At 53.9% G+C, this 121,896-nt stretch overlaps 5 protein-coding genes across 16 annotated transcripts; 2 read left to right on the forward strand and 3 right to left on the reverse strand.

Annotated features, from left to right (window-relative positions):
* Positions 1-50,883: 50,883 nt before the first annotated feature.
* Positions 50,884-63,617, forward strand: CUEDC2 (CUE domain containing 2). Of its 7 annotated transcripts, none has more exons than XM_035541153.2 (11): positions 50,966-51,071; positions 51,664-51,788; positions 54,015-54,145; positions 56,674-56,767; positions 57,567-57,710; positions 58,036-58,121; positions 59,293-59,426; positions 60,475-60,645; positions 60,992-61,053; positions 62,621-62,681; positions 63,090-63,617. In XM_035541153.2, the coding sequence occupies exons 4-11, from the start codon at positions 56,694-56,696 to the stop codon at positions 63,234-63,236; spliced, it is 879 nt and encodes a 292-aa protein (XP_035397046.1). In that variant the 5' UTR covers positions 50,966-51,071; positions 51,664-51,788; positions 54,015-54,145; positions 56,674-56,693; the 3' UTR covers positions 63,237-63,617. The 7 variants fall into 7 exon arrangements, with proteins under 7 accessions (XP_035397026.1, XP_035397046.1, XP_035397076.1 ...); XM_035541183.2 differs by having other exon boundaries at positions 58,036-58,097; XM_035541161.2 differs by lacking the exon at positions 50,966-51,071 and adding an exon at positions 51,364-51,512.
* Positions 61,884-66,607, reverse strand: FBXL15 (F-box and leucine rich repeat protein 15). Its single transcript, XM_035541207.2, has 3 exons — positions 66,325-66,607; positions 65,132-65,634; positions 61,884-64,780 (listed from the first exon to the last, which is right to left on the reverse strand). Exons 1-3 carry the CDS (start codon positions 66,502-66,504, stop codon positions 64,591-64,593), a joined length of 873 nt encoding a protein of 290 aa, XP_035397100.1. The 5' UTR covers positions 66,505-66,607; the 3' UTR covers positions 61,884-64,590.
* Positions 66,608-74,431: 7,824 nt separating this feature from the next.
* PSD (pleckstrin and Sec7 domain containing) lies at positions 74,432-105,254 on the forward strand. The gene is made up of 16 exons (XM_050711928.1): positions 74,432-75,193; positions 75,269-75,371; positions 75,479-75,935; positions 80,073-80,516; positions 88,492-88,698; positions 89,197-89,277; positions 89,789-89,901; positions 90,691-90,749; positions 91,294-91,383; positions 100,822-100,865; positions 101,870-102,048; positions 102,753-102,823; positions 103,111-103,268; positions 103,531-103,675; positions 104,129-104,272; positions 104,616-105,254. The coding sequence occupies exons 1-16, from the start codon at positions 74,432-74,434 to the stop codon at positions 104,853-104,855; spliced, it is 3,297 nt and encodes a 1,098-aa protein (XP_050567885.1). The 3' UTR covers positions 104,856-105,254.
* A 1,333-nt stretch (positions 105,255-106,587) lies between these two features.
* Positions 106,588-116,718, reverse strand: NFKB2 (nuclear factor kappa B subunit 2). 6 transcript variants are annotated; one of them, XM_035539314.2, is made up of 24 exons: positions 116,638-116,718; positions 113,990-114,182; positions 113,272-113,316; positions 112,975-113,053; positions 112,531-112,568; positions 112,346-112,444; positions 112,050-112,201; positions 111,130-111,236; positions 110,848-111,006; positions 110,463-110,567; positions 110,195-110,280; positions 109,933-110,071; positions 109,731-109,850; positions 109,471-109,653; positions 109,219-109,360; positions 108,941-109,055; positions 108,544-108,751; positions 108,288-108,457; positions 108,068-108,170; positions 107,750-107,982; positions 107,443-107,512; positions 107,178-107,350; positions 106,988-107,099; positions 106,588-106,906 (listed from the first exon to the last, which is right to left on the reverse strand). In XM_035539314.2, exons 2-24 carry the CDS (start codon positions 114,032-114,034, stop codon positions 106,779-106,781), a joined length of 2,811 nt encoding a protein of 936 aa, XP_035395207.1. In that variant the 5' UTR covers positions 114,035-114,182; positions 116,638-116,718; the 3' UTR covers positions 106,588-106,778. The 6 variants fall into 6 exon arrangements, with proteins under 6 accessions (XP_035395207.1, XP_035395188.1, XP_050567887.1 ...); XM_035539295.2 differs by having other exon boundaries at positions 112,531-112,571; positions 116,638-116,691; XM_050711930.1 differs by having other exon boundaries at positions 113,990-114,117; positions 116,638-116,682.
* A 316-nt stretch (positions 116,719-117,034) lies between these two features.
* Positions 117,035-121,642, reverse strand: TMEM150A (transmembrane protein 150A). Its single transcript, XM_035572132.2, has 7 exons — positions 121,484-121,642; positions 121,083-121,130; positions 119,097-119,168; positions 118,825-118,892; positions 118,520-118,647; positions 118,010-118,187; positions 117,035-117,705 (listed from the first exon to the last, which is right to left on the reverse strand). Exons 1-7 carry the CDS (start codon positions 121,561-121,563, stop codon positions 117,464-117,466), a joined length of 816 nt encoding a protein of 271 aa, XP_035428025.1. The 5' UTR covers positions 121,564-121,642; the 3' UTR covers positions 117,035-117,463.
* Between the last annotated feature and the right edge of the window lie 254 nt (positions 121,643-121,896).

Below are 121,896 nucleotides of genomic sequence, written 5' to 3' on the forward strand. Positions count from 1 at the left end.
GCTAGGTGCTAAGCTTAGGGACCAGGAAAGAATCCACCTGCCACAGCACCACCTCACTATGTGAGGGATGAGCTGCTAGGGGCCTTCGTAAAACAAGTTTGTGTGGTCTTTGTCCATGCCTGAGCTGAACAGAGTCCAGAAAATCTGACTGTCTTGGAAATGAGAAAGAATTGAGAAGTGAATATAGATTCTCTTAGTCTTTCATCCTCTCCTGTAAAAAGACGCAAGGCACGAGCCACACCAATGCTGCTGAGTGTTTGATCTCACTGCAGTGTACCTATTAGCCTGCTTTCTGCCTACTGGCCTACAGATGCATCACTCAGGGCACCAACCATTTCAGCAAGAACTGATCCCGGCCCTACTCTCCCTTCCGTTGCACTGGCTGGCACTGGGAAAAGGAAGCACGCTGGAAAGGACTATATATTAGCCCTCCCATCAACGCCATGCGGGTAGCACATCGAGCCTGGGTTGACGTCTCATGGAAAGCAGGGGTCCTTTGTTTACACAGCAGCAACTGCAAAATACTTGCTGCATGCAGAGACGACAAAATAAGGGAAATGAAGCCAGTACCCATATGGTGCCTAGCAACTCCTACTTACAGGATTAGGCCTTAACACAGCAAGAGTAAACAGATCTAGAATGAGTGTTGCTTACAAAGACAAACAAACTCTACAGATTGAAGTGCGAGCAAGGCATCCTGCAACGCCTGCTAAAGAGGAAGCCTGGCTTCTCCAGCTCAGCTGAAGAAAGAATCCTGACCCTTTGCCTTCCTCCAGGTAAGGAAGCATCTCCACGGTGGCCCTACAGATGCCAAATAAATGCTTCATGTGTTTGTCCCTCCCTCTTTTCAGTGGGAACTGAATTGTATCCTAGCATGGTAGGGACCCTAAGCAGAAGGAAAAGAGATCTAGTGGGATAGATGGATGAGCAGAGATGTAATTCCAGAGGAAAAGCTGCTGTCATCCCATTAAAGATGAGGTTAAAGGTAGCAGCAATGAAGGAGTGGGAGATATTTCACTGGGGGAAATGGAGTGGCACCGAGCTTTGAAATTGCACTGCGTGAGAATATTAATAAAAAAGTTAATGACGCAATGTGCTTTTTGCTCCACATTAATTACACTTTTACATTCCAGTTTTTAATGCATTTTGCACTAGACTTTATTTTACATTCCAGGAAGGGGAAAATATAATTGCAGCTTTAATTTCTATAGCCAAACCCTGATAAGATCACAGCTGTGAAAATCTCATAAAAAGCTTTAAATTAAGTTAAAAAAACAGTTCTCTTCCCTCCTCCCCTGCTTCTCTTCCTGCATGAGGTACCATCAGCAGTGATGGTGAAAGCGTTGGCTCAAGGTAGCGTTGCTCCCTGGCACCGAAACCTTTCCTGAAGTCGGCACCAGTTACAAGGGCCCAGCCAATGCCAGCTACCACTGCAGGGGCTCCCCCGCCTCTTTGGGCCACCAGGGGCAACAGGGCCACTGCCAGCGACCCCCGGGTGCAGGCCCCAGCTGCTAAGTGCAGTAACACACAGTGCTGGTGGCCACCAAAGGTAGGGTGCCTGGACATGTCACTCAGTACTGAGAAGGGCCAGCACACTGCTGGGCCTACAGCCCGCAGCGCAGCTGAAGTGGCACGGCACATGCACAGTCCTTTAAGGGCACTGCACCAAGACACGCAGGTGTGTGTATGCTCAGAGCAGGCTGCTGGTGTCTTGTGTCTCCATTCCCCTACTAGGAAATTGCTGTAGTCAGAGATGAGTTGAGGCCTCACACCTGGACAAAACCCCCAGGGAACCAGGCCCCCCTCTGCTCCTCATACCAGCCCCCTACCACCTCAAAGAGCCAAGCAGCCCTGGCACTTCCTCTCTGCTGTTCATGCTGTGCGTCCTGCCCCATCACTTCAATCCCTGGGATAGACCCTCATCTCAGGAACTCCAGGACAAGCCACTGACTGTCACATTAGAAAAGGTTCTCTTTTGCAATGTCCTGCTAGTAGTGCTCAGTATGATAAAAGACAGGTCTGGTAGGGACAAGTGAGAGATCAGATAATCCACCCTCCTGCCCTTGAAAGGAGCACTTGTACAAGCACCTTCCTTGACACATGTTCCTGCACAGACCCAAATCACTCCTGCGGGACGCCTGTGACCTTGCTGAACCAACTGTCCTTGGACTCTGAGCAATTTCCCTCTATACTGTCCAAACTGGATATCCTTGATTTTTCTTCCCTAAATTCAAACCTGGCCCTCCAATTAGCCGTTCTCTGCATTTCTATCCACCATTGCCACCTATGCCTGTCCTTATAACTGTATTGGAGAGAAGAAATCTCATGCATGAGTGCTTCTGGAGTAAAAGGCAGTACTCAGAACATCTCACCGCAAAACCTCATGCAGACTGGACAACCACAGCTGAAGAAAGGCTCACGTTTCCATAAAGGTTTTGTTGAACCTCTTGAGCTCCTTCTCCAGGATAAGTTCCCAATTTACACCTCTGAACAAAACCAGAATCCATCACCCCCAGCTGTATTATTTTCCTTGGTTGTTCCCTACACAAGATAAGGAGAAGAATGTGTTTTCACAAGCGTGTGCGTGCGCTTGTGAGAGAGAAAAAAAATGGAGAGACTGAGAGAAAGGAAGAGAGAGAGGCTCTAAAACCTCATTTTCCTGGTAATTTACTCTTCTATTCAGTTGAGTCCTGCTGCTCGTAAGCCTATTCCTGTTACAATATTAGATATAAACAAGTAAACTGTGTAATGGATCACATTAAGCAGGCCCTGCATCTTGAGGCAGGATTTAATTTGCATGGCAGATTATCTTGTCTGCAGTAGGAGAGGCACCCTGGGGCACTGACTGCATTAATAGGATCTAGTCTCTTAAAATCCATTAAGTCAATTGAGTGGACCAGTCTATAATCTCATTTCAAATCCAGCGTGAAAATGCTTAAACACTAGCCCTGTGACACCGACAGTGGAGAAGTGACTAAAGGGACATTGGAGACCGCGCTGTGCCATATTGCCTGCCTGCTGGGAGCGGGGAAGGGAGGGGAAAGGGGTAGGGCTCGTTCCCTTTTAGCAAACTCCATTCAGAAAGATGCTGACAGCAGGCAGGAGGTGGGGAGGCAAGAGCTACGCAAGGGGAAAGACTGCAGAGCTCATCCCAAGTAATGACAACGGGTTGTTAAGCAATGTGAATTGGCTGATGAAGTTCTGGATACCTGGTTGTTGCCCAGGCAGTCAGAAATACTGGGCCGTGAAGGGGGAATGCCTTTACAGGGATGTTCTAGAATGATTCGCTAAGAATAGCAATTTTCAAATTGTACAGAAATCATGATGAGTCTGGGAAATGTGACGTGGCAATTAAAACATAGGACTAGAATATAAGATACATGGATGTAATTCCCAGCTTCCCCTCTGGTCATGTTTGTGCCTCAGTTTCTCTGTCCTTAAAATTAAGGTTATTGATCTCCCAAGACCAACAAATTAACAGAAGCATCTGTCCTCGCTCTTGACTGCCATCCATCGGCAACGTTCTTGACCTCGGGCAGACACATTTGAGGTGAGGTTATTCTTGGTCCAGCAGACCCAAGAAAAGTTTTCTCATTTAACCCCAATGGGAACAAAATTAGGTAAGGGCTTGGATCATCTCAAAAAGCCTGGCCACAAGCTCCCTGGTATAAGGACTGTTTCTGTTGTGGATAGGTGTTAAGATACTCAGCATAAGGGGTCTCTAGCCTGAGATCAGGGAACCCCGACGATGTTATGCTAACCGTACAAGCACATGACAAGTAGCAATAATAGTAGTAGAGAACAAAGCCAGATATATTAAAAGACAGACAGATAAAAACTCAAAAGCAATAAAAAAGACATAATGGCCTAACCTAAAAATTGAAATGGTAAGAAACCTCCAGGACCAGATGACATTTATGCAAACACTCTAAAGAAATCAAAGTATAAAGAAGTTACTAACAAAAAAATTCAATTCATCATCAAAAATAGCCACTCTCCCACCAGGCTGGAGGGGAGCCAACACTGCGCTTCTTTTAAAAGAGGTGCTAAGGGCAATCATGGGAATTATAGACCTCAGTGAGCCTTACGCCAGTACCAGGAAGAATAGCTGAGAAAATCATTAAAGACAGAGTTATAAAGCACCAGGCTAGGTGAGCATAATGTGGTAAAGCAGCAGCTCAGCTTCTCCAAGCTGACTTTCTGACCTGCTAGTGTTCCTCGGAAATGTCAGCTGCTCTGAAGAAGCAATGATAAGTAGGAGTCACCTAGCTATTAAGGATTTCACAAAACACATTCAAAAATTTTAGGGCTCCACTCCCTCTAACATGCATACGCCCCAAGGGTGGGATTTTACAGCATACCATTGATTTCAGAAGAAGAATTAAAGCAGTACCGAGTTCTTTTTAAGAACCCTGTTCTTCAAGCCGTGGCAACATCTCTAGCAGGGACCAAATTTAGGCACTAAAACCCACTAGAGCAGTCTCTCCCACAAAAGCCAAAGGTGAGCCACAGCACCCAGCTCTAGCAGGCTGTTACAGTGCCTGGCTCCTGGCGTGTGTGCTGTGTACCTGCAGATGACCGTAACAGGTATGTCCCCAATGCTGAAGCTGGCTGGGAGCAGGCTCCCAAGGGCAGGAGCAGCATTATTCCACAGCCTCCTACTGAGCCGTGGCAGACCACCACCCAGAGGCACTCCAAGCTGCCAGGAGCGAGGGCACCCCTGGAACTCACAGGACCCAAGATGTCACAGGCAACCTGATCTTGTTCTTAAGCTCCTGGCCAAAAGTGAGAACAGCACCTGCAAGGAACACCTGCTCCATACCCAATAAGTCACCCACTTCCAGACCCAGAGCCCTGCAGCATTGCCCTGTGCTGACGTGCCTCAAGTGTAGCTGCTCTACATGCTTCCACTTCTCCTTACCCCTTCCAGCTGGAGCTCTCCCCAGCTGCTGTGCCTGGCAGCTCTCACTGTCACGGGGTTTAGCACCAGTCCCTCCTCTGCCACCGCACAGCTTCTCCTTCCTAGCCCCTTAAATGCTGCCAGACCCCTGCCCAAGGCAATTATGCCACAGAAGCTTGAGGGACTGGTATTAATCCTTTGGTGACTACCAGTCACGAGCCCACTATATTCTCCATTTCAGGAAGCCTTTCAATTGATTGCTAGATGCTGTATATCAGAGCGATCACTATATACCCATCCTCTTTTTATTCCCTTCCTTAAATATTCACTTTGCAGGGAGACACACTCCCAGGAAAATGGATCTCTGGCTCGATGCAGTGCACCAGATCTCATACTCTGAGTGCCAGACTCGCGCACTGGAGCTTTCCCACATTTGGGCAGGCATAGCCCCACTCTTCATTCAGAGCTGATTACTCTGAGTGCCACCCTCCCCAAATGGAGGCAAGCATTCACACAGCAGTTTCTGCTCAAGATCAACATTTTCTCAGCAGTCCTCACCCAAATGGATGAGCATAACCTCCAGGGTCAGGAGGCATAATGGCAGTCACGCTCCTTTGAAACCTAAAATTGCACTAGGCAGTGCCACAGGACCCCTGATGGGGTAGATGCCCGCAGACAAACGTCCCCTCTGCAGACAAGTTGATATAAAAGAGGGGGGAACACTTTTGCCTGGGGTGAGCAACTGCTACATATCCTGGAGGAACAGCGAAGGAAGTTTTTTCAGCTCCTGGGGTTTTATTGCTGGTTTTTGGCCATTCCCTGCTGCCCCTAAAGCGGGCCTGTGGCTTAAAGACACAGCCAAGGCTGTCACTTTCCTTAAACGTATACCACCACACAAGTGAACTGCAACTTGCAGAGCAAACCGCATCATCCTGCTCACTCCCAGCCGTTTATGTGATGCCTTGAATCATCACAGATCAACACTATTATTTTTCTTTGAAGGAAAAAGAGCCATCAGCTGTTTGTAAACCACAGTATCATCTACCTCTCCCACACAAACCACAGATCAAAGGCCTCCCCTTTCCAAACCACAGAGAGGTCCCAGGGGCCTGAAGAAGCAGATGTCTAGCAGTTCACATTCTGCTAGATACACATACAGGACTGTACAGTACTACTGTACATAGTAAAGGGGGAAGCGTTGCCCCTAAGATAACCTAGGTGTGTATCTGAAACATGCAATGCTGTCCAGTCACTCACAGCCTCCTGTAGGGATGCGCAGGAGAAGCTGAGGAGAGCAGGCAAGGACTGTTGGACAGAGCTAGCAAAACACAGTCACAACATGGAGCAATAGCTTGTAAATGGAGTAAAAACAGCAGAGAAAGAATGACAAGTTTGCTTCCACGCCCTGAGAAGTCAGACCCAAATCATAGCAGGATACATGAGGAATCATTTCAACACCACACCTTCTGCTCTTCAGCTTCCATTTCACAATGAAGCAGATCATCTCTACTGAAAGAGTTGAGTGTGTACCCTTCCTGAAGCCTTCAGCATCTGCTTGAGTCTGACAAGGTCTCGAACCAGCAGTTCTGAGAAGTGCAGACTGCCTCATTCATCGCCCTGAGTCAGTCACTTGCCTCCAGATGACAAACTGCTAAATATCTTCACATAATTAGTTCACCGTTCCTTGAAGCAAGTAAGAATGTGATCTGAAGATTGTGCTAGGATGATGTTTATATAAGCTACTCAATGAGACAGTTTGTTTTGCTGAAAAGAGAGCTGGCAGTTTTGGGGGATGCCTCAACTTATCTTTCCCTCATCAAGAATGACTCAGATTCAACAGGCCCAGAGAGGCATCGGGACAGGTAACTAACAAGGACAAGGCATCAGGACAAGAAAACTATCAAGGTTCTTCAAGATGCAGACTGTGACCGGGTGGATGCTGTGGCCTTCTGCTGTGCTTCAGGGAAAGGCCTGTCTGTATTTGCTGGTGAGAAAGGTCACAAATTACACATAACTGAGGATGCAGGGGGAGCACGCAGTTTCAGGAGAGTAATATGAACGCTAAAGAGGTTTAAGAGGTTTCTGGGCTGAAGAAGTGAGGAACTGAACAAAGCAAATTGACCAGAGACCAGCTTTAAGTATGCACCTCCCAACAGAAGGAGCTTAAAGAACAGACACAAGAAGAATAAGCCTCTGAGAATAAGTCAAATATTACTGCAGCACTACCACTTTACCTAGGACTGGCAAGTAGGTTGTGGATGTGCAGTGAAGAGTGTGAGAACAGACAGTAGAATTTGGCAACACGATGGGAGCTTTATTTAAGGTGAAAAGAAAGATGGGTTTCCATGAGCCTCAGCAAGTCAGAGACGAGAGAGGAGCTTCCACCCAAGAACAAATTCATTAATTTTCCCTATCAAATGTGCTGAGCCAAGACATCCCCCCAGCTGGGAAAAAACTATGAGCTGCCATCTCCTGGAGCATCACTGTACACTGGGTTAGCTGCAGGCAATCACTAAAGCCTGACAGAGGCATATCTGCTGAAAATGAAGGACTAAGTGATCAGAAATCCAATCCTCTCCTTGGCAGCCCAGTGCACGGCAGAAAAACAGATGTGAAAGATGAAGTGTATGGGCCAGGCTCATCCCCAGGTAACTCCACAGAACTCAGACTTCTCAGAAATGGCTTTGGTCCAACACACCTGAGTCAGAAGCAGGCATGGTCTACAAACAACAACCTTTGGTTCAAACCCTGAATGGAGATCATCTAGAGCATCTTTTACCAAAATTAAACATGAAGATTATAAGTTTGCGGTAAGAAAATAAGGTAGTCAATGAGAAGGAGAAAGGAAAAGTGTTAGGGAAGGTCATTGCTTTGTAATGCTGACATCTTAGCACATACTAACGTATTTAACATACTCCCAAAGCAAAAGCTAGTAGCAATGAAACCTAAGGGCATCCTGCTCTAGACTAGAACATGCCCATCCGTGAGCACAGTCCCTCCTGTGCCTGTAATGTGCAAGTACATTCACCGAGAGATCCTGACACCAAGCTACGATGTGGGGAAGATGAAGGCAAACACTGGTGTGCAGCTGGTGAAAGAATCCCACTCATTCCTTCTCCTAGGTGCTGTGTCTGCCTTCCTGTTCTATGGTGTCTGTAATGTGCATGTAAATCTGAAACCTTCCCTCCTCCCTAAGCACAGACGTGCTAGTCCCAGATTCCCAGGAAGAGGATTTTCAACATGTGGCGAGGCAGCACTTGAAGGTGGTTAAGCTGTTTATCTTCTCAGAGCTGCAGTAATTTCCCAGCTGATTTCTGAACTCCAGAAGAAAGGACAAGGATCGAGGGGAGGAGGGGAAGCAGAGGAAACGATGACTTCATCATTCAACAAGAGTTTGTGAGAAAGAAGGTTATACTGGGGGACCACCAAATGCGACGTCTTTCATTGCCCCACCTCCCGCAATGCCAAGGTGCAGTGTTACCTCTCCTCCCACCCCCCATTTCAGCTATCCCCAAAGCATTTCTGAGCTCACCACATAATGCAGGTTTTCATGGTGTGCCTGCTTATCAGGGCCCTGAACTATGTGAGACATGCATGCAGACAATGGGCCTGTCTCTGGGCCGCAGGGAGCTCTGAAGGGATCCCTTTCAGCGCTCACAGATTGCTCTGTGTTCCCTTAATTGACAGACCCGGCCAAGGCTGACAGCAGTGGCGTGCAGCTGCTGCGGGCTGCCCTGTCTCAGGTAGGCCACCTTTCAGCAGGGAAATTGCTTTTGATTGGCTTTATTGCAGGTAGCTTCTCCTGTTCAGCTGGCAAAAGCCTCCTGTATTGTAATGGCTGACAGTTTAGGACCAAAGTCCCTTTTTCCCAGAAGCTTCCCTCTTCTCTTCATTTCCAAAGCCACTCAGACCTAACAAAGCCACCTAGGAGAGGACTGCACCTTAAGCACAAAGAACAAGTTTCCTTGGTCAGAACTGCTAAGAAGCTGGGATTTTCTGGAACCCAGTTTCTTTTCCTTCTCAAACCTCCAAGATTTGGCCAAGACCTGCAAAAACTAAGATCACAAGGCAAGAACAACAAAGGATCTGACAAGCACTAACAAGACGTTCCTGGTTTAATGCTTGTTGTGGAGCTTTGGTGTGAGGAGCTAGGCTGGGGCCCCCGAGCAGGCCTGCAGGAGGTGTGCCCTACCTTCGGCTGGATGTTAAATTCTACTCGGGCTACTTTCAGCCTCAGGTACCCATGGCACCCATTATTCATGAAAAGTCTTCAGCTGTGCAAATTGGCATTTTCTTGTGGGGGGAAAAGAAGGAGGGTGGTGAGACTGGCACGCTCATTTTTAATTTGGTAGCCTGAATCTGACCATCCTGTCTCTTCCTCTACTTTCTGGTGTGTTAGATGAGGCTGTACATGCTAAGATGTCACACATTTATGTAAGGGCTACCAATGCAGTTCCTAGTGCTTTTCTGCATTCAAGATATCCCATTTCTGAAAACTGAATAAGGCTTCAGATTTATCAGCGGAGAGTGCAAAAGTCACGCCCAAGGCCTTCATAGCCTTTTCTTTTCAAAAGTTTTGTTGACCTTAAGATTTTTTCCCTTACATCTGCACTTGGCCTTTCCACTGCATTTTAATATAGCCCTTCTGCCAGGCTTTGCTTAACAACATACAGAACCAGGATCAATTTTTAGAGGTCATTAATAAAGACCATTTTCAGAACCCACTCAGAAACCTGGGAAAATTAAACTAAACTGCTTGGGCACTCAATGAGCTATGCTTCTCCACAAATGATGACTCAAATGACCTAACCAACCAGTTCTTCAATGAGGGGAGAAGAACAAGAGAAACAGGAAGAAAAACATGAAATTAAATAATTACAACTGCATCTTTCCCAAAGAGCTGCAAGAAGAATGTGAAGCTCTCCTGTATGATCTCCTGGTGTAGGAACAGCTAGGGCAGCGAGTTGTAAGGCACAACCTAGCGTGCCCACGCCAGGCCCCAGGACTCCGTCCTCTGCCCTGCCAGATAGCAAGGTGGCACCAGGGCACCTCCAGGGCACATTGCCATATGGCCACCACAGCCCATGGCTCCCCTCATTCCTCCCTCCCTAGCCAGCCCTGTTAGCCAGAGCCCCACCAGGCATTTTCTGCCCAGCCGCTGCTCTTCCCACCAGTTACTCTCACTTGGTAGTTCCGAATTTGTGTAACAGCCACCCTCTTACAGGCACACCACAACGTATGCTCCACGAATTGTCTATACTGACTGATAAAGACTTAAAATAGCCTCTTTCCTAAAACATAAAGCTTTGGCATCTCAGGGCTGTAAGCTAGGGTATCCACTTTCACAAGAGGTATTCAGGTACAATGAATTTGTCCAGATTCATACACGATGTTGTAACCACATAATTTCCCCAGCATTAAGACAGCATCTTTTTTTTTTTTTTTAAACGGAAACAAGGCATATATAACAAAACATACGAAAATGAATTAAAGCTGTGCATCCCTTCCACAGAGCTTCCTCAGCCTCTACCAGATGACAAATGCTTCCATCTCCTTCCAGGAGACACTTCTTCTCTTGAGGTCTCAAGCTGCTAGAAATGAGATCCCAGATGTCCTGCCCATTCAGGAGATGGAAAGAGCATCAGAGGAAAGCACAGATGCTGCTGCCCTAGACACCATGCTAGTGAGTCATTCCTCACTTTACCCAGCTGTGCCACCTCCACTGAAGCCTCTAGAAACGGCCAGCACAGATGAGGACTGAAGGGACCGACATCCATTATCACACAATGCATCAGATAGGCATTGTCCTTGCCATGTCCGGGTTACAGCCTAGACACCAAAGCAAAAGGGAAGCTAGTTATGCAGTCAAAGCACTGGACTAGGAATTGGAGAATCTGCCCTCAGTTTTAGCAAAGTAAGATGCTCTAAATTGTTTTCAAAAGTCCCAGACATTTCCCTGAAAAGTATTAAGTACATTTGCTACAGCACTTAAGATTTCTGGTGCTACTTCTCAGCTGTGTGGGGCATTTTAAAATAGCATTTAAATACTTTCCTTTAAGTACTATCAATACAGAGAGAACGGGAATTTCTAGCATAAAGTCTACACATTAAACTAACCAGAGTTACGTGAAACATCATCACGAGTTGCTCCTATAGCTACTACCTATCAACTCCTACAGCTAAAGCATCTGGGCATATTCTATGCGACTAGAGTCAAATCATCCTCCCTTTTCTGGGTACATCTCTGCATGATGTATTGCTTCTTACCATTTGTTGTTTTATGTTGGTTTGTACTTTCCTTTGCTTAATGTTATCTGGAGCGGTTACTTGAAGAGAAGGGGATGCGATGTCACAGGGAGGATATTTTTCCCCACAAAAGAATGTCTTATTCGATTTCCTGAAGATGCTCAGAAATCAGGTACATCTGCTCTCTGACATCCGATCTCCTTTCCAAGGAAAGATCTGCTGCATCTCACCTCTAGCACATTCTGTCCTTCTAAGATGCAATGCAGTAATTGCCAGATTTTCATCCAGCCTTTAAGGTACCTAAGGCATAATTCATAGGAACAAACCACTGTGGTTGAAATCTTCTTGTCTGAAGACAGCATCAGTCAGATTGTGCACATGTACACCAACAGGACATGCTACAGGCTTGATCACAAACAGTAGAAGCACAGGGAAAATGGCACAAGCCCAATGCTGGATATCTCCTAACCTCCAGGGAACTCATCTCTGCATGCTACCTGGCACAGAAGAAAGCAGAATTTCTGCTGGGCATAAACTGCTGGATCCAATACTCGTTTTTGTTAGGTACATGCCACATTTCCAGAACTCAGATTTTTGCTGGGTGGGCTGAAATGCTGTGTGCCAGCACAGACAAGGCAGGCACACGTGCACTGTCATAGACAACATTATCCTGATACTTACCTAACACGGTCCCTTTGGCAATCACAAGCTCACATTGTGATTTATAACCCAGTGATCTTTCCCAGGGCTTATACCACTCGTTCAATATGGAGATTAGCACATGCTGCCAGGTCCAGCAAGGACCCTTTCTCTAGGGCTACTGGGACAAACTAAAGTGGTCACAAAAGCACTGAGAAAGACGCGACAGTGGCACTAACTCCCATTGAAGGGGGATCGATCTACAATGCTTTTTTCCCATGTGAAAGCACTTCACTGGGAAAGTCTCCAAGCCAAAGAGGAGAGGCCCAGAGGGAGGAAAGAGCAAGAGGCCCCTAGGACAGCCAGGGAAAGATGCTTCTGACTCTGCTAGGTGACACCTGGATAAATAGCAAATGCTTATTTCCTGATGCTTCCTGGGCTAGGGAGGTGAGTGACCACTAAGGATCTGAAAGGACTCCACTCCAGGTGGAGCCCACTCACACATTTCAAGCACCTGTGCTCACAGCTTGATGCAGGGCTGTGCTAAGCTTTCGGTGCTGGCTAGTCAAGGTGAGGACAGGAGCCCAAGAACACAGCTCATGGGGCAGAGGCTCTGCGGCTCTCCCAGCCCCCAGGGGCAGAGAAGGGGGAGTGCTGCTAAGGACGGGAGTACCGGTGGTGGCAGGGAAGGGAGATGCTCCAGGGCTACCTGTAATGACTGCTGTGGGGCCAAGCGCCCAACCCTGGGCTCTCAAGCAACCCTCGGAGGGTAACATCAGTCATTTCCACCAGTGGGGGAGGCACAGAAGGGAACGAGGAGGGTAGCTCAGCTGCAGCAAGGCCACACAAAGTTGGTCTGTTCGGCTGCCTTTGTGGCACTGTTGTATTTATTGAAGGCAGCAGCAGTTTGTTCTGTCCTTTCAGTTACTGTACGGGACCCGATCGGGGTGCAGATGGGACTACAAAGCAGCCCTTGTTGTCAGTAATGTGACTCACATGTCAGGCTCTTATTTGCTGTCAGTGGCTTTATTAAGGTCTACAGTTTCAGACCCTAGACCCTTGCCTATTGTATCCCCTGGCCCCAGAGATTCTCTTAGGGAGCGCTCACAATTACCAACTCTCTCACAAGAGCACACAAACACACTGAGCTGGCATAGCAACTGTGCACTCAGGGGTGATGCCCAGGCTAAGGACAGGCTGGGGCGCTTCCCATCTCTAGAGTTAACACACGGACAGACACGGACAGGACAGCGTGGGGGCCATTGCTGGAACAGGACCTTACCACTAAGACCACCTGGTAGTGCACGCATTCTTTCACGCTCATCTCCTCCCATGTTCTGCACTTACGGACACGCCAACACTCACACTCATACCCGCACGTGTGCTCACTGCTGTGTTCTCACCCACAGCTACATACACCCACCTACACATACTTGCCTCTCACACACAGCCTACGCCTGCGTGCTGGCACCAGCGGCCCCCCATACTCAGCCGCACCAGCAGGTGCTCAGGCTCTGCCCACCTCACTCTCACACGCGGCTACACGCAGCTCGCAGCCTGTAGCACCATGCCAACGCACACATTTTCACACTCAGCGGGCATTGATGGACCTGCACGGTTACTGGTACACACAGAGGAGTATTCCCAAAAGGCACTCACATTCCTTCACTTGTGATTGCTACGTTAGAACAAAATTCCCATTTCAGACACTTAGCTGAAGTTAAAGACTGCTTCCTAAGAAAATTTTAGTGTAAAAGGCTCAGGCTCCGAGTTCTCCTTGAAGGGCAACACCTCTGACATCACCAGATAGTCAGGCTGCTGAGAGCAGAACCCTCACCTCTGGAGATGAAATTCCCTCCCCTTCACCAAAGGGACCTCTCTCTACCTTAACATGGAGAGCCATAGACCTGTGACCAGCCACGTTGCAGTGCACCAAGGCCTCCTGCATCAGACATCCACAGGAGAAGCCAGGAAACATGTTATATAGAGTAATAAAAGCTGCTTGAATAAGAATGGAGAAAACAGACAGAAGCAGCAGCAGTCAGGAAAAGATGTTGCCTAAAAAAAAAAAAAGAGAAAAAAACCAACAGAATTCACAAGAGCTCAAGGAGAATGCAAACGCTCAAAAACAAGAGGAAGACTGGCTGAGACACAGGGGGATGGCAATGGGAGTCCTTCCCTTGACTTCTGTATTGCACTGGACATGGTCACACAAGCTGGTTTTGTTCAAAAGTCTCTTCACCAACAGCAATTAAAACCACACACATGCACGTACTGTGCATCCCAAGTCAGAAAAGTTCTATAAGCCTATACTTATTTTAATTTCTGTTCAAGAAGAGAGTGTATGCACATATTTCCCATTAATACCAAGCTGACTTCAGTGAGAATCAAGTCCACAATTTCCTGCACAAACTCCCAGCGATGCAAGGCCATATAACTCCCACATTACGTAAAGGCCACGAGATAAATACATTTTTGTCCCGGTCATGGAACAGTCCTTCTAAGGCCTGTTCAAGTGACTTGAACATCATACCAGCCTCCATTCTACAGAAGTCTCCATTCCACATAACCATGACAAAACTTGGGGGCTCTGATCCGCAGTAGCAAACCTGGCCATCTGGGGGCTTTACAGACCTTGGACACCACACTAGGACTGTGATGCTGGAGCACTGGATTCTTCACACTCCAGCACAAGCCATGTTAGCCAGCCACTTAAGTAGCTCTGACTGATTCACTAGCTTTGGTATTTTTTATTGCCTCCTGTTAAATATCTGTTGTTTCCACGTTGGTGCGCACTGATATATACCTGTTTACATTCTACCAACAGAAAGGTGAATGTCAATGATTGGGGGTGACAGAAGTGCTTTAGATGTCAAAGAAAGCTGTCATTTTGAAGTTGTCCACTGATACTGTAGTTATCATTATTGCTGCAACTTTAATCTCGTAAAATAAATCCTTTTACTGCAGGATTCACATAGGATATTTCAACCCCAAATACTCTATATTTACAACTTCACAAATAGAAATGAAGAAAACAAGAAAAATAACAGTTAGATGTAAAGCTTCTGGCACAGATTTATTCCCACATTTCATGCATCTAAGCAATTACTCTGAAATCATGCTAAACACATGAAAAAATCTCTGTAAAACTAGAGCCAATAAATATATACATACCAGGGACCTGATGTTTCAGAAAAGTTCAATTTCTTAAAGCATTTAAGACAATTTCTAAACACGATAAATCTTGTTCTAAAAATAAACCTTAAAAATATAAAGAAAACAGAACTGTATCAAAAGACAAGAAAAGCCACCTTCGAGTCCTAGAAGCCCATCTATTTGCTATCTAATATCAGATTGAGTGAAGCGCACAGATAGCACTAATATAAAAAACAAGGATACATTAAATCATCAAGCTGCACCAATATGTATATGTGCATTTATTTGATCTCATTCTGACAATAAAAAGGTTGATGCTCGTTTCTTTCTGGAATTGTATATGCTTCAGAATAACCTTACTTTTAGTCACAGGGCATGCTGAAGGGAAGTGGGTCTGAACTGGCAGGGCCAGCTCTGTATTTGTGGCAGCGTAAGAAGAAAGCTTGGTAATGTTTTAAAAATGAGATCAAGGCTGGTGGTAGGTGTAGACTATCGACTAAAACAATACAGACATACAATTGTACTATTGCACAGTTTCTGTAGGAGAATCCCAAACTGCTTTGCAAATCATTATTTTTCTGCTACTGCTTTGTGTGATGGCAAACCCCAGTGGACTTGGTAAGAAACCAGTGCCTCCCTGAGCTGGCCAAAACAAACATCTCATCTCCCCTACACTCCACAGCCTCTCTGGAAATTATAATCTGAGCATCCTGAAGATGTGTTTGAAAGTTGGTATATTAAAACACCTTTGGATGCTGGATGTTTATTTGCTTACTAGTATGTTTTTTTTTCTTCCTCTGTGAATAGTTTGATCACAAACTTCTGTGTAAGAGCTTTTTAAGATCACTTTGACCCTGCTTAGTTGACTTTAGTAGTAGTCTGGCTGCGGTTTCAACCTCTTTACTGTACAGATCATATTCAGGTCATAGCAAGTTATAAGGGCAGCTAAAAACAGAGTCTAAAGGCAGGGCCTTTAGACAATCCCAGACAGACAACTAAGCAGTCCATGCAGCTACTAATCTTTATAGCCATCTCCTGCCTGGCCTGGAAACCTTCCCGTGCCCTGCTTCTCTGTTTTCAGCAGCTATTCAAGCAAAACGTTGAGAGTTTACACCATGAACTTGGAAATGAGGGCCCTACAGTTGGTTCCTGAATGCTGTTTCACTTGGTAATCTTTGTCTTTGCTTCCCTCTCTACAAGAGGATTTGCTTACCTCCAAGAGCATTAGCCACACGTGCTACGTATTTATTACATATTAAAGATCAGGTCCCACAGGTCTGATGCAGTTTAGACTCAAGCAAAATTCCCAGTGTCAGAGAACACTCCAGACTGTGGCCTGTTCCCCAGAATCACAGCCAAATTATTATTCCAGAGATTCAGGCTGCTATTTGATTTCTTATATCTCCACTATCATCATGTAAGCAGACCAGAGCAGCAAAATCCAGATGTTGATGTAAACCACAGCCCCCTGGGGTAACTAACTGTCTGACTGTCTCTGGAGGTAGCTGGACAACACGTGAACGGCCACCAGCCTGCGACCGAAAAGCTCCCTCCTCCAGCTCACAGGTTAGAAGATCCACCGCTGAACCCTGGCACCTGACAACACACGCTCGGTAAGGCATTGTGTCAGCTGTATTAAACAGGGGTTGTGGTAGAGCACAGAGCTGCAGGGTATTGGAGTGCCTGGGAAAATGCAACAGCGTTTCCGCTAATTCAGGCACATGGCCCAGTCCCGGAGATATTTCGCCTTAAGGGGTTTTATCTACTGACATAGCTTAGGACTGTGCTGGCTCTCCCTTCAACTTTCTGTTTGCTGGCCATGCTTGCTAGATAAATAGCTATACTCATACAGAAAAACCTGCGCTAATAAAAACTTAGCCAGAAATCTGCTGCCAACAAGCAAAATATCCTATATTTCACTGCTCTGCCATGGGAGAGTCATATCTCACTGAACAAATATTCATTCCCAAGCACTGTGCTAATGCATAAGAGTCTCCAACACATCTTGGAAAACTGACTGAAAAACAAGGCACTCCGAGCTTCAGATTCTCTTTGCTTTGTTTTGCCGCTCCTTTTGCACTTGAAGACAAGAGGATTTAGGTTTTCCCATGTGCTTTTGTTCTTCAACACTTTCCTCTCTCAAAACAAGTCAAATGGAGCAGTGCTTAGGTCTGATTTTTTTTTTTTTTTTACCAAGTTCAATCAGAAGCAAAGGCACTGGTTTCCCTGGTGTCAGTTACAATCACCTGATCAGGTCACAATCTTTTGTCTTAGATTGCTAGAGCTTTGAAGCAAGAAATCATCTTTTGTTTGTTCTGCATTCATATGTTTCCTAGCACAGTGATGCCTTCACAGCTAATACGGGTCCTTGGCACTCCAACAGTACCAACAATAAATGCTAGATAGTGAGGCTTGCGCAGCACCAAACGTGGCGGGGGTGTTTCCTGATTATGTCAGCAAATTCGGAAGTGGGCTATCTGTCCCCAGGTCACACGTGGGCTCAAGGCTATCTGGCTCTCTGTGACTGCAAGGCCCTTATGCGCAAGGAGCTCCTCCAATATAAATGAATACTTGCAAGCCAGTCAGCTTCTGGGTTGCCAAGAACCAAGAGGCCACCTCTGGCAAGTAAATAGCAAAGCCATGTCCTTGTAGGATGTTTATAGCTTAGGGCAAGCAAAGATTTTTCTCATTAGAATGACTAAGCTGCGATGCAAACGTGCATACAGTCCTCCTAAGATGCCTTTCCGATTTATACCAAATACGGAGTTCTCTGCTTACTCATTAAAACTGTCACACACTGCTGATGTGAACCCTTAAGCAAATTCCACCTTGTTGGTCAGCACAAGCTACCTTTCTTGAGGATAGTTGACCAGTATTTACTGACGGCAGCCATACAACTGCATTTGTACTCATAACTGAGGACCACTGTGTGCTTTGAGATCCTTCAGACGTGACGTACACTACAATGGTAATGATTATTGTTATATGACAGATAGCATTTCAGAAAGACACTGACCCAAATGTGGTTTCTTATAAAGCACGCAGCCCTGTACAAGGCTTCAGTACCTGGAGAGACCAGAAACATGGTTCCTCTGGAACTAGTCCTCGCCTTCCCTTTCTCCCAGCTTGTGTATGCATTTGGCATTTATATATTTGATTCCAGCTTCTGTAGCTATATGCATATAACAAATAGCAGGATAGACCTGATCTTGGATACATCTGAAGTAACATTGAGAACACCATTGGTAGGGTTCTCATGATTCAGTTTTTCTAGCTGGAGTTGATGATAAAAAAAAAAAAAACACCTCAAGTTCTCTTCCAGTCCCAAACAACCCCACCAAGAAACACGTTTCACATCAACAAACGCTAATGGAAAATGTTCCCCACTGCTCACATGAAACTGTTATGCAGATGAAACATGTTTCCTGCTAATAACGACAAGTTACCTGTGGTTAAAACAGCAGCTAATCAGCTTTACTCACCATTAACGTGAAATGAACATGATGCTAAGACTACAAAACATTGGAAGAAAACAGCCATGGTGGTGAGTTGGCTACACCAAGCGAGTGGTCCTCATCACGTTCTCTAAGCACTGCATAAACACAAGTCCTTGAAGACTGCTTTGTTACAGTAAGGTGTTGCTGGATTTAATCAGTGGAAGATGCTTATTCATAGTCAGGCTGGAAAAGAGTTATCTGCAGCTTTCACTTTCTCTTCAACTTAATGTGCATGTTCACAAATTTCACCTTGCAGTGACACCAGCCCTCACAGGCCGGCACTATCCAGAACGCACTGGTGACCAACAGCCTCCTCACTTGAGCCCTGCTCGAAAACACTCACCCGTGCCTGCTTGAAAACAAAGCTGAGGGCTTTTCACTCCCCAGACGTGTACAAGCAAATTAATGTCCGGCTCAGTTTCCTTGTCCAGCATTTTGGTCCAAACCAGATGATTACGAGTATCACATGCATCGGGTGCCATTTTGTCAAGACAGACAACATTTAATCACACAGTAAGAGACATCTGCAAATCTACTGCTCTATCTTAACTCTAGCAGCTCAAGTTTCTTGCCACAGCAGTTCATCTCACAGAAGTAATTAGCAGCACTGGGACAGTTCATGATCAGACATGCCAATGCCAGCACATTTGATATCAAATCAAAAAAAATAAAAAATCAAAGACTTGCAATCATTCCTTCATTATCTCCAGCACCATGATTCCCACCATGTTCTCCAGATGTTATTCCCACGTGCTAACTTGTGCTCTCTGGCCAGCATAAAGCACACACCAGCCTAGAGAAAGCCCAGAGATACAGGCAACAGCCTATATGTGTTACTCTGCAAGGCTCTATGTGCACTCAGGTATAATAAAAAAAATAAATCAGAAGGATCCCTTAGCCCCTGTAGAAAAGCAGCATTCGGCTCTTTCTACCATAAAGGTCTTCATATACCAGACCATACCCCATCAGCTGGTACAAAACAGCATAGCTCCCCTTGAATTCAAAGAAATTACGTTGTTTATACACCACTCAAGGGCTGAGATCAGTTATATTTGGAACACTGATTTTTCAGGTCTCTGTAGCCAAATCACCAAACATATTTTATTTTTAGATTATCCATGCCAGAGACACTCAGACAGCTCGGGCTAAGCACAATCTTATCTCAGGTGCAGGGCTCTCCCTTGACAATGCAAACACAGCATTCGGTGTCAGTAGACTCAAATGTCTTCTTAATTTTGCTTCTTAACTTTGAAGCAAGAGAAAATGTTCGGTCTGCAGTGAAGGCTGGGATTTTGGTTAGGAACAGGATTAAAAAAGATGTGGACAGAGCGTTGGATATTTGCTGAATTCTGCAAGATAAGATACAGTTAGTACAAGTAGACTCACACTGTCTGGTAGCAATGAGAATATAGTGTATAATGATGGTGCGTTTGGGATTTGAGTTAAAATTAGGATCTGAAGAGCCAGATTTATTACTGCCCTCTGTCAGACCTGTAGAGGAAAGCCAAGCTCTGATACGAGTAGATGAGAATGCCAAATTCTGGGTTTCTAACCTACGGTTAAAAGTAGGAATAGGGTTAAGGACGGAGTCTGGAACAAGAGAGATTAGAGGGGAAAATTAATTGTCCAAATCTTCAAGACTCACAAAACTGGATGAAAGTTGGTGTCACTACAGTCAAATATTTATTCTTAATTTTCCACTGATGGTAAGTGTCTGGGCAGAGGTCAAGGCAGGGTTAGGATTACAATTAGGCTCCAGCTTAGCATTCCAGAAATGAGGCTCTGCTAAACAATTTTTGTTGCTCAATTCTGCCAAACCTGCTCAGGGATAAGTAGATTAAAATGTATCATTTTTAATTGTCAGACAGAATGGGGTTACTGAGCCATGATCAACACTGGAGCTGGAATGGCATCATTGCTTGAGGTAAGATAAGTGGTAAAATCAGTATCAGCATATTTAAACATCTTCTGATTAACTTTTGGACATAACTAAATTCCTAGGCCACCAGCCATGCCAGGAATAAAGTTAAGACTAAAACTAAGATTTAGCATCCAGTTCTGCACAGCCATGCTTCCTGATGATTTCTGTCCAGCCCGCAGTAGGATTGCAGCCTGCCTCAGTGGATTCAAACTTATCAGAGTTAATGTTCAGCAATAACAGGTTCTTTAGCCATAAACAATACTGTGAGTAGCTCTCATCAGGGGCTTGGGACAGGAGGCTCTGCCTTGTCTCACCTCCACTGCAGAACTTTCCCAGACCGTCAGGGATCAGAGAGAAGGCTGACAGAGTCAAACACTGCATTTAATTTCTGGGCAGCCCTGCGTTCCTGTGTTAAAATGATCAGTAAGGTTATAGCTTGGCTTGGCCTCAGGTTGGGAGGGCTTTGTGCTTATTTTTGCCTGGTCCTTGGAGGAAAACTGAAGGCAGAAGGTTTAAAGGCACTGAGTTCAGTTACTAGGATGCCCTGGATACCGGGGCTTTGAACAACCCTAGGGTTAGAAATGGCATTAGGGTTTGGATGCCATGCATAGTCAGGTTTATCGTACATGCTCCTAGATTAGTCACGTAAGTGAGGAGCTACCATCAGTAAATTCATGCACCGCATCCCTGAATTTCAGACACAACTGGATTCTCGCACTGTGACTGATGCTAAGAAGCATGGGTTGGTGTTAGGGATGGGTTAGGGGAGGGAGGCTTAGCAGGGAATTCTGCCAGCCACATAAAGATTAGATGAGAGCCAACAGCAGCAGACCCAAGTGGGCTCTGCTGAATGGTCAGGCAGCCCCTGCTACCTCACCTGCCAGACACCTGCTTGGGAAGTGCAGGACTTCAGACTAAAGTTTGCAAAACAAGCCTCGCAACAGGAGCCCCAGTGGCATACCGCTCCAGCACGTTCGGCCTGAAGAAGTAAAACTGAGTAGTGATATCACCACATTTGAACATCTAAGCTTAACTTCCAGGCCTAGCATGCTATCAACAACACTACGGTAGGATGCATGAGGATTACTGTTTGGGATGGGGTGCTCAGCAGCACATGGGGAATTGCTAAATTCTGCCTCATCTCCAGAGACGATTTCACAGAAGGATGTGGAAAACTGCCCCCAAAGGAAAAAAAAAAAATTGAACAACTGTGTTTTGCTGTCCCCAGAGTAAATATGGCACTCTGGCCAATCATTTTGTATTTGCCAAAATTTCTATCGTTTTCTTTGGAGATACATTTCTGTTTATTCATTTCATCTGTCTCAGGAATCATAAAAACAGCCTAGGATGGAAAAACACTCGTGCAACTCTGCATTGTCCTCTCTGGTGTGTAGCTGCTGTCCTTCACACTTTATGAAGGTCTTGTGAAGGTTTCACCCATTTCACTGTGACGAGGACAGATCTACGCGGGGATCAATACAGCCTGCCTCACCGGTAGCTCAGCCCTTGTCTCTTGTTGAGCCGCCTATCTCATTCTTATCTCACCTCCTAAGCTCGGTTTGGGGAGAGGCGTTCCCTCCTCGGCGACTTGACAGCGGCGTGCTCTGTACCAGGGCATCGCCACCCGCTCTGGGCTTGGGGCCGAGCCCACCGGGCACCCCACACAGCCCAGCGGCCCCCAGCCCCCGGTGCCCGCCGCAAAAGGCAGCCTGCGGCGCCCCCTGCCGCCCCCGGCGCCCCCTGGCCGGGGAGGGAACGGAGCCCGGGGCTGTGCGCATCCTCCTCCCTCCCTCCTCCTGCTTCCCGGAGTGCTAAAATAGCAAGTTTGCATGCAAAAACCCACCTGGCCCTATTTCACCAGATGCGCATTCATTGCTATTCCTCTTCATTCTTCACAGAACATGTTATAATCTTTGATCATCATTTGTTTAAATTGTATAAGTAATCTGCCCGGTTTTAATAGGATTTTTCTATGAATCGGCAACAAACCATGAAATGTGATATTTTCACCATGACCGACCCAGGAAATTAGTCAACTTTGTCCTTGATTTACATGGGGCCTGGCCAACTTCTCACACACCACAGTGGCGAGAGCTCCCTTCCCACTCCCTCTACATTTCCATTCTTTCTTTATTTCCTTCCTCTCTCTAAGCAACAGATGCCCAGGCTTGCAACCCACTAACAGACCCTGAATTCAGCAATGCCCTTATGAGTGCTGAAGTAGCCCCGAATTAATGAGCAAAGCCCCAAAAATGAGACTGGAGTTGGTCTCCAGATGTGCGTTATGTTTAATAATAATAGTAACCACTTGGGAGATCTTTCCATCTTTCTGATCCTTTTGAGGGGAATGGAATCATTTCTTGAAGTTTTACACAGCAAGCACAAGAACAGCAAGCTTACAGCAAGCTTCCACAAAAGAAAGGGAAGATCCTAACACAAAGGTTCCTTCCAGAAGCTAAGGATTAAAGGGAAAAAAAAAAAAAACTGCTGTGGAAGTCAAAATGCTCAGAATTGAAGACATTGAGCCATTTCTGGGGTAGATACAAATAAGAGCCACGTGAGTCAATCCTTCTGTCCATCCATCCACCCAAGCGTTTTGCTTTCTTTTAAATAACATTCAATTTCTTTCCTAGCCTATAATGAAAACCACTCATTTCATCATAATTTGAGTTCATGGGCTTTTTTCACCTAGCTGCTCGGCTGTGTGTACGTGTGAGCTGTGACAGACAGCGAAGCAGCAAGGCAGCAGTTAGACACTGAGGCTGTGACACATAAACGCCCGATGTGGTTCCTTGCTGGCTGAGAAGCTCCTCAGCTCAGGCCCACGAGCTCAGTGCTCCCCGTAATGATGGATTTACTGTCCGTGCTGTGTTGCTCTGCAGGAAGCCACAGCCGTATGGAGAAAGGTGTTCTGCCAGATGCTCAAGTCTCATGAGTGACTCCCCAAAAACATAAAGATGCAGCGGTGGAAGCCAGCATGGACAGGCACAGCAGGGCCTGCAGAAGCATACCGCTAGCTATTTAACAAGTGGGAGAAAGAAGAAAGCTGCCCAGCTACTGCCCTGGGCAGCCACCAGACAGTACATCCATGCCAGGAATGCAGTGGACACAGTGCCACCACCACCACCTACTTCAGGTTAAAACCTCTTGCAGACAGCGGCTGTTTCTCACTGTGGGCACGTTTGTTGCACAACAAGGTAAGGGCCTGCCACCAGCTGTCTCCTGGGGCACTTCTCCTTTCCCTGAAGCACTACCACTTTTGGCTCACCCAGCAAAGCCATCCCACTTCCCATCACAGCTGAGCACCAGCAGAGTGCTGCCTTTCCTTCCCATGCTGGCCCCAGCTCCTCGGGCAGCCAGACCGTGCCCTGGAGGCTTTCACACCGACTTCCTAATCAAGGACCCCGGGGACTCCCTTCCCCCACACCCCATGCTCTCCCCAGTACGCCACCCTGCTCTGCTCCCCGGCCTGTGAACAGCCCCTAAGGTTAGGTTTTATATTTCTTACCCACTGGCCCCTCCACTCCCACCAAGTCAAACTTCAACTAAACAAAAAAGAAAACAGAGGGAGAGAAAGGAAGAAAGAAAGGCCCCAAGAGGCTCCCGGCCGTTCCAATCAGGTCACTGTTTCCATACCAATTAGGACAGATGCAAAGCACATTATTAAAAATAGGTCTGCGGACCCATCTATGTTGATTATTGTCCTCCGTTTCCGTCCCCAGCCAACTCCGTTAATTAATAAAGAAACTGCCAGGGAAGGAGGGGGAGAAAGGGTGGCAGGGATTCCCCTGACTGGAGCCTCCTGTTCAGAGAGTTCAAGAGAGAAATTGGACACTTGAGCCCCTCTGCCATTTTCCATTGTGTGTGTTTTTCCTAATGAACGGTTTAGTGATGCAGGGCTGGAAGTCAGCTTTACCCCACCCCCACTAGCTACCATCCATCATTAAGTGACCCAGTAAGAGGCATTTAGTACTTAACCCTCTCTAGAAGAAGTCAGATTGTTGTGGGGCTGGCTTTTTCCTCTCCAAACATCCCTTCACTCCTCATCAGTTTGTCCTCCTCCGAAGCCACGCTGGCATTTTTGGAGGGCTCCCCTTAAGGGAGCCCTAGAAAAAGGCCGAAGGAGCCACCCCACAGCCAGCCTTTGTGCAGGATTGGAAGCGCTCATGTGGTGGTAAACCAGGGCTGAGATCCTGGCTTTGTTGGTGCTAGTGAGGCCGGGATTTTGCTCTCAACTGCAAACCCATGTGCTTCTGAGAGGGCAAAGAAGCTGATGGAGAGATGGCCCCGTAGTCTGTGCAAGGGATACTGCTGATCAATATACATGCCGGTAATTTGCAAGAGGAGAATACAGTCAGTACAAGTCAAGGAGGGCTGTGAGAAGCCTAAGTGATAGATAATACTTGCAACAGAGAGAGTGCTTGTCTCCTTCTAATTCTGCTAGCCCTGCAGGACTCTTCTCCAGCCAAAACTAATTTATCTTCATAACCCTTCCTCAAAAAGCAGGACAGTGTTATTAGTCCCATTTTGACAGTGGGGAAACTGAGTCAAGGACAAACTAACCTGACCAAATTATTAAATGAGTCAGACAGAGCTAAAATTGGAACTGTGCAGTCCAAGGTTTCTCAGCCAGTGCCTCTGCTTTAAAGCGGAAGTTAGGGGGAGGCAGAGAGGTTAAATGAACCATTACCATAATTAAACTTGATGAAAGCAAATCTGGGGTTGGGCCCAAGATGGCAGATCACGTTTACCTTGGATGAATGTATGTCAGTGAGTCTCCTAAAAATTATCTAACTATTAAAATGCCCTCACGAGCTCTGAACCTGTGAGGTGCAAGTTCCAGATGTAATTTAGAATGCCAAAGTCCCTGCAAGATCTTGGTCACATCACTTAATGTCTAATGACCTCTAAAGACTCTCCCCATCTCTATAATGAAGTCTGTCAGGCCCATCTGGACTGTACCCTATTTTTGCAGGGACTGTTTCTTACTAACACACTTTTACAACGCTTACGCAGTATCGGGATCTGCTGATACTTCTGGAATAAGAACAGCCACAAATCGCAGCCACCTCCGCATCTCTGAGGTGACAGGCAGAACACGTTCACAAGCACTAGCAGGAAGAAGAATATAAAACATAAGCAAAACACCCACCTGCAGATGCCAGCAAGGCTGTTCATCTGCGGACAGACTGCAATTTCTAACTAAATACCGAGCTACTTTCACACAGGCTGTTCTTTCGTCAGGCTGAAGGGTTTTGTTTTCCTTTTCCTGAGCCACTCTTTACTAGAGACATCCCACAGCGCATGTTCTGTTTTTCACGAGGGCTCTAACGCACCACATTTCAAGAACACATCTCCTAAGTCCAGAAAACCCATTCCAGGCTGCAAAAAATACACAAAATAAAAGAGATTTGGCCTGAAAAGAGGTTTGTTTTTCTTCCAGTCTAATCATTTTTATGACATCCCCTGCCCAGTAAATTGAATGGAGGGAAACATCAGGAAATTGATTCAACACTTTGGTGCAATTAACATGCTTTCTTACAAGTAGAAATGAGCTTCTTCTATAATATCAGGCCTACTGTCATGGAGGAAAGAGACCATGAACAGAGAAACCCTGAGTCTGATATTCCTATTTCTGTAAGGATCACTACTCACGTCAGGTGCCAATAATCAACAGCCAGCACGGGTACATTTCAGGTTCACCTGAAAACCCCTGTGCATTGAGAAATAAGGCTCTCCTGGAAATTGAGAGCATCTGCAAGATGTTATAGGGTGGAAAGAGGCCTGGGAACTGAGTGCTGCAGTGAGCCATGTGCTGGAAGTGAAACCCACTTGTGTACAGAGAGGCATTTCTACGTACACAGATAACAAATGGTGTCAATCACCCAGCCACAGAAACAAAAGCTACAGGAGGTCTGTGCGTGGCAAGCAGTCTTTTGATCCTACTGTACTAGGAACATTGTATTCTCGATCAATTTGGTTTCTGCAGAGGCCAGGCACTACATCTTCACTAACTACACTGGACATACGCCAGCTTGGCCTGCACACCTGTGACTGAACAAAGGATATCCAGAAATTGGAATCAGAAATAGGACCTGTATTTTTCACAGGTCAAGTCCAGAGATAAAAAAATGTAACACACCCAGGGGCCACAGCAACATGGACTGTTCTCTGTCCCACCTGAAATACATCATAGGATTTGACAAGTACCTTTTACCTTTGAATCTGGCCACAGGGAGCAAGGAATGTCTGTAATTCCCTCCCTGATTGCTCCGTCCTTGGGCTGCTGTACCATGCTGACAGAGTCCCCAGAGCACCCTTTTTCTCCTTCCCACAAACAGAGCCCTTGTCCTGCGAGTGGGACCCAAAGGGTAACATTCGTTGGTTGTCTGCAAGGTGCAGGACTGGCAGAACCAGGGGAGGAACATTTCTTCCTTGGGAAAACTTTGTCCTTCGTGTCATTTTTTTCTGGAACTGAGGCCCAGAGCAGCCAAAACCGGACCATTAACTAAGTCAACGGGACACCCCACCATCTGGGGAAACGGCGTCGTCCTGCGTAAATGTAAGCATTTATCTTGTGGGGCCAATTTCAGAGGCACTTCACTTCTGAAGGACTTTTAGGCCCCAGTACAATTTACGCAAGGCACGCTCTGCTCTCCAGCTAAGCAAACATTGTTTTGTTTTCTTTAGCCCTTGAGAGCTCTTGCCTCCAGCATCCCCCCAAGGGGAAAGGAGCAGAGTCTCTTGTGTCGGTTGAGTGCTCACATGAGAGGCTGCTAAAGCAAGTGGTCCCTCTTGGCTCATGCACCGAGGAAACACAAGCCATGATGCAGCACAAGGTGCAGAGTTTATCCTGTATCTGAACCTGTTTGCTGTCTGCTTGTGCCCCCGCCTCCTTTACCAGTATGTGAGCAAATCTCCGACCTGGCCAGCACAAACCCTTCAGCAGATGTTTCCTTAACTTCCTGAGAGGCACGTTGGTGGCTCCTTGCTGGAGAGCCCTTCGATCAGGCTGAGAGCGTCCACGTGAGTCTAAAGCATGCAGGAGGGCCCTTCACCCCCAGAGAGCCCAGCCATCCTCCAGCTGCTAAGCAAACATTAGTGGCAGAAAAACAGCCCTCCAAACACACTCATTGCTATGGGATTTGCCAGCAAAAATATCAGCAAAAGCAGAGTAGTGCTGAGGGTGGAAGAGACAACCTAACAAAGGGCAAGAGAATGTCAGTGAAGAGCAATGCTACTACCAAGAGGCAAGCCACTGCCGAAGGGACAACGGTTGGCTCGAGCAGAGATCCAGTAGTATCGAGTTTGTGTCTTCTCTGCCAGCAACCTGCAACCCAGCCAGTAAAGAAATGTTGGCGACAAGAAGTAGCAACAGAGAGCTAAATAAATAGATAAATCCAGGCAACACACTATTTGATACTTGTTAAACATATATATATACACACATATATATACAGATATATATATATATATATATATATATATTCAACAGAAGCGACTTCGGAAGTTTCACCACGGAAAACCCAACAACCTAGCAGTTACAGCCCAGTTTTGAGTCCTGTATTCATCGCCAGGGAGAGCAGAGCTAGAGGAGGAGATGTTCACAGCTGTGACCTCGCATCACGAGGGGTGTCTCTCTGAGCAAGGCAAGCTCCCAGCTGCCAGACCATGCATCACACCCTGCTCCTCCACACTTCTCAGCCTCCAGCTCACGCAGCTCCCCACTCCATGCACTGCCTCCTTACACCTGTAATGACACCGTATTTAATTCAGATGTTTGCATGGTAATACAGACATGTTGCCTGAAAACTAAGCAGTGTGAGGTCTAAGCTCTTTGGTGGATTCCGCTCCCAAGTTTTTTTTGTTTCCTCATCTCCAAAATTGCAATAGCAGCAAATAAAGACAATGAAGTTCAGGTACTGTTATAACGCAAGGTAACTCAGTAACCAAACCACCAAGTTTGAGGAAAGGAAAATTAAAATCTCAGTTCTACAACCATACCACCACCACTATGGTTTGTCGTCAAATACTAGTTACATCCTCACCAGCACCGCCTCCCAACACAAAGAACCACACCATTCTCCATTGCTACTGTACCAAAATTTCAATGAGAGCACAAAATATATGGAAAGCCAGATTTTTTATTTAACAAAGTATTATGGCATTGACTCATGACTCATTTTAGTATTCCATTCCTCACAAACCTCTAGAAGCAGCCACGTCCCTCACACAGTCATATTCCCCAGAACCAGTGCTTTCAGTGCCACCCTATGCCCCCTGCACACGTTGTTCTGTGCGTTGTGAATGTTCACCCCCAATTTCTCAATATAAGTTTGAAAAATCCCATCCCTTTCTTTTTACAGTACGTAGAAGAAATGCACGAAGAGAATTGACCTTGTAGTTTTGTCCTGGATAGGACTTGGCTTCAGAGCCCTGGATTCAGGCACCCCACGTAACAGCAGGCAGAACATCACAGGTAGATTGTTTCAGAGCTCATCAGAGCTAACAGACAACCTATTATTTCCCAGTACATATTGTATCTGCATATTTTCTCTTTGCTCTTGCCAAAAACACCTGCGCCACCCAAGGAGAATTAGCTCTGGCAAGCATCACCATGTTTTTCCCTATGTTAAAGGAAATATAGTTTTTCCTTCCTGCCCACACATTATACCTTTCCCTCCAGAACTTTCCCTGCTCTCCTGCTCCTCTTCTCCAAGAGCCCTCTACTAATGTGCACACGCAGCTCCTAGAGCCCTGCCCAAAGACACAAGGCTCAGCAAAGCACTACCCGCACAGCAACGCCCCAGAAGGACTCCTAGGCTTCATCCCACTGCTCCTCACCATCACCTGCCCCTTTGGCCCTAGCAAAGCTGGTGACACAACAGCTGGAACAGCCTCCAAATGTTCACTAATTATCCCCAGAGACTTCAGCATCCTCTAGAAGCATTTGGAGGATCTTCCTAATTACTAGCCAGACAATGGGGAGCGGAGTCGGGTCCCTGGGATCCTCCAGGCCGCCAGCCCCGGCCGTGCATGTGTCTGTCCAGCCTCTGGGGCTGACTGCTCTGTATGGACACCTCCACCCCATCCCCACCCAGCTCCCTCCCTGCCCCCCTCACCAGCACCCCCCTGGCATGTGGATTTTATGAATGAAACTTTCTGACAGTTATGGGGTTGGCAGAGGCCTATTCAGCAAGCCGGGGAATGTGTGAACATCAGGCTTCATTAGAGACTTCTCCCAGTCAGCTGATAGCTCATTAACTTAAAGTGGCCTCTTGTTTTAAAACCTCAGAGACCGGGAGGTGGGCTGTAGAGAGGGGGGGGATGGTTCTCATTGTTCCTCCTGCCTCTCTTCCCCCTTTGCCCCCTGTGAGATTAGGCGCCCTTGGAGGGGAGAGAGAGAGGCTAAAACAACTTTAATTAGTTATTTTCAAAGATTTTCTCCCCCTTTCTTCCTTTTTTTGTGTGTGTGGGGAGCAGGGGGGGTCTCTCAGCTGGGTTTTTCTGCATGGAGGAGCTCACGTCATTATGCTTAAATCCAGCTCCTCCGTCCTTTGTCTCCTGGCCAACAATAGAAGAGGGCTTGTAAAAAGCTCCTTCCAAAACTCCTGGAGACTGTCTGAAAAGGAAGATGGGGTGAGGACTCCTCTCTTTCCTCCCTCAGGCACAAAAGTGACAGTCTGGTGCCTGTGCCAACAGCTTTCCTGTGTTAGAAGGTAGCACCGGGGTAAGTAGGGCAAACAGAAGGCTGATTCCTAAACCGCTGCTCTGTCAGATGGAAAGCAGAGTCCAGACTCACACCAGAAAGTGTCTGGCAACCATCCTCCATGTGGATTTAAGGTCAGGTTGGAGCTCTGGATGCTGAGGTCAGTCTTAGGCCTTTATCCCAAGTCCTGATCCTCCTCTGTCCCTAAAAAAGACCATAAAACAAAAGGAGCAGTAGGACAAACCTTTCTTCACAACCCCACTTCAGAAGAACCTGAAATAAACATTTAAATTACCATTATTGCCAGCTATAGGGCTGCCTGAGGAAGCAGGCTGAGAACAGCACACTTATTTCATATAGGTAACTGAACTGCAAGCCACAGCAGCCTCCTGCAACTCGAGCTAGATGGAGTTCAGCAGAACCGGGAAGAAAGGCACCAACCCCTCAGCTGCAGCGCAAGGAGCAACAGAAAAAAGTGTTTGCTGGCAGCGAAGCCCAAACAGCCACCTAGAGCAATTGCTACAGTGCCCACCTCCAGCTTCTCACTGCTTTTCTTTCAGTACTGTAAAGAAAGATTTCTTTCCATAAACTGTCTTCAGGCCCATTCACAAAGGAGACGTGCCTCTGAAGAGCGCATCACTTGATGTTTTAGTGAGTACATGAGTTCATGTTTGAGGCACTGGGGTGCAGAAAAAAAAATCAGCCGTGAATTGTGATCTATCTGGGACATTCATACACTTCGTAAAACACCTTTAACAGTACCTTCTTTGCCTGTTTACATTAGGAGTTCCCAAGCATTTGGGCTAGTAGACTGAGCCCTCAAACTCCAGCCTTGCATTCCAGCACAGACACACACAGCCGATGAGATGGCAAGTTACAGATTTAGAGGACACCAGGGAGGAGGTGCAGGTAGCCTAATACAGCTTCATCAGTCAGTTTCAAAACCTAAAATTTGGACTACAGGGTTTTCAGGGCAAAGATTTCTACTGCAGTGTTAAGTACCCAGCAGCCAATCTGGTCAGCTTTCTTACGTGAAATTAAAAGCTACCATGAGTTCTCAGAAACAAGGACCACCACCCCCCCGCACTCACTGCAAAAACAGGGCAAAACCTTCTCCCTTTCAAGCCAATGGCTTTAGCCTATTACCCTTCTGGGGAAAGGGAGGGCAGGATCTCACCCCATTGTTTAAGCACCCACAAGCCAAGCAGAGTGGTGTGGAGCCCTTTGTGCTGAGATCCTGCCAGCTCTTACAGGCCGGGGAAGACCAGCTGGCTCACTGCCGTGCGGCCCCCCGGAGAGCACCCTGCCCACGCAGCGGGGCTGGCAAAGCAGCACTGGGTGCTGGAGGCACCACAGGACCGACTTCCCACCCAGATGGTAAAACAGAGGTTCTTGCAACATTTGTGTCAAGGGTTGTAAGGGTGCTTACTCCTTGTTCCCCCATTGTCTCCTTTCTGCCATCTTTTACCTGCCCTAATTTGCTCCCCACAGTTTGCAGGGACTTTTTAAGTTAAAAGTCTCCAATATCCCATCCTAGAAGCATCTGTGTTTCAGAAGTAGCAAACATGATTCTTATGTACTAATCAGAGCAGAATAACATTCTTTATGTCATCAGTTATCTAACGAGTCTGGCATCTTTGAATTAAATAAACTCTGCAAGTATTACTTTTTATTGTGCTTTCATTAAAGCAAAGAAGTTCCTTCCCTTGCTGACTGCGAGGGTTTTAAAACAGCTTCATTTGTGTTTGTAGGGATTCTTATTTCTCTGCCCTCTGCATCAAAAACTACTACATTTTGTGACAAGTCGTATCACTTTTGGCCTACCATGAACTGGTATGTGTAAATGTTTCCAGGCAAGGCCACTCTCCAAACTTTGTTCCATCATCATTGACTTTAGAGCAACAAAGCTTCAGAAATTTGCTGCAGTTACCACTAGGAACAGCTGTAGTCATCAAAATCCTGTCTCTCCACCCCCCACAGCCCTCGGGAAATCTTACAGATTACTCTCAGGACATTTGCGAGTAGAATGAAACCAAATTTATAATGAGGGAATAGCAAAGATAATAGTATCAAAGGTAGGCAGAAGAGAGAGAGAGTGCAGCCAAGCTACTTCTTTTTTGTTTTGTCTCTCGGTAATACAGAAGCATACCAACCCCACAATGTACCAAGCACTACACATACACAGTTAAAAGATAAGGTGAAAGATGTTTGCATATGGATGAGTTTCCAGCCTTTGGGTCTAAATCTAGAAGCCCATGCAGCCTGCACAAAACCCAAAAGCACACCACCACCCAACCAAGCCAAGAACCGCTCATCAGCCCAGGCTGCGGCTCACTGAGTAGGAAGGGGCACTGCCCTGAGTCAGCCCGAGTCCAACAAGGCAGAAGTGTCAGACAGTTGTTGTCTTCCTCGCTCTGCATTCGGGTAACATGACGACAGACTATGCCTTCCTCCCAGTCAACGTGCACATTTGTAGCAGAAACAAAAACTGCACCTCCTGACTACCACCCCACAGATTTACTTGTAAGATAAATAAAATAATCCTGCAATAAAGAAAGCAGGACAAAGTAGAAAAAAAATGTTTTTCAGACCAGTAGATATATTGATGTTATTTCAATCTACAAACTTTATCTACCCTCACGACCTCAACAAAATACTGTTTCACTGAAAAGCGGCATTCGCCATCATTTGGAACATTTTCTGTGGCAGAATGGAGGCAGGGAAGAACTTGCAGAGCAGTGTGACAGCTCCTATCAGGCTAGCAGTTAGAAAAGCAGGAGCAGAAGATGGTTCAGAGCATACCAACCAGCAGGCAGCAGAAGTTTTGTGCCTAGCAGTAGCATTCAAATAGGAATGCTCAGAAGACGTACAGCACTGACATTTTAAACTTCTTTCCCAGTGTGAAGGCTGCATCATGACACAATCCAAATTTAACCTCGATAGGCTCTATGCTGCCACAGTTGGGATGCTCCCAGTACCCACAGTAGCTAATGCAGGCTTTGCTGAATTGATTTATTTCTTGGCACCAAACAGAAGTCCAAAGGACCTTTTACTTCTCAGTCTAATGCACAATTCCTACCATACGGAGGCATACGTTGTTAGACTGCTGCAGTATTCAGAGACTAGCCAAGATGAGGACCATCCCCCTTGCTGGATGCACACATAGGAAGAAAGACTTCTTACTCAAAAGTTTGTAATGCGTGGACTGCACAGAAAAAGCCTAGCAGATGGAGATGAATTGACTTGCCAAGGTCACTGGACAGGACAATGATGTGTCTAGCATAGGGCTTAGTTGCCTGGTGCTTCTGCACTAAGATGCCCCCTGGAACTCAGCAGCTTGATGCACATGAACAACCCACTTCCTTGAAGATCTTTGTCCTAGAAACAGATCTACTATAGGACAGAGTGGCACAGTCACTTCCTTCATGCACATGGCACAGACTGCAGGGTCAGAGCATGATAACCACTGCAGCATCACAGGCCTGGTATTGTCACCGTGCTATGCCAGAAAAGAAATTCACTTAGGCACTGCTAGTTTCCCTAACACACACTCAGCACAAAGACTACAAATCTCCTACCAGCATCTCCCAGGGCACTAGACTTCTCTTCACTATGAGCACTTAAGTTCTTCCCCAAGCATTTTTCCATTTCGAATCCCCAGTCACAGGATATGAAGAAAGGAAGGCAAACTTAACAGCTGAACCAAACTGAGCCTTCTTGTATGAGCTCTTAACTGCTCCGGCACTCCTAAGGCTATAACGAGCATTTCATTTCAGTTCCCTTTCGCCGGGGTTCTGAAAGTGCCCCCGTTGGGACCGTACGGGGGTTTACAGATACTCTCCCACTCATCTCACCAGGGGTGTGATGGCACTGGGTGTCCCAGCTGCGTTTTTACTTTTATGCCAAAAGGTAACAGTCCGTCTCCCTTTTTTCTCCTCACCTTTCATTCAGGAAGGCCCCAAAAGCAAGCATGGTAGCTATCAGCACGGACCCTTCTATATCAGCCAGTGTGATACATTCATCTTCCCTGAAGATGAAAAAGCATGCCGCATCCCAAAACTGGCTGGAGGAAGAAGATGCTCTGTTCACTGGAGCATCTCCTGGCTGGTGGGAAGTGACACACATTCTTTGTACCCAAAACACCCTCACGTATGAGGATGAACTTTTGACTTCAACTGCTGCCAGGGTTGAAGAACTTGAAACTTCTTTGTCTTCCCTCCATGTAAAACAATCCCCTTGTACTGTGATGTCTGTGTGAAGGTGGCAACTAAGGCTCAGCCTCCTGTCACAGCCCATCTCATTCCGGATTTAGCCTGACATCATCAAAGCTCATACTGAACTGCCAGCTTCTCTTCTTGTTTTCATCAATTTGATGCTATTTTTTAAACATATCCATATGTCACAACACTGACGGCATGCCTTTCCTAGCTGTCTTTTCCTCCTCCATTGTCACTATTTCATTTACGTATACAAAGATTCCTAGATCAAATACAGATCACTCAACATCCTGACATTCTCAAAAGCTGACTACAAACTCTGGTTATCACAGAAAACTTCTCCTAAAACGAGTATCAGACGGAGTCTATTTCTCTCCTCAGAAAGTCCTCAGTCAGTGTAACCCTGACACACAGCTCTTGCACGCGTTCAGCCACTGGAGGATCCTGAGGCATAAGGAGACAGTGAGTCATCGCTCAGAGCCGTGAGCTTCTGCAGGTGTGCTGCACTGGGCGGGAAAGTTGAAGTCGTATCTAAAAGAATGGTACATGGCCGAAAATTATGTTCAATTGTGATAGAAGGTAACGGTGTAGCATTACAAAACCCAGTATACCAGCAAAATGCGAAGCAATGATACATGGTCACTCCCCAGAATTGATTCTGGGGAGCTCAAAACATTTCAGAGGGCAAGGCAGCCCAAGAACACAGCCCTGGATGGACAGAACCAGTGGCGACTGCACAATCAATAAGCAATAGTGGCTGTAGAGAGAAACAGCCTCTTGGATCCTGTCAGCTAATATCAAGGTAGAGTGGAATGCTGTTATTTTAGCCCACTTCAGGCAGATTCTCACAACATCTGGTTAATTATGAAATTCTATTAGGCAAGAGAAAAAAAAATGAGTAACAAGTCGCTCATCAAAAGCAGCATAAGGGAAAAAAAAAAGGCTGCAATGATGGGCCACTGAAAGAAAGCATTAGCACTACAACCAGGGGAAGGGTAAGGAGAGAACTCTTGCAAAAACATTATGAGTGATCACGAAGAAAAGGCCATCTACTTGGTGCCTGCTCTGACGGATGCAGTGTTGTCCAGGAAGAAAGCAGAGAAAGAAAAAAAGAAATAAATCAATATGAAGTTCTTTCAGGAATGCAATGAACACAGGGGGTGCCTCTGTTTGGCAGCCCCAGGACACTTGCAGCCCTGGCTCGGATTGTGTGGATATGTTTTTGACTTGTCCCGGTCAGCAGATTAATGGCATTAACGAAGTTTCCATTAGCATCGGAGATTGGGGAGGAGGGTGAAGAGACAGAGGCGTCCAAGCGGAAAGCCACATGACTGCAGAATTGATAAGGCTAAAGATGAAACGGAGCTTCATTGGCAGAAGAGAGGCCAGGAAATGCCACTACAAATTAGCCCCAGGCCTCATTTCTTTTCCCTTCATTATCCAAACCCCTTCAGGAGAAGAATGGAGGAGGTTATGACCCTCTCCCAACACACACATACACAGATATTGAGTGAGTCTCTCTCAATGAACATAGACGTGGGTATATCTGTGTGTGTCTAAGGGTCTGTGTGTGTGGTATATTTGTGTCTGTGCGCATCTGTATTAATGTATTAGGTAAAAAAATCTGTATTTGTATCAATAGATATCTACAACTGTGAAATGGCACATGTTCTCCTATGATCCCTGCAGCTAAGCCATGTAATTTCTTTCACGTTAGTGAGCTCTCACTGGAAGTAAATGCCATTGAAAGCAAAGGTGTTGCATCACTCAGTAGAAGTTCCAGCACCTGAACATGCTGTATGAGCCCACAGTAACTTATATGTGATTTAGAGTTAGTGGGAATAAGCCGGTTTACCTGCATGGGATTGTGCAGGAGCATTTATCTGCAACCATGCACAGATACATCCAGATTTTCTGCATACACACTAGCATCTAAGTGACCAAACGTGCATGCCCACTAATGCTGGTCTTGGAAGCGTGCGAGCATGAGTGTGTATATGCATGTAAGTTTCCACATATACATTTTCTGGCAGACTTATCCTTATATCTGCTTCTGAAGGTCTATATACAGGGCATTCCCTGGGGGTATCTACACTCTTCCACGTATATTTTTTCCTTCAGTATGCATATCCTCCATAGGTGCTTCTGCATTCCACTGATTATTTGTTTGCTTGTCTGTGTCCCAGCTATGTCTCAGCTGAAAGAGGTCCTGATGCGCAGAAGTCTGCACACCCCAAACAACCCCTGGTCTGCACATATGTGTAGCTTTGTCTGTGCATCTTCAAATATTTGTGCATCTGAATACACGTACCTGTATTTATCAACCTCTTTCTGTAAGTTCTATAACTTCTGTAAGTTTATGTGAACTATTCCGCATAACACTGAGTTTTGCTGCCTATCCCAGTGTGTATCATTCTTATGTGTATTAAATATATATATATATTGCTGTTGACTAGTTACTGTACCTGAAAATTAATGAGTACAGATAAATACAACAGTGAACACTGAGAAGTATTTGTGACAAATGCACAGATCCCACTTTACAGGCACGAGAGCTAGCTAAGGAGAACATAAGGCGAGATCTATTTTAACTAGCTATTCATATCCCACAAATTTAGGGACAGGAAGATGATTTGCTGCAGAGATTAAAGAATAACATTTCTCCAAGCCTAATGACGTGTGTTGTTAGTAAGAAAGGTAGGTTCTCTTCAAAGAGACTGTTAGCCATAGGCTACTAACAGGAGAGACAACTTCGCCTAGGGGTAAACAAGAAAACAACCTCCTTCTGCGTTTGGAAACAAAAAGAGAGGAAAAAAGCCAGGGAGGGATGTGTAAATGGAGCTTTGTGCAATGGTGCTCTGTTATGTGAGCTGTATGTGACAATAGCCCTGAAACCCTATGCGAGCAAACTCATAAAAGAGGTCACTGTCTCTTTAATTAAAGCTCCCTGGTTTGAGGTTAAAAACAAACCCAGTGTTTTATGACCAGGTGTGCGTGTGAAAGAGATGGGAACCCGATCCCCAGCCCGGTGACACAGCAGCAGAGAGGAGATAAGGGAGGAAAGCTTTTTATTAAGGTGTCGCTTGACTGCTGCAACAGGGCAGCACCAGCAAGGCGAGTGCTGGAGAGGCGGGATGCACAAGCCCCTGGGACCAAGCCTGCCAACCGCCAGCAGAAGCAGAGAGGGAACAGGAGGAGCACCAAGGAGGAACAGGGAAGGTAGCGACTTCCACCAGTGTCCAAGACCTACAGAGGCAATGAGGACAGTGATGGTGTGGCATCTCAGCTGGAGAATAACAGGGGAGCAAGGGCAAGCATAGTTCCCTGCCTGGGCTTGAGAGGGTCAATCCTTAGCGAAGCCTGCACCTTGAGACCTATGAAGGTCTGCAGGCAAGAGCCTCCTGTAGTTCCTGGAGACAACTGGGACTAAGTCTATGCTAGCATCTAATAAAATGCCAAGCCAAGCAGCAGAGAGGTTGCACCCCCTCCCTGAGCCTTCCCTGTCAGTGAGACATACATTGCTCAAGACACTCATGCCCACAGCACCATCACTGACAGCAAATCACACTCAGGAGCTGGGGCCTCCACTAGCAGTATAATGGACTCTTCAGGTCTCACTTCTAAGGAAACTGGTCACTGTAACTGAACTCTGTGGAAGCGCCTGTATCCAATGGGTCCATTTGGTTGAGGGCCCCTTCTTCACAGACCTTCCAGCTGGCAGTCCTGTCCCCAAAGCTTGCCAAAAGGGAAGTCATTGATTAGCTCTTTTATACTGGCTCTGAAGGCTACAGACATCTGACTTGAAACAGGAGACAACACAGAACCAAGACCCAGACTGCAGGCCACACTCTCTCCTCTCCTATGTAGCAAACACAAGCCCTATATACCACTGTCTCTTGGCACTTGAAACCAAGTGTTCTGAACTCCATCTTCAGCATTGCCATGTGTATCCCTAAAGTCAAAGTGACAGAGCGATGAGATCCTTTGGTACTATAATTACCAAAAGAAAGCTGAAACGTAATGTGGAAGAAAAAACTTTCTGATCCTTCTGTCTCATTACGAAGCTACAGAACAGCAACAACACGTGTTCCTGAAGTGCTGTATTACAGACAAATCGAAGGCAAACCTGGTATTTTCTATTTACAAATGTATGCAATTTTCTCTAAAATTGTTTTAATTTGTATTTTAAGAAAATGTGTATAAAGTTTTATTAGATACAACTGAAAGACAGTAGGTCAGCACATCATTTACTGCATTCAGTAAAAATATCAGAGATACAGATGGGAAAAGCAAAATGGAAAACACAGAAGAACAAAACTATAATCACAGAGTGATATTTTACTCACATTTATCAGTCTTCTACCATGGATTTCAAATATTTTTCCAGAGGAGATAAAATATCCTATATCCATGTCATGGGTAGGGAAATGAAGGCACCGAGAAGTGCGATTGCCACAACTAGTGATATCACGAAGAACAGAACCAAAGTCTCAGCCCTGTTCAACAAAAGAATGAAGGATCACTGGACCAAGCTTCCAGCAGCACTTCCTGCAAATTTTCAGCCTAGAAAGATTCCTTTTTTTAAAGCATACATTTCTAGAATTGGTCCTAAATAACTGGTTGAAATTCTACAGTATCATCCAGAGCCAGCAGTCCTTCTGGGCTTGAAAACCATGAAAATTGCAGAATAAATTCATTTGTAGTGTAAATCCACTGGAATCAATTTAATTCTGCCAGGAATGGTTTTAAACCAGTTATGGTAATCTATCTGCTCACAGAAGACAAAGAAAACCCTGAACTACAATTCAGTCATCGCAGTTCTCTTGTAATGCAAACAACGCTCCCAATACAATGCTCCCACAGTCAACAGCAGGCGTAAAAATAGGATACGCAGCCATAAGTCTGACTTCTCATTTCTGAGGCGGGGCAAATTCATAGCTGGTGTAACTCTCTCACCTTCAGTAAAGTTAGACTATGACTAATTTACTCCCTTCCCTTTGACAATTTACTGCCTTTATTGGATAGTTCATATGTAATGGTAAAGCTGATTAAGAACTTAAAATACAGATCCGTGTTGACTGCACATCTTTTAAAATTATTTATGTTCAACCTAGAATAATTAATTTTCTGAAAGTCCAAATAATTCAACCTGATATTCTGAATATGAGATATTCAGATCTTTAAGCTGTTCTGCATTGCTTTCTTGAAATTTAGGGTTTTTTTTTATTACACTAAAATCAAGCATTTCAATCCAAAGAAAAAAATGTTCATTCAAAACTAAAAGAATTTCCCCTCATTTTGCTCCATATCCTCACTTCTTTGGTGCTGCAAACTAACAAATCAGTTGATGGAAATATCCTGTTATAACCTTCAATAACCCATCTGGCTTTGCTCGGGCTGAATTCTCTAAGCTTCACTCCCTGCTACCCCGCTTCCCCTGACACCGATGCACAAGTGGAACCCGTGCACTGCTGAGCACCAGTTAACAGGGATAGCCCCTTCCCTTTACACTTGTGTAAATAGTCGCATGAAGTGTGGGACTTGGGACATATGTTTGTAGTCCCCTGCTGAGCAGAAGCATTACCAGCATCTGCTTTGTAACTAATGCTGGGTCTCCTACAACAAGACTTCAGTGGTGAGGGTGTGTGATTTCTTGGTTGGGTTTGTTCTTGTTGTTCTGCACATCTCCCAGGTTTGCTTCTTGCCCCTTCCACATTCCCTCCCATGTCTGAAGAAAATACTGTCAGCACAGTTTTCCGACTTACACAATTCTCTGTGCTTTTCTGGTTTAGAAAAAGAAAGTGAAGCTTGGTGGCACAGTTATGAGCAGACTGTCAGCTGGACCCTGCTGACCCCAGCACAGCTGTGATGATTCACACCAACTGATTATCAAACTGCTTGAAAAGCTAGGTACTGGTCTTAAGGTTTTTTCCTCTACCTTACTGAAGTGATTAAAGTAGTAACGTGAACTGCAAAAGGCCTAGCAGCAAAAGATGCAGCTTAACCATACCTGCTCTGCCAGGGTAACTATAGCTACTTGGATTTTTTTGGTATGTTTTTTAAGCTGAAAATGTAGATTCAGCATAACTCCCCCCCTCCTGAGAGCAATTATTTTTGACAAACTACTCTAATTAAAAAATTGAAGAAAAGTATTTTTAAAATTTGTATGAAATATTCCAGCTTTCACATTCAAAATTATTCCCAAACTTTAAAAAAAGGCTTCATTTTCATTTGACAGTTTAAGAACCCCAATATCATTACTGTCTTTGTGCCTCAGTTCTTCACCTGCAAAAGTGGAATAACAACACCGCCCTAACCTACCAAAGCCCTAAAATCAGGGAAAGTCTCCTGAGATATTTAGATATTATAAGCTTGAAGGCACCTAACCACTACAAAGTTGCCCTCAAAGTTACAGCTCACCCAATCTTTATAATTTAAGGATTTTTAAAACAATGTACAAATTCATTCCTTAAACCCTAGGGACCTGATACTGTAACAAACTAAAAATAAACTGGATCCCAGAGACTAAAACTTTGAAAGCATCTTGACTAACATAGCCACACAGCCTTAACTTTTTTTGTTCCCTCTAGCATTGGCTTGAAATTGAGAGGTCTTGCTTAGGTATTCTTTACTTAAGGCTCCAAAAAGGGAATATCCTTGGGATTAAAGATGTCCGTACAAGACTGTGCAATCCAAATTCAATTCCAAACTCAGCTACAGTTCTGTAACAGTAAACAACCCGGTCGCTTTAGTTCCTCCATTCCCCTTACTTATCTCAGGTTTTCTATCTGCCCCATTGTCAAGTCTTACAAAGGTCTTATGTGTTTCTCAAATCCAGCACTGTGTTTGTTTTGGTCTAGATGCTTCCATGGAGTAACAAAAACATTTAGAAAGACATACACACACAAATTCCTTATCCAGAAAGAGCTATAAAACTGGTGTAGTCCAGTGGAGGAAAAAATATGGCAAGAGAAAGCAGAAACTATGGTAAAGCATAAGATGAAAAATGAGGAAGAGAATAAAGAGCAGGCTGAACACCAGTCTCATATGAGCAAAAAAGCTTAGGCATTCTACAAAATACCCCTCATTAACAGAGCTCTCAGATAACTCCAGTCTGAGAATGACTTCCACACTGATTCCCCCTCTCTCTACCACAAACTTTGTTCATGCCTATGCACTGTGGGGTTAAGATGATTCAGATTTTTTTTTCTAATAGTACTTTCATAGAGTTCACTAAACAATTTGTGAAAATGCCAGGACAAAGCAGCAGTGAGATAACCTTCTAAGGAAAGAGGCTGAGATAATGAAAAAGTATTAGAGAAGGCCCTTGCAGATAAAAGGTGATATCCCTCTATGGATTTGTTTTGATTTTATTTTTTCCTAAAAAGTTCCCCTTTTTACTGTTTTTCCCAACAAAGCAATGTAACAGTCCCTCTCAGACTCTTCTTCTGAAAGCCTGACACACCATCTTTCTTCCATAAACCCTTTACCCTAGAAACAGGATTACAGAAATTCCCCTCAACACTTTTTCCAACAAAGTAAAACAGAGTTGAAGTAAAAGCAGGTGCAGCAGTAGGAAATGAGAGGCACCCACCCGCTCAGCGCTACAGCTAGTGCACAGCACAGATACCCCAAAACTCTTCAGAGCTAGATACCAGCCTGGAAAAGCCACTGCAGAGCTGATCCTGTACTGCTTCCTTGCAAGGGAAAGACAGGCTGATCTTTTTACATCTCTCATTCTCCACTCCCTGCCTCATCCCTTTTTCCTGTTCTTTAAATTATTGAATTTCACCAACTATTTGAAACAAAGTGAGGCACCCACAAAGTTAAAGGACGCATTGCCTGAGATTTCAAGAGAGGTTTTCACTCCCAGTGTCTACCACTGGCTTTTGGCAGTACAGAAGAGCAGAGCTCTTACCCACTGTACCACAACTCCTAACAAGCCAGTTCTCTCCATAATCCTGTCCCTACTATTTTCTTCTTCCTCCATTCCTAGCTCTTTCACTGCTGCTATTCTCCTCCCAGTTTTTGCTCATTCCTCCCCATGTCCTTCCCCCACTTCTCTTTCCCCTCTCCCCCATTTCCATTCCAAAGTTCTCAGTTAAAAGCATTGCCTGAAGCAAGATCACATCTCCAATAAGAGAGGCAACTTCATTACAGTTTAACATAAAAAGATCAGCTGATATTGATCCATAATTTGGACAAGTGCCATGTTATTGACAGGAAGACAAAATAAGTTAGAATGGCCATGTTTCAAAAATTCTGTATGTACACTCAATCACTGGAACAGAAATTGCAGCTGGGTATATAATAACACAGCCGTGTTCTCTATTTCCACTGTAGATCAATGCTAATGTGAGGAGGGCCACAGAAGATGGATGTTGCCGACAGAAAACCTTGAAATTCCAGGTTAGGACTTGGGTGGCTTCATGGATAAAAGATTGTGTGTGCAATGGCAGGGTAATTTACATACGAAAGACCAAGCTCCTTCCTTAATACCCAAGAATGCTCTACTTCAAAGTAGTCCATTCTGCATTTAAATTCAGGTTAGGGAAAACAGAAACTGACCCAACATCCTGTGTTAGATAACTACACAGGCTTTAGTTCACAGACCTAGGGGACCCCAGGTGGGTTAGACAACTGCAGGACAATATACATTCACATATGGATACATGGAAAAAACACATACGAGCCCTCCATACACTGCTGAACAATCACTCTGCTGGTATGTAGCTTTTCCAGAAGGTAGGTGCTGGCAGGAGAGACAGAATATTTCTTTCTGGTGCTTTTTACTAGAATCATTTTGCCAGGCTACTGAAGTGCTGCAGAATTTCTAGCCCATGCTGCCTGTTTCACTAGTAAGGTTTATGGCCCCCACGTAACAAACGTTTAAACTGGTCAGCAGGGAGCAAATACAAAAACTTCAGCACCAAAAAGACAATCCTCTACCATTTGAGCTAAATCAGAAATTCCTTTTGCAAGTAACTGTAACAGGTATTTATTCTTTATACAGAGAACAAAACAGTCAGACGAGGCATTATACTTGCACTTTGCCAAGAGCATTTCTTTTTGAGTACTTAGTTCTGTTAAAGTCAAATTCCACACACAAACATCTCCTGTAACAAGTCTGGATCCAGTCACAGCACAGATGGGAGGGCTGAGCAGGACCACCGACCAGCAACGCAGTGCTAGTGTCCCCAGAAGTCAGCACCCCAAAACATTCAGCTCTGAGATACGTGCCTCTACCCCTCCTTAAAATACTCCTCTACCTAGTAGCAGCAAAGATCTTATTTTCTCTGTAAGCATGCTATTCGAGACCAGCATAACTCACTCAGCAATGCACTGCACACTTTTCCTAATGTAGGAATACCAAGTAATTGAAAGAGAAATAATACGCATCAACGAGTAGGATTTTTACTGAGATTTATCCCTTCCTGTCTCCTCCTGATCAGCATGTACTCCTCTTCAAGGCTGAGGACTACAAGCTACACAGTTAACTCAAAACTCTTGACGTTGCATTGGTAAATCCTTCTATATAAAAGCATACATATACATATACGCACACGCATACAAAGCATTGGGTGTCTAGGCGGAAACATCATGAGCTCAGCAGTTCAGAAGGTGAAGGGCCTACTCCGACTTACCTCCCAGTTAATGACAAGAAAGTCTTTGCCTGCTGTCACTACCCCTCATCCGGGAAGCTTCTTCAGTACTTGTAAGCAACACATTCATGCTGCTAACCTTATGTTGTATGAACAGAGAATATTGTTTTAAAAGATGGATAGTATGGGGCATTCACAGGAAGTATTCACTTTCAAACTGTTCAGTAAAACAAACTCAATTCCCAGAAAAAATGCTGTCCCATCAAAACTTCAGTTCACATTTCAGTCTTGATCTAAATCCAAACTCCACAACTAGCCGTTATCTTGACATCGAGCCAAACCTTTATTCAGATACTCCTGCATTTTGTGAGCCACACAAGTCTCACGCTGAGGTCTGTGACTCATGCCCATTAGCTAAGTCAGATTATAGACACTTTTGATGTCTGGTTCCCAGCACAATACTGCAATGTTTAGGACACACAGGGATTGGTATAGGAGGAGGTTAGCCATGTTTCTACTGATCACATACTTTTACAGACCTGCCTGCAGAGGGACCGTACCAGTAGAAACAGCATAAGAGCCACAGCTCTTCAGACCATACTTAAGCTCTCACAAAATTCCACCCAGGGCGCTATAAATGCCCTTTCACCCTGATCTTCCTCCTTCCTTCTGAGCCCATCTGGCTAATAGGTGAAAGCGAGGACACCTGTGCACAAAGCCATAAAAGCTGGGAGATTATTCGTTAACTCTGGAAGTTTAATTCCCATCTGAAGCACCTGCTGCGGGCCCTGACTCCCATGGGGGCTGAATCCCCAGCCGGTAGCCCCTCATTCACCTTCTCACTGTTTGGTTTGTTAGCCTCACTGGGGGGGTATGCAAGGAGCACGGCCTGTCTCCCTCCCGCACGGGGCTTTCTGGGACCTAGTGTCCTGGCCTTCTCCACCCGGATGGCTCTTGCAGCGGGCTTGCAAAGCTCCTACTGTGGCCTCAGAGTGGCATCTAGTGCTCAGCTGCTGCACTGCTCTTCGACAGCCCTCAGCTGTCCGCAGCTCTAGCAGTTCTCACACAAATTGCCCACCTGCTGCCCAATAACCAGGGTGGAGGACTGCTTCGGACAACAAGCAAAATAACTGGGCTACCTCAGGGAAGTTAGTGTGCTTTTCTCAGCAACTGCAGGATTAACTGATTCCACGGGGAGTAGTTAGGAGTACAGTAAAATTTTAAAGGGAGTAAACTCATCCTTCTGGTCCACCAGGGTGCGCTGTATGAAGAGGTTAATTCCTACACAGTCCACATTAGAAGATGGCAACTTCTGTGTAACAACATTCATCCTCCACTGTACACCTGTTGTAGTGTTTTTACTAATAAACACCTGCAGGAACCAGAAAGAAATTGCTAAGTATTTCTTCAATGGTTATATCTGTTCTCAGACACTGCAGCTTTTCGCACTGCTGCTTAGAATGACTTTGTCTCCTAAAACTATTTTTTCAAACTTGTTTTTCAAGTGCCAATCAAATCTAAAATGCAGAACCCTCCAAGAGCAGGGCGTCAAAAGAAGACAAGGAACCAGACGCACCTTGTGCCCTTTCCCTACGTGCTGGGAATATTTCGGCCAAAAATACCAGCCATCAAAACCAAAAGACACAAATTGCCTGGAACTCTTGAGGGAACTCCTGAAGGCAGCACCCTTTTTTTTCTTTTTTCTTTTTTTCTATTTTTTTTTTTTTACTCAAGTATAATTTTATAGTGTATAATTTAATCAGAATGCTCTGCAGGCAGGTACATTATCCCAGCTGAGTGTGTTTTCTCTTTTCAGCCTGCCTGAGATTGAACGGTTGGATAAGTAAAAGAAAAGCTACATAATTATACAGGAAGTCTGAAGCTTTTGAATTCACTTTTCAGTAGCAGACCTCAAAACGTTTTAACAAAATGTAAAGTGTTGCTAGCCTCACCTTGTCCATCTATAAAATGAAGATAATGCTCGAAGACAGAGGAAGGTGAGGATCAGAACCTAAGTGTCCTAAGCTCTTTCCAGTACAGAAATAGATTTTTTTTCACATGACATCTGAACAAAAGAAGTTAGAGAAAGACGGAGTGCTTAAATCATATTCTGATGCTCTCCATATTTTAGTTCTGCCAACAGCAAAGATCAGGCATTTATTATGCAGATTCAGAGACACATTCAAATACAGCTAGATAAGTATTAAAATTTTCCAGTTCTTAAAATTCCTCTAAATTAGGGAAAGCTTTCATATTTGGGTTCTGGCTGAGTTAGCTGCTACAAAAAAGTAGAACACAAAAATTACTTTCACATATAAAAGCAGCAGCAGAACAGGTCCTGTCAATATTTTATATAAAATACACATGGCAAACCAACGAGCTTTCAATAAATGATATTTAAACCAGTTTGTCCCTGGCCTGGCAAAGTGTCCACTATCTACCTTGGCACATGGCTGAGAAGAAACATCCTAGAGACAGAAAGTCCTTCGTGGCAGTAGGGCCTGCATTCACAGATAAAATTCAAGGAGTCAAAGCAGTCTTGATGCTGCAAAGTCAGTTGCTTCAGAACAACACAACAGTAACAGTGTTGTCCCACACAACAACACTACCAAGAAAGCCCTGTATTACAGGGCATTACATTACAATTTTCTTGCCAAAAAGAAAACCTGCACGGTGAGAGTCATATGTAATGACTAAGAATCAGCCCATTACTGAACTCTGACTAGCTACACCTACGAGAAACTCAAAAAAGCTGCCTGATGTAGAGCGCACACCACTTACAGCATCAGCACACAGGTCACCACATCCAAATATTTAGCAGTCTAAAAGATCTTCCAAACTGTGGGACCATCTGACATTTTCACCTGGGCATTTCTTGTTTGACTTTTGCTCTAACCACCACCAACTTTAGAACTACTTTTTTCACTGGTTTAAGTACATCAGTATCCAATATAACAGCACCAAGGGCCTTCTGCAGAACAAAAGCCTCCATCTCTTCAGGGCTTTTCAGTATCATCTTCTTACTGCTCCTTCAAAGCTGACCAAATCAATTGAGCAGCAAAAGGCACACACCCCGGTCCCTTTATAGACCAGCTTTGCTGAACGTGTTACAACCAGAGACTGAAAAAAGACTTTGTCCCCCAGTTGCTTTGTTTTTTCACATCCTCAGAAATGCTCCTAAGGAACAAACTTGTTAGCACAGGATGAGTCAGGGAACCTAAATTCCTAATTCTTCTTTCCAGATCTGTCACAGACACATACTGAAATTTTTGGAAATACATGTCATCTTTCTGTGTTCCAGCCTACTGTATATAAAATAAGACACAGATGTAAAGCACAATGAGCTCCCCGACAGAAAGATGACACAAATTATTCATTTACTTATTATTCACTTACTTTTCTATTTATTTTTAGATAAATCACCTGATTCTCTATCATAAAAGTTTTTGTACCTGTGAATGAAACAGATTAATTTGTCACAAACTCAGAATCATCTGTTATTTGACTACAAGACCACTGTAATTGTGATAAATGTACATGTAGCAGTAAGTAAGAGAAAGCAAACAGGGACAAAAAAAGGAAATATTCGCATAGAACTTCCTATTACCAAGGAAGAGTAAAGACAAAAAGTCTTGATTAAATCGGATTGTAGCCTTGAGATGCAGGTTAATTCACCTGTGAGACTCTGAAATTGTGACATGAGTTTTCTCAGGAGTGACAGAAATAATCACCTTTTGGATTTCAAATTAAGCACGTTTATAATCAGCTGAGAAATAAGGATGAGAAAATGGCAACAGCATTTTCAAAGTTTATTTACTTACGCTTTCAGCTACCTGTCTTCTGCAGGACATCCACCAGAGGGCTCCAAGACCCCGTTCTTGCTCATTATCGTGGAAAAAAAGCAATTCTGCGAAGTGCCTGCAAAATTGGAATTGGAGAGTTGGAGTCTCCTTTGGTTGCAGCAGAAATTGGGGCAAGGTGTGCGTTTTCAAAGGGGTGCGCATAAGTTTTCCACACTTAAGATTGTTTAAATTTCTGTAACACTGTAAGAATGAACACTGTTTGCTGAATATATTAAAAAAAAAAAAAAAAAGACTTTTTGTTCTCAAAATACACTCTTTCTACATATAGGGCCCCTGTAGAAGACTGAAGATAGATCACAATTAAAATGCATTTTGTTTTAGTAAAAAAGCAGTGGACAAAACATAAAGCTATGCACCGATATTGTAGGCCTACCAAGGGGAAGAGAAAATATTTTCAGCGGTCTCAAGGACACATATGAACATGTGATGGGATTAACTAAAAAAAAAAAAAAAAAAAGAGAGAGAGAGAGAGAGAGAGGGAGAGAAATAAAGCCACAATATCAAAAAACACATCCCTCCCCAAGAATGAGCTCCTTTCTTCAGATTAAGCCCCACCAGTGGTGCGTTTCAAACCCACAGTACACAAAAAAATGCAGAATACCCACTGCAGGGGACATGTCAGTATTAAGCAGGGGCAAAACCAGGTGGATAGAATACATTTATGTTCTCTAGTTTCAAGTCAAATATCAAAGAGAGTCATGTGTTACAGTTAAAATTATTCACATATATATACCACCCACCCACACATTAAGATACCACAGAACCAACCGATTTCAAGTACGTTATACAACAAGGAGTTAATAATAAGCTGAAGAAGGAATAGTTTTCCTCTGGCCTGATTCAACGCACGTGCTTTATTCATCGCATTTGTGAAAGAATATGAATCCCATCAAATAATTAGGCGGTATGTTAACCTGCCTGGTTTGCAGTAGCCTGTGACTGATGAGCAGAAGGGCTCTTTGAGAACAATATCCTGCACTGCTGCTCCCTTCCGCCTGGACCCTCTACAAAGGCTGTGTTTTGTGTGTTTGTATAGGGAATCCCTGTGGAGTCTTTATTGAGTTCTAGGTCAAAAAATCTCTGAATTTAGCTTTAAATTAGGGAGCTATTAGAAGCTAAATTTGTTCCTGTGTCCGCAGTACCACTACTACAATTCCAAAGAAGACACGAAAACTACAAAGCAGAGTGACCCAAAGCAAATGAATCCTTAAATTCTGCTGATGAATAGGATGCCACAGATCACCTGTGTTAAAGCTGTTAGAACCTCCTATGCCACCGTAACCATAAATTAGTTCAGGAAGTCCTGTTCTAATTCAGTCAAGAATTAACTCCAGGAAGTTAGGTCAGACAAGATAACTGCAACTGTTTATCTTAGCTTTAAAGGCTGTTAATCTGTAGGGGCTTTACGTGCGCTACTTCATTGTCTTCAGAAATCCCCCTTCCACTTCAGTGTGCTGTAATGCAGTTTCCACCGCGTACCTGCCCTAGAGGCAGCTACGTTTTCGGCATGTCCTTTACACAATCAGGTCACACAAGTTAAAACTGATCCTACAAATCTGAGGTTTGAGTGATTTTCAAATCAATTCCCAAAATGAGATAAAAATCACAGAACATGGGAATGGCAGCACAGTATAGTTGATGAGCTTCAGTTAATGTGTGATAAGCGCAGCCAAAAGCAGAATTCAAAGACAGTGAAAATTCATACTGGTACAACATCAAGGGAGACCTGTGTATGTATTTAAAGAGAAATAAATAATGGGAACAGATTCTGCTCCTAATGACGCTGGAGTGGGTGTGGAATAATGTCCCTCACCCAAGTGGCATTACTCTGGATTTTTCCTGGTACAGCCAAAGGCAGAACCGGGCTCATGTGTCTGGTATTTAACAACGTAATACGGAGAAGCGTGAGTCAGAGAACAACCATGCCTTGCTGCTCCGGGATTTTTATGACAGAGCAGCAACTGGGATCAGGGAATTACTCCTCTGAGACTTGGGCACCAGCAAGCACATGGAAGCATGGCTCACCTCACTGGGAGCAGGGAGGGACTGCAGGAGCAGGGTAAAGGCAGCAGAGCTCCTGTCCAGCCGCACTGCCCTGCTCTCCTTCTCGGGAGCAGCATAAGGCCTCCTGAACATGCACAGAGCGGTCTTCTAAGCCCTCCAAACACGAGGCCGATAGGCAGCCTGGCAGCTGTGGGACGGAGCAGGGGACTCTCTGGAAGCCAACGGTGGCGAGGGGTGCTGGACATGGCTACCAACTCCTGCAGGATCAGGAGCTTGGGGAATATTCCCCCTGCGGTGCTGCCACACGACAGGAACCACAGCTAAGAAGCACCCCAGGAGCCAGGAGGGCTCTAACACCTCAAAACGCCTTGTTTTCACCTCAAAATGCCTTCTTTTCAACACAAAATGTCTTTTTTTTTCACCTCAAAATGTCTTGTTTTCACCTCAAAATGCCTGGCTTTCACCACAAAATGTCTTGTTTTCACCTCAAAATATCTCGTTTTCACCCCAAAATGTCTTGTTTTCACCTAAAATGTCATTTTCACCCCAAAATGCCTTGTTTCCACCCCAAAATGCCTTGTTTTCACCCCAAAATGTCTTGTTTTTACCACAAAACATCTTTTCACCGAAAATTTGTTTTCACCACAAAATGCGTTGTTTTTAACCCAAAATGCCTTGTTTTCACCTCAAAACGTCGTTTTCAGCTCAAAATGTCTTGCTTTCACCTCAAAACGTCGTTTTCACCTCACAATGTCGCTTTCAGCTCAAAACACCTTGTTTTCACCACAAAATGTCATTTTCACATCAAAATGCCTTGTTTTCACCCCAAAACTTGTTTTTACCACAAAACATCTTTTCACTGAAAATTTGTTTTCACCTCAAAATGTCGTTTTTATCTCAAAATGCGTTGTTTTACCTCAAAATGCCTTTTCACCTCAAAATGTCGCTTTCAGCTCAAAAAGCCTTGTTTTCACCCCAAAATGTCGTTTTCACCCCAAAATGCCTTTTCTCCACAAAATGTTGTTTTCACCTCAAAATGTCTTGTTTTCAACCCAAAATGCCCCGTTTTCGCCCCGAAACTCGGCGGGCAGCAAACCCGCCATAGCCCAACGGCCGCACCGCCGCCTTCACAGCTCCTGCCCTCAACCAAGATGGCGGCGCGGGGAGCGGTGCCAGCACTCCGCCGCTCTACCCTGACGCCCGCCCGCCTCTATGGCCGGCGGCGCCCTCCGCGGCCACGTGACGCGTTCAAGCGCGCCGCGCGGGACCTGCGGCGGGGGAGAGCGAGGCCGCGGCGGGGGCGCGCGGGGCGATCAGGTGACCCGGCCAACGGCCGCGCCGCGCGCCCGCCAACGGCCGCTCCCTCAGCGCGGGGGGGGGGGGGGGGAGCGGCGGGGCCGCGGGTCGGGGGGGCGCCGTGAGGGGCCGGGGCCGGCCCGCGGGGACCGTGCGGCCTCCGTGGGGGGGCCGGGCCGTGAGGGGCTCCCGGGCCGTGAGGGGGCTGCGGGCGGCGGGGGCAGCAGCACCCGGGGGTAGCAGCAGGGACGCGCGGCGCTGGCTGTCCCGTGCCGCGTCAGAGCAGCCAGAAACACGCCGCACGGCCCTCCTGCCGCCACACATGCTCCTGTGATACCCCGGCGGCGGTCGGAGGCCGTCGCAAGCCTTACCGCAGAAATCACAAACGTTGAAAAAAATCCAGGGTGGCAGCGAATTTCAGGGCTGACAAGCCTAATATTGCATTTAAGTTAACCGTATACAGTACGTTTTATTCTGACGGATAAAACTCCACCCTTTGCATTTAGGAAAGCAGTCACAAGTGACATGAACGATACCATAAAGACACCCATACGCAAAGAACAAACATATTTTCTTCGCTGTCAAGCTAATTGAGCTTTCCTTTCCCATAAAGGACTCCCCGGTTCCTGGCCTGGGCCAAGCAGCCGTAGGATGGGCTGTCGGCGCTGCAGGCACCAGAGCGATTTGTGAGCGCCGGCCGTGGGCTGAGGGCCTCGCGCAGGCACCGCTTCGGCTCAGGTAAGGGCCCGCTGCCGGCGTGTCACCGCTGACGTGCAGCCACCCCACACGGCTCGCGGGGGAGGGAGAATTCCGGCCGTTGGCTTTCCTGTCTTCTATTACTGTAATTTAGTGGAAGGGACTAAGTTATTAACAAAAGCCTTATTTTAGCACTATATCATAAAGCAGTTAATCGTGCTGATATTTTCCAAGACCTCAGCCTGCTTTCCCATAGCAGCCATGCCATGGAAGTTCTTTGAGGGACTTGCAGGGAAAACAAAAAACGGGCACACTGAAACTGTAAGGTGTTATTCAGCCTGGGAAGTTTTATTTTAAGTCAGCAAAGTTTCAGGAGGCAAAGCAGTTCAGTGGAATATAGCCACAGTTCTCCGTCTTTCCTGCAGGTCTGACTTTTGCTTGGATGTACCAGAGATTTTCTCTGAGTTTGTATGTCACAGGCTGTACCAAGAGCTCCTTGTATCCCAGGGGTCTATCCTTTCCCAAGCACATGCACACATACAGCTGCCTGAGAAGTGCCTTGTACCTTCTCATAGCGAGTGTTCAGAGAGAGCACAGTGAACCATCCCTGTTCCATTACTTACTCGCTTAAGAGTAATTACTGGAACTTGAGCTAAAAGAACCTTGTAAAGGTGTTTTAGTCAATCCCTCAGCCAGAAAGCCTGATCATTTTTACCTAAATTTTCTCTAGCCTGCTCTGAAGGCATACAATCAAGGCCTACAACATGCATCTCCTTCCACTTGCAGCAACCTCAACTCTTTGGTAGGCAAATTTATGATCTCATAAAAGTTGATATACATCCAAATGGCAGTTCCTCTCAGCTCAGAAACCTTTTCCTAAATTGTTCTCCTAAAGTCTATCTTGTTAATATAAAATCTAAGGCACTATAAATCATACCCATCACATCCCACTGACCATTTAAGAATGATTACAGAAATTTGAGCTGAAAGAGCCTTCAGAAATGATCTAGCCATATGCAAACATTTCAGATTTTTCTCCTTTTTCTGAAGAAAGGCAGATTCACATGCCTTGTACAAAAAGAAGCCAACTTTTCTTGAATATAGCGTAACTAGAAAAAACAAGTTAGATCCTGTGCAGCATGATAAGCCATGCCCACATTATAATGACAAGAAATGCAGCAGGACTTTCATAGACGTATTTGAGTCAGCTGACAACTTCCGAAGTGATCTTAAAATCCGCACTGCAATTATGGCTGGAAGTTTAAAATGATGATAGCACCTTTTCAGTACAATTGTACTCTTGGGAAAGCAATTTCTCTTGCCTTTGGGTTTTAGATCATGCAGTGCGTTGTAAATCACTCCTCCACAAAACTGTGCACAAAGGATAAGGTTTTCTAGTAAATCTCTCCCTTAACTATTGCACCACTGGAAAAAAAAATGTGGCATTTGAAGGTATATTACATAAGGTGCTTTAGGGTCCTGAGTTATGTAATTCTAAACTTGGATATGTGTGGAGAGGAGCATGCAGCAACATCAGTTTCTTCCCTGAAGAATCCATTTAAAAATGTTTGTGCACAGGTTTTTAATCAGCTCCCTCTTTCAATACCCACCAAATCTGAAAGGCCAGAGGACACTGAGGATTTGTCTTTCCACAAGCCTCGTTTGGCCGAGACCATTGTTTGTTACAGATCCCCAAGAAGTTAAGTTTTGCAAGGACAGTTTATTTACCAGAGAATAAAATCTCTCCTCCTAGCAATAAATGTTCAAATGCAAGTGTGCTTGTCTCTCAGAAGGTTGGTGCCTGTGGTTTTATCAGAGCGGAGGTGGGTTCCCCAGGTAAAGGACGGTGACTGGACCATGAAAAAAATAGTTGCTCACTTTGCCTCTTTCTGTCCTTCATTGTAAGGCTGCTTTTGTCATTATGGGGTTTCCTTTCTTCAGAGGCAGGCTAAAGGTGACCGCGTGGCTTCCCTGGATGTAAACCTTAAATCTTGAGTGTGCTGGTGGATGGATTTGTGTGAGATGCCAGAAAGAATTTATACACAGTAGTTAGAACCCGGTGCCTTCTTCTCATAGACACCAGGAAATGGCTTTTATTCAGATACAACATAGTAACTCTGGAGGAAAGTATCTTTGTATTTTCAAGCCTTTCAAACCGGTATTTCTCATGGTTGTCAGAGGCTGGGGAATGGATTTGAGACCAGTTGGTAACTGGCCACCTCTACAATACCACTTCTGAATTATTTTTTCCTGTTTCTCTTGTCCCAGCCTGACACTTGCCTTTGATTAAGGAGATGAGTGACTTTGCCTGTTCTATTGATCAGAATAAATTACCAGCAGCTAATTTATGGACCTCACAAAAGTGCCTTTGACATGGTGAATTGTGCTCTGTTGTTCAGGTAATTGGGTTGTCAGGAAATGTTATTGGTTACTATGCAGTATCTCTTATAGAATATGGGCCTGTTTCATGGAAATGGACAAAATCTTTTAGACTTCAGCTCCCAAGAAGTTGTGAAAACTGAATAAGAAGGAAGTAAGCATTATTCTTGATAGAAGTGGCAGTAGGAAGAATGTTTTGATGGCTAAATGTTGATTTTCCTTCTCTCATTTCTGTAAAAAGAAAATTACTTTTCTTGTACTTGTTCAAGTATAAGTTTAGGGGGCTTGGTGCTTGCCAGTGTTTGCAGATTCAGCTTAAAAAGTGGGAAAAAACACACTGCTTAGGACAGTATTCTTGCCATGAGTGAGATTCAAAATCTTACCGTTGGCTTTTTGGTGTCTGAGAAAGATAGAACAAAGCTCACCTTTTTTTCTTGGTGTGTTGCAAAGACAAACTTGTTTCTGTCGCACCACTGGAGAACATAAAAAACACACACAACCAACAAATGGGCAGCAGGAAGGTGTTTTTACACAGGGTGGTTTTTACAGCCAGCTTCCACACTTGCAGGCTATGACACCTGCAAAACTGATAAAAGCAAGCAAAGGATTCTCATGAGACTGAAGGAAAAAGCAGCACAGGAGCTCGCTTGGGCTCTTTGCATGAAGAGCTCCTACCTGAAAATGTTTGGGCTGTTGTTTTTCTCTGATGCTGTAAAATGGGAGTTTTCTATCTGAAATTACAGGAGGTAAAGTAACTTTTCAGCTTAAAACTGAAACAGCAAACCTAATCTTTTCCGATGATGCCTTCCGCAGCTGTTCCTGCACATGCTGTGTTTTAATACCTGTGTGTTGGTCATACAGTGGTACGGCACTGATAACTCATAGTTATGGCCCCAAATGAGAGGTAAATGTAAAGAAGGGCTTGCTTTCCTTTTTAGTTACTGGAACTGTATCAGTGGGAAGGTTGGTACTGACACCACTAGCTGCAGGAAAGTTTAGGTAATTAGATGGCTTCCGTGTTTAGGTCTGAACACAGCGAAAACTGGGAGTTTATCAGTGTGTCTCACTTTGTCCAGCTGCTGTGAGGAGAGATGCAGGGAGATGCAAAGTGGGATGCCACGTACCCAACAGAGCATCTTTGCATAAGACAGTGTCACAGCTTTGTCCCTTGGTATCAAATCACTGGAGCCTCAGTGTGACAGCCGGAGGCAGGTCTAGCTGGCTTGGGTGTGCTCTGTCCAGCCACGAACAGAAGAGTGTATGTGTACTCTGGTGACCTGCAGTGGTGGCCAAGTGCAGTGCAGACCTCAAGTGGGCCCCGAGACTGCAGGTACATCTGTCAAAATGCTGTTGTGCTTTGGTTCTTTATAGGTCCCGTATCAGCAGTGCTGAGGATGATGGGGTGGGTTTGTTTCTATCCTGCTAGCTCTGGAAGTTTCATCTCAGGAAGTGCTAAAACTTTGATTCCACGGGAACAGCAACCCACAAGACTGCTCTGCTAAGTCTGTGTGAAACGGTCCTGGTCAGGTCCCGCTCTACATGAAATGAGGGGAGCGTGATGACCTCCACAGCCTGGAAGGTTTTTGGCCGATGACCATGGCAATTTCTGTATACGCAGGTCTGGTTTTCTTCTTCAGGAAGAACTCCGTGCTTACACCAGGAGTTTGCCCACCCCACAGCTTTGTAGACCCAAGTGGGAAGGAATGGTTGAGGAATGGCTTTTCTCCACCAGATTGAGTCCAGGCCCACCACTGATAGCTGAAGCAGGGCTATGGGCAGCCCCCCTCTGCTGTTACTTCTGTGGGAGCTCTGTGATTCTTAGAACTCCCCTGAGAGCTTTGGGTTATCAAGTGCCCCTTGTTGCAGCTGCATTGTCTGCAGAAAGGCTCATTTACTGAGCACAACAGGCTGCTGTTTGGGCAGGATTCCACTGGCAGTCCGTGCCTGACCTGGAGACCTTTGATATTTTGGCTGGCAGACTAGTTGTCTGCGCCCTGCTTGGTATTTCCCTGTGAAATCCAGTCAAGGTTTTCCTTTCTCCAAGAGACGTAACCCTTCCTCCCACTCCCACTCATTTTTGAGTCCGAGCATCAGTGAGAATACTCTTAGCCGATGAAAGGTCCACCCCTTCCTGCAGTGAGCGCACACACCCACAAGCCACCACTTCCCCGCTGGAGCGCTCCTGCTCAGGAGGTGTCTCTGAGGTCCTGCAGCTGGGCACATCTGCATTTCCAGCTTTCCTTCCTGCAAGGAACTTTTTAAACGTACGGTACAGCTGCACATTGTCAGCATTAGCGTGAGCAGGAGATGCCCAAGAGACTGGGCTACTTAGGGCTGGTATTTCCAGTGGATCCTCATAATGCTGGGTTTTGCTGATGTCTTTGCTGTTACCCAGGGATATCAAGCTGTGTTGGAGGAGTTCATGAGTTAGTCTGATGGGAAGAGCACACTTGCCTATACCATACTTACCTTTTGATCTTGGTGATATTTTGACCGACTACGTGCCTTTGAAATTACACGGAGTTTTCTTTTTCTTCCTCTTTTTCAGAGAAGAGGGTTTACAGAGACATGGAGCTTGAAAGAATCATTCGAGACACACTGACACGTTTCATCCAGTCCCACATCCCTGCTGCAGACCTCAGGTATGGTGAGGTCCAATATCATTGTTTTAGCTTGAACTCTGTATTAATTGTCTTTCTGCACATTATACTGAACTCCAAGTGGAATATTAGAGCTTTGCTGTATTGCTTTTCCTTAAGTCAAATCCAGGATGCAGGTAATTTGCACAGGCTTTGGTATAAATCCTTAACCAACCATCTTTCAGCATTGAAATCTAGTAATGCCATTTCTTTGATGACCAAGAGGAGTAATTTTTGTCCAATAATATACATATGGAATCCCGTTCATCCACAGTGATCCCACAGGGCTTTCTGAGCAGCGCACCGCTATGTCAGGGCTCTCCCTGTTCTGAACTCTGCCTGCACGCAGAGATGCAGCCACCTTGAGGCTAGAGCATAGCAGCTGGTTTTGCAGCCAGTGGCAGCACTAACGTAAGTGTGGGGCAGCAAGCAGAGAATGCTGCATCCCACAGAAATCGCAACTTGACAAAATATAATGAGATCACCTAGAACAGCAGTCAACACAGAAAAGTCAGAGTTTGAGCACTTGGAATGTTGTGGGTAGTTCTAGACAGGTGCTGTGGCTTTCATTCAGCGCTGCCGAGGAAAAAGGACAGCACACAGTATTTTCTGTATTTATCCGTAACTGCTTCCCACTCGACTACCGAGCAGCTGCTTGGCTTTGCCCATACGATAAGATACACTCCACGTAGGTACTCCTACTGCTGTATTAGAAAGACACAAGGTTAGACAGCGTGTAAAGAAAGAGAAAAAATAGCCCTGTTGACCCTGCTTCCATGTCCTATGTTCTCTCTGTCTCCAGTGGGATGGATGATGTTTTCTTTTCTTACATCACGGGTGTCCTGGAAGAGCTGGGCTCACCAGAGTCCTCTGAGGAGACCTTTGACATGGACACCTTCATAGAAATGATGGAGGCTTACATTCCTGGCTTTGCAGAGATCCCCAGGTACGTGAGTGCTGCTGCTTTGTGTGTGCATGCCACGCAATGGGTGTCTGGACCCAACCAGCTCAATGACATGAATTCTTTTGTTGTACCCAGATGGGGAGGTGTTAGTACCAAACCTGTGCCACGATGATTAAGACAGGCATTGCCTGAATACATAAATGCTAATCCCAGTATAGTTTGCAAGCTAGGTCCTTGGCTGTCTTAAACGCCAGTTTTGTTTATTGGGCTTCCCATCAAACCTTGTCTTTCTATAAAGAGGTAGTCAAGAAGGATAGGCTAGTGCTTTTTTTCCTCACACTAATTATGCAGCTTCTGTCTCTTGCAGTGGGGATGTCTGTGAAATGATGTTCTCTCTCTCAGAAAGGCTTGGTGAAGCACGCAACAAAGGTGAATTACACAGTTTCAGCACAAGCAAGTATATTCTGCACATTTTCAGTCTTAGTGTTTGGAGTTGAGCAATGTCAGAGCATAAAATAATCTTGTTTCCAAAATTTAGGCTCTCATAGGCTAGCCTGAATTGGTTGACAATTTTTTTTGTAATGTTTAGCCAGGTTTTTGATATAAACACATGGGAGGCGTGAGTCATATGGAGTGCTGTCCAAGAGGCTGGGGTGAAAAACACTTGACCAGATCTCTAAACACCTCTGTTGAGATAAAATCCAGAGTAAAAAGAAAGGCATAGCAGATACAGGGCTGTTTGCTGAAATTCTGCTGTAGGTTAATTCTGAAAGTGGGATTTCTGCCTCCTCTGATAGCCATCCGACTAACGGATAGTACTGCTGGGCAGCCCATGTCAGGTGCATCGCGAAATAGAGTATAGACTTTGAGCACACTCAGAGCTCACTTCCCATTCACCCACGACCCCTGGCACAGATGCGAAATCAGCTGCAATGTGCTCTCTGGCCTCTGTTATGCAGGACTGCAGAAGACTATCACAGTAAGTGCTTTCTAATCTCAGTGGTCACAGATCAGCTGGATAGCTATATTAACCAGCCCCAAAGGTAGCTCCCATTAGAGAGCAGATGGGTAAAGTGCCTGGATATTAAACCATACATAACAGATTGGTTTTTGCCTATCTAAAAACATCACTGCTGTCTTACCGGGAGCCGGAAGGCTACACCGTGTAGAACAGACAATCCTTTTATCTCGCTTGCTGCTTTCTTGAACTTGACAAAACCTACTGCTCTGCTGCCCCACATCCTACCCTTTGAGGATCCTGATATAGCCCGCGTGTGGAAGGAGAGCACCATCCCAGCTTTAGACAGGATAGAACAGAGGTGAAATGATTCTCCTTTCAGAGACACAGAATGAACCTGTAAAAAGAGGTGCATCAGAGTAAGCTGACCACAGGATGCACTGGGTCACACACAGGCTGGAACCACCATTGTGTATTCCTAAATTTAAAATCAAAGTGACACCTTAGTTCAGTGAAGGCAGGAGGAACAGTAGTGGTTTCCAGTCTTGTCACTTAAGAAGGGATTTACTTTGGCAGATGATGTACTAGCAATCTAATGCTAACAGAAAGCACAGAGCTCTGGCCTCTGTGGGGCTGTTGCTCAGTAGATACCACTGTGTCTTTAAGAAAAACCTGGCCAAAAGGCTGCAGAAGCCAGGAGTGAAGCACCCTCTGAAGACCTGACCAAGGGCCAGGAGCCTGGAGCCGGAGCCTGCAATGGGGAAAGGCTGTGCACTCCAACAGACGGAGCCGAGGCCCAGGTATGTCCATGCCACAGAGGAGCAGGGTGACAGCGTCACCTAGCACTAGGCTGCCAGCACCACCTAGGTCATTTTCTGGCTCCGACAGGAAGCACAGCATAGGCTGTGACACAGCGTCGTTGATGCCTGTGATCTCCCCCATTGTATGGCCTGAGCAAGACTGCGTCAGTAAGCACAACAAGAAAATTACGTGCTGCCAGAAGAGCATGAGCCATCACTCTGGCTCATCCTACCCCGTCCTGAGGTAGTAGGGCAAGAGAGAGCTTGTCCCAGGGCTCTCCAGGATCCTACAGCAGTGCAGTAAGGATGCCTCTACAGCACTACCCAGGCTCCACCCCACTTCACCCCATTCCACTCACCTCAGTCGACAGTTTGAGCCTGATCACTCCCGGGCTGTGATGCAGTATCCAGTGGTCACACCTGTGTGTCAGTCCTGAAGACACCGGTCCCACCCCCAGTGACCCGTGCTGTGTACATGCTGAGCTGAACCACAGAGTCATTGGCACGGCAGTCTTGAACCAGCAGCTCCAGTCAGCGTGCCCCATGCTGCAAGCATTGCAGTGCTTAGTAGGCCCCCCTACCTCCTTACCCCAAAGCTTTGCTTGCTGTTTCTCCAGTACTGACGTCTTACTGCTCGGCAGTTCAGTCCTTCTGTGTCCACAGCCTTCTAGGAAATGCTGCTGCTGTGCTTCCTTCTGGTGTAGCCACAGGTCCCCATGCTTAGGAGTATCGTTCCTTTCCGATCAAAGGGCACATAACCTCAGAAGGGGAGGAATTCAAGCATTTGAACCACAGTGCCCAGGAAGTTCACTCCTAAGGGGATAAATAGCAGGGCTACACAGGTGAGGGGACAGAAATCCTATTTTAAAGGCTGAAGTAGAGAAGAGATTAAGGGATGCTTTGTCCTTGCAGATACAATTCCCTTTTAGCTTCAGGAATGGGATTTACAGTCACCCTTGTAATGAGAGAGAGCCTTCAGCTAAAGGCAAATTGAATTTTCGGACTTAATGCAAAAATCAGAGCTCTTTGTCTCTCTTGCTCCAACTAGGAAGGCGATGACTTGAAGGATGGCACGGAGCTGCTACTGGAGATGTTCCCTGCCTGTACCGTGAGCCAGGCAGAGAAGGCACTAGCCATGGCCCTGGGGAACTTGGAGGAGGCAGTGCAGCTAATTGTGGAAGAGAAGGTGGAAATTGGCACAGCAGGTGCAAGCGTGAAGGTAATGTACTCTGAGCTGGGCAGCACTGAGCCAGAGAGCTGTGCAGAGCTCAGATACAGACAGGTATCCCAGCTGCCTACCGTGAATGGAAACTTTGACTGCAGGAACTTTCCACGCTCCCAGCAATGAACTGGGAAAATCACCCAAAACACCCCTCGCTCCCTCCCTCAGCTCTCCAAGTACAGGCTGTGCCCACACCCAGCCAGCACCACGGAGCTGCGTGAGGCACCCCGCTTCCCCCACGGGCTGGGAGTACTGCATCAGCAGCTGGACTCGACTGAGCTAGCAGGGCAGCTGTGCAGCCTATGTGTTCTGCTACTTACACACCTGCTTTGCCTCCTCCCAGGAACTGGCACGGCCCCGCAGAGCACCCAACCATGAGGAACTGAAGCAGGTTATCTTACAGAAGTAAGTACGCAAAGAACCCCATATTCTGCTCACAATAGAGGAGATAGCTGATTCACATGTAGCTGAAAGATCTAAGCACAAGTATAACCTTTGGCTGGGAAAAGAGGTTGGGGTTTCTTTTAGAGCCCCGGCACACAAACAGGTTACCTCCATCGGCTGGGTCACAGCACTGGCTGTGTGTGAGGTTTCAACCTCCTACAGGTACACTGTAAATCACAGCATTGTCAGCTGAGGCCCCAGTTAAAGGTTCAAGGCACAAACATCAGGCCGCAGCTCAGGTAACGCATGGTGCCTTGTAGAACTACAGCAGCTCATTCATGCCTCCATCCTTGGAGACAGTCCAAACAAGTCTAAAGATATCTTTAAGAGACTGTACAGCAACACTGGGAAGATCAAATCTCAGTTGCTGAAGGTGTGAATTCAATGCATTTAAAGAAACCACTCCAAAGGCTCCCTAAAGACTTCTGAGGAATGAAAGTGGCTTTAGATTGGTTTACCTTTATTCATTTCCAAAAGCATTTTATTCTCAATAGAGAACCCACAGTATGGTTTAATCGATCCACTTAAAGATCTTGGCTTTCATGAGTATCCTTCTGTGGGCATGCAGTTTCCACGTATCTATCCAGCCAGTCTATCCATCAATCTTTTCCACCACTTTACATCCTTATCAGTGAGGGAACAAACAACTGATGGTCTAGGGAAGATAAAGCAAGGCAGAATAGCATCCAGACAGAAGTAACAGTCCCTGTCCTTGCCGGTCTCCTGTGCAGGCTTGCTTCAGAGTCAAATGCAAGGGAACAGAAAAAAACAAACAAAACACCAGCTGATAGTTACATTTCTAGTAACTTCACTTTAATGACGTTTTGGCAACATCCTGTACTTTAAACATCGTTCAAGCACAGGTACAGAGAGCAGATCACCATAGCTGAAGATACATGGGAACAACTGTGCTAACTACTGAGGGAGAAGGCATGGTCAGCTGTGCTGCCCACCTGTGACACCAGCTCCAGTACCTCAGCAGTACAGCAAGTGAACGCTTGGGCCCTGATGTTTCAATTAAACAGGGAAAGAGGTGATGCTTTTACAAAGTTGCTTCCAGCTCAAATTAGTTTCCTAGTCAAGTACTACATAGTGTGAAAGGCACACCATCTCTTCAGGGCAGAAGCAGCCAGTTTGGCCCTTTGATTTTACCTCATCTCCTTTGGCTGCCATCACTCAGACTGAAAAGGAGCAAAGCTACCCGAATAGCAGAGCATGCCAGACCTCAGCACCTCTCCATTTTACAGGGATTATCTGCATTCTCAACAGCCTGAGCTTTTGATACCATTCACTTAGGGCCAAGGATGCTACTCCAGGAGAATCCTGCTGGATTCCCACCAGAACGATGACACAGACACACTTCTTGCCCATTTCATCCAAAGGGGAACCTTAAGCACTCCTTGCTGCAATCTAGGCAAGTAGGACACACTGCACAGCCACAGACCAGCCAGGGAAGAAGAGATGTAGGTTGTGAATAGCCCTAGGCAATGCACATTGCAGCATTCACCAAATGCTTCTTGTGTTTCAGATACATGATGGTTGATAGTGCAGAAGATCAGAAAACACATCGGCCAGCTCCACCAAAAGAGGTGAGAAAAGAGCAGTTACAGCTCACCAAGAGTTTGAATGCCTTTGGCTACAAGGTTAAAAAAAAGCAGGCCGTGAGTCCAAAGAGCAGAGGCAGTCCCAAGGCAGGAACATTCACAGAGCCACTAGAGAGCGAAAGGGAAGGTTAGTTTACAAAAGAGAAGGTTAGTTTAGCCGCTGCAGGGTCTGTCAGTACCTACCACTGACTAGCATGGTTCCTGCTCTGCCACCCCTCCCTCCCCCCCCTAACAGCTTTGTTTGCCTTTTTAGCCAAGATTCCCAACAAAAAGGACAGGTAACTTATCCCAACCTAGCCTTGCTGTTCCTCCACCCCCAAACACAGCTCTCCTTATGCTTGTCCCTTCCCTTTCCCCAGCAGCCTCCACTTGGTGTTTGTCTTTCCTCTCCAGGCTCCCAAGAAGCTGATCCGCTATATCGATAACCAGGTGGTGAGTACAAAGGGAGAGAGGTACAAAGACATCAAGAAGCCAGAGAGCGAGGAGATGAAGAAAACTTACATCAGCCTCAAACCAGCCAGGAAGTACAAGTTCCACTGACAGCCAGGTCCTCCTGCTCTTCAGCCTCCACCTCGCTGGCCAGGCGTGGGAGGAAGGACACGTGGCACTAGGGATGAGAGGGGACTCCTTCACCCCACCCACCACTAACTGGAACTAACCTGGGAGCCAGGACACTGCTTTCAGCTTCCTGAACTAACCCAGCTGACAAGGACAAGCCTCTCTGTGGGTAGCTGTCCTTCTGCCCCCTGGGGCACACCACAGCAGCTAGCGGGGGCCTGCCTGGGCATTCTCTGCTATTCCTTGCATGGGACGTTCTTAGATCTAAGATGTGGCTTGTGGTTTTGCAGCAAGCTTTTTAGAAGTCTGTGTGCACTGTTGCTTAGAGTGCAAGTGTCAATAAAGATGATGTGAATTGGTGTGTAGTTCAGCTGCACGTGCTTTACAGACAGTGCCTCTAATCCCTTCTGGGGCAAAAGACAGGAACTGGGCTCTCCCTGCCAAGACAACCTGCAGCACTCAAACTCCAGCTGACAGTATGGCCAGGGCCCCTCCCATTTCTCTCCACTGTTGAATGTCAAAACTACAGCCACGCAACATGGAGCAGGATGTAGAAGCAGGCTGGGGCGCTACTGAAACATAATTCAGAATCTGGAAGAAACAAACGGTGATGACCAACTGCTCTCAGTGAGAGCACAGCTAGGTTTGGTGCTCTTCCTCTAGTGAAATCACGTTTAGGAGTGTGTTCCCCTGGGAAACAACTGCCTTGCGCTCGCCTAATCCAGTGCCCCGTGGCAAGGAGCTAGGTCTGCACGCACACGTTGCCATGCTGCGCCACACCAGGCCTTTGGTGCCACGCTAGCTGGGGCTACAGGCTGGAGCTGGCTCGCACTGTCCTCCTCCCAGAGCTCAGAGGGGCCCACCCTCTCCCAAGAGGAGAACTGGCAGCTTTTCTCCATTCTGCTCCAGCTGGCCTGATTTGGTCTCAACAGCTCTGCTGGCATGCCCTGCACACCCACCCCAGGGGACAGCAGTCCACAGTCCCCAAACTCCCCTGCTCTCTGGACAGCTGCCACTTGGAGATTTAAAATACAACAAAAAAATAAATCCTGACTATTAGCTGGTCTAGCCAAGGCCTGTTCAGCACCATGGTGTTCCCACAAGTCCCTCGCTCTCTCCACACCGCTGCAGAGGGAGTTACTTTCCTAGGAGGCACCAACAGAGCTCACTCACAAACACGCAGTGGCTGTTAAACAGCCCCAGAGACAAGAGTGAGCCCCTCTTGGGCCAGCCGCACCAACAGGACCAACCTCTCCCTCTGCACGTCTCAGCAGCACCCGGCTCCGGCATCCTCCGGGGATCCCAGCGAGGTGTTGGTCCCCCCTCCCCATCAGTCCTAGATCTGGAGGTTAATGAAAGGGGCAAAGCCAGCCATGTCCTGCAGGAGAACGAGAGCCGTCTGCGGCAGAGGCTCCACATCCAGCTCTACTCCACGGCTTCGGAGGACGCTCAGGCTGGACTCAGCCACGTTGTGGCAGTGCTTCACCTTAAGCGAGCGCAGCTTGGGACAGTACTCAGCCAGGACCCTGCCAAGAAAGAGCATATGCAGGTTGCAGGCCAGGACTCCTGAAAGCACAATTCCCAGCTCACCCTCTCCTCTGCTCCCAGTGCCACACGTGCGCCATCCTTTAGGAACAGCGCCGTGGCAGTCTGAGAGAAACTCAGGCGACACGGTCAGATCCCCGAGCTACTCTCTATGACATGCCAGGGAATTTGCTTTTAGCAGCACATATCACCACTCCTGAATGGCTTGCTAGTGGCTTCTCCCCCGAATTGCACTCTAATTGCTCTCGGCATGAAGCAATCTGGCTTCCCAGGTCTCTTCCCCCGCCCCAGCCACCTGCCTTCCCCACCCAGCTCCCACCGTTGCTCAATACCTGATGGAGTCATTCTTGACTCTCAGACACCCGGTGAGGTCCAGGTGCTCCAGCTCGGGGCAGCACTTGGCGGTCTCCTCCACAGCCACGTCGCCCACGTTGGCATTGACAGCCAGCGACAGAGACTTGAGCCTGCTGCACTTCTGCACCAGGTAGCAGATGGCCTCGTCCTTCAGCTGCCGGCAGGCCGTCAGGTCCACGGCCTCCAGCGCCTTGCAGTGGTCGGCCAGGCTGCGCAGAGACAGGCTGTCCACCCACTCGCAGTGAGCCAGGGAGAGCCGCCGCAGGTTGGGGCAGCTCAGCGAGATGGCTATCAGCGCGTGGCAGCTGAGCTGGGCGCAGCCCTTCAGCTGGATGTGGTGCAGGTGGTGGTTCTGCCTGATGACCGGCAGCAGCTCCCTGTCCGTCAGCCAGTCGGAGCAGCTCTGGAGCGCCAGCTGCTGCAGCACCTTGTTGTCCTTCAGCAGGGTAAGGAAAGCGGCTCTGGGGACGGCAGGTCCGATCTGCAAGGGGAACACAGGAATAATGAGGCATCCCCCAGGTGCCCAAAGCAGCCTGGCTCAGCCTGATGCTGAGCTCCCAGAGACCCGCTCCCTTCCTCTTTTCCACGGTGGCACAGAGGTGACCAAAGCCCCCTTTCCAATCCCAGGGCAAGCCCTGCTGTCCCAGCTCTCCTCCACACAGCACCAGGACTACTGCCACAAGATGCTCTCCACTCCTTTCCTCGTCCCCGCATTTATATACTTGCAATGAGCTCCACGCGTCCCTGCTCTCCAACAACTCTGTGCCAGACCACCCTGGGTGTTTAAAGACACCGCTGCCTTTCCAGTCCCTAGGCAGCCCTCCCCAGAACCCGCGCACGCTCTCCCCATCCCACCAGGCCCACCCATTGCACAACCCCTGGCGAGGAGCACCACCAGGCCGTGCCACCCTCCCTAACGCCAGCTTGCTTCCGCGAGCCGCTGCCCCGTAATGGCGAGGCGGAGCTCGCAGGCTCCCTGCTCCCGGGAGCCTCCTGCTAAGGAGGGCGGCATTTCTGGGCCCTGAATCACCGCCTCTCCTCCCCGAGCCCGTATGGCCAGCCAGACACGGGGCCACTAGCCCCGGCCCCCCGGCCACTAGCCCCGGGCCCCCGGCCACTAGCCCCGGGCCCCCGGCCACTAGCCCCGGGCCCTCCCCGCGCCCCCCGGTACCTGCGCGGAGTCGAAGCGGCGCATGTTGGCCAGGTAGAGGCGGACGAGCTCGCGGAAGGCCCTGCTCACCCTCCGCAGGCTCAGCAGCTGCCGCAGCGGCAGGTGGCGGAGGACGTGCGGCACCAGGACGTCCTCCCAGGGCAGGGCCAGCAGCCCGCCCTCGGCACGGCCGGCGCTCATGGCGGGCGGGCGGCCGGGACGCAGCGGGGAGCGCTCGGCAGCGCCGGGACGCGCCGGGACCGGGACCCGCCCGGCACCTCCGGCTCCGCTGCCGGCGCCGCAGTGACGTCACGGCGGGGGCGCGGCCCGCGCCGTTGCCCCGCCAGGCCCCGCCCACCGCGGGGAGGCGGAGGCCGCCAGGAGGCGGGCGGCCCCGCGCATGCGCGCCGCGCGGCGCTGTCCGTTCAGCACCGGGCAGCCCGAGGCGCCGAGCTGCCCCGGGGGGGGGGGGGGGGGGGGGGCGGGCGGCTCCCCGCCTGTGGGGCGGTAGCGGGGTGCGAGCCGCGGGGTCTGGTCACGGCGCTGATCCGTGCGCACTAGGAGCTGCGGGCGGTTTCCAGCCGTGAAGCGCTCCGAGTTTCCGTTTTGCTGCGCAGCGGCTGGCCGCAGGCCCGCACGGCGCTAGCTGCCGTCCCCGCGCCGCAGGGGACGTGCTGAGGCACAGCCGTACGCCCGGCAGAGCCACCGGCCCGGGACCGCGGCAACGGTAAGGGCCCCGTCGGTCCTTACGTCCCCGCCCGTGTCTGTGAGGGTTGTGAGGTTGTGCCCTGCCCCCTGCCTGCGAGGGGACGGGACGGAGGGAGCGGAGCGTCCTCCTGCCCTGCTCCCCCCGTCGAGAGTCGCGGCAAGTCCTCGTCCTTCTGTCAGAGTGCCCTTCGCCCCGGGTAGGCTTGTGCGTCTCTTTTTTGGACGCTGCCTTCAAGTTGCCTTTTCAAGTTTCGCCTGGATGCGTGCCCCCAGCTAATCCCAAATACTGCAGCTCCTGCACCGGCCCTGGCGTCAGGCAGGCCCTTCGGGACCAGGGGAATCCACCCTGGGGGTCAAGCAGTAGGGTGAGGGCAGAGCCCGGGCTAAAACCTTCCTGCCGCCCTGCAGGGATACCTGCTGGCTTCCCAGACTTCAAGCAGCACGTGGGAAGGACCGTCACAACTGCTCCCGTAAAACAAAACACGTCGTTAATTTTCTAAAAGGATATAAAGGGCTGTGTGTCCTGCTGTCTCCTTGCCACAGCGTGTGCCCGGCGTCACGAAGAAAGCCCCGGGCCCTGGATTAGAGGGTGCCCTTCAGGAGATCAGCGCGGTGAGCCGGGAGGCGCTTCCTTTTCAAGAGAGAATCGCCTCTTGTGACTCACCGGGCACCTGCCCGTCCCTTCTGCTTTGTGCCCGTTGGAGGGCCCCATTTCGGACAGGGCACATCTGGACAAAGCCATGTGCCGAGCCCTGCGGTGGGCTGGCAGCACCGCTCCGTCCCGTGGCTCTCCGTTATCCCGGTGAGCCCCGACGCCCCAAGGGGGAGCGGAGGCCTCCTGCGTCAGGCCCTGAGCTGATCCCCGGTGACAGTGACGAGAGCAGGCTGAGCCCCGGGGGAGGAAGCGGATTAGCTCCAGCTGCTGCTGCAGCTTGCCTGCGTCTTCCTCCAAGAGGCACGGTGCTGGCTGCTCTCGAGCGCCTGGCCTCGGGTCTGACCCTGCCCGCACCTTCGTCCCCGTCAGTGTCCCACCGAAGTGAGCAGAGACTTCAGCCAGCTCTGATGGTGTCTAGCTGTGTTTGAGGAGCCTAGGGGAGCAGCCTGCTCTCGATGGGGCAAGATTTAGGGCACTGGGGCCTCACACTTAGAGGAGCTGCCCTCACGTCAGAAGTCCACGCCTTGGTTCCCAGAGGGGCTCCTGGCTCGTGGCTGAGCTTGGGCAACTCTTTCCCCCTGCCACCCCTGACTTTCCCTCGTGCTGATAATGCAGCTCTTTCCACCTCAAAGGCATCCTAAGAGGCTGGCAGGGTGTCCTCAGGCCTGCTGGTGTCCTCAGGGGCCAGGCTGCGGAGGGCACACTGTGTTGTTACGAGGTTGGTGCAGCGCCAGCCCACAGCTGCTGTCCCGGGATCAGCACCTGCCCTGGCGGCTTGGCACCGTGCTGGCTGAATGCCTTCAGCCTTGCAGAGGCTTTGGGGTATTTACAGTTGCCTACCAGAGAATCTGGGGATACAGGGAGGGCTAAAAAAAATATACAGTGAGAGCTAAAAAAAATAATAAAATAAAATAGAAGTAAAGCCAAGCCAAGCTGTGCAAGTCAGGGTTGGAAGGCAAAGGTGCCTGAGGAGCTCCTTGCTACACACCAATGCGGGGCTGTTGTGGCAGCATCCCCCTCATGCACCCTCTGCTTGATGTCTTCCAGGCTTTCATTGCGTCCCTAGCAAGTGTCCACATTTCCACACTGGGAGCCTTTGCCCAGTGTCTGGGCTAGATGCTCCGTTCCCTCACCACACTTGTAATCACTCCTCCTTGACTGACATTTTAGGGTTTCCACACTATTTTGCAATTAGGTATGTGACCACATTGCCTCCCTGCTGTGTTAGGCTTGCTGTCCCTCTCCTGCAGAAAATACTCCCTGCATTCCCTGCTCATTCCTCCCTGCACCCTTTCACCTTTCTCCCTGTGAATCTGAAGGTGGAGGGAAGGGATTTGCTGCAGAGCGAGTTAGAGAGCAGCTCCAAAGATCTGTGCTGCAGCACAAGCTGTGTCCTGGGAGGCTACACCAAAGAACTGCAGATTTGGTTTTTTTCAGGCTAAATTCATCTATCCAGTGCGGTGACTTCTGGGGGCCTGAGCAGCCTGCTGGCACCCAGGTTCCTCCCTCCCCACGGGAGAGCTCACCCACCAGCCAGAACCCGCTGACTGCTTTCCTTCAAGACCATCTTTTCCCTGAGCATCTTTTTACCAAGAGATACTCCCACACAATTGTTCCCTTAACTGCTGTGTAGGGAGATTATTTATGGCTCAAACTGCGCTGGGGCCCCACCTCCCACATCCCCAGGACAGGTTTTACCACGCTGGCATTCTTGCCTTCGTCCTGATGGAGCGATGCTGGTGCTGGCAGACACCCCAGGGCCGTGTCCTCACCCACCCTTAGCAGGTGAGTGCCACCCCCCCGAGCTGGGAGCAGAAGGCCCTGCTGGGGACCCAGGATGGCAGGAGGGTCCTGGTGCTGATCTCTGTTACCACCTCCTTGCCTGGGTGAGCGCTAGAGCAGCATTTGTGTGCTGAGCCTCAAGGAAGGGTGTTTGCACCATTTATCCTTAGCCACCAGCCCGGCGGAGTAACAGATAAGTGCAGCAATCCATTGCAGACTCGGCTTATGCTGCAGTGGGTTTTTAATATCTAGTGAGGATGTGGTTGGGTGTTGGCACAGAAGGGATTAATTAGAGCCGTGTAGTTAAGCCCGGGCCCCGAGGGAATGCACATGACCTCACGGGTTGCCCCGGAGCCCTCGGTGTGGAGACAAAGGGAGCTCGGCTTCCTCGCCTCCCCCGGGACTCCTGCAGGGCCAGGCTCACCATTTCCATGGTGCTCCCCCCAGCTGGGTGAGGAGCACCCACCTGCCTCACAGCCATGCCCGCGCTGGCAGGACCGCGCCGCGCGCTGAGGCCAAAGCACAGCCCCACTGCCTTCGACAGCAGAGGGACGTGCCGGGGGTCAGCGGCATGTGGCTCCCTCCTGCCATCTGGCTCTGTCCAGCTGCTGGGACAATCCGACGGCTCCAGTTAGCCTCTTCCAAGGAAGAAGTTGCTCGCTGTGCTGCTCCGGTGACACCCAGACCCTTCTGGGCTCAGCAGGGACGGGAGCACTGCAGGGCTGTGGAGGTGAGCAAGGACAAAGCCGGCAGTAGCTACACAGAGCTGTGGGTGGGCTCGAGGAGCCGGCAGAGACCAGGAGGTGGAAGGGACGGCGTGGGGCCGGACAGGCTCGTGAAGGATTTGGTGCCAGGTGACAGCGAGCACAGGGGCTTCTGCTCCAGAGGCGTAGGGTTGCAGGTTGCGGGAAGGCAAAGGGCTGCGGCCAGGGGCAGACAGAGGTACGGGGAGCGATGGAGCCGGCAGGGCGCAGGTGTGTGCCTGGCCCCGGTGTGGGCACGCCAGGAGAGCTCTGAGCTCTTCCACTTGGTTAAATTTGTCGCTCCGGCAGCGGCTTAGAGAAAAGCCTCCCCCTCCTCCCGCCGGCCTCCTGCCATCAAGAAGCTGCTGAAGGAATCAGGTCGCTGATCCCGCGGCAGCGAGGCCCCTAATTAGCCCGGCTTTGCTCGAGTCGGTCGGGAGAGCGTGCGAGGCAGCTCGGGGACCCGCGGTCCCCGGCATGGGGGAGACAGGCTGCACAGGCAGGAGCCTGCAGGAGGAGGGGAGAAAATGGCAGTGCTTCCATGCATTAAAGATGAGGGGAGCGTGCAGCTTCCTCCCGGTGTCCCCATGCCCGGGCAAGGAGATGGGGACTCGCTTCTGGGTGGCGGCGAGGGCAGGTGGGCACGGAGCTGGGCTCACCCTTGGCCAGGAGAGCAGCACAAAGGGGCAGCTCCCCCAAATTCCTCCTGAGCACACTGCGGGCGTGCAAGGCAGCGGCTCTCCCGGGCCTCTCCCATCTCACACGCCTGGTAACGATCGCAGGGCTGGCTAATAAAGCGCTCTTTAATCGCGAATCGATCGGGCCGCGAGCGCCGGCTGCCAGCCGCCGCCGCGTGCAGGCCGTGGCCGGGTCCCCACCGCCGCACCGCTGTCCCCGTGCGGGATGCGGGCGGGATGCATGGGGTGGCGGCTGGGTTTCTCTTCCCGTCCTCGAGGTTTCTCGCAGTTGGGGTGGCGTTTCCCACCCGTGGGCAGCCCAGGTGGCCTGGGACCTGTGGCGCCTTTGGGGTTTCTGTCCCCGCGCTCCCCGGGCAGTGGTGCCGTGCAGGTGCCCACGGTGGGTGGCACAGGGACGCGCCGAGGGACGGTGCCGCGCGTGGGGCCGGGGTCACGGCGCTCCCCCCGGGACGCGCACCCCGGGGATGCTCCCCGGGGCCGCCGCCGGTCCCGGTGCCACCGGGGGGGGGCGGGACGCGGCTCCCCGCGGGGCTGCCATTGGCTGCCGGGGCTGTCAGCGGGGCGGAGTGACGGCCCCGCGCCGGGATTAGCGCGGCGGGGAGCGGCGGGCTGGGGACGGTGGCACCGCACCGAGCCGTGCCGTGCCGTGCCGTGCCGTGCCGTGCCGTGCCGTGCCGTGCCGTGCCGTGCCGTGCCGAGCCGAGCCGAGCCGAGCCGAGCCGAGCCGAGCCGAGCCGAGCCGAGCCGAGCCGGGCGGCAGCACCGCGGAGCAGCGGAGGATGCGGCGGCGGCGGCGGCGGTGCCGGTAAGGGCGGGGAGCGGCGGGGATGGGGCCGGGTGGCCGCGGCGGGGCGGCGGGGCAAGGCGCAGCACTTGCGGGTCGCAGCCGTGTCGGCGGGGAGCGGCGGGGCAGCGGGGACAGCGGGGAGCGCCCGGCCGGGGGGCTGCCTCCTCGCCCGGCTGCGTGTCACATCCGCTGATCCCGGCCAGGCGGGAGGTGCGGGGCGAGGGAGGACGGGCGGGGGGGCGCAGGGGGGAGCACAGGTCCCTTCCCTTCCCTCCCGTCTCTACCCCATTCTTTGCCCCTTAAAAATAAATGATGGTTGTTCCCTCGCATCCCCCACGCGTCTCGCGTGGGCGTGCGCTTCCCCCGCAGCACAGCAGCGCCCGGCGCCTGCTGCTTCCCCCTCACCACGCCGCTCGGCACCGGCACGGCGCAGGGGCCAGCAGGAGCCCCCGGCCACCCCCCGGGCTGCTGAGAAGCTGAGAGCAAGTTTCTTGTGCGCCGGAGAGGTTCCACCGGGAAATGGACCCCCCACACCGGTGTGAAGCCCCCCGCTGCAGCTGCAGCTGCAGCTCCCGAGTTTTTCTCCCTGGACGCGTGCCCGCGCTGCTCGTGGCTTCCTTCCCTTCGCACGGCTTCTCCTGCCCTGGGCAGCGGGACCAGCGAGGCCCCCCCAGGTGCCTTTCAGCCCAGCCCCATTCATCACGGTGATTTAAAGAGCATCGTTTTGATTCATGATTTAAATCGGCAAGCAGGAAGCCTCAGCTACATCATTGATTTTTCATCACGGTTGCGTTTGTGCTTTTTACCTTTCATTATTAAAGAAAGGCTCACTCCGCTGGATGGAGTAACAGGCTGGCTCCGGTGCCTTGCAGACGGCATGGCCTTTGCTACGAGTCTGATGATTGTCCCTCGATAACCAGGAGGACACGCTGTGCTCATCCCATTTATTTTAGCAATAACTCGTGTACATTGAGATAGGCTGTTTTTTATAGATTTGTTATGTTACAGTGAATGCCGGCTATTTTCTAGTGATAACTTTTTTCCTTGGCATGTCTGTCAGTCCACATTTAGATAAAAAGTGGGATTTCATCTGAAATATATAAACCCAGCGTTTTTGTTATTTATCAGTTAAGCAACCTTGAATGTGAATATAACCATAACAGGGGAAAAGATTGTAAAAACAGTAACTGACATCTTAAACAGAGAATATTTTCTGCAGCGAGTGAATTGCAGATTGCTGCTGCTCAGTAGGAGCCAAATTTTTCAGAAGTGTAGTAGTGCAGATAGAGAGGCGCCCGCCCCACGTGGGTGATTTGGGCTGTTTTATTAAGAGTTATGTCTCTGCATCCCTCGAGCCTAAACACCACTGAAAAAGCCAGTCCTATGCCCTTCGGTTTAATCCTATCTGGTTTGCACCAAGAAACGGGGAGAAGAAATCATGCTTTCCTCCATTTGCAACTAGCGTTTGGTTTCTTGCTTTCAAGTGGTGAGATCCAAGTGCAGGAACGAGAGTACCTCTGCATCTGGGGAAGCTAAAAGCCGCCAAGGCAGAACCTTTGCTGTGCACCAGGAGTGCAAGAACTTGGGGAAAGCCATGTCCAAGTGTTAGCTGCCCCGTGAGAAGGACCAGTGCTGGCAGTGCTGAGGGTGCTGGCATCTACCTTCCCATGCAGTGCCTCGCCACGCTGGGGTGACAGGGATCCCTGGCAGAAGAACAGTCCCGAGGCAGGGGCGGGCGAGCCGGGGTCGTGTTGCTGGCACAGGCGCGCTCAGCCCCCCCGGGGCAGGACTGTTTCAACCACTGCTTTTTGGATCTGCTGGTGTTGACAACTCTGTCTGCGCCACGGATCGTGGCTGCAGCATATGACAGGGTGACATACTTTAAAACACAAGTTGACCTCCAAAGAGACAGGCTTCTTGCTCATGCTGATGGTGTCAAACTCCTTCAGTGAGTGTAATCTGGGGGTGTCTCAGTGATCCAGTGTGTTCCCCCTTATTGAGGTGATTTTAGGTGGCTACAGGTAGTAAAAGTATTCAGCCTAAGCCAGGATAAATGAAACCCATTTCAAAGCACACAGCATGCTCTCCCACCACATCCGGGTGGTGCTGGTCTATAGGGGCAGCACCTGAGCATCCAGGGGACCCAGGGAAGGAAGCAACCCCCTGGTGTGCCCAGAGCCTAGGTGAGGAGCTGCTGGTGTCCCCGCTGTGGGGCTGGTGTGATGGGCACTGTCTGCCCGTGAACATCTCATGCTTCCTGCTGCAGGAGGGAGCTCGGACAGGGTTGTCTCACCTGGAGTTTTTTCCGAGCTGAGCTGTCATGAAGACAGGGCACGCTTTGCATGTTCTCCCCATTGTCCTGGCCCTGTATGGCCGTGTGGAGGCTGATCGCACCACAGATCCACTCATCCCCACGCCAGCCTCCTGTTCTTGATGATCTGGCGCTCCTCCTGGCATTCCCGGCCCCCACTTGGTGAAGCCCCTCTGGGGGCTTCAGAGCCACCCCGGTGCCCTCAGCCATGCCCTTGCATCAGTCTGGGTATGGGGCAGTTGGGGCTTCTCTTCTCAGGCCACCTGTCTGCAGATGCTTGGGCCAATCTGCACCCTACACCCATCTCTGAGCAGCATCCCCGTCTGCATCTCCCCATCTCGTGCCCCCTCCTCTAACCACCTCTCCTTGCCCTTTAGGGCTGCCTGAGGATGCCTCGCCCTGCCCAGCTCCAGACCTGACACCTGCGTTCCCCTCTCTGTCAGCATGGCGCAGGCGGGAGGCCTCGTCCACCTCCCCACCGCCGAGGGCTGCGCCGCCTCTCCCCCACCCTTCTCCCACCCTGGGGACCACCGGCCCTGGCCTCCAGCCGCCGCCAGCCCCGAGCCGGGCCGCCGCAGCCCCCCGCGCTGCCTCACCCCCAACCTCAACGCCGGCCGCCTCCACCTCCTGCGCAAGGGCCTGGCCCCCGACGCCCGCCGCTGCCCCCTCGGCCTCTACAACAGCACGGGCTCCCTGGCCCGCAAGCCGACGGAGACGGGGCCCTTCGGCAACGGCGGCTGCCTGGGCGGGGGGCGCCTGACGGCCCCCTGCACCCCGCGGAGGGACCAGCACGTCGCGGGGCTCGCCTCGCCCGGCAGCCGCAGCCCGCTGGTGGCCCCCGAGGGACGCAGCTCCGTCGTCACCTTCCGCTTCATCGAGAAGGCCAGCGTGCGGCCCCTCGGCGGCCCCCCAGCCCCCCGGGAGAACGGGCCCTGTGGTGTGGAGCCCAGCGAGGGCTGGTGCGTGCCCCCTGGCCAGCCCCAGCCCCAGCCCCAGCCCCAGCCCCAGGAGCGGCTGCTCCGCAAGCTGAAGCTGGAGGCCTCCGTGTCCGACCCGCTCCTGGCTGGCAGCAGGTCCCCAGGGGAGACGCGTCCCCGCGGGGGCGGGAGGGACACCTGCACCCTCGCAGCCAGCTGCCTCTTCAGCTCCCTCACCAACGGGCTCCAGGCCCCACCGGGGGACGTCCCCGCCGGCCCCCGGCCCCAGGTAGGTGCCTGTGACCCCACACTGGGCTGAGCTGGCCCAGCCCCGCTGCCCACTGACCGCCGTGTCCCCCCGCAGGGCAGCGCCTGGCCGCGCCCCCGGCAGAGCTCAGCCCATGCCCAGCGCATCGCCAGGGCCAAGTGGGAGTTCTTCTACGGCTCGCTGGAGGCCCCAAAGGCAGGTAAGGTGTCGGGCAGGGACCTGTGGCTACCAGTTGGTCTGGGGAGGACGCAGAGCCCTGATCCACTGGGACTTGGGGTCGAACAGGGGCTCTGGGCTCTCTTCCAGGCTCTTCGGCCCCCCTCGCTGAGCCCTCCCCGAATCCCAGCTGCCTGCTGCCCGTGGAGCCACTGAAGTCGGAGCCCGAGCATGGCCTGAGCCACGTGGAGGTGGAGATCGAGGTGTCCCCAGTGGGCAGCAAGGAGCACGGCTCCTGCGAGACGGGCATTATAAGGAGGACGGTGAAGTACTCCGAGACAGACCTGGACACCGTGCCGCTGCGGTGCTATCGTGAAACCAACATCGACGATATCCTGGCCGAGAAGGATGAGGTGGATTCGGCTATCGAGAGCCAAAAGGACAGCGAGAGCAACCCCAGCTTTGTGGGGACCCTGGGCCGGAGGAACAGCACGCCTGAGGAGCTCCCTGAGCACGGCGCCAAGCGCACGAAGGACAGGCTGTGTGGCAGGGACGTGGAGGAGGACGATGAGGTGTTTGAGGCCATGAGGAAGGAGAACAGGGAAAGGTAAGGCTCAGCGTGTGAGGGCAGAAAGCTCCCCTCGCCCTTCTCGGTATCCCAAGTGCATGACAGAATGGGCTCTACCAAACGAGTGCCCAAGCCAAAACTCTTGGCAGCTGTGCTTGAGCTGTGTATGGGGCCAGGGGGGTCCTGGAGCACCCCTCAGGGCTGGGGGTCCCTCGCTGCCCCATGGAAGGAGCGGGGCAGTGCTGGTGTCCAGTGCAGGGCACTGACCGCAGGACCCGCTCCCGTGGAGACAAGTCCTGAGCTCAGGTCACCCGTCCGAGCCAGGGCACTTGGGTGACAGTGTCAGGGAAGCTCTTTGGGCTGGAGAAAGCCTTTTCACACCACTGCACTGTGCGTTGTTTCTCACTTGTGTGGCAAAATATCGTGTACCAGGACTGTGATGGACCCTTGGGCGGGACGAGGGGGCTCAGCTTCATCAGCAAACGCTCCACACGCAGAGGGCAAGGTCTCGCTGGGGAAGCAGAGCCAGGCAGTCCCCGCGTGCCAGGACAGAGGGGTGTCTGGCAGCATGCACAGCCACGCTGTGCCAAAGGCGGGCAGGATGCACGGGGGTGGAAGAAAAGGAAGAGGGAGGCTTTGGTGTTGTTGGTGGGAAGAGATGATAGAAAAAATAACTCGCAGTGGTGTTCCTGCTCTGGGGGGGAGAAGCGTGAGGCGCTGGGCTGAAGTGGAAGGGAAGGTGCACGTTGCAGAGGGGAGCTGGGCTCCTGCTGTTTTTTCCAAGAAGGAAATGCATTTTTTTTCCAAATAAATTGTCACAGAAGATTTGAAAAGCTGTAAAGTTATACTATTATCACTCCAAGCAAGTTCTTCAAGTTGCTGTAACCATTATCTTACATGGTGATAATCTATTTCCAAACCTGTACTAGGCCATTACAATTCCTGTGGGCTGTAAGCCTAGACCTGCTTTTTGTCCTCTGAGACACCTTACTGCAGCTCGCCAGGCAGTGCTGGAGAGGTCGGATGTATACTGAAATGCATTGCTGCCCCAAAACATGGTGCTCCCGGTATAAGTATATAGTGGTGGTGTGCCCATTTTATGCAGCTGCTCTGTAGACCCGTGGCTTTTGTCTTTTTTTGATGTGCAGACCCCTGCCTACTCCCCAGCTAGGTGCAGAGCCTGCAGACCGCATGCTGAAAATTGCTCGCCTAAAACCGCAAGCTCGTTCGGTACCTGCATTACAGCCCCGGGTTTTTGCTTACACGCTGCTTCCGAGCTCTGCAGCTGCAGTCCTCCCTCCTGTTTACCAGTCACTGGTATTGATGTTTGCTACTCCAAGCTTTCTGCTTTGCCTGCTTGCAGGAGGGGTGATGATGGGGCGTTAAAAATCCCCCTTACCCCCCTGTATCCCAGGAGCCTGCGCCACCCTGCTCTGCAAGAGCTGTTGCAAACCAGCAGCTTCTGCCCTGGCAGTTTCTCTGCAGAGCACTTTGTTGGAAGCCGGGAAGGACCAGCCCTGCAAAATGACTGAAGCACCATCAGACGCTGATTTGCAGACATAAATCCCTTTGGAAACCTAGCCTTAGGGGTTTAGCACCCTCTGCAAGGGGGGATTGGCTGGGCACTGTCTTGTTGCCCTTCATATTCTGGCCAAAGGGCACCTTCTGTGTGATCTGCCCTCCCAAAATAAGAGACGTGCTAACAGCTGGCAGGACATCAGACTGAAAAATCCAATACAGAACCAAATAAGACATGGAAAGTGACAGAAGAAACAGCGTCTTCTTCCAGCAAATCCTCTCCCTGAGTATATTTAGAGGCAGATCTACAACTAATGACCAGCCTAAGCCTTTACTGTCTTTATTCCCATTAGTGGCAGGGAGCTGAGACCTGTCAGCAAGAGCGGGCTCATCTGCCCCCTCCCCGAGCATCCCCAGAGGGTCACTAAGGTGGTGGCAGGGCCCAGCGTGGCCAGCAGCACCCATGCCCCGGCCGAGGAGCCAGAGGAGGCTTTGCAGCACGGTGCCCCAGTCCCTGCAGTGTGCAGGGCTGGACGGAGGCACCTTTTCTCCCTGGAAGCAGAGCAGCCTTGCCCAGGACAGCCCTTGGGCCTGCTGCCAGGGGAGCCTTCCCACAGGGGACGCGTGTCCCCTGCTCACCCACCTGGCCCACCTCCAAGAGAGGATCGCCGTGTGTGCCGCACCAGCCTGAAGCCAGAAACCTGTTTTTGCGCTGCCTGCCGCTGCTGTGCAGGTGCTTGACTGCACCCTCAGCATCTCCTCCCCTCGCGCTGCCCCGGCTGCATTGCCTGGCCGTGGGGCTGTGCCTCCCGCACCGCCGCTGCCTGGGAGCGGCCACAAGCGGAGCCAGGCAGGGCTGGGCAGCGCGGGGCAGGCTGCCGACCCTTCTGGGGCAAGCAGACCCTGTGCCTGTGCTGCTGTGGCGAGGTACTGCTGGATCTGGATGGCTTTGCTTACAGCTGGCTTGCTATTTTGGGGTGGAGGGGTTGTTCCTGGAGCTCAGATGGTGCGGACAGAACCAGCTATGTTTTTTCTGTGTTTTGGTGGCAATATGCTTGATGGCAAAAATAAGCCCGATTCCCTTACCCTCTCCTGGAAACAAGGTCCTTTCTGGCTGCGGCTGTTGTCCTTTCGGGTACAGCCCATGGCCCTCCTTACGGATGCAAGACGTAAAATGAAGTCAGCAGCATTAGCTCAGTTCAGCAGCACATTGCGAAATGGTAAGGACAGTGAATGCACATTCGCAGTTGCAAATGCTGAGAGGTCTCTTCTCCAGTGTCCTCATCAGAAAGTCCCCTCTGAGGTGGCTCCCGGGGCTCGTGCTGGACTGGTAAGGACGCAGTGCAGTGCTACGCAGCTGGGGAAACGCTCGTGGGTCGACAAGAGCAGCCTTCATCCTGCCTTTCCTACCCACTGCTCACTTAGCTGAGCTCCCTTTGAGGCCACCTGCATCTGGTGCAGTGAAGCTGGCAGCTTGTGGCCTGGTGAATAATCAGGGTGAGATTTTTGAGCAGCGTATGAAAGCTAATGAATGAGAAAACCACTTGGCGCTTCAAACAGCAATGCATTTTCTGAGCCTTCTGTATGAAGCTGTTTGTTCATAACAAATGTTATGACAAGCTGGATCAGTTCTTTGCTTTTAATCAGGAAAGAGAGTGGCATAACAAGTGCTTTTCTGGTACTTTAATAAAGCGATAGCAGCTTCTGAGTAAAACAGGCTTTTAGGGCTGTGTTTATGCTTATGTGACTGAAGCACTGCTGTTCTCGGTGTTGGAAATATCCCTACTGCCACATGCTCGGACCAATGGGCAGGTTGCAACTTACCTCACTGACAGAAGAAAAGTCTCAGGGGTTGGAGACTTAGAAGCTCCTGTGCTGGGCTGGACTCAGACCCGTGCTGGAGCCGAGCCGAGCCTTCCTGCAGGGCTGATACGTGACCAGATGATTAGCCAGGGCCAGGAGAGTGTGGTTTGGGTGCCTTGGCAGGGAGCAGCACCTGGGGTTTCGCCCTTGCTGTCAGGACAGGATATCCTATTCTCTCTGGAGTCATCCCTTGTCTTATTTTCACAGTGGATCCTCTTTGTAGGAGAGATACAGCCAAGTGGCTAGAGCAGTACCCCAGAAAGTAAGCTGGGCTGCACTCAGCAGGTACTGTCTGTGCAGACCCTGCAGGCAGGCTTTGCTCAGTGCCCGCGGTGTCGCGTATGTGGACGAAGGCATCGCGCTGCCCTCGGTGGCTTCAGGAGTGCTGTGGAGCTCTGAAGGCTCGTGGAAAATTCAAGCACTTGCAGATTTGGTTGGAAGTGGAGCTGAAGCACATCCTGGTTTGGTGCTTGAGCCGTTTATTGGATCTAAGCTCAAGGCGAGTGACTGGGAGCAGTAGCCCTCTCATAAGCTTCTTAGGAGGATGAGCCACTAAAGGAACAAAAGTCTGTAGCTCATTAAAGGAGAAGCATATGTCTGGAGGGAGGCCAGGCAGTCCCTCTTCCCATCATGTCTTGGGTAGGCAAGGCTTCTCCTCAGAGGTCTGGCGTCCTGCAGCTGTTCAGAGGAGACTTCTGCCCTCCCCAGTTTCCTTCTGGAGCAGTGCATGGGCTTTTGTTTCAGGGCTTTGATCCCTTGCTCCTCAGTGACCAGTTCTTCTCTCTTTCCCTCTAGGATCATGGATCGAGATACACAGGGTATGCTCAAGTCTCCAGTGCCTTTCCTGCTAGGGCACAGCCTCTCCAAGGATGGCATGGACTCTTTCAGCAAGCATTTTGAGAGCATCATGGAGTCCCATCGAGCCAAAGGCACATCTTACACCAGCCTGGACTCCATTGACATCCTCTCCTCCCCAGCCCGCGCCCATGGGACCTTTTTCACTTTTGACCTCCCAACCCTCACCCCAGAAGTACAGGGACAGATCCGAGACAGCGCCAAGCTGATCGAGGAGAACTTTGCTCCTCTGGCTCACTTGGAGCCGGACTCTGGGACCAGTTCGGCCACAGATGCCCCCTGGACTGAGAGGGAGGAGGAGCGAGGGAGGCAAAGGAAAGGCGTTCGGCGCAGCCCTTGCTGCTCAGAGGACAGCTTTGGTACTCCCTTGGCCTCCAACATGAGGTGAGTGACCAAAGTTGCTTGCTGCCCACCTGGGCCACCAAGGCTCGGTGTGGAGCCTAACCCTGTGCTGCATGTTTGTAGCCCGAGCCTAACCTCTGCTGCTGGGGAAAAGGGGAAGGGTCAGGACTGGGCTGTGCTGGTGTCCTGTGAGGTGGCTGGTCAGGCCAGTAGTCATCGTCCTGTTGTGGCAGGCATGTAGGTGAGAGCACATCCCGTGTTTCATCTTCCCCAGCCTCGTTGGAAGCTATAGGTCTGGGCTTTCCTCCCACCAAGCAAGCAGGGAGTCCCGGCACTTCAGTCCCGTGGCGGTTCCCACGGCAGGACAGCCCCGCGGCTGTGGCAGCTGCAGGGAGAGGCCTGTCAGAAGCTGGACACTGGTAGAAATTCCACAGTCTGTCCTTGTGGAGGCCAAGGCTCCCTGACACTGCCGCTTCCCTCCCCATGTGCAGCAGCCTCCTGTTTCTTGTCCTGTACCTACTGCCCTGGCCTGATTTCGCCTCCACTTCTGGCTCCGTTTGGGGTGGCCCCATGGGGATCCGAGCTTTGTGTCACCTCAGGTGCCTGCAGTCGAGAGAGGAGGGTGAGATATCGCGTCTGCTTTGTGGTTCCTGGATCACCCCAAGGACATTTTGGGGGCTAGAGGTGCTGGGCTAGTCCTTCCCTCTCTTTGGGACACTGAGGGCAGGGACGTGGTAGCACAGGGGCCTGGCAAGATTTGTGCAGTGAAACTGGCGATGTCCGAGAGGCACCGAGCAGCAGAGGGTGGCAGTATCCAGCTGTGGATCACTGCTTTCTGGAGGAGGAATCTTCTTTCCTATTGCTCTGCCAAGGCACAGGACCAAAGTGGAGTGCCCCAGCGATACTGCAAGGACAGTGCCTCGCTCACCATCCACAGACCCTGGGGTCCAACCGCAGCATCACCACACGGGCACAGGAGGAGGTGCGAGGGTGCAAGGACACAGACAGCACCAGGAATGGCAATGAGGTGCAGGGACAGGAAGCAGGACCAGCTCAAGCTGGGAGTGCCCTTGTGGTGCTCCCATGAAGGGGCCTTTACTGGAAGGAGCTGGGGAAAGGATTTTGGGAACCTCTGTAGGTGCCGTGACACAGCACCACCTGTGCTGGTGGGGTTGGAGCAGGGGATTCGCGGCTTTGCACGCAGGGCTCCTGATGGAGAACACAAGCAGGCTCAGGCCCGTGTGTGCTGCGGCTGTCCCCGTGTGTCCCCCCAGACCTTTGGCATTGTTGGTTGCAGTGGTCGGTGTCAGATTGGGCTCTGGGCTGGGGGAATGGCTCTGCAGCCCGGGACTTCCCATCTCTCCTGAGGGCACAAGTGGCCAGGCCGTAGGTGCCCCCTGCGCCCCGCAGAGCCACGGAGCTCCCTGCCCCGGCCAGACAGCCTTGGCTCCCGCAGCCTTGAGGCTCAGAACAAGGCTCTGGCACCCCTCAGCACACGATATTCTCACTCCACGCTTTTATCTTGACCTTGCGAGTAGGAAATTGGCCCAACTGAAAACACAGCACGCCCTCCCCGAGCACTGGGATGCCTCTGCCTCCTCTGGTGACCTTGGCCGGAGGGAGGAGGAGAGTGAGACTTCCAGCTGAAAGCCGGGTGAGGAGCAGAGGTGGGCACGTGTCCCTGAGCTCAGGGAGAGCCTGGCCCCCAGGGGAGCCCGGCATGTCCCTCGCAGGCCGTCCTGTGCTCTGCTGCTAGGAGCCCCTTCCCCGTTAGGTGGCACTTTGCAATGGGAAATGCTCTGCTGTGGGTTTGACCCACAGCAGGAAACCCCGCAGTGGGATGCTCCAGCCCCCCTGCAGTGCCACGCCCCAGACAGGGACACCCTGGCCACCCAGCGTGGGACCCCCCCAGCTGCTGCACAGGGGGACACCCCGCACTGTCACCTCCAGTGTGGGGCAGAGACTCCACGAGTGCCCAGCCCTCGCTCTGGAGCCGTGCCGCAGGTCATTGCCCCCCTTGTGCAGGAGGAGGAGGTATGCAGGCCCCCAGCTGTCACTGGGCAGGGGGCTGCTGTCCCCGGGGCAGTGACCCAGAGCATGTGTGTGGCCAGGAGCAGGAGGCAGGGTGCTGTGCCGTGGCAGGGACACGGCGTCCCTCCGGGGCTGGTGGTGCTGGCAAGAGGGCGAGGTGGGAGCTGGGGCAGCGGGAAGGTTGCTCCTGCGGCAGCAGCCAGAATTTTGCAATTACAGATCCGAGTCCCAGGGCAGCCCTGGGGCAGGCACTGCAGATTGCAGAGCATCACCCCAGAGAGACGTTCACGGGCAAACGGTGTCCCCTGGGGGTGCATCTGCTCATCTCCCCATCCTGGACCACCCCGAGGAGCGTTTATCGCCGAGAGGTGGGGAGAGAGGATGTTAATTGCTGCCCGTGACATCCCGTGAGAGGCAAGCTCCGTGGGGACCCGAATCGGGGACATGGCCTGGGGTGGGACAGAAAGCAGGGCAGGCAGGAGGAGCCTGCAGCCTCCCCGGTGCGCGGGGCAGACACCGCTGGGACGGGCAGCGTGCCCCCGGGGAGCCCCGCTCGAGGGAGAGCCCAGCCCTGGGGACGTGGCCGTGTGGGAGGACCGGAGCCGTGGGGCTGGCAGCCTCCCCAGCAGAGGCTGTGCCGGCCCGAAGCCTCCTCCGTGCCAGATCCCAGCTGCTGGCGTGTGCGGGAGCAACGGGGCCGTGCCAATAAGCGCTGCTGTGTTTCTTTATAAGGTGCCTTTTGTTGCTGCAGCCATCGGTGAGCTGGTGCCCCCCTTCCCTCTCGCAGAGGCCAGCCCAGGTCTGCCAGCTGCTCTCGAGTGACCCGAGCAGCAGCAGGGCTCCCAGTTGTCACTGGGCAAACAAACTGGTGAGGGAGTGCCCGAGTGCCGTGCCCAGCGGGGCTGATGCGGGCTGTGCTGCAGGGCGAGGGGAGGACGGAGAGAAGGGGAAGGGAGGGGGAATGGTGTGGGGAAGGGCAGGGGCGAGAGCACAGCGGGGCTGGAGCCTGGGGCCTGTCTGCCAGCGTGGTCTCAAGCCTGGCACTGTGGGAGAGGGAGCACAGAGGTGTGGGGGGGACTTTTCCCCCCAAAAATGCTCACCGGTACCCACGCTCACCGGCGTCCAAGCGGCTTCGTGTGGCTCGGGTCCCACCAGGCATTCCTAGGCGGGGACAGCACTTGGGTTGGCACACTTGGGTTGGCACACTTGGGGTGGCACATTTAGGGTGGCACAGTTGGGGTGGCACATTTCGGGTGGAACAATTGGGGTGGCACAGTTGGGGTGGCACAGCTGGGGTGTCACTGCCAGGCGGCACAGTTGGGGTGTCACTGCCGGGTGGCACTGCCCGGGGCACGATCCCGGCGGTGTCCGTCGCGCCGGGCGGGCACATGCCGCACACGTGCGTGCGGCAGCGGCGGTGGCAGCGGCCCGGGGACCCGCACCGGGGTCCCGGCGGAGGCGGGCACGGCGCGGTGAGGCTCGGCGGGCGGGGCGGGGAGGGGCGGCGGCGCGGCGCGGCATGGCCGGCGGTGGAGGGGAAGGGAAAAAGGGAAGGGAAAAAGGGAGGGGAAGGGCAGGGAGCGGCGGGGCGAGAAGGGGCCGGCGGCGGCTCGGTGCCCGCGGCCCCGGGGCGGCGCTGCGGGCCGGGCGGCTGCGGGCTGGGGCGGCGCGGCGCGGCCGGGGGCAGCTCCGGGGGCTGCCGGGGGGCCATGGGCGGCGGCGGCAGGCGGGGACCGGGCCGGGCCGGCGGCCCCGGGGGCGGCCGGAGGGGGGAGAGGGGCCGGGGGGACGCAGACCCCCGCGCCGGGCCGTGATCGCTGCTACTGCAGCCGCTGCTGCTGCTGCTGCTGCTGCTGCTGGTAGTGGTGCTGGTGGTGGTGCTGCTGCTGGTGGTGCTGGTGCTGCTGCTGCTCCTGCTACTGGTGCTGCTGGTGCTGCTGCTGGTGGTGGTGCTGCCGCGGCCCCGCTCGCTCACGCCCCGTTGGCTGGACTTTGCCCAAAGGTCCGAGAGGTCCCGGCTTCCCTGGGTTAGCACCATGGCATCTGGGGCCGTGGAGGAGAAGCCGCCCCCCCCGCCCGGCTGGTGAGTAACCGGATTTTAAGGCCCCGGGAGCCTGCTCGCTCCAGAAGGTGTTTGGAGGGAGGACTGAGCCCCTGCGAGGGCTGCGGGTGGCACGGGGACAGGGAGAGGACGGGCAGGCATCTCGGAGGAGGGCCGTGCTGCAGGGGAGGCTCTGGCAGAGCAGCCCTGCTGTTTGCTCTCCAGGGAAACGGCACCGAGGAGGGGCACGGCTGCCCAAGTTAGCTCTTACCTGGCTCTCGTGGCAGTGATGCTGGCGGGGGCCGCTGCGGGTGATTTGAGGAGCAGGCTGGACAGAGCTGCGGGGCTGGGGACAGTGGGACCGGCCCCGCCTGTGGTTGGAGGCTGGCCTGGCTGACCTTCAAGTGTCCTCCCAGCCCTAACTCCAATTCTGCGAGGAATGAACCAGCCCAGATCTCGGCTATCATAAATCAAAGTCACTCCGCTGAGACCGATGGAGGGAGCTGCATTTATTTAGCTCAGCCAAGGATCCAGTCTGGTACATTCTTAGCAGCGATATCAGGCAGACTGGGATTGCTTGGCAGAGGCGTCGGGCTCCTAGCCCTGCGTGTGGGGCAGTGGGAATTGAGGGCAGGGTGCTGGCCCGCCCCACACACGTGTCCCTCACCGACTCAGACCGGGCTCCCTGCCCTGTCCCTTCATGGTGCGGAAAGCAAACCGAGCTCCCCGTGGCCTGTTTTGGGGAACAAGCGGCTTGCAGTAGGCATTTCTGAATTTCCTGCAGCAGGTGTCTCACGTGGAAACGCTGCAGGAAGGACCTGGATAGCCCGGGAGTTCAGCAGAGCACCCCAAGCTGAAACCAATGGGCATCCGTCTGAGCCTGTCCTCAGAGACATCTCTCCGGTCCTGGGGAGCAGACATGGGTGAGGGGGGGCCCCACCACGCAGGTACATCCCTGCTGGCAGTGAGGAGCTGGAGGGCAGCCCCTGGGGCAGGCTGTACTGAGCTAACGGCCTGGTGCTGCCCCACGTCGAGGAGAGAAGCTCCTGAAGGCTGTGGGGAGAGCATGGTGCTGGGTGAGCGCGCCTCGTGGAGAGGACGTCGGGGCTCCTGCAGTGGCACGCTGCATTGCAGCGCGGGAAGGTGCTGGTCTCCTGCTGGCCTCCGGGCTGTCAGCCAGAGAACGAATATCAGGGCGAGACAGAGAGCATCTGGGTCCAGGGGGTGGGCGTTCGGCCTTGAGAAGCAAGTGTTGGGCCCAGAGGAGGAGAACCTGAAGCCAGGGGAGGGGGATGTGGCCCTGGGAAGGAGGATTTGGGCTCAGAGAAACGTGCCTGGTGCCAAGGTAAAGGAGTGTTTGGGCCCAGAAAAAGTGTGACTAGAAAAAGAGTGATTGGGGTCTGGAGCTGGAACATTTGGGGGTCAGAGAAAAAATGCTTTAGCCAAGGGAAGGAGTGTTTGGGGCCACGAAATGGAGTGCATGGACCCCACAGGAGGACTGCCTGACCCTGGAGAAGGATCCTTGTCATCTGAGAGTGTCTGCAGAAGCACCTTGCTGCTGCCCTGAGACCCTGGGCGTCTGGGCCCCCTGGCGAACACCTCCGAGTGTGGCAGACGTGGGGTCTTTGCCATCCAGCTGGGCCCCCGAGCTGGCGCCCGCCGTCGGGAGTGGCGCCGTGGGGGTGGCAGTGGCCAAGCCACCGCGGGCAGCATGGCAGGGATGAGCCAGCTCCGCGCCCGCTCCGGGATGACTCATTTCAGGCACGCCGGAGATGCTCGTACAATACCAAATTTGATCTTTGTTCCTTAAGTGCAGGCCAGTTCTTGGGTTGGAAATATATCTAATGTAAAAATATTATCTCAGTGTTTCTTCAAGCCAAACTGAAATGTCACTTTAGAAAGTACACTAAAATAATCCCCTGAGACATTAGGTCATTGGCAAGAAAATTAGCATCACCTCAGTTGCCTCAGACATGGACATATGCTCTTTGCTCTGTTCACCGTTTGCTTGAGGATCGGGCTCTTGCTCTTCTCTCCTTAAGAGGAGTGTTGGGAGAAAACCCATTTCTTGGCGTGGCCTGGAGAGTGGGGTTTCTTGTACAGCTTAGTGCCTCGTCCTGACTGTATGGTTATGCTCTGCTGATATAAAGCCCAAAGTCAGAACTGGGGCCTGGTGAGGGAGGGGACGGCAGACCCCGCTGGTAGAGCTGCTGTAACAAATGGGCTGTGATCCCTGCGTGCCTGTTTCAAGATGCAAGGCAAGAGTCACAGCCACGGGTTGGGAGCCTGCCGTGAGATAGTTGTTGAAGGACAAAGGTTTGTAGATGGCGCTGTGGCTGGATGCTCAGCACCGGACAGGGAAGCTGAGGAGCACAGCTTCAGAAGAGAGGTCACGGAGGAAACTTGGAGCTCTAGGTTTGCTGCAGGAGGCACCACGAACCAGCAGTAAGAGGGAGGACAGCCTCTCAGGGAGGAGTTTTAAGAAAACAGTCCCCACCACCTGTGGTCTGTGGGTGCCAGCTGGATTCATCCCCTCTGCTCTGGGGAAGCAGATAGCCCTGTTGTGGCTGAGGACACAGCGGTTACACCTCAGAAGGAAACAAAGCAGGGCCACAGCCCAGCGCCGGCCCAGCAGCATCCTGCCCGTTCTGCTGTCGGGTGTGCTGTGGGTACAGAAGCCTCCTGCCTGGTGAAACATGCCCCGGGGCTGGTGACCTCCTCACAACCAGGGACCTTGCAGCCACTTACAGGCCACCCACCTGGGCTGTACCACAGTCACCACCCGGTGCCGCCAGGCTCCACAGTGGTCCCAGTCAAGTGCATCTCCCCCGGGACTTGCAGGGCTCCAGAGCTGCTTCTGCCACAGACCCGTCTGGCCCATGGTTGTGTTCTCAGAGCAGCTTCCCAGTTGCACGGGGGATGCCGAGAGCCCCCGAGGCACAGGGCAGCCCGTCCCTGCTGCGCGGGGCTCCCCCAGGCAGGACGAGCTCCATCCAAAAGGCAGCACGGTCAGCCAGCGCCGAGCAGCAAAGAGCAGCTTTGTCCTTAGTGGAAGAAGTGGAGCCTCAGGGAGACTGGCCTGGGTAATTGGCTCAGGAGAGGAGGCCTTCTTAAAAGTCAATTAGAGACTTTTAAAAATAAATCAGACTGGAACATTGCGAGGCCTGCCAGAAAATTTGGGCGAGGTCAGAGTTGCTTAACATTCGTTCTTGATTAGCTTCAACTTACTTTTTGTTGGGATAGCTTGTGTGCCGCTGAGTCAGACAGCTCTGGAGGCGAAGCCAAGAGAGTGCTCGTAGCACGGCCATGTAAGGCCTGATGGGGTGAGAGCTGAGGGGCAGCCCAGAGGAGACAGCACACCATGCCGTGAGCCGGGGGCCGCGGTGTTTGCCTTCATCCTCGCTCTCTGTTCCTCGTTTTTTGCCGTGCTCTGAAGTTACCAGAGGAGAAAAGCCAAGTGAAAGAATTACGGTCTTCTTGTCTTGGGTAGAAACTGCACTCGAGAGCAGCATGAGGAGTTTGTCCAGGTTAAAAAATGAGCGTATATATAGAGTACAGCATGTAATGTGCACATGTTTCTGCTCCAAGTCTCGGCTGCAGCTGGGCTTGGCAGAGCCCGAGCCCACACACGAAGTCTCTCAGGCTCAGGGTGGGGACTTTGGAACAGTTGTCCTGTCTCTCTGCATCCACTTGGGACGTGGTTTTGAGTGACTTGGTCCCATCATCAGTCACCAGAAGCATCCTGTCACCTCATCTCTCTTCCAGCCACATCTCCCAGCCTTCCCTTGGCACCCAGCCCCGACCTGTGAGCATTTCTAACCAGTAGTGTTCATAACACAGCCCAGCAGAGTAGCCGACCTCCAAAGCAGGGTGAGGACGTGTGTTTCCTGAGAAGCTGAACAAGCAGAGGACCCGTGGCAGACTAACGTGGTGTGTCCCTTTCCATTGCAGCGACCATCCCCTGAGCCAGCTGGTTTCTGACTCAGACTCGGAGATGGACAGCATGGAGCAGCTGGCCCTGGGCAGCACAGACACCCTCTCCAACGGGCACAAGGCTGACCTGGAGGCTGCCAAACGCCTGGCCAAGAGGCTCTACAACCTGGATGGCTTTAAAAAAGCAGATGTGGCCCGCCACCTGGGGAAGAAGTACGTGTGGGTATTCGCAAGGAACGGCCCGTTCTGCAAAGGCATCATTCCTCCCACCTGCACCTCTGGTGCTCCCACAGCTGCTGCCCTCGTGGGGCACTGGGCTGTCAGGGACAACTGTCAGGGCCCCAAAGCCCCCCATGACAGCTTGTCCATACCAGGTGTTCCCTCTAAAGGTCTCAACACCTATGATACATCCAGGTTTTGTACCTTCCTACCACAACTGCATCTCAGGCACCTTCAGTAAGGTGTAGGGGACACCTCTTGGGGGCCCTACCAGCTCTAGCTTCCCCATGCTGAGTATTCCCACTGGATCTGTGGGTAGCCCCTGTGAGTTTCATGGGACTCTGGGACATGCGGACTCTGTCCCCAGCACGCTTCCCACAGCCCTGCCTTCATGTCTCCAGGGAAGTTCCCAGCCTACTGGAATCCACCCCACCCTCTGCATTTTGCCATGCCCCCAGTCTGGTCGATCCCACTCTCACTCCCCCTTTTGTATTTCAGCAACGAGTTCAGCAAGATGGTGGCAGGGGAATACCTGAAGTTCTTCGTGTTCACGGGGATGAGTCTGGACCAGGCTCTCAGGTCAGGCGGACTGCGTGTGGACGTGTGCATGTGTCGTGGCCACCTGAGTGGGTCCCAGCAGACTGTGCCCTCTGCAGCTCTTCACCCATGCAGAGATCTGCAGGAGCAGGCAGACCCCTGCCAGACAGAGATCCTCTTACCTCTTAAACAGGGAGTGTCGATCCCCAAAGTGGTCTCTCAGCCACACTGAAAGACCATCCCTGGTCTTAACTTACCAGTCAGGAACAGCTAGGACAGGGTTTCCAGGCCCTGAGCCCAGATCCTCGTGGTGTTGACCTGACCTGCCCCAGGGTAGTTTCTAGGGCCCAGTATAGGTCTCTGCGATGTGCCAGCAGGGTAGGATGTTGTGGGCTTAAAAGGGGTCCTGCAGCTGGCTGGGAAGGCTGTGTGAGGGCAGGGCTTCATCTGGCACACACCGGGTCTCCAGGAGGGGGCAGAAAGCAAAGGGTGGGTTCGAGGAGCTGCTGGTAGGCTTCATGTGTGGCCAACGCTGCTGCTGCTGCTTCTTCAGGTCCTTTCTGAAGGAGCTGGCCTTGATGGGAGAGACACAAGAGCGGGAGCGAGTGCTGGCTCATTTTTCCCAGCGCTATTACGAGTGCAATCCCAGTGCCATCTCCTCTGAGGGTAAGAGACCGTCTGTGTGTGTATCAGTGTGCGTGTGGGTGTGCATGTGTTCGCTCAGGAGAGCACATGTGTTCGTCAACTCAGTGAAGGTGCTCCAACTGAAACTAGAAAGCAGTCTGAGAGCGTGAACTGACGCCTTAGGAGTCAGCCCCTGTTATGGAGATGTTGTCATTTCCCTCAAGTGACAGGCACTTTAGGCTTAAAAAAAAAAAAAATACTGCTCTAGATGGAAGATGCATAATTAGGGCTCAACGCATCCTTAATTCTGCCCTTGAGCAGATTAGCACAGGAGGCGAGAGGAGGCCCTCCCCACCACACAGACCCCAGCTCTCAGACCTCAGGGAACAGCCAGGTGAGACAACCCCGGGCGGCACAGAGGAGCACCCAGTCTGTACTGTTTCACCTCAGTGTTTCACGTCTTTACGCTCCCCCTGTGTGTGTTCACGTGCTGAATCTGCTCTGGTTTGGCTCTGTGGGCAGGTGAGATTCTGGCTGGCTGGCTGGAAGAGGGCTGTGCCATTCCCACCTTGCCCGTGCTAGGAGCTGGACAATGTTAGCTGCAGCATCACTGCCTGGCTGTTGGGGCTGCAGGGCTGGAGGGGAGCCTGTGTGCGTAGGTTTCAGACTAGCTTTAATCCAGTGGCCTCCTATCTACTCGCCTGCGTGCTGCCAGCACCGTGCTGATGCTGTGTGCCCCACGTGCCTGGGCTGGGAGGAGCGGGCTCAGGGCTGCCTCGGGCTCGGTCTGTTCCCGGGGGCTCTAATTCCTGTCCTGTGCTTGTGCTGCAGACGGAGCCCACACCCTGACCTGTGCCCTGATGCTGCTAAACACAGATCTGCACGGACACGTAAGTTCCCCCTGCCATTAGCCCCATCTGTCCCCTGCTCTTTCCGCCCCCGCTGCCCCAACCATAGGTGGCCAGGGAAGAGCAAGGACTTCCCAAGGGCAGAGCCACGTGCGCAGGAGGTGCAGGGGCTGCGCACTGCTCCCTGCACCTGCAGGGGCTGAGCGCCCCCAAGGTGGCTGGGAGGAGAGAGGAGAAGGCCTGAATGAGGAGATAGATAATGGGGCCTTGGGGGAGACAGGCTGAGCTGGAGGATATGGAGGGGGAGGAAGGAGAGAAGAGGAAAGTGGACAGGGAGAGAGGGTGGGAGTGAGACTCCAAAACCAGCTGATACTGGGAGCAGGTGGCACCAAGCTTAGAGAAAAGAAGCTTTCTAAAACTCCCGCTAGCACAGCAGGCAGCTTTCCACACCTCCCTGAGGCCTGTCCGGTCCCTCGCTCTGCAGCAGACCAGGGTCTGTTCCTGGGCTGTGGGAGCCTTCTCCAGCCAGCTCCAGCCCACCAGCCCAGAGGTAAACCCCACGTTTCTCTTCCCCTGGCTCCCCCAGAACATCGGGAAGAGAATGTCCTGCTCCGACTTCATTGGCAACTTGGAGGGGCTCAACGGAGGCACTGACTTCCCCAAGGAGCTGCTCAAGGTAAATTTGGTTGCTCTCTCTAGCCAACTAAGCCACGAGAACAAGGGCAAGAGCTTCGGGTAGGATCATATAGATGGCCCCATGGGATGCAATGAATGTGTCCTTCCTCATGCTTGTGTCAGGCTGTTGGAGTAGGCAGGATCAGTGGTGTTCCCTTGGCCCACAGCTTTCCTCCTGCGTTGCTGAGGTCAGGGAGTGGAGCCATCTACCCCACTGCTGGTGACGTGGGCAAGGCACAGCAGTGGCGAGGGTGGGCCAGTGGCTGAAACCCTGGAGCTGGGAGCACCCTGCACTTGTGTGGCTGGGGCAGCCCTGTCACCTCCCTGCGGGACCCAGTTCCCATTTACAGGGACAGGTCTGGCCAAAGCTACAGGAGCTGTGAGGTGCCTCTGGACGGGCGAGGGAAGGGGTGGCATTGGCCTCCATGGTCCTGGAGCACCCTGGGGTGCTGGTCGGAGGTGGGAAGGGGGCAGTGCGTTGGGGGGTGACCGTGCCCGGCCACAGATGGGGTCTGGGGACAACAGCCTGTGCTGGCTCCTTCCTGGGCGAGTGAGGCAGGGAAGGAGGCTGGCCTCCTCCTCCCAGGAGCGCTGGGAGTCTCCACCTCGAGCCAGCTCCTCTGGCCACCCCAGTCCATGCTGGCACTGCGGGTCATCGGGATGTGGCTGTGGGGGCACGGCCACGCAGCAGCACCTTGTGCCCCCACACCGATGGTTTCTCATCCCTCGTGGCCATTTCTCGAGCCTCCCGGCCAAGGCAGGAGCGGTGCAGCTCAGCTGCTGCGTGCGTAAGGGAGGAGTCGCCTGCTGGCTGCAGCGCGGCTCCGCTGCCGGCGGGGACGGCCTGACCTTGAGGCTGATGCATGAGCCGGGGAAATGGCTTCGGCACCGGCTCCGGGGTGTGAGTGAGGGCTCACCAGGGGTCCGGTGCTCGCTGTGGCTGAGCTGGCGGCTCTGTCATGGGCCCTGGGAATAGCGCTGGGCCCCGTGGGACCCGCAGGGCAGAAACCTTCAGTGTCTGTGAAGCGCTGCAGTCGGAAAACACTTGGGATGTGGGAAATGGGTTCCCACAGGGTGCCGGAGCTACTCCTGTGGGAGGTGGCTTACAAAAAAAGGCAACGTGGGGTGAAAAGCTGAGCTCTGTTTTCAGCCTTTGTGGGTCTATTCCTGGCTGTGCCGCTTGCCCCATCATTAAGGGGTTACCAGCAGCTCTCAATAGGGCTGTCCTCCCTCCCAGCCCACGCTTCTCCACTAAAAGGAGTCACTCAGAAAAAATTCTTACCCTAATTTTAAACCCAGTTCCAGAAAAGACTTTAAGCACCCAAAATGGAATAGAAATGTCCAAAATCAGGACCTTGAGCATCTGTCCCCCTGTGCTGTGTTGTCCAGGAGCATCCAAACTCTGCGGGCCCCTCAGCACGCCCCTCCTGAAGCCCCCGGCACCCTGCAGCGGGGTACCTGCAGTGCGGGTGCTGCAGCACCTGTGCTAAACTTCCACCCAAAAGGTACTTAAGCACGTGCCATCGCATTATCTTGTCAGGTCTCAGCCAGTGTGAGACAGGGCAGCGAGCGGCTGCTGCAGTCTACAGGCTTTGTGTTGGCAGGGCCAAGCTTTCTGCCTGGCAGAACCAGCGGTGCTGGGGCTGGGGGCTGCAGCGCTGCGCCAGCTGAGGCGGGAGCACGTCCCCGCGCAGCTCTGCCTGCAACCCTGCAGTGGGGGGGCTGAGCTGCTAAAAATGGCCTGTTCCCTCTGCAGCTGCGGTGCTTCCCACAGCCGCTTTTCAGACGCCTCTGTATCAGCACCGTGCTGGGGAGTGGGAGCAAAAGGCATCGCCGAGGCGCTGCGCAAGGGGCAGGCTGCAGCTCCTCCATCGCTCCCTGGCGCTGATCCCCTTGGGGAGCTCCTGTCCATGCAAGGGAGAGCAGAGCTTCAGGGAAGTGCTGGGGAGGGGGCTGGCAAGTAGAGGTGTGTGAAGGGGCAGGGGGGCAGTGGGGCAGTGCCACTCCTGGGTAGCCTTTGCCAGGCTTATCTGGAGAAGACACCCTCTCCCTTCTGCCAACTGTATGCTTTCGGCTCCTTGGAGCTTTGGTCCTGTTGAAGGCTTGGGCAGCAGAGAAATGGGGAAAGCCTCTCCCCTCCCTGCAGTAGCCTGTGCTGGCCCCGTTTGCCTATATAGGATGTTGCCTCCTTGGCAGACCTGGATCCCCTGCCTGGGGACTGAAGCTCCTGTGCAAGCGTGCCACACAGCTGGCTAACTAATTTTAGCTCTGCAGGAGCGCACGCGTTTCCTAAGGGCAGCAGGGGAGGGGAAGGGCTGGCAGGCTTCAGAGGATCTTCCCAAAGCTCAGAGGTGGCTCATGGGCAGCTCCAGCAGTGCCGAAGAAAGGTCCCAGAGGCTTTCCAAGCCTGCCTGGGGGAATTGCACAGGTTGCTAACCCACAGACTTCAGAGCCAGGGAGCTTGAGGTGACCCCCACCCACAGCTGGGGGACTGGAAGGCAGACAGATGGGGACATCAGGACAGGACCTAGGTGGCTGCAGGAGACACAAGGCCACCATTCCCCATGACTCTGGGGACAGCATCAGGGAGACCCATGGGGCCCTCCCCTCATCTCTGACTGCAGGAAGCCCCAAGACAAACAGCACGATGCCTGAGAGCGGGTGGCAGCTTGAGTCAGACAAGAACTTTATCTGCTACGATGTAATGCACGTAAACACTCACAGTTTTCAGCAGAAGAAACCAAAACACTGTAAAGCTTGTGCTTTTACAACTGAGCACCACATCCCCCTCACTGGCAGTGCCTCGCTGTGCCCCTGCTGCCGGAGCTAAGGCAGTGATGCTGTACCTGCAGGCAAATCCTGCTGCTGGAAACTGTCTCGCCTTGCTCCGAAGCATCCCTGAAGAGCTGTGCTCTGCAGGCAGGGCTGCCCAGCGCGTGGGCTTGGGTGTCCTCACCGCTGGGGTAGGTAGGGAACCATGCTGGGGATGTAAGAGCCCACGTAATAGGGGCCCCTGTGCTCAAGGATGCCCGCATCTACAGGTTTGGCCTTCACTCCTGTGGCCAAACAAATACAAGTGCCTGATCGGCAAGGAAGGATGCAAACAGGACATACTAGAGCTGGTGATACTGTGGTTAGCTCAGCCCTGAGACTGTGCTCTTCTCTTGTAAGTGTGGTTTTAGCCCAGGCCCCCTGGGGTTTTCTCCACTGTTGTTGGTTGTATGTTGCATTCAGATATGGATTCGACCTTTACCTGACCGATCACTTTGCAGATCACTTAGATCTTCCACATCTTCTTCATTCTTTAGCTTAACCTTGTGCTTTGCCGGTGGGCCTTCAACCACACAACACGGACAAACCAGACCCCATCCCTCCCCCGTGCTGCTTAGCAAATGCAGGAGCAAGCAAAATTTGTGCTACTTTCCTGCTTGGGAGCCTGGAGCATTTCACAGCTGTTAATGAATTAAATCTCAGTGCAGGCAGGTCCCCTGGGGGAGGAAGGTAGGATGGGCCCCCACTTCCCAGCTTGGAGGCACAGCAATCAGACGCTCAGCGTGCTGGGTGAGCGATGAGCAGATGTGGGAAGCAAGCCCCAGCTCCCACCTCTGAGCTCAAATCACGGGAGCGTTTGCTCAGTTTGCTCCCCCAGGGGATTTTTTTGCCTGCGTTCTTCAGACTTTACCCTTCTTGGGGTAAATTCGCTGCCCTGCCCTTGGTGTCCCCCTGGCCCCGGGGAGGCCTGCTCCCCCTCACGCAGCACACCCGACCCATGGAGGCACCCGGTCTGCTCCCTCACAAGTTTTGCAGGGCAGTCACCACACCAAGCAATTACGGCACAGAGGAAAATTTCCCCTTCTCCGCTGGCCACATCTACTCAGTCAAGCCTAACCAGATTACGCATCGATCCTCATCCCTGCTCCAGGAGCGCCCAGCCCTGCAGCTCCTCACAGCAGCGGCTGCCTGGAGCAGCTCCGTCCTGCCCTGAGCCCACCAGGCAGCTCCAGACGGATTTTCCTGGGCTGACCACGGAGGAACGGGCAGGGGGCTAAGCACAGGGCGGCCATTTGAGGATGGAAGGGAGCAGCAGGGGGCCGCTTGGTCTGCCCGTGGCAAGCCCGGCAGGCAGGTGCCTGCCCTGAAGCCCAGGACGCCCCTGAGGTGCCACCACCGCCCCGCTGCCCGCTGCCAAGGGCGGGCAGGGGCCGGGCAGGCCGCCCGAGGCCGGCGACCAGCGTCCCCCCGGCGGGGCGGGGCGGGGCGGGGCCGGGCCCCTCGGGGCCGCAGAGCCGCGGGCAGCCCGGGGCCGCTCCAGCGGAGCGGAGCGGTCCGGTCCCCGGGGGCCGCCTCCATTTTGAGGCGGGCAGCCCTGCGCCGCGTCCCGCCCCCCGGCGGAGCCCCGAGCCCGCTCGGCTCGGCTCGGCTCGGCCCGGCCGGGCCCCGCTGCCGCCGCCATTGGCTGCTGAGGCGGGGGGCGCCGCCTCCCTCGGGCAGCAGCCGCCGAGCCCTGCCCGGCCCGGCCCGGCTTCAACAGGCGGCGGCGGGGAGCGGGGAGCGGGAGCGGCGGGGCCGGGCAGGGCAGGGCAGGGCCGGGCCGGGCCGGGCCGGGCCGCCCCCGCCGCCGCCGGCAGGATGATCGGCGTCAACAGCATCAACAGCAGCGCCGGGCGCATGCGGTCCCGCTCCATGTGCTCCGTGCGCTACGGGCGCAACTACCGCGGCGTGGAGACCTTCTGCTACGGCTGGCCGCAGCGCTCCCGCACCCTCAAGCCGGTGCTGTACACCGACCTGGTGGTCAGCCGCCTGCAGAGCCGCCGCAAGAAGAAGCCGGTGAGCGCCGGGACGGGCGGGGGGCGCCGGGGGTGCGAAGCGGCCCGACGGACGGACGGAGGGGCGGACAGACGGCTCCCTGCCCCGGCTCCCCGCCCGCCCCGGGAGGTGGCAGCCCGGCGGAGCGGAGCCTCTCGGCGTGTCCCCGGCGGCTGCGCTGCGATGTGCCCGGTCCCCGCAGCCCCCCGGGACCCCCCTGTGTCGGGGGCTGGCGGCGGGGCTCGCTCGGAAACCTCCCGGCGGGGAGAGTCGGGGCAGAGCCGTGCCGCCGGGACCTGCCCCGGCTCAGCAGCAGCGACGGGCTCTGCGGGCGGCCGGCCAGGGGACACGGGCACCCGGCTGGGGCAGCGGGGCTGGGGAGCGAGGAGCGGCTCTCAGGACAAAAACAGAAAAAAAAAGGGGGGGATTTTTACTGCCAGGAGCCTGCTCGCGGGCAGTCGGCATCGGTCTTGGAGGAGTTAACGCTGGTGCGCATCAGCCCTAGGTGGGGAGAAGCAAAAAGGCTGCTCTGGGCATGTCCTGCCCCGGTCCTGCCTGCGTCCAGCACAGCAGGGGCAAGAGTGAGTCCTCACCAGCCCCGTGCTGCAGCAGGGCTGGGGCGAGGCGGGCAGGGTGCCCCGCTGCTGGCCGGGCTGCCCCCTGGCCAGCAGCAGCCGTGGGGACATCGCGGCCGTGAGAAGCAGCGATGCTGTCATAGCGCAGTACGGTCTGGGGGCAGCATTAAGTTGTGACGCACTCGGATGGAAGGAAACAAGCAGCTGGGAGGGAGATGCTCAGCCCTTGCTTCCCGCGCTGTGGGGCTGAGGGACGTGGGGAGCACGGGGTCTGCCGGCTGGGGTCATAGCTGGCTGGGCAAGGAGGGTTTTTGGAGCCTGGGGTGGCAGGATGGGTGGCTGTTCCCCACCGCCTGCGGCGAGGCAGAAGGTGACGCACAAGACGCTGTCCCCAAGTCACTCTCGTCTGTCTTTGCTCTGAGCCCCCCTGCAGAGGAGGAGGTCTGGGGGCAGCGCTTTGTCCTCCTGAGACACCAGTGTGAGGGGAGCAGGGGGGCATGGGGTGACCGGGTGTTCTTGAGCATGGCTTGTGTGTGCTGGACAGGCGGCGGGGTGTCTGTGAAGGTGAATAAGGGTACAGCCGAGGGCTGTTCCCTCTGCCATAGAGCCCTGGTCTGACCGTACCGTTCGTGTTCTCACAGCTGAGGGGTCCGCTTGCCCGGGGGACCTGCCAAAGCTTTGTGGCTGGGTGTAGAGAAAGATGTTTTGCTAAGGAAAAGTTGGGGAAAGCCAGTGATTGAGCTCTCATATTGAAATGCTGCCAGGCACGGCGAGAGGGAGGATGTCTGCAGGGAGGGCACTTTGTAGCTGTGAAGTCTGTCATGCAAAATGTCACAGGGCTGGCAGCAGGAGGAGAAGTCTTGACCTGCACAGGGCATCTCACAGCTCTGACTGCCGAGCATTGTGCTGCACAGCAACAAGCACGCTGTGGCTGTTTGTCACTGTAATATGTCCGAAACAGTTACGATCCCTAACGGAAGCACCCCAGAAAGGGTTAATCCTCTGTTTGTTGCCAGAATTCCTGCCTTAACACTCCTCTGTTACGGACATGCTGGGCTACAGCCCTCAGCGTAGTCCCATCTGTGACAGCGCTGTGTCCAGGGCTGCTTGCAGCCTTTCTCCCAAACCAGCACTGAACCTGCCCTCCTCTGGGCTCCCTCTGAGGCAGAGGGATGAAGGGAGATGTCGACCATGCAGCTCCTCCTTACCCTGCCTGCAGGGTGCTGCTGAGGCTGGGCAAGAGCCTGTCCACCCCTCTGGAGACATCTGCTAGAGCAGGACTTGGGGACATCCTGTCAGCCCCCTATCAGAGGGGGCACCGAATTAAAATGTCGATTCAGTTAGAAACCCCGCTGGGACAGTGTATCCCCAGGTCTCCTTGGTGTTGCGCATGTCTAGGGCAGGGCTGGCTGGCTTGCCGTGCGTGCTGCAGCAGTGAGCTCATAACCCTGTGATGGTGGGGGAAAAAAAAAGAAAAACATGCAAAAAAGCCACCTATGTTTTGGGTCAGTCCTCTGCCGGCAGCACCCTGCTTTCTCTTGGGCAGTGCTTGCAAATTCAGAGATGCTGAGAGGTGCCATCCTTTTGCCCCTTCGGAAATAAACCCATGGAGGAGAGACAGCCTGGAGAGAGGGACCTGCAGAGCCGAGCTGTGAGTCTGTGGTCTCTGCCGACGCAGCCGATGTGAGCTAGGCTTCAGGAGCCTGCTGTGCCCCACCAGAAGTGGTCCTTGCACCGCTGCTGTTGGGACAGGCAGCGGTTCTGCCACAGGAGCAGGAGAGCAGGAACGGGCTTTGTGGCTGCAGGGCATCTTCTCAGCTCGGAGCTGGGCTGAGTCCACCGGATTTGTTTCCAACAGGGCATGAAACCGGTGTCAGCTGGGGATGGCGGGTAGCCAGGCAGAGCCTTGGCAGGATCTAAGCGTAGATGCGAGGCTTTGCATCGCCCTCTCCATCCCCCCAGCCTCCCGTTTCTCTCCTCCTGCTCCCGGTGCAGGAGCCAGCCCGTGGCCCCGTGCCTGAGGTGAGGCTGCATGGCAGCTCCTGCCTGCAGCAGGCTCGTGCGATGCTCTGGGTGCTTGTACCGGGGTGTTGGAGCCGTCTGAAGCCACAAGTCAGTTCGTCCTTTGAAGCGTTCACAGACGGCCCTGGAGCCCAGGTTTTTGTAGCGCTGCGCTCTGCCGGGCTGCTCTCTGGCACTGTGCAGGTGTCGTTTTCATTCAGAATTACACTGCGAGCAGCTTCTGCTGGCAGCTCTCGGTGCTTTAGCAGAGCTCGGTTTTGGGGCCTCGCAGCCCCCCGGCACGGAGCAGGTTCTGCGGTCCCACCCTGCCTGCAGCACCCCAGCGTGGCTGGCTGATGTCCCCGTCCCTGGCAGGGCAGGGCAGGGCCGACCTCCCCGTTCTGCTGGCAGCCGAGGCCTGGTGCCCGTCTGACTCCTCGCAGCGTTTTCTCAGGAGCTTTTCTGCAGCTCCTGGTTTCCAGTCTCAACTTCTCTGTGCCGTTTTTCCACACTTTTTGTTTCTCTTCTCAGCACCTCTCGGCTGCATCCCTGTCAGTGAGATCCCTTCCCTCCTGTTTCCTCTGGCAATTCCTTATCACCTCCGCTGTGCCTCAGGAGTCTGCTTCTCCCCCCTGCCCTTTCCTCACAGCAGTTTATGTTTTGCAGGACTTGGGTTCCTTTCCCCACAAAGAGGAGGAGGACCTCTTTGCAGCCTGTGCTCCTCTGGCCGAGCCACCAGCCAGTTCCTCCTTCCCACCTCCTGCTCTTCTGGTGCCAGGGTGGTGTAAATGGGGTGCGGGTATAACCTGCCATGGGGGAATGAGGCCGTGCCCTCCCCGGGAGGCTCCTGTCTTCCCAGGAGACGGCTGACCCCTGTTTTTCATCTGCGGACAGGGGGGCTCCCTTTCCTCCTCTGAAAAACAAGCTGGTGTTGAGCCAGCGTTTCCTGGAGCAGGACATACAAAACGAGCCTTGTCCCTCTTCCGTTCTGGCCACTGCATCTCTTGGGGAATGATGGATTTGTCCTCCCCAGACACTGCCTGGGCCTGCCTGCTGGCTGGGTTTCGTGGGTCCCTGCAAGCCTGCAGTTGTACTTTATCAGCCACCAGCAAGATCTCTCCCCGGCAGTCTCCGGCCAGGAGATGGATGTTGACAGCTGCCTGAACAGTCTGTGCGAAACTCGATTATTTTCCTCTGAGGATGAAGCCTTCCAGACCCATCCTGCTCCTTGATCTGGAGTGCTGCGTGAGCGCTGCTGGAAAGCCTCCCCAGAGCCTCCCGTGCTGCAGAGCCGGGCTGAGTGCCTGTGGCTTGCGCCCAGCTCGGACCGGACAAACGCTTGGGAACGGGGCCCCAGGCTGTCCCTCTGCAGATGGACTTTGCCTTTTTCCATGCTGAAACGCGGCGCCGGGCCCTGCCTTGCCGAACCCTGCGAGGGTTGGGGCCAGCGGGGAAGCTCAGGGTGTTAGGGAGGCACTGGAGAGCGGGGAGGGAGGACAGGCTGCAGCCGTCCTGAGGGGCAGCTGCCCAGGAGCGGGCTGCGAGCTGTCGGGTGCAGGAGTGCTCTAGGGGCCCTGCTGCAGGCTGACGTCTCACAGAGCTGGGGACAGACATGCAGTGTTGCAGTCCCAGCCCAAAGGCCAGCTCGCCTGTGGCCCACGTCTCCTGAAAGCCGTCCCTTTGGCCAGCCTGGTTCGCCTTGGCGCGGGGAGAACCAGCTCTCCTGAGGGCTTGGAGCTGTCGGGTAAAACTCACGCAGCTCTGTGCCGCTGTCAGGCAGGAGGGGAGGCAGCCTGTGCCGTGACCCTGCACGGTGCCCCAGTCGTGCCTGGGGCTGCAGGTGCCCGGGGGAAGGTAGCTGTAAGCCCTGAAACGATGCCAGCCAGCTGGTGTGTACAGACGGGCCAGGCTGTCAGCAACACTGATGCCAAGAAAGAAGGGCTGCACCTAAGACAGATTGGCCTGGGGTTGCCGAAACCTTCAGTGCTCCCTCTGCTCCGTGCAGCTCCCCTGAGTCGGGCCCCGCTGGCCGACTGACCCCGCTCTTCTCTCCGCAGGCGCTGTACGGCTCCATCAAGAACGAGAAGCTGCAGTGGGCCATGTGAGCATCCCACAGGGGACACCGGCTGGGCAGGTGTGGGGTCACCCTGCCGGCGGGGGGCTTCCTCGCCACCCCCCCCAGAGCATCCTGCTGCCCAGGGGCCACATCGGCGGGGTGGTTGCTCCTATGGGGCTGTAGGAGGGGAGCGGGAGCACAGGACGGGGATGGGGGTGCCCGGAGAGCAGCAATGGGTGCTCAGCGCTCTGCTCCCAGCACAGCACCTCGATGGGGACCCCGCAGCTGGGGGAGGGCTGCCTGAGGCCAGCTCCCCGTGGCTGTGGCTGTGCCGGGTGTTGCCCTGCACCTCGGCAGTGGTGCCCGGGGTCGGAGCGGGCAGCCCGTGGCCGTGCCCGGCGCCCGCACCCTCGCCCACAGCTGCCATCTCCTGCAGCAGGAGCGGCAGCGCCCGCGCTGCGGGGATTAATCAGCCCGGCGGTACCGCCAGCGCTGAGCCAATGCGCTCGGGCTGCTGCCATGGAGACGCCGGCAGATGCTGAGGGGTTTAATTAGCAGTGAGCGGGTACGAGGGAGGGGGGAGGCCGCAGCTTTGGGCTCCCACATCTCCGTGCCGGGGCGGGGGGAGCGGCAGCGATGCAGCCTGCCCAAAGGGCGAGGGGGCATCATCTGGAGGGAGGCTGTGAGCAGGGTCTGATCCCCCAGCAAGGTGGGCTGCGGAGGTGCCGAGCCCCAGGGCACTGCTCCTCCATGGCCTGTGGCTCATCAGGCTGGCCAGCATCAGTCCACCTGTCCGCAAAGGCTCCTCACTGCCGAGGGCAGGCAGGGACCCCCACCCTGAGCCAGCAGCAGCAGTCACCCCCGTGCCTCATCCCAGCAGCACTGCGGATGCCAGCCTAGTGGGGGCACAGAGGCTTGGCCAGGCTATGGGATGCTCTCCAGTGGTGTGGAAAAACTGCTCAGCCTGGTCTGCTGCGAGTGGGAGGCTTGGTGTTTGCTGTCCCCAGCAAGGTAACAAACACTTTCCCCAACAAATCTGTACCTGGCAGAGATGAGGAGGAGCTGAGGAAGTCCCTTTCGGAGCTGGCTGACCCCAAACCCAAGTCCATCAAGCGCATCAGCAGCTGCAGTAACCCCTTCCTGGACTTCTCCCAGGACTCCAGCATCGCCACCTACAAGCACGGACTGTTAGTGCGCAAGATCCACGCTGATCCTGACTGCAAGAAAAGTAGGTGTCTGTGAGGGGGGCTTGGGGCACCAGAGAGCTCCAGAAATCCTGACAGTGGGAGCGGGGCAAGAGTCACCCCGTGAAATCTCCAAGTAGCATCAAACCAGCCTCCAGCATCAGCCCCAGCACCACGTGGATCAGGCTGTGAGGGGTGTAACTCACCCCACAGGCTCGGGGGGCTGAAGGCTTCCCTCTTCCCACAGAGCTGGGAGGGCAGGGGGTGTGTTGGGCTCCCTGGAGGACAAAGCCCCACTGTGGGGTGCTGAGAGACAGGGAAGGGTGTCCTGTGGTGCTGCAGAAGGGTCATGCCACAGGTTCTGCGCTGCCAGGCACGTTCCCCATTCCCACTGCAAAATCCTCCCTAAGCCCTGGCCTTCTAATGCCACCTTGATCCGATCAGGCGCTGCTGCCCTCCCGAGCCAGCACTACCTGGTGGGCAGCACCACGTTGCCCCCATCCCTGGCTGTGCAGGCAGCGAGGTGCCAGCCCTGGGGGGCAGCAGCAGCCCCGCCTGCCCCCCGGCAGCTCCATCTGCCAGCCACGTGCCCGGCACGGGCTCAGGTGCGTGGGGACGGTGCTGGCATGCCGCCCGTCCCCAGCGTGGGCTGGCGTGCAGCGTGGCAGGGCTCGCTGGGGGAAGGGGGAGCTGGCATCGCCCTGCCCAGCGCCGGGACTGAGGCCTGGGCTGCTCTCTTCTCCCGCAGCCCCCCGAGGGAAGCGCGGCTGGAAACCCTTCCACGCCATCCTGAAGGGGATGATCCTCTACCTGCAGAAGGTAGGGAGCGGCGGGACCGCCCGCGTTTGGGGCCACCTGGGTCTGGGGGCATTGGGGAGGCTGCTGACGTGCTGCCCAGCTGCTGGGAAAGGGGGGAAGCCACGGTGCTCCTGTCCCCAAGCCCAGGGACCCGAGTGGTGCAGCTCATCCCATGGGTGCAGCACGAGCTGGAGGCAGAGCCCTGCAGCAGCCTGGTGGAGGCTGACCTCCAAGCCTCACTACCTCGTAGCACCAGGTTGCGGTGGGTGCTGCCTCCGGCTGGCTCTGACGCGCCCCGTGACTTGCAGGAGGAGTATAAGCCGGGGAAGGCGCTGGCAGAAGAGGAGCTGAAGAATGCCATTAGCATCCACCACTCGCTCGCCACGCGGGCGTCTGACTACAGCAAGAGACCCAATGTCTTCTACCTCAGGACAGCCGACTGGAGGGTCTTCCTCTTCCAAGCACAGTGAGTGCCCCAGGGCCCACGCAGGGCAGCAGGGGCTCAGCGGGGCGGGCTGTGCTGTGGAGGCCCCAGTAGCTGGCTCACCTGTGGTGCTGGTGGGACGGGGCTTAGGGCCACGTCCTGGCGCTTTCTAGAAGGGAGAGTAGAGCCAGGGGTCAGCAGGGACCACCAGGCTCCTCTCTGGGGCAGGTCCCTCTGGCCTTGGTGCTCCGGGGCTGGCAGGGAGAGCGGAGCCAAGCTCGCCTGTGCTGGCCTTTGTCCCCAGGAACCCCGAGCAGATGCACTCGTGGATCACGCGCATCAACGTGGTGGCCGCCATGTTCTCCGCGCCCCCCTTCCCCGCTGCCATCGGCTCCCAGAAGAAGTTCAGCCGCCCGCTGCTGCCCAGCTCCTGCACCCGGCTGTCCCAGGTGGGCCGGGGCAGGGGGTGAGGGGGGCTCGTCCCTCGACGTGGGGACAAGAGGCAGGCAATGGCGTCGGGCTGTGGAGACAAGCATGGTCCACCTGCCTGCCCTGAGAGGGGCCCGTGGCACGGCCGGGACCTTGACAGGACACCGGGCAGGGGGATTAGCTGGCTCTCACTTGTGCCACTGCAGTTATTCATAGAGCAGAAAGGATTAAAAAAAAACAGCCTAGCTTTAGAGGAGATTAAATTCTGCTCTAAGACTGCAGCCAGCCCACCAGGAAGGAGGAAATTTCCCCAAAGGGCCTGTGCTTTGGTCTGCCATGTTTGGAAAGCCAGGGGCAGCAGCTGAGACCCTGGCTGGACTTGGAAGGGGAAAACCATGCCAGCTGTGGCCCCAGCTGCCTGCAGCCAAGAGATGAGGGGAATGGGGTGCTGATGTGGTGTCACCTGTCCCCAGGACGAGCAGGTAAAGAGCCATGAGACCAAGTTCAAGGCGATGTCAGCGGAGTTGCTGGAGCACCGTTCCTCACTGCCAGAGAAGAAGGTGAAGGGCAAGGAGTACGAGGAGCTGAAGCAGAAGGAGGAGTACCTGGAGTTTGAGGTGAGCTGGGACAACCCACGGCCCCTGTGCCACTACCGCAGGCTCTGGGCCACCGCCAAGTGTTGGGACCTCTCCTGCCTGTGCAGCTGAACTGCATTGGCTTCTCCTGGTACTGCTGCCATGCTCTGTCCCCCCTCAGCTCCCCACGGTGGGTAAGGGGCTCCCAGGGCTGGGGGCTGGATGGGGTGTGCCACAGGGCTTTCAGCTCGCTGTGGGCCCCTGGTGGGAAGCACCAGGGAAGAAAGAGAGCATTAAACCTCCAGGATGGGGTGGAGGGGCCATGAGCAGGATGCTGGCTGGAAGGGTACGGCCCTGCTACCCCCACTGCTCTCTTTGTCCCCAGAAATCCCGCTACGGCACCTACGCCATGCTGCTGCGGGCCAAGCTGAAGGCCGGCTCTGAGGACCTGGCGGCATTCGAGTCCACGCTTTTCGATGCAGCAGGTGGCGAGGATGACGGCCTGAAAAAATCCCGCTCCAGCCCCTCGCTCAACGCCGAGCCCTCCAGCACGGGCACCAAGGTGAAGCGCAACGTCTCGGAGCGCACCAGCCGCCAGCCCCCCGGCCACCCCCAGAAATCGTAAGCCAGGGGCATCAGCCGCCCACACTGCAGCTCCCATCCTGCCCCCTGGCACTGGGGTGGGCGCCACGTGCCCGCCGGGACCCTCCATGAGTCCATCCTCTTGGGGCACGCATTGGGGTGGGGACAGCCTTCCCCAGCCGCCAGCACCAGCCTGGTGGCCCCTTGGCTGGTGACCGGTGCAGGACAGGACCGGCCCCAGGCGCTGCCGGCGGGAGCTGCCCCATCAGACTCATTCCTGCCCCTCCTTGTTCTGCGCTTGGCTGCAGACTCCCCTCCAGCCCCCCTGCCTCATGGAGGGGACGGGACGGAAACCCGCCGACTGGGCTACATTCCTTGGTGTGAGAACCGAACGCAGCACAGCCAGCAGCTGCTTTCCTCCAGCGCCGTTGTGCCGTGTGGGAAAGATGGGACTGGGCAGAGAGGAGCCATCCAAGCGCCCTGTGTGCCAGCCCTGGCCCTAGCCCCATCCCCGAGGGCTGGTGGCTGGGGGGGGGGTGGTGGGGCCAGGGCTCCCTTCCTGCTGCCTCAGCTGCTCCCACGCCTCCTGCTTTCTTACAACTTTTGAATGGTTTTTGTGATACAGTTTTGCACTTTTTAGTACCAGATTGAGCTGACCAACAGGGAGTTTTTTTTGGGGGCTAATTTTGATGCTTTTTGGGAACTGTTTAAAAAACAAACAAAAAAAAAAACACAAACCCAGCCATTTCCTGTAGACACTGCACTCTTGGCAGGGGGAGAGAGGTTTTTACATGGCCTTGGGGAGACACAGAGCCTCCCTGGGCAGCGAGCCCAGCGTCGCGCCTGTGTGCGCTGCTGCGAGCCACGCAGCCTGTGCCAGGCCAGCCCGTCCTCACCCGTCCTGCACCAGCAGCCCTCCTGGAGAGAGCCAGCCCCGCAGGCACCGCCACCGAGCACCGCTCGCCGTGTGCTTGGCAAACACGGGCACAGCCCCCCCGCTCTGACCGTGCCCCTTGGCTGCGCCTGGGTGTGAGGGGGTGCATTGGGCAGCAGCATGCACATGATGGTGGCAACGGGGGGGGGGGGCGGGGGGGCGCTTTCCTTCCGGTGCCACTGCTCCAAAGCATCGGGGGGGGAGGGGGGAGCCTTGGAGGATGCAGAACTGAGTGCTGGTCCGACGTGTGTGGGTGGAGCTGTGAGGTCCTGAGCTAGAGGAGGAGGAGCAGCGGCTGGAGCCCATCCTTCAGCCGCAGGGTCTGTCCTTCCCCAGGCGGGCGGCAGGCTTGCCTGCAGGGTGAGCGAGGCTGGAGGGTGCTGGTCAGCAGCGGGTGCTGGTGCTCACGCGTGGCTGCAAACACACGCTGTTCCTGGCCGCACGGGACCTGGCTGTTTTCAGCACTGACTTTGCGAATGTGTCAAACTTTTTATTCTGCTCTTTTGAGTCTATTGCAAAAAAAAAAAAAAAAAAAAAAAGAAAAGAAAAAAAAGAAGAAAAATCCACCCCCGCCCCAGGCGGCTCGGGGAGGGGGAGAAAAACCTTTGTACAGCTTCTTCTGTCGGGTACTGAAGTAAAACTTGCTCTTCAGTTCTTGCGTGTGCTGTGGTTTTTCCCCCAGGCTAGCCCAGAGGTGACGCTGGGGATAGCTGAGGCACAGGGGGCCGCTGAGGGGCCCGCAGCCAGGCCGCCCTCCCCAGGGCCACAGGCAGGGCTCGGTGCTGGGGGTGAGCGCCCTGCCTCGCCGCCTTGCGGCAGAGACACAGCTGGCTGAGGCTAATGGAAACCGTGTCCCTTTATTCACCAGGCGAGGGAGGGACCGTTAAATAAGAGCAGAGAGGGGCCGGGGCAGGCTGCATCCCGCCCCCGAGCGTCCAGGCAGCCGGGGCTGCGGCGTAGGCTCCCAGTCCAGAAGGCACTTGTGTGGGATGGGATGGGCAGGGCGGGGGGCAGCACGGCCCCCCCGGCCCCTCAGTGCACCTGCTGCTGCTGGCTGTGGGGCAGCTCGCCTGCTGGCACCGGCCCTGGCTTCAGGGCCAGGGCAGGCACCTGCTCCTCCTCCACCGACTCGCTCCCGTAGGCGCTGTCCTCCTTGATCTCTGCAAGGCAAGCCCGGGGCGGTCAGAGGGGAGAGGCTGGGGGGCAGCAGGGCCCTCACCCCGTTCCTGCACTCCCCATACCTGTGCTCTGCAGCTTCTCCTGCGCCTCGGTTTTGCGCAGCATCCTGACGGCCTTGCGCAGCCCCATGGAGTCCAGCGCCTCCAGCAGCCCTCCCAGGCTGCCCCCGGCCAGCTGCGGGGAGAGAACAGTGAGCAGGGAGGGACACGGTGGGGACAGGAGGAGGACAGGGCGCCCCGGCCATGCACTGACCTCGTAGCTGCGCAGCAGGCTGACGCTGGGCGAGGGGGTGTCCTTGTAGGTCTCCACCAGGCTGCAGAGCCCCAGCCGCTTGGCCAGCTCCATCCAGTCAGACCCGCTGCTGTCCTGGTTCAGCAGCTGCTCCAAGCCCTGCAGCGCGTCGTTGTCCAGGGACAGGACGTTCCCTGTGGGGGACACGCAGCTCTGTCACGCGCTGCCCGTCCCCGCGGCCGGGAGGGCCTTGGTCCTGCCCTGCCCGGGCAGAGGGGCTGCTCACCTGCACGGGGGACAGCGGTCAGCTCCGCCTTGGGGCCTGGCTGGGAGGCTTGCAGGAGGATGTCCCGCACCTGTGGACAGACACACGGACATGAGCATCACCCCCAGCACTGACCAACACATCCCAGCTCCCTGGGATGTGGAGGGGCACAACGCTGGGCCTGGCTGGTGCCGGCACCCTGGCTGTGCTCCTGGCACAGCTCTGCCCCAGGGCATCCTCTCCAGAGAGGCTCCCAGTGCTATGGCCCCCACCCCATGCTGTGTAGCCCATGGAAACGCTCCCATCCCACACTGTGCCCCCCGCACACCTTCTGGCTACGGGTCAGGTCCAACGGCGTGTGGCAGCGGCGCGGTCGGGGCCCTGTCTCCTCCTGTTCCTCCTCAGGGTCAGGATGGGGGCTGGGGCCACACAGCGTGGCTGGGGACGGCTCCCCCAGCTCCATGCTCACCTCCTGCTCCTCGGGGTCGGCGTCCGTGTCACTGCTTGCCTCCGATGAGGAGGGGCTGATGGGCTCGTCGTTCTCGTTCTGCACATCTGCCCCTGTGGGCAAGGGGTGGCTGAGCCCTCGCAGGGCAGGGCCTGCTCCCACTGCCCAGGGGAAGGAGGGGAGGGGGCGGCACGTTACCTGCTTTGAGGAGCAGCTTGGTGAGCGTGGGGGAGCCCAGGCCGGCGGCCAGGTGCAGGGGGGTGTTCCCAGCGAAGGTCCGGCTGTTGACATCTGCTCCCAGCTATGGAGAAAGGCGCGAGGCCATGACGATGGGCCCCTGGTGCTGCCCCTCCTGCGGGGCCCTGCCTCCCTCTCCCTGCGCCCACCCCGGCCCCGCAGCGAGGAGCCAGCCCCCTACCTTCTTCACCAGGTGGGTGGCCATGTTGAGGTTCTCCATCTCCACGGCCAGGTGCAGCGGGGTCCTCCCGCCCTGCATCTCCATGGCGTTCACGTCCGCCCCCTTCCTGACCAGCAGGTCCAGGCAGGCCGGGCTCTTCGCCTTCACAGCCAGGTGCACAGGCAGGAGGCCTGGGGCAGGGGGAGAGGCTCAGCACCCCTCCAGCCACGCCGGGCCCCTTCCCCACCCAGGCTCTTTGTCTCCCAGCCCCGCTCACCGTAAAAGTTGGGCAGGCGCAGCAGGTACGGGGCAGCCGCACCCAGGTGGGTCAGCAGCGTCCTCACCATCTCTTCATCGCCCGTGTGGAGCGCCAGGTGCAGCAGGGAATTGCCGTAGCGGTCCAGCAAGGTGGGGTCTGCACGGGCTTGCAGCAGGAGCTGCACCACCTGGGGCTGCTTGGTGATGACCGCCAAGTGCAGCGGCGTCTGCGGGACAGAGGCACCCGTCACCAGCGCTGGTCCCATCCCGGCACGGCCCCCAGCACCCCTCACACACAGCCTGAGCAGGGGGCAGCAGCAGCCCCCAGCACCTGGATGCAGGTGCAAGCCCCAGATAGGGGAGACCCTCTCCTCAGCCCTTCCCCATGAAAAACAGCCGTCCTGGGAGCCCCGTACCTGCTGCAGGTTGTTGGTGATGTTGATGATCTGAGGGCTGGGGATGCTAATGACCACGTCGATCAGCTGCTTGATCACAGCTGTCTGCTCATGGATAATAGCAAGGTGCAAAGGCCTGCGGGGAGAGAGGACAGCCTTTGTCCCAGCTCCCTGTCCCCAGGGCCTCCCCACCAGCTGCTGCTCCCTGGCCCTATAATGCCACCCCCTGAGGCTGGTCTCTGAGTGCCAGCAAAGTTTGTGCTGTCCCACCCCGTGTGCCCCTCGCCCCGCACACTCACGTGTCCCCGTTCTCGTCCTGCGAGGCGGCCAGGTGCCTCTGGACAGCCAGCAGCATGCGGGGGTCTGCGGTGACCGAGTAGTCGAGCAGGGCGTGAGCGTTGCGGCGCGCCAGGGCCAGCATCCACAGGTGACAGATCTGGGCTGCAGGATGTAGCGGGACATCAGCACCAAAACCAGCGCCCCCACCAGCTGCCTCTCCGGGCAAGTCCTCCACCCCAAGGCAGGTCTCCAGGCCCCTTCTCTCCTCCTACCGTGCTTCTGCAGCTCCTTGCAGTATATGCTGTCCGTAGGCACCTGCCTGTCGCCCTCATCCCCGTCCACGCTGGGGGCCTTCATCTGCACGCCGCCCTGGTACCCCCCCACAGGGTGCGGGCCGGTCGAGTAGATGCTGTTGTACGCCAGCCCAGGCGAGTAGGGGAAGCTGAGGTTCCCACCTGCGGGGCAAGGGGGCGGGTTAGGGTTAGGGTTAGGGTTAGGCTGGCAGAGCAGGGAGCAGGGATTCCTGACTCACCTCCTCCCGATCCGAAGCCCCCGGCACCGCCGCCGGCTCCCCCCATGTGCGAGCCCCCACCAAAGTGCTGGGGAAACTGGGGCAGGACTTTCTTGCGCTTCCTCTCCACCTCCTCCTTATCTGCAGGGAGAGAACGGGGAGGTTCAGGGGTGGGGGAGAACCCCCAGCCCGGTGCCGAGAGCACCCATCCCTCAGCGCTCACCTTCCACCACGGGGTAGTAGGTGAACTGCTTCGAGTCGCTCACGTCCCCCCCTCGCTTCCGCTTCAGCTGCAGGAAGACGGTGACAGGACGGTCGATCTTGGGTTTGTGGTAGGGGGGCGTGCGGAAGACGATGGCGTACTGCGGGCAGCAAAGATGGATGTTGGCACCACTCCTGCCTGGAGCCAGTGACGAGGCTACTTCACCTCATGGGGCACCCACCCACCCGGGGGCACAACAGGAGCCCCCCCCATCTCCCCGTACCTGCTTGTGCACGTCCGTGGGGGAGAAGTCCCCGAAGGCCTGCCAGCCGTTCTCATCATCCTCGTAGAAGCGCACCTCGATGTCATCTGGCGGGGGAAAAGGGGGGCCTGGCACCACCTGTCTCACTGCCTGGCTGGGCTCCAGGTACATGGCCATGGAACCTGGCCACCTCGGGGCCCTGGGGCTTGGACCAGGCCCTGCAGAGGCCTCAGCCCCTGCTTGGCCTCAGCCCCTGCAGAGGGTCGCAGCTGGAGGGAACGCCTTTTACCTTTCTGGACCTTGTCGCACAGCAAGTAGACCTCATCCCCGCCCCGCACCGAGCCTGCCGTCTTATCCATCCGCGAGATCTTCAGGTTGGAAGCTCCAGGGGACTCTGCAGAGCAAAGAGGTGTTGGCAGGCCCCATGGTGGCAGAGCAGCCGCGACCTCCTCACCTGTCCTGCCCTGTCCCCTGCCCACTGCACGGGGGAGCCCAGGGGCCAGGCTGGCCAAAACGGAGCCGTTCACCCCTTATCACTCTGCCAGGATGAGCAGCACCAAACCACCCAGGGACAGATGGCAGAGCTGCATCCACCAGTCCAACACGGCACCCAAACAGCCCACCCCTTCCATGCCCAGCCTGCCCCTGCCAGCAGGAGCTGGCCCTGCACTCACTGCTGTCGTGGATGGGGTCCGAGATGACGGGCTGCAGGGCCAGCGTGAAGTTCCCGCTGCTGTCACGAAGGTAGGCGGTGAAGCGCAACCGCACGATGCTGAGGTCCATCACCTTCTTCAGCTCCTTCGCCTCCAGCTCGATCTCTCGCAGCTCGGCTTCTGCCGGGCCGGAGGGAGATGCTGTCAGACACACCGGCCCCGTGCCCAGCCCAGCCCTGCAGCTGCCACCTCACAGCAGGACCCTGCTCCCCACAGCCCCACGCAGCCCCAGGCTGCCCCCACCTGTCAGCAGGCTATTCGTGTTGCGAATCTTCTGCTGCTTCAGCTTTTCCTTCATGATCTCCATCATGTTCTTCTTGGTGACGTGCAGCACACCCAGGTTGCTGAACCTGGCGGAGAAGAGCCCGCTGTCATTGCAGAGCCAGCCCTGGGGCACACGGGCCAGCAGAGCCAAGCACAAGGCAGCAGGGCAGCAGCAGGTCAACGTGTGCAGGGCAAAGAGGAGCTGTCACAGCAGGGAGGAGAGGAGCCCAGAATGGAGGGCTCTGCAGGTGACCAGCCCAAAGCGGGGAACCGGGAGGGCTGGAGGGCAGAGGGATGCAAATGGGACCAGGCTGAGCCAGCAGCAGGGGTTGGATTTACGGGACCTACAAGAGACTGCGTGTGCAGCAACAGAGCGCACACAGCTCCTGCCCCTCCTGTCCCACTCCAGCAGAAGATCTAAGGAAAACACCCTTTCTTCCCCAGATTGGGCTGCTCAGGCTACAGCAGTGTTGAGGCACACGGCAGCAGAGCCAGGCAGGAGCCTGCCTGCTTCAGCCTTGGCCACCGGCTGGGCAGGAGCCCCCCGACAGGTCTATGGAGCACGATGCAGAGCCCGGCTGCCTGACAAAGTTATCTGCAGAGCTGGAGGAGAGCCTGCCCTGGCTGCAGCAGGAGCTGCAACCCCGAGGACAGAAGCCCAAAACAGGCATGTACACAGTTGCATGTGCTGGACCCAGAGCTGTCCAAACACTCAGGGACAGAGCTGTGCTGATGACCTTGTCCAAACGCGCTCCTGGCCCCATTGAGCAAAACCAGCTCCTGGGGGCATCAGCCCCCCCTCTTCTCCCCAGCCCCCAAATGTGTAAAGCTGCAGGGCCTCCAGGCACCCTGTGTGGGCAGGAGGCTGCCCCAGCCCGCCAGGTTCCCTTCGCACGTACTGCGCGGTCATGTCCTTGGGTCCCACGATGGCCACGCAGTTGCCGGCCTCGTTGCACTGCTTGCCCACCAGGCTGTGGGCGTGGACGCGGGGAGGGTCGCTGTGTGTCACCAGGTCCACCTCGATCCGGGCCATCCCTATGTAGTTGCAGATCTGCAGGGAGAAGGGAGATGAAGCAAGGTACAATAGTCAGTGCCAGGGCTTCTCAATATCCATTAATGTCCTCCCGCCCAGGCACCCCTCCCAGTCCCTACACGCATCCCCAAAGCCCGTTCCCCCCCCCAGCACCATGCTCACCTTGACGGTGGGGTACGTCTTGCGCCCCTTCTCGCTGGATGCTCCCGGCAGCCCCCCGTGTGAAGGGCCCTCGCAGCCATACCGAAATCGGAAACCCCGCTGTGGAAGCACGGAGGGGGTCAGACTGACGGCACCGGAGCGTGCCCCTGGCGCTCTGCCTGCCCCTGCCCGGGTGAGGTCCTTACCTGCTTCGGCTGCTCGATGATGATGAGGTAGGGGCCTTCTACTGGAGGACAGAGAGGAGAGGCACCGGTGAGAAGCACAGGGCAACCAGTGTGTGCTCCCAGTGCTGATGCTGGAGGTATGGGGACGGTGCTGACAGCAAGGTGACCCCTGTCTGTCCCATGGGGGTCCTCAGAGCCCCAACCCCTGACTGGGATTAGCCATCAGGATGCTCTGGCACTCGGGGACCCCCAGCACAGCCCCAGCTCAGCTCCATGGCAGATGGGGCAGCACGGCCGGGCTGACCAGCCCCATCCCGGTGGCACGGGGCAGGGATTCCCACCCAGCCCACGTCGGGGACATGGGGTGCACGGCCCGCGGCGCTGCTGGGAACCACCCGGCGTGAGTCAGCCCGCCGGGAAACCCCGCTGCCGCGGCCGGGGACCCCGGGGGGACACGTCCCTTACCCGTCTGCATCAGGGGCTCCTTCTGCTCCATCATGTGGGTGCCAAAATTGAAGTCGTCGTAGTCGATCCCATCCAGGCACTGGGCGAGGGGAGGGAAGGGGAGCGTGAGACGACGGGGCTGCAGCCCCCGGGCGGGCACAGACCCCGATACCCTCCCCACCGAGCGGGGCGTGTGGGTGCCGAAACCCCTGTCCCCAGCGCCCCCCGTGTCCCGCTCTGACCCCAGGACAGACAGACGGACAGACAGAGGGACAGCACCCCGCGCCACCCGCCCCCCCCCCGGCAGCGCTCACTCACGGGCTGGAAGTGCTCGTCCATGTCGGCGCGGGGCCGGCCGCCGGCCTGCGGGCAGAGCGGGCGGTGAGCGGGGCCGGGCGGCAGGAAGGCCCCGCCGCTCCGGAAAGTCCCCAGAAACCCCGCCGAGCCGGGAAATGACGGCCCCGCGCGTCACCGCCCCGCCCAGCGGGACCGGCTCGGATCGGCACGGCCCGGATCGGCACGGCCCGGATCGACCCGCGGCTCCCGGCCCCTGAGGGGCGGCCGGGGCGCGGGGCCGTCCCCGGAGGCCGGGTCCGCTCCGAGCCCTCCGGAGGCAGCCGGGGGCTGGGGCCCTGCCCCGAGGCCGGGCTGGAAATCCCGGCGGGGCGGCCGTGACCCGGCCCCGTCCCGTAACGCCCCCAGGGGCCCGGGACCGGCCCCGTCCCGTCCCGCCTCGACGGGGCGCCCCGCGAGTCCCCGGCCCCAAGCGGGAGCTGCTCCCAAAGCGCTGCCCCGAGGGGTCCCCCCCGGCCCGGAGGATATGGGCAGGCAGGAGGGTGAGCTCTGCCATCGCCCCATGCCCCGTCCCCACTCACACGGCGGCCCCCGCATCCCTCCCGTCGAGGCTGCAGGGCGTTCGCCGGCCTCGTCCCCGTTCCCACCTTCCCGCTGGGGAGCCGGAGCGGCCGCCCCGCAGCCCCCCGAGGGAGCATCTCCCCATAAAGCAGCGCCCGCAGCCCTCGAGCCTCCCACTCACCGCAGAGGAAGAGGCAGGCCTCAGCAGCCCGTCCAGCCCCAGCATCGCCGCGGGGACTGCCAGCAGCCGCAGACACGGGTCCCGCCGGGGTCAGGGTCTGCCCGGCAGCGGGAAAGCACCGGAGGCTTCTAGCAAAGGGGCAGGATCAGAGCGGAGCAGGGCACGCTCTCTTTCTCCGCATTCCTTTTCCTCACTAAGCAGTGGAAAATTAAAAAAAAAAAAAAAAAAAACCACGTATCTGACTCCGCTGTGCCCTCGTATCATGAATTTCTGAAGCAGTGGTTGCCGCAGGTCCCGCTCAGGGGATTTTGGGTGTGTGGGAGAAGAGGGGAAGGAAGGGGATTGTTCAGCTCGTGAGTGACTCATATTCTTCAGAAGCTGAAAAGAGCTTTTTCAAGGAGATTTTCCAGCCGCTCAAGCCCTCCAAAGGGGCTGCCCTGAGGCTCTGGGCCTGAGATTTTCCCCACGGCTGCATGAGCACAGCTGAGCTCCAGCAGCTCCTGCCCACGGGATGCGGCCGAGGCAGCGGCTCAGCCCGGGGTGCGGGGACCAAGGGGGGCCAGGACCTCAGTGCAAAGCAAGGGGGGACCTTCCTCGGGCCGTTCCCAAGGCCTGGGAGCACAGATGTGACCCGGTGCAGGCCAGCGGGAAGCATCACGCGCTGCCTGCTGCCTGGATCCCACCTGGGCACCCTCAGCCCACTGCCAAATCTGTTGATGCAGATGTCACAAAGAAGTGAAAGAGGGGACAAATGTCCTTCACCGGTGAGCCAGGAGGACCCCCTCTAACCCTAGCACTGAGCCCATTTGGGGGAGCTCCAAGGCAAACCCTCGAGAAGAACACACCGTGCCCCCTGCACACAGCAGCTCCCCTTTCTCCTGCACCCTCAGCCCCATCCCTCGAGGGGTTTTTGCAGCTCGCTCATCTCTGCCCTGCACACTTCCACTTGTTGCAGCAAACTGCATGACTCAGGAACGTCACGGGGCGATGCCTGCCCTGTCCCCAGCCTGCGTGGCTGGGTCTCGCTCGGGAGCTGTCTGTCCCTGTGCCTGCAAGCTGGTGTGTCAGAGGAAGCACACCTTGCTTGCTGAGCAGAGCTGGAGGGTCACCGCCAGTTTCCTTGTTCCTGGAAGAGCCCACGGCAACGCAGCGCTGCTCTGAGATAAGCACTGCCTCCTGTGCCTGGCAGGGTGCCTTCAGGCCCCCAGAACCAGCAGGGAGAGGCTGCTTTACACCTGGGGGCACAGCACACTGCGTTTCTATCCCCCAAGATACTCTCGCAAGATAACCCACCTCCCCGTCCTGCCCCCCCGGTGCACCTCTGGACCCCAGGATCGCATCCACCGTCACCCACACGCTGCAGGCTCCCCTTGCTGGGCTGATTCCCCCATGTCTCCACGTTCCTATGACTCAGGACAGATTTTGCAGGCATCGCTGCCCCAAGCAGCACCGGCCCCTTGCCGGAAGGATGGTGCAGCCCGCTGCTGAGCCGGCTCCCGGTGCCAGGCTGCCTCCACAAAGGGCCAGCCGCTGGCAAGCGCAGCGGGTTACAGACCTGCTTCATGCCTGCAGCTCCCCGAACGTGACCCAGCAATGCTGGTGCTGTTTTCTTTTCTCCCATGACAGCCAGCTGACTTGCAGAGCTGGTGCCCTGCAGGCACCAGGGAAACGTCCGTCCATCCGGCTGCACCAGGACTGTTTAGCAGCCACAGGAAAGGGCCCTCCAGAAACACGGGAGGCAGCAGGAACGTGGCACAACTCTGACCTACCCCTGTGTACAAACAGCCCCAGCCACCCACCTGGCTGCTCCTCTTTAAAGCTATTCCCTGCGCATTTTGTTTCTCCAGGAGTCTGCTAATGCCTGCAAATTACAGCCTTAAATTCCCAAGCCTGGTTTCTGCTCAATTCCTGGGCCCTGCTCCATCGCAGCTACTTGTCAGCAACTGTGTGGCTGACAAGGCTGCAGGGTCTTTCTTGCAGGGACCTGGTTCAGAGACCTGTCCTGCAAATCCATCCCCTGACCCATACAAGTAGCGGGGACAAACCCCCTCTCCCTGCAGCCATCCCAGCCTTCCAGCAGCCCGCCCTGGCACACCAAACCACTCATATCTCTGTACACGAAATGCCTTTCCTCCCATCACGGCTATCAAGTTCGTTCTGGCAAACCCCAGCCACCCACTGATCTTCTGTGCTTCTCCTCTAGGGGCCCATAAATCAGCTGCTTTGTTGTGTTATGAACCATCTGCTCCACTCGTGTGCCTGCACATCCTCCAAAACCCCCTCTGGGTGCCGGCGGGGCCTGTGCTGCCCCTGTCCCTGTGCTCCCACGCTGCCCATGGCACCGCTGGTGCTCCGGCTGTGGGGCAGAGGCGTGGGGCAGCCCCACGCACCAGCACCCTCCTGGCACTGCAGGCAGGGACTGGGGCCACAGGGGCACGGAAAGAGGAAAACCAGCCCTGGCTGTCCTCTCCCCAGCCTGCAGCTCCCCAGCATCTCGTTCACCCTCCCCGGCACCTCCAACCTCCAACCTCTCCCTTCTCCCCCTAACCCAACCCTAACCCTGCCCGCTCCCCGGGGGGCCTCCCGGCCCGCCTCCCCCCTCCCCTACCCCTTCCCTACCCCTACCCCCGACGCCCCCCGCCGCTCACCTCCGGCCCCAGCCCCGCTCGGCGCCGCGCTCCCGCCGCTGCCCCGGGAAAGTCCCGGCCCTGCCCCGCCTCCCGGGGCTTCCCGGCCGCCGCCCCGCCCCGCCCGGCCCCGCACACCGGGGGCACCGGGGGGCGGCGGGGCCGGGCCGCGCCGCGGGGAGGGGGCGGCCGGGGGCGGCCCCGCAGCGGCCCTTCTGTGGCTGCGAAGTCCCCGCGCCCTGCTCGTGGCGTGGTTGCTGCTTTTGTGATTTTTTAACATATATTATATATAAAAGTCAGAACGCTCCTCTTCCAACTACACGCACCGGGGGAGGCGTCGGCCAGGTTCGTACAGGTGGGCAACTCGGGGGGCACAACCTGGCCCACGCGCACAGCAGCAGCAATGCCCCTCGCGAGGGACAAGGGAAAAACTATATATATATGTGTATATACATCTATCTGTATATATACGTAGCTCTATGTACACACGCACACACTCATTCATCGCCCTCCCCGCTCCCACCAGCCTCCAGGACGGGCTCACACCAGTGGGGTGCTCCCCCCGCATGATTGTCTCCGACAGCCAAGGACACAGAGGGGACAACCCTGACCCCCGTCCCCTAGAAGCCCTTGGGGGGCAGCTCCTGTTCCCCGGGGGCTGCAGGGCCTCAGCTGCTGGAGGAGCCTGGCTGCAGCTCCTGGTCGGGGGGCACGTACCAAGCACCACGTGTGCACGCACACACACGTGCACCCCGAAGCACGCGGGGTCTGGGAGACATTCGAGGCGGGGAGCCGCTGGCAGAGTCCCACTTGCTAGTCCCCACCATCAGCCTGCCTCCCATCGGGGTCACACCATGGCCAGCCCCTCTGCGCCATGGATGCAGGCCGTGCCGGGCAGGCTGCTCTCGCCTTTGTAACTTTTGGGGGCCCGGCTGGCTTTCAGCAGCACCAGGAAGGTGTCCGTGGAGATGGCCCCGAACTCGAAGGTGAAGGTGCCGTAGAAGACCAGGACGTCGATGATGAACATCCACTCGCACAGTGCGGCCACGTGCTGCAGCACGAAGCTCTCCTGGATGAAGAACACACCGCCTGAGGTCATCCCGGTCAAGGAAAGCACGGCCAGCCCCCAACCACCCCAAGGAGGACTATAGGTTATGCGTCATAGGCTATAGGTAACTCAGACAGGTTTTGCATTGCCGAGGGCTCAAAATACCCATTAAACAACATAAGGGGGCCCTTCTGCTCTGCCAGGTTTGGGCTGAGGCTATGAAGGGCCATCATGCTCCCGCAGCCCACCCCAGCACCCCAAGGGTGATGGCAGCCAGGCCGGGGCTGCCGTCACCTGCCCATCCCAGCAACCTCCCCACAGACGGCAGGGCCAGGAAAAGGATACTGAAGACGAGGGTGATGAAGGCCACGGCGGTGAGGATGCTACGCAGGTGGCCGGTCCAGTAATGCCCGCGGGTTTTGGCCATGCGGTAGGTGAGGACGGACTGCAGGAAGACGAACAGCATGCTGGTGGGGAAGGCCACCCCTGCTCCGATGTAGTGCAGCACCTTGGCGTGATCCACCTGCGGGCACAGGCCGTCAGCTCGCGGCTCCGGGGGGCCACGAAGGCGACAGCCAGCGCCGCCCTGGCCCTGCCCTGCACTGCGGAAAGCAGCAGGCAGGTGCTGAAATGTTTGCTTTCTGAGATAAGTGCTAAACCCAAACCGGCTGCATAATCCAGGCCCGAAATGATGAGCGTGCAAATAAAACGTGCTGGGGAGGTGCGGTGCCTGGGGGGTGGAGGTGTGCACGAAACAACAAAACCCCAAATCCTGCCACCACCCGCACTCCTCCAACCTCCACATCAGCCCCACGTCGCCCCGCACCAGCCCCAGCCCCCAGGGAAAAGCCTTACCTGGAAGTTGCCGACCATGGTGAGGCCGGCGGCACAGAGCCAGCCGGTGGCCAGCCCCAGGGTGTTGAGGAGTGACGGCCCGACACGCTCCAGGACGTGGGCGTACCTCAGCAGCCCCACCAGGATGACTGCGGGACAGAGACATGGCGCCCATCACACATGGCTGGCTGGAGACCCCCCAACCCCGGGCCCATCCCAGGCTCACCATTTTGCCGGCCAGCACCCCAGGGCCAGCTCTACGCAGCGCCCCGCTCCCAGCCCGGCACTAGGCCGAGCGTCCCGCTCCCTCAGCACCGCGCACTTACCCATGAAGGAGCCCAGGCTGCAGATGAGGCTGAAGAAGCAGCTCTCGGGAGGCAGGGTGCCACACTTGCTGTGGGGACAAGGCATGGCACAGGCAGCCCTCAGCAGGGGGCACCAGGGTGCAGGACCCTCCCCAGGGCCCGCTCCTGGGCGGCCCCGAGCACCCGCTGCTCGTCCCCATCCCTCCCAGGGGCTTCCCTCTGCTGCTCTGTGCCCCCAGGGAGGAGAGCGGATGGGTTTGGCCCGGCCCCCAGCCCACCCACCAGCTCCTCACCTCACAAGGGGGATGTGATCCAGCGTGCAGCAGGAGCCGGGCCCATCCATGCCACACGACTGGTTGTAATTCCTGCAGGGAACAAAGGGACAGGCTGGGGGGGCCTGCAGCCAGGGAGCACCATCCCCGGGGGGGCATCACGCCCTGGATGCCCACAGGGAGCCCCGGGGCAGGAGCAGGAACACGCAGCTCCCAGCCCTGGCACACACAGCCCTGGGCTGGCAGCACGGGTGGAGCCGGGCGCGCAGCCACCGGCAGCTCCGGGCTTGCAGGGAACGTGGCGCCCGTGCGGGAAATGGATCCCAGGGGCACGGGCACCCCACAGTGCCCACCCCGGCTGGCCCCGGGGCCTCTTCAGCAGCTTTTTGACCGAGCTGCCCCCTCAGGGATACATGCCTCTTGTCCCCTCCATGCCACTACCAGGCTGTGGGCAAAGCCCTAGAGCAGGCTGCTGGCATGGGGAGGGATGGCTCCTCTTTTGGCGGATACCTGGCCACACAGCAACACCCCCTGTATTGGAAAGGGGGCTCTGCTGCCCATGGCCATCCCAGGGGAGGCAGGGCTGCCCGGAGCACAAGCGGGAAGGAAGGGAGGAAATCCCCTCTCCCGCGGTCTGGCTGCAGCTTCTCCCAGCGCAGCTGCTGGCCGGTGTCCCCAAGCCCTCCCAAGTGGCCTGGGGCACCTGGGTGGCCCTGGCAGCAGAGTGACTGCCTCTGGGGCACCACCACACAAGCATCAGCCTGCGGGACCATCACGAGGGAGTGGTACTGTTGTCCCCAACAACTGATGCTGGGGAACAGCAGGGGCAAGGCCGAGGACATGGTGGGAGGAAGGTGACAGGACGGTCAGAGCCGTGACACCCAGGGAAGCTGCCTGGGCTCTCCCAGGAGCTGGCACCTGATCACAAAAGGGTTTTTGGGTGTCCCGCAAGAGCCCATCACCTGTTACTGCAGCATCACCCGGGCACCCCTAGCTGACACAGCCCAGGGGGCCTCCACCCTGCAGCCACAGAGCCAAAGGTGCCCGTCGGAGCCGAGCCGTCGGCTGCCTCCAGCCGAAGCGGCTCAGCAATCGCACGGTTAAGCAGGACTTTTCGGAAAGGGCTGGGCTGGTCTCTGCTGTTTTTTCAGTCTCCTCGTTTACTGGTGGCTTTGTTTTCCAACCGCGAAACCCGAGCAAGGCGTGGAGCCCCACGGCCTCCTCAAGGGCTGCTCTTGTGGTGTTGTTTGGTTTGGGATTTTTCTATTTTTTTTAAAGCAATCAGCCCAAAGTTTGGAAGCATTATTCATCATTAACGTCTGTTTATGCCACAGAGACAACGCCGACAAACACATTCTTCCCAGGACAGAATAATCCATCAGACAGGAAATGGCAGCGGGTTGTTTTTTTTTTTTACCCTCCTTCAAACACTCCAGCAAGAATTGAGCTAACATGGATTTTCTGGGCAGATTTTTTAGGAGACGCAACAAGCCAAGAGTCATGCAGAAGAAATTCCTGAGAGCGCGGACAGCTCTTCCCTCCCAGCCTGGGGCGCAGATGGGTGCCACAGCACAGCCCTGCTGGCACTGCCAGGGCCCAGGGTCCAAGTCTCCAGCAAGCGAGTCTCAGCCTTTTCCATGGAGACACACAGCCCTCTGTAATTCCCTGACCACTTATTTTCAGGCTTTTTCCATGCTTAGCGTTTACTCAATGGCCTCCTTCTCCCCGGGTGCCGTGCGCAGGGCCGGACTGCTCACCGGAGCGGCCGTGACCGCACACAAGTGTGCTGGGGGGGGGGGGGAGGGCTGGATGTAGCTCTGCTCAGCTCCGCCATCCCCAAGGCTCTGCAAACACGGGGCCCAATCCTGCTGGCAGCTAGCCCCTACACGGCTTTGCTCCCCCCAAACCACCCGCGGGTCAGAGCAGGTGAGGAACGGAGCAGGACCTGCCGTCAGCAGGGTGTTTAACCAGGGGGCCCCACCACCCTGCCCACCCCCAGGACCTTACCAGTTGTGGACGGGGCAGATGTGGTTGTTGGAGAGCGCCATGGCGTACCTGGGGGAGATGACAGCGGGGGTTACACGGTGCCCTGCGGGATGGGGGGCACATCCCGGGCTGCCCACATCGCATCACCTCTGCAGAGGAGCTCACCGGGAGCCAAAAGTACGGCGCAGAGCTGGCTGTCCCCGTTGGGACGCGTCCCCCACCTGCACCCACCTCCCACACCAGCAGCCCACCGGCAGGGTCTGCCCTGCCTCCCCCTAGCACCGGGAGCTGGGGGCTCTGGGGGCCGCCCCGCGTGCTGCCCGGGCTGCCCTCGGGCACAGCGATGCACCGAGCCCCCCAGCACCCAGCCGGCCGGCCGGGCAGGGGGTCCCGGGCGCGGAGCCCCCCCCGGCGCTACTCACACGATCCACATGCCGGTGATGGTGAAGGCGGGCAGCGTGACGGGCAGGATCCCCCAGGCGGGCATGGCGGGGCCGGGCATGCCCCGCCGGGCTAGCGGCGGGCGGCGGGGCCGCCGGGGGAGCCTCCCCGCTGCCTCCTGCTGCCGGGCGGCCGCCGGGCCGCGCTCCCCATGGGCAGCGCCCGCCGCGGGGCCGGGGCCGAGGCCGGGGCCGGGGCCGGGACGGGACCGGGACGGGACGGGACGGGACGGGAGGGACGGGACGGGACGGCTCCGCCCCGGGGCAGGCGCGGGGTCCCGCTCGGCGCAGGGCCCGCCCCGCCCGGCGGGGAGCGCGGCTGGCCCGGCACGGCCCGGCCCCGGGCGCCACGTGGCGGCGGCCCTGCGGGGCACCGGGACGGGCAGCGGCTGGGG

The sequence above is a fragment of the Cygnus atratus genome, chromosome 7 (assembly GCF_013377495.2).
Source record: "Cygnus atratus isolate AKBS03 ecotype Queensland, Australia chromosome 7, CAtr_DNAZoo_HiC_assembly, whole genome shotgun sequence".
Lineage (NCBI taxonomy): Eukaryota > Metazoa > Chordata > Aves > Anseriformes > Anatidae > Cygnus > Cygnus atratus.

Excerpts from the sequence above, each read along its gene's own strand:
- CUEDC2 (XM_035541133.2), top strand. The coding sequence starts at position 56,694 with ATGGAGCTTGAAAGAATCATTCGAGACACACTGACACGTTTCATCCAG. Across the intron at positions 56,768-57,566 it reads ATCCCTGCTGCAGACCTCAG|TGGGATGGATGATGTTTTCT; the intron begins GTATGGTGAGGT and ends CTCTGTCTCCAG. Across the intron at positions 59,427-60,474 it reads CAGACGGAGCCGAGGCCCAG|GAAGGCGATGACTTGAAGGA; the intron begins GTATGTCCATGC and ends TGCTCCAACTAG.
- FBXL15 (XM_035541207.2), bottom strand. The coding sequence starts at position 66,504 with ATGAGCGCCGGCCGTGCCGAGGGCGGGCTGCTGGCCCTGCCCTGGGAG. Across the intron at positions 65,635-66,324 it reads GCCGCTTCGACTCCGCGCAG|ATCGGACCTGCCGTCCCCAG; the intron begins GTACCGGGGGGC and ends TTCCCCTTGCAG. Across the intron at positions 64,781-65,131 it reads GTCAAGAATGACTCCATCAG|GGTCCTGGCTGAGTACTGTC; the intron begins GTATTGAGCAAC and ends CTTTCTTGGCAG.
- PSD (XM_050711928.1), top strand. The coding sequence starts at position 74,432 with ATGGCGCAGGCGGGAGGCCTCGTCCACCTCCCCACCGCCGAGGGCTGC. Across the intron at positions 75,194-75,268 it reads CCGCCGGCCCCCGGCCCCAG|GGCAGCGCCTGGCCGCGCCC; the intron begins GTAGGTGCCTGT and ends GTCCCCCCGCAG. Across the intron at positions 90,750-91,293 it reads ACACAGATCTGCACGGACAC|AACATCGGGAAGAGAATGTC; the intron begins GTAAGTTCCCCC and ends TGGCTCCCCCAG.
- NFKB2 (XM_035539295.2), bottom strand. The coding sequence starts at position 114,034 with ATGCTGGGGCTGGACGGGCTGCTGAGGCCTGCCTCTTCCTCTGCG. Across the intron at positions 108,752-108,940 it reads TCACCAACAACCTGCAGCAG|ACGCCGCTGCACTTGGCGGT; the intron begins GTACGGGGCTCC and ends TCTGTCCCGCAG. Across the intron at positions 107,983-108,067 it reads CAAGCTGCTCCTCAAAGCAG|GGGCAGATGTGCAGAACGAG; the intron begins GTAACGTGCCGC and ends CCTTGCCCACAG.
- TMEM150A (XM_035572132.2), bottom strand. The coding sequence starts at position 121,563 with ATGCCCGGCCCCGCCATGCCCGCCTGGGGGATCCTGCCCGTCACGCTG. Across the intron at positions 121,131-121,483 it reads ATCACCGGCATGTGGATCGT|GTACGCCATGGCGCTCTCCA; the intron begins GTGAGTAGCGCC and ends CATCTCCCCCAG. Across the intron at positions 118,648-118,824 it reads CAGCCTGGGCTCCTTCATGG|TCATCCTGGTGGGGCTGCTG; the intron begins GTAAGTGCGCGG and ends TCTGTCCCGCAG.